The sequence below is a fragment of the Crinia signifera genome, chromosome 11, assembly GCF_055691185.1.
Source record: "Crinia signifera chromosome 11, ASM5569118v1, whole genome shotgun sequence".
NCBI classification, from domain to species: Eukaryota; Metazoa; Chordata; class Amphibia; order Anura; family Myobatrachidae; genus Crinia; species Crinia signifera.
This window is the reverse complement of record NC_139227.1, coordinates 31,935,695-32,079,873: the sequence shown is the minus strand read 5'-3', so window position 1 is coordinate 32,079,873 and position 144,179 is coordinate 31,935,695. Positions and strand designations below refer to the sequence as shown.

General features: G+C 47.5%; 2 protein-coding genes across 7 annotated transcripts in view; one reads left to right on the top strand and one right to left on the bottom strand.

The window, feature by feature from the left end:
• The window catches only part of LOC146045752 (cytochrome P450 2J6-like), a 16,288-nt gene extending 4,214 nt beyond the window's left edge, over positions 1-12,074 (bottom strand). The window contains exons 1-8 of one of the 2 annotated variants that reach the window (XM_083164798.1): positions 12,056-12,074; positions 11,725-11,943; positions 10,197-10,359; positions 8,925-9,077; positions 6,383-6,543; positions 4,538-4,711; positions 3,176-3,320; positions 2,875-3,062 (exon numbers count right to left, since the gene is read on the bottom strand). In XM_083164798.1, the coding sequence (XP_083020924.1) occupies positions 2,875-3,062; positions 3,176-3,320; positions 4,538-4,711; positions 6,383-6,543; positions 8,925-9,077; positions 10,197-10,359; positions 11,725-11,886 (1,146 nt within the window). In that variant the 5' untranslated portion in view covers positions 11,887-11,943; positions 12,056-12,074. Of the gene's footprint in view, positions 1-2,874; positions 3,063-3,175; positions 3,321-4,537; positions 4,712-6,382; positions 6,544-8,924; positions 9,078-10,196; positions 10,360-11,724; positions 12,027-12,055 lie in introns of those variants that run through there. The other variant, XM_083164797.1, reaches the window with a different exon arrangement.
• Positions 12,075-23,481: 11,407 nt separating this feature from the next.
• Positions 23,482-125,163, top strand: OSGIN1 (oxidative stress induced growth inhibitor 1). 5 transcript variants are annotated; one of them, XM_083163982.1, is made up of 8 exons: positions 23,482-23,598; positions 26,378-26,460; positions 94,516-94,752; positions 118,336-118,427; positions 119,668-119,804; positions 120,155-120,346; positions 121,474-121,565; positions 122,546-125,163. In XM_083163982.1, the coding sequence occupies exons 4-8, from the start codon at positions 118,364-118,366 to the stop codon at positions 123,501-123,503; spliced, it is 1,443 nt and encodes a 480-aa protein (XP_083020108.1). In that variant the 5' UTR covers positions 23,482-23,598; positions 26,378-26,460; positions 94,516-94,752; positions 118,336-118,363; the 3' UTR covers positions 123,504-125,163. The 5 variants fall into 5 exon arrangements, with proteins under 5 accessions (XP_083020108.1, XP_083020104.1, XP_083020107.1 ...); XM_083163978.1 differs by lacking the exon at positions 94,516-94,752 and adding an exon at positions 64,418-64,561; XM_083163979.1 differs by lacking the exons at positions 23,482-23,598; positions 94,516-94,752 and adding exons at positions 24,268-24,342; positions 64,418-64,561.
• The last annotated feature ends 19,016 nt before the right edge of the window (positions 125,164-144,179 follow it).

Here is a 144,179-nt window from a genome sequence, read left to right as displayed (position 1 = left end):
AATAAGGCCCTATGTGTATAAGTGGCACTGCTACTGTGGGCATTATGTGTATAAAGGGCACTGCTACTGTGGGCATTATGTGTATAAGCGGCACTGCTACTGTGGGCATTAGGTGTATAAGCGGCACTGCTACTGTGGGCATTATGTGTATAAGCGGCACTGCTACTGTGGGCATTATGTGTATAAGCGGCACTGCTACTGTGGGCATTATGTGTATAAGGGGCACTGCTACTAAGGGCATTATGTGTATAAGGGGCACTGCTACTAAGGGCATTATGTGTATAAGGGGCACTGCTACTGTGGGCATTATGTGTATAAGCGGCACTGCTACTGTGGGCATTATGTGTATAAGGGGCACTGCTACTAAGGGCATTATGTGTATAAGGGGCACTGCTACTAAGGGCATTATGTGTATAAGTGGCACTGCTACTGTGGGCATTATAGGGCTAATTCTGATAGACCTGGTAAGCTGCAAGGATCACAGCTTACCAAGTGCCAGAGAACCTGCCCGACGAAAATCTGCTCCCCCCCTCGCAACCATGTACCGAACACAAATCCCATGGCATGTGCCCACTGCTGGAGAAATCATTCAGTGGTCGCCAAACATCAAATGATTTCTCCTGGGCTCACAAATAAAAGTCAGTGGAAACTAACTTTTATTTGCATGTGCCTGGACAAGGCATGGGAATGCCCAGCGTTTTCATGGGGATGCCAATGAAACACTGGGCGTTCCCATGGGTGACACCTGACTCCGCCATCACACGCCCCTGGCCCGCACCGCTCCATGCGAACAGCTCGGCGACTTTGACAGGGACCGAAAGAATAAGAATGATTCCCTATGTGTATAAGAGGCACTGCTACTATGGGTATTGTGTGTATAAGTGGCACTGCTCCTATATGCATTATGTGTATAAGTGGCACTGCTACTATGAGCGTCATGTGTATAAGTGGCACTGCTACTATATGCATTATGTGTATAAGTGGCACTGCTACTATGAGCGTCATGTGTATAAGTGGCACTGCTACTATATGCATTATGTGTATAAGTGGCACTGCTACTATGAGCGTCATGTGTATAAGTGGCACTGCTACTATATGCATTATGTGTATAAGTGGCACTGCTACTATGAGCGTCATGTGTATAAGTGGCACTGCTACTATATGCATTATGTGTATAAGTGGCACTGCTACTATATGCATTATGTGTATAAGTGGCACTGCTACTATGAGCGTCATGTGTATAAGTGGCACTGCTACTATGAGTGTCATGTGTATAAGTGGCACTGCTACTATGAGTGTCATGTGTATAAGTGGCACTGCTACTATATGCATTATGTGTATGTGGCACTGCTACTATATGCATTATGTGTATAAGTGGCACTGCTACTATGAGCGTCATGTGTATAAGTGGCACTGCTACTATGAGTGTCATGTGTATAAGTGGCACTGCTACTATATGCATTATGTGTATGTGGCACTGCTACTATATGCATTATGTGTATAAGTGGCACTGCTACTATGAGCGTCATGTGTATAAGTGGCACTGCTACTATGAGTGTCATGTGTATAAGTGGCACTGCTACTATATGCATTATGTGTATAAGGGGCACTGCTACTATGGGCAGTTCCACCACCTCTCCAGGTCTGTTATAATCAGCATCCCCTGGATGGAATAAGGTCAGACCAGTAATGGAATATAAGAGACAATTTAATAGAATTTGTTATGTAATTTGTTAGTAATGTCCAATACATGTGTACTCAGCGACAGACTGGGCCCGAGAATTGGCCCTGGCATTTGTGCACTTGCCCCACCTATTTCCTGTGTGTGCACACAACGGGCACGCTCACACACACACACATGCACCGGGCTTTCGTGCGCTGCTTATCCTGGGTCGCAGGAAACAGGGGAATAGCGGCGTGTGATGCCCCCTCTCCTGGACACCAGCGGCACACAGAGAGAGCCGCTGAACCCGCCGTGAGTCCAGCGGCTCTCTCTGTGCACCGATTGGGAGGTGGAGGCTCCACATTGGTGGAATAAATTGTCCCACCTGGCCATCGGCCCACCTGGCATTTGCCAGAAGTGCCAGATGGACAGTCTGTGTGTACTGTATGCAGAAATTAGGTAAAATGGGTTTACATTAGTATAATGCAAATTGATAACTGTCATATACCATACTCTGTGATGGAGAGGGAGACATGGGAGTCCAATAGTGAATTAGGGCGCCATGATTGCAATACAGGTAAAATACCTCCAGGTCCCCAACTCCAATAAAGGCCGAGCAGCTGAAGCCTGAGGTTATCTCATGCCAGGTGCCCGCAGCTGACCAGGCGCCCTACAACACGCCGACCATGGAATGATTTCTCCGGCCTTCGCAAATATAATTCAGTGGAGACTGACTTATATTTGCAGGTGCCGGAACGAAGAGAGGGCAGGCGGCTGACGTCATGTGGCGTCAGCCACCCGCCCCGGCACAGCTCGTCCTGTCCGCAAACCCATGGGAACACCCAGCGTTTTCATGGGGTTGCTCATGAAACGCATGGTGTTCCCATGGGTGACACCCAAGCCCACCACCACCACATGCTCCCGGCCCGGCATCATTGCAAATCACTGTGGCCCTTCGCAGTCGGAGTTTGCGTCTGCGCAGGAATGCGCATGCCCATGCACAAACCCCGACCATGAGGGCATGAGACCGTGAACTCAGTGGTTGGCACTGACAAAATATCAATATGACATGTAAATAATACAATAATTGGGATATAGCAGCAGTGTAACATTACTTGGACAGAATAGTTCCTTCTACTGCATTGGTATAAAGCTCTTACCACATCCAGTTACCTGATGCCAACCTTGCCATTTATATAATTGTTGCTCACCTTTGGGATTGTATAGCCATTCAGCTGCACATCCTTGATGGGGGAGTGAGCGACCCCTAGTGGCACGACGGTGGCAAAGCGTTGGACCTCTTGCAGCACAGCCTGAGTGTATGGCATCATCGCTCTGTCCTCATAGTCTAGATGCTCTCTGTCTTCTCGGACTTTATTTATTTCCTCCCGACACTTATCTGACAGAAGAGAAGTTACATTGTATTACTCCTACCAGATGCACAGATAAGAAAGCTGAAGCTGCCCATACATCTACAGATCGATTGTCAGATTGGGCTAGAGTGTTCTGTACCCTGAATGTCTGGATACATCATCATGTACAGGAAGCACCACTCCAGACTGGCCGCTGTGGTCTCCGTTCCAGCAATAAATAAGTCACTCACACATGAGAAGAGATTCTCATCGCTGAAGGTGGACTCGTTTCCGTCCTCCTGCTCCTGGATACAGTACAAGAGGAGAGACCAATAGTAGTCATTGCAGAGCCAAGGGTTCAAAATGCACTTGTGATGCAACAGGTGGCAAGTTCAATATTACCCCTTTCACATTTACAGAGCCGGGTCATACCCGGGAATGTGTTCCCGGACGCTTACCGGGAATGTACCCTTTTACACTGCACTAAGACCTGGGATCGACCCGGGACAGCCCCATTCACACTGATCCCGGGAAATCCCTGCAAATACATATGCATGTCATTAGAAATGGACTCCAGGGCTCTGAAAGATGACATCAGCATTTGTGAGCCCAAGAAAGCTCCAATCAGCAGTTTTTTTATAGTCCCGTGTACCCAATCCAGGGTACGAGACCATTCACACTGACCGCATCCCGTGTCGATTCTGGAATCTACCCAGGTCAGGACCTGCTTATCCAGGGATATTCTTTCAAGACCCTTTCACACTGAGCTGAATCCCAGGTTAAAGGGCGTTCATGTGCAAAAACCAGGGATAAAATTGTCAGTGTGAAAGGATTATAATGCATGTCTAACTTTTGTCAATGTCTAACTGATGCATATCTAACTTTTGTCAATGTCTAACTAATGCATGTCTACCTTTTGTCAATGTCTAATTATAGCCTAACTGTCATGTCTAACTTTTGGCAATGTCTAACTAATGCATGTCTAACTTTTGGTGTCGACCTATCAGGGCCGGCGCCACCACTAGGCAAACCTAGGCATTTGCCTAGGGCGCCGGCCACTGGAGGGCGGAAAATGCCGCCCGGGTACCTGTCCTACCGGCGCTGTCTATTTCAATCTGGCGGCGGAGGCAGCGGGGGTCCCTGCAGTCTATTAAAAATCACGAGCGCTATCCGCCGGGCTATGCGGAAGCGCTTCTAGTGTGAAAACTCTGGCAGCACGGCGCACGCTGATCTCAGCCAATCAGCGTGCTGCCAGTGTTTTCACACTAGAAGCGCTTCCGCATAGCCCGGCGGATAGCGCTCGTGATTTTTAATAGACTGCAGGGACCCCCGCTGCCTCCGCCGCCAGATTGAAATAGACAGCGCCGGTAGGACAGGTACCACCCCACACACCCACACGCACACCCCACCCCCCCCCCCCCCCCACCCCCCGGCACCGGGGCGCCCCCAGCCCGACTCGCCTGGGGCGCTCCGGTGCCTTGCACCGGCCCTGCGACCTATTGACAGTAGGTTAGTGCTTTACCTTATTCAAGTCGTCGAGGTAGAAGTCTATGTAGTCTCTGGGCTCTCCGGGTACCCTGGTTATCTTGTGCTCCTCTAAAACTCTTCTGAGGAATCCAAAAATCATTTCTAGGTTCCTGAAAATCTTTTGGTGCGGTAACGGTAGATATCTGACAAATCCGAATGCATTGTACAGCTGCAGGGAGGAACCAGAGACGTTTGCAGGACATATCTGATATTCTGTTACAGTCCCTACCTGATTGGTGCATTGGTTCTTAGGGATGTTACTGGTGGATGGATGAAAGGATATCTTCTGATCCATGCCTTTGTTATTAATTAGACACAGTATTCCGAGATGACGCTAATGCATTCGCAGCTGCAATCCAGGTGACAATGTAAAGGTACTTTGGAGTGTGTCAGTATTCACCTAACCCCCTTCATTCGCCATTTCCACCTCGCTGGTTCTTTTCAGCGAGGTTGAAATGGCAAGTGCGGCTTTCAAAACGGCAAGACTCGCCGCTATATACAGCAGGCTTGCTACATTTGTGGTGAATTTTGCCATTCCGATGAATCATCCTCTGACAGTGAGGATTTCCCTGGAACATAGAATACGGTGAGCGGCTGGCAAGGGGGCTGGATGGCGAGGATGACTTTTACTCTCCAAAAAAAGCCATCCTCACCGTACAAATCCCCGCTCGCCGACCCGCATTAAATATACCCCAATATCTATCCATGAGCCTGATGTACTAAGCTTGAAAATGTATATAATGGAGAGTGATAAACCACCAGCCAATCAGCTCCTACCTGCCATGTCACATGCTGTGTTTGGAAAATGACAGGTAGGAGCTGATTGGCTGGTGGCTTATCACTCTCCATTTTATCACTTTTCAGGGCTTAGTACATCTCACCCACTGTGTTGGCAGGAAATGCTTTGTCCTTCTTGTGTAGTGTTTTAAAATGTGATATCATGTAGTCTGCTGCTGCTGCTGCTGTTGTTGTTTAGGCTGACAGAGCGTTCCCTCAGTCAGTACACATCAGAACAATGTAATAAAAGACTGAAGAATTCCTTGTTCCGTCCTTCATTATCCCTACACCGCACTGCATTCATGCACACAGCCTGGCTGACTGGAAGACATCGCTTACCGGGCACACGTAGAAGGCATACGTAGTAGACAATATCTCATTTTGATTTGTACGAGAATAACATATCATCCTCATATCGCTCCAGTGTATGCCAAGCATTAGGTCGACATGGTCTAGGTCGACAGTCAAAAGGTCAACATGGGGTTTTTCACTGTCTTTTGAGCCAGCATGTGCCGAAAGGTGGTATTCTATGCCCTACCATCCACTAGGGCATGGGTCTTCAACCTGTGGCCCTCCAGATGTTGTGAAACTACATGTTCCAGCATGCATTGCCACATTTTTTTCCTATAAGAGCATGTAAAAAAAACCTCAGGTCATGCTGGGACATGTAGTTCCACAACATCTTGGGGGCCACAGGTTGAAGACCTGTGCACTAGGGTGTGGTGGGAGAATACAATAGTGTGCCGAGCGTAGCGAGACACCGAGCCCGAAGCCCAAAGCACAGTGTCGACATTCAGGTCAAAAGCCTGAGCCCGAAGCATGGTACCAACATTAGTGGTGTTGACCTATTGACTGTCGACCAACTTTAGGTCGACCATACAATCCACACCCATAGTCATAGTTCCCATGGTTTTGCAATAACAGCTGCAGATTTATTCACAAAAGGGTTGGCACTAATTGGGGGTTCATGACAACAGGTGTTGACATTGACACAAAAAACATGTCAACCTTTCCCATGTAAACCTTTTGTTCATTTGACCTTGGCAGCCATGAAGTGACTTACCTGAGCCCAGACACTAGTTGCCATCTTCATATTTTCATGGAGAAGATCGAGAATCTCTCGGAACGTTGGGTCATCGTAGTCGTAGCGTCTCCCAAACACAATGGAACAAATGATGTTGGACACAGCGTTGTCAGTAACGAAGTGCGGATCTATTAGAGCATCTGAAGAGTAGTATACAGAACGATTCAGACCAGGGGTCAGCAGTGACGTGACCTTTAGAACATGACATTGTCATTGGTATTGATCCATCTCCTGGCTAGGCAATACTTAGCCAGCATACATAAATTAGTAGCATACATTTGGAGATCAGAGGGCATGAAGTCATTCCCACCAATCCCCAAAACAGGACAGGGAGGTGTATAGATTGTAGTGAGGACCGTTGTCATAGAGAAGACCAATAGGCATAGTCATAGGTACCCCAGCGATGTCCACCCCCCAGAAGGACTGCAGCGTATTCTGAATGCCAGGAATTTCACATAGTGAAAAAAGAAAGACGACAGTCCACCTCCAATACGCCCTGCTCCAAAACACTAAGGTGCGGTTTCCTTAGTAAACCAATAGACACATAACACACAATTCTGAGTTCTGTCTGCACTGAACAAATGGTACTGATAAACGGGTGCCGGATTACGGTCCGATAGTGGGGATCCCGACAGTCAGTATCCCAACTGCCGGTGCTCCGACAGGGTGGAACCCGACACACAGGAGCTATTCTCCCTTGTGGGGGTCCACGACCCCCATATATGGAGAATATTACCTGTGGCGAGTTTAGCGAGCCACCGGGCCCGCAGCGTGGTGAGCGCAGCGAGCCTACAAGGGGCTTCTTTGCGCTCACCCCCTTGTAGGAGCACCGCCAGTCGGGATCCCCACTGTCGGAGCCCTATACCACACCCCTGATAAATAAATAAATTCACATAGTGTGTGGGTGGCATAATTCCAATATTATCCAGTCCACATACAATTTATTTTATTCGGTTGGTGTATCATACCCCATAATTAAACAGTCATTTGTTTCTCAGGTATCCATAAAATAAAAACACTGCAATTGCAATAACTTTGATATTGGATGCAGTCAGTGATACAAATTGAATTTGTTATTTAGAAGCCCATTTAATATAGAAGGTATAGTTGTAAATATAGACTGACAAAGTTATATTTACCACATTGTCTGGACTGGGACCCGGGTCTGCGTGGGATGTTCCTGCCGGCTGATGTCTGAGACCGTAGTGCGGCACACTGCATTTACATTGCCATTGCACTGAAGTAGTTAGATCCAGGCTACGTGAGCCTGTTATAATAAATGGTATTACCGGTGGGGTCTGTGTGTGTCCACAGCAAGTAGTGCGGCCGGAGTCTCTTACTGCCACTATAGCCCTGTCTCTATTTCAAAGCCACTGGACCTGTTTGCCGCTCACACAGGTGGCCTTAGCTGGATTAGGCTTAGTTCTCTTTAACAAGAAACCACAGTATACACTTTAGACGCTCAGGTGCTGATGTAGGTAAAGTAGCTTGAATGCACACCTGGGCCAGACCAGGGTGTCACTGGCTGCTCACCTGTGTTGTTTATAAACACACATGGCCACACCTGGGCATCACCTGCTTAACTGTGTTCTTCATATACTCCTACCATGCCATAACCAGCCCCAGTACGCACACATTGCCACACCTGGGCAACACCTGTGTTCTTCATATACTTCTACTATGCCATAACTAGCCCCAGTACACGCATGGCCACACCTGGGAATCACCTGCTCACCTGTGTTCTTCATATACATCTACTATGGCATAACTAGCCCCAGTACACACATGGCCACACCTGGGCATCACCTGCTCACCTGTGTTCTTCATATACACCTACCATGCCATAACCAGCCCCAGTACACCCACACCTGGGCAACACCTGTGTTCTTCATATACTTCTACTATGCCATAACTAGCCCCAGTACACACATGGCCACACCTGGGAATCACCTGCTCACCTGTGTTCTTCATATACTTCTACTATGCCATAACCAGCCCCAGTACACACACATGGCCACACCCGGGCATCACATGCTCACCTGTGTTCTTCATATACTCCTACCATGCCATAACCAGCCCCAGTACACACACACACATGGCCACACCTGGGCAACACCTGTGTTCTTCATTTACTTCTACTATGCCATAACCAGCCCCAGTACACACACACATGGCAACACCCGAGTATCACCTGTCGCCTGTGTTCTTCATATACTCCTACCATGCCATAACCAGCCCCAGTACACACACACATGGCACCCAGGTATCACCTGTCGCCTGTGTTCTTCATATACTCCTACCATGCCATAACCAGCCCCAGTATACACACACACATTGCAACACCCGGGTATCACCTGTTGCCTGTGTTCTTCATATACTCCTACCATGCCATAACCAGCCCCAGTACACACACACATGGCACCCGGGTATCACCTGTCGCCTGTGTTCTTCATATACTCCAACCATGCCATAACCAGCCCCAGTACACACACATGGCCACACCCGGGCATCACCTGCTCACCTGTGTTCTTCCTAAACTCCTGAATCAGGTGTCTGCTCTCCTCACAGATTCTCTCCTCCATTGACTTTTTCCCCAGCCCAAAATTGCGGAGGGTGGACAGGGTGAAGCGCCGGTGCTCCTTCCAAGCTGGGCCGTATGGGGCAGTTATTATCCCTGGAGAGAGACACATGCTTAGGATGGTAGGATAAAATAGAATAGAATATAACAGGTTAGAATAATGATAATTGGGTTTTGGACTGTATATAGGTGTAGTATGTTAGGTTGACGATAACATGAGAATGCTGACATGGTTGAAATGTCGGCATGTCACCATTCACCTTGTCTATTTGCGTGATATATTGACTTGATAGAATGCTTACTTACCTCGTGCCACTGGCATCAGCCCAACTTCCGGGTACCAGCGGCGCAGACCCCTGACAGAGTGGGGGTTCAACCCTCTCCATAACCCTCCCCCCTATTACCTAACCCACTTCTCTGCAGTGTAACCCTAAACTCCCCCAAGTGCCGATGCATAACCCAAGGCCTGCTGCGCTTAGGACTATATGACAAATAGAGGATAAACTCATATATGAAGATAAACATATGCCTACAATGTACAGTTGCAGAGCATACTGTATATGTTTAAGCTCCGCATATGCTCTGGGACCAAGCGTATGCAGTCACAGGTGAAGCCTTGTCTAATGCAAACCCAACCCATCTTTATTTGCAGCGGTAGGGGTGTAGCCAGTGTGTGAGTGGGCATGCTCGCGGTGTTAAAGATCACTGAGGGTATGTCACAGGAAGTGCAGGCAGATCTGTTTTACCTAGTACACCACTGGTGCCAGTGGCGTTACTAGGGCTCCGCAGCCCTAGCGAAGGTGGGGGGAGAGCAGCTGCCACCGGGGCGCAGGGTCACGGCGCTCATGGAGGCTGTCGGGGGCTAGGAGTCCTGTTTGAGCTCTGCAGATTCTGCAGCAGCAGCCAATAAGGAAACACAGGCTTCTCTCATTGGCTGTCTGTGTGAGGATGATCACTCAGTGACCCGCCCCATGAACCGCCCATGGGGGGGTCACTGAGCATCCTCACACAGACAGAGAGCTATCCCTTCCACCCTGCATGCTACTCCCCCTTCCTCACTGAGTCTTGATGCTCTCTTCCAGGGCCCTGACGGATTAAAGCACTACCACTACCTGGGTCATTCTGTAGCTGCGCTGTCAGTGTGTTTGGGGGGCAGGGTGCTTATAGTGTTTAGTTCTACAGTATTGAGACCATTAGAGGTTGTATACAATTTACCTCTGGTACCGGAGATGTCTTGTATTAGATTGTTCATAGGCCTATCTGCAAAGTCAACGCCTTTATTCACCAGAACTTCTTTGAGTCCTTTGAGCCCCCGGACCACCACAGCCGGTGTGAATCCCAGGTAGATGCTGTACACCGGACCATACACCTTGGAGAACTGACACAGGAGGGTCATATTGTGTGTTAAATATAACGCCATGGATGGCATGGTACTGTACAGCGTTGTGTCTTATTAGCATGTGCATAGCAGAAGTGTTCCGCACTGTTCCGCACTGGTTTATACCAAACATTCACTTTACAAATATCAGACAAACAGCCCCTGTTGGTTCAGATTACATCATGGACTGACCTTTATTTGCATCAGGGGGTGCTATCCCAGACAACAGATGCGTACCCGGATCGGTATGGGATAAAGGGATGCTGAGCCCAGCAGATGCGTACCCTGATCAGCATGGGAGACAGGGATGCTGAGACCGGCAGAGTGGTACCCTGATCGGTATGGGATACAGGGATGCTGAGCCCGGCAGATGCGTACCCGGATCAGTATGGGATACAGGGATGCTGAGACTGGCAGATGCGCACCCTGATCGGTATGGGATACAGGGATGCTGAGCCCGGCAGATGCGTACCCTGATCGGTATGGGATACAGGGATGCTGAGCCCGGCAGATGCGTACCCTGATCGGTATGGGATACAGGGATGCTGAGACCAGAAGATGCGTACCCAGATCGGTATGGGATACAGGGATGCTGAGACCAGCAGATGCGTACCCTGATCGGTATGGGATACAGGGATGCTGAGACCAGAAGATGCGTACCCGGATCGGTATGGGATACAGGGATGCTGAGCCCGGCAGATGAGTACCCTGATCAGAATGGGAGACCGGGATGCTGAGACCGGCAGAGGCGTACCCTGATCGGTATGGGATACAGGGATGCTGAGACCGGCAGATGCGTACCCTGATCGGTATGGGATACAGGGATGCTGAGCCTGGCAGATGTGTACCCTGATCAGCATGGGAGACACGGATACTGAGACCCGAAGATGCGTACCATGATCGGTATGGGATACAGGGATGCTGAGACCCACCGTGTGGAGCTATTCCCGGTATTCTATTGACCTGCAGCTAAATACTATTCTGTGGCTCACAATATGTTTAAGGTCTATACAGCCGCACAACCGGATAACACTGATGCAGTGTTACACCCTGACTGCTGTGAGAAGCACATGATTGGGGTATTTATTTACAGCAAGTCCCCCAGTAATGCTGCGGAGAGCCATCACAGTAACACATCCTGCGATGTATGCAATTATCCCACTGCAAACTGGGACAATATTATCACATCTGAGGATACAGATGGTGATAAATCGGAAGGCTCGAAGTCAGCCAGCGACAGAACCTGTGTAATTCAGGAGTGTCCCGGGTTAGAGGGACAGTATGGTAAGCTACTGTATGTTATCCTATGCTAGCCTATATTCCTATACAGATAGTTACTTACAGTTAGGCAGACTCTGCACTCACCTCCCTTATGTTCTTTAGGGGATTGGAGAAGTCCATTTGCAGAATGTTGCCCACTATGGGCAGTGCTAAGGGACCGGGAGGGAAACCCTTTGGCCGAGACAGTTTCCTCCATAGTATTACCAGGAGGATGATCCCCAGCAGCAGAGCAGTGCTGACCTCCATGCTGGCTGGTAGCTGTTTCTCATACAGTGACTCCTGCTCAGGGCCTCACACTGCTTCCTATAACACAAAGTACAATGCTGAGCCTCCCCCTCCCACAGGGGAAGCTGTGATAGTAATATAGGAATTTGGTTACACGTCCCTGCCCTGTTCTGTATCACAGGCATCATACCTGCTACTATAGACACTGGGCCTGAGTCAGCATTATCGTGTATCACATATGATAAGCTGTTTGCAGCAGCTTTGTACTGTATATGCGATCCATAGCAATGCAAATGCAGAGGGGATGGTATACCAGGCGTGGATACAGAGGGGGTGACCCTCCCCCCCTAGGGTCCTTGCAGCTCATGCTGGCCCCTGACAGCCATCAGCAGCGAGGTGTGCAGCGCTCCACTCCATACTGCGTGCTGTCCGCTCCCTGCCTACATACCACCTCCTGCCTGTGTACTACCTGCTGCATGCATACCACCTCCTACCTGCGTATCACTGACTGCTTGCATACCACCCCTGCCTGCATACACCCTCTGGCCTGCATACCACATACTGCCTGCACACCACCGCCTGCCTACATACACCCTCCTGCCTGCATACCACTGCCTGCTTGCATACCACCTCCTGCTTACATACCACCCCCTGAATGCACACCACCTCCTACCTACATACACCCCTCTGCCTGCATACCACCTCCTGCCTACATACATCCTCCTGCCTGCATACCACCTCCTGCCTGCATGCCACCTCCTGCCTGCATGCCACCTCCTGCCTGCATGCACCCTCCTGCCTGCCTGCACCCTCCTGCCTGCATGCACCCTCCTGCCTGTATACTAGCCCATGCTTGCATACCATCTCTTGCCTGCATGCCACCCCCTGCCTGCATGCCACCCCCTGCCTGCATTCCTCCTTTTGCCTGCATACCACCTCCTGCCTGCATACCAGCCCCTACCTGCATACCACCTCCTGCCTACATACCACCCCCTGACTGCACACCACCTCCTACCTACATACTCCCCTCTGCCTGCATACCACCTCCTGCCTACATACATCCTCCTGCCTGCATGCCACCTCCTGCCTGCATGCCACCTCCTGCCTGCATGCTACCTCCTGCCTGCATGCACCCTTTTGCCTGCATGCACCCTCCTGCCTGCATGCACCCTCCTGCCTGTATACTAGCCAATGCTTGCATACCATCTCTTGCCTGCATGCCACGCCCTGCCTGCATGCCACCCCCTGCCTGCATTCCTCCTTTTGCCTGCATACCACCTCCTGCCTGCATACCAGCCCCTACCTGCATACCACCTCCTGCCTACATACCACCCCCTGACTGCACACCACCTCCTACCTACATACACCCCTCTGCCTGCATACCACCTCCTGCCTACATACATCCTCCTGCCTGCATGCCACCTCCTGCCTGCATGCCACCTCCTGCCTGCATGCACCCTCCTGCCTGCATGCACCCTCCTGCCTGTATACTAGCCCATGCTTGCATACCATCTCTTGCCTGCATGCCACCCCCTGCCTGCATGCCACCCCCTGCCTGCATTCCTCCTTTTGCCTGCATACCACCTCCTGCCTGCATACCAGCCCCTACCTGCATACCACCTCCTGCCTACATACACCCCTCTGCCTGCACACCACCTCCTACCTACATACACCCCTCTGCCTGCATACCACCTCCTGCCTACATACATCCTCCTGCCTGCATACCACCTCCTGCCTGCATACCAGCCCCTACCTGCATACCACCTCCTGCCACCCCCTGCCTGCATACCACCTCCTGCCACCCCCTGCCTGCATACCTCCTTCTGCCTGCATACCAGCCCCTGGGCGAGATTCTCTATTACAGAAATGCGGTAAAAACCCCGTTATCAGGGTTTTTACCGCATTTCTGTATTCTCTAACCTCCCTCCGCAGTGTCACCGCTGCGGAGGGAATCGCCAGCAAAAGCTGGCGGTTCCCTGCAGAAGCCTATGGGCTTCTTACCGCAGCGGTGTGTGAGGGATCCCTCCCAGCATGCCCTGCGGCCGGCGCGTCAGTCTGCGCATGCGCAGACGGACTCCCGGGTCATAGACCCGGAAGTCCAGCAACGGCGCCGCATCGCAAGGGACAGCTCTTACCGCAAGAGCTGTCCCTTGCTTTAATGACCGCATATTTTAGAGGATATGCGGTCATTAGAAATGCGGTGGCCGGCGAAGAGGGCTGCGGATTTTAGAGAATCCCGCCCCCTGCCTGCATTCAACCTCCTGCCTGCATATCACCCCCTGCCTTCATACCACCTCCTGCCTGCACACCACCGCCTGCCTGCACACCACCGCCTGCCTGCACACCACCGCCTGCCTGCACACCACCTCCTGCCTGCACACCACCTCCTGCCTGCATACCAGCCCCCTGCCTGCATACCACCCTCTGCCTGCATACTCCCTGCCTGCATTCAACCTCCTGCCTGCAAATCACCCACTGCCTTCACACCACCCCCTGCCTGCATACCACCCCCTGCCTGCATACCACCCCCTGCCTGCATACCACCACCTGCCTGCATACCACCCCCTGCCTGCATACCACCTCCTGCCTGCATACCACCTCCTGCCTGCATATCACCTCCTGCCTGCATACCACCCTCCATACCTGCATACCACCTCCTACCTGAATACCACCCTCCGTACCTGCATACCACCTCCTGCCTGCATACCACCTCCTACCTGCACACCAGCCACTGCCTGCATGCCACCTCCGTACCTGCATACCACCTCCTGCCTGCATACCACCTCCTACCTGCATACCAGCCACTGCCTGCATACCACCTCCTACCTGCATACCACCTCCTGCCTGTATGCCACCTCCGTACCTGCATACCACCTCCTGCCTGCCTGCATACCACCTCCTACCTGCATACGAGCCACTGCCTGCATACCACCTCCTGCCTGTATGCCACCTCCTACCTGCATACCAGCCACTACCTGCATGCCACCTCCTGCGTGTATGCCACCTCCTGCCTGTATGCCACCTCCTACCTGCATACCACCTCCTGACTGCTAGGCACAGATTGCTGGTCAGAAGCGATGTCTGACAATGGTCGGTCTGCCATATAGGACCTTCACAGTGCGTAGAAGCAGAGGCAATTTTTTTACAAGGAAACCCAGGTGTCTGCCGAGGGCCCATCAGGTCCCAAGGAGCCCCATAAAGATACCCTAGCTGGCCAAAAAGTTCCCAGAGGAGCATTGCGTGACTACCATGTGACATTATGACATCACATGGACCCACCCACACTCCCACAGTCCCTATGATAATCTCTGATAGGAAAACAGCTATTTGGACACACAAACTTTACATGTGATGCAGTTATTAAGCCTCTTTCCAACAGACCTACAGATGGAGCCCCTCTCATTGTTGCCCGGCGCCCGCCAGAATGTCCCCTCTGGTGAGCGCCGGCGCAGAGGGACCCCCTGCTAAGATGTAGCACGCTCCATTTGGGCCTGATTTGCTACGCAATGCCGATGTTCTGGCCGCTGAGCATTTATCGGTAGACTCTAGATGCGCCAAGGTACAAAATCAACCGGCAGCAAAAATATACTGTAGTGCTATGGATTGTTTGAGGAGGGCCCCAAATCGGTATCTTCCTTAGGGCCCAATGAGGTCTAAATCCCCTCTGTGTAAAGATATTTCTATGTACTTCAAGATTTAGGAACTGATTCGGGTTTCACCTGTGCGGCTGCATGCAAAGGGATGTGTAAGCGTACACATATTCATGCGGCGGGGGGGGGGGGGGTGGCAGCGTTCGATCGGCCGGCCTTTACCTGTTTGCTAGGCTGCGAACATACCAACATACAGTCTAGCGATCAGGTCTGACTCAGGCCATTATTACAAATTGTAATGGCAGACGATAATACATATAGTCACTAGAGGGCAGATTAGTTCCATGACTCACAGAGAATAATTGGCTCTTGAGAACATGCGAAGTCCTGCAGCCAGTCTTCCTTATGAATAAGAAAGAATAACGAACAGGCCTTTTGTGAACGATCAGTATCAGATCATCTTGACTTCTATTCTCTATCAGTGTGGCCATTCCCAGTATTAAGTCACCATTAAACAGAAACATAAATGAAATGCTGGCGATTCTATCTCCACCTTCCCTGCACGTAAGATCATTGCGGCCCATCAATGGTGCACAGTGTCCCCCAGCCTACCAGGGACCGTTCCTTCCTTCCTATTTCCACATACGGTAACTTTTTCAGCATGGATCTGAGAATGGTATCTTCTAAGTCACCAGACACCACTAAAGTAAATGGGTGAGTATCACTGAGCCGACCAGAAATAGGTCAATATTCAATATCAAATAAAAGTCGGTTGATATGCCGTAGGTAGGTAGGTTGATATGCCGTAGGTAGGTAGGTGGCTCAAAAGGTCAGCACAGTTAATTGGTCAAAATCCAAAAGGTAGACGCCCCAAAAGTTTACCAAGTACAAAAGTTCAACACAGTTGAAGTGCGACTCAAAAGGGTCGACACCTTTTTTGTGTCAATTTGGTTACTCTTTCCAATCGTAGTCCAAGGGGACGGTAAATGACGAATAAGTAAAAAAAGAAAGAAAAATGATATCGACCATATACGTCAACAATTGTAATGTCGACCTTTTAAACCTGTTGAGCTATTGCATGTCAGCCATATGATGTCAACCTACCCAAAGTATTTGGGTGTTCAACATGCAGACTTTCATGGAGAGGAGGCAATTGGAGCATAGTTGCCTCCCCTCCTGCATTCTGCAGGAGACTCCCCGAAATAGCAGCAATCTCCCTCTCTCCCTCATTAGTCTAGCAATCTCCCTCATGTCACCTAGACCACATTACACTGTTACATTTTTGGGGATAAAAAGGAATGAGAGACAGATACATTTACATTGAATCATCAGCACCATTTCCCAGCACTTTACCAAGTATAGTATCTCTTACTAACTGCTTTGGGGATCATCTACATTTGGATATAAGTCAGTTTAAAGATTCCTCTCAGATGTAGCAGTACACACCCATGCTTCTAGGTGCCACGTTCACAATCTCTTTTTACAATGTATCCATACAGGATATGGAACTAGACACGCCCTTTGGGTGGAGCATGACACTCCCCCTCAATGGGGCGCTGGGAAAAATCCTACTACCAACTATGATCTCCCTGAAACTAGTTTTCAAAAGTAGTATGAATTGGAGTGGTCTATTTATATCTTGGATCAGATGCAGAAATGTTATCAGAAAACTTTCTTCTTAGATCCCAACCCTTTCGGGTCCTGTCCCACCCCTGCTATGGACATACGTACCTCAAGGGGACATCCTTGTTAAATTTATTTTGGTCTGACTTTGTGTAAGGCCTGGTACACACCAGAACGATCCTGATTGTTAGTAGATCGTTAGCAGATTGTGTGATGCTCGCACGATCTGTTGGAGCCACACAATCTGCTAACGATCTGCATCCAATCTGATCCCAATCCGATCTGAGTCTGTATCCAGTTGAATAGATCTTTTACAGATCCTCACTGCAGCAGGTAGAATCTGTAAAACGACCAAACGACAGCGGGGACGCGCATCGGATTGGAATCGGATCGGAATTGGACCTAAACATGCCCAATCTACACACAATCTGCATCCAATCGGTCGGAATTGGATCCAGATTGATGGAATTGAGCCCTAATCGTTCTGGTGTGTACCCCCCCTAAGTTAATTAAGACGGAGGCCTGGGTCTGTCTAAATTCCTGAAATTCTATTTTGCTGCCTCCATCCCTCAAAAACCATGCTGCACTGCAGGTAGGGCAGATGTAACATGTGCAGAGTGAGTTAGATTTGGATGGGGGGGGGGGGTGGTGTTGAAACTGAAATCTAAATTGGGTACTTGTGTATTATATCATCTAAATCGCGTGCGATATCGCATCCGATATATCGGCCGATTTTTCAGCCGATTTGATCTGCGATGCGATTTTGCGTCCAATTTTCAGACGATTTTTTGCCGATTTTTGGCTATTTCCTGCCGATTAGCATGTTATTCCATCCTTGCACACCCCCAGGTACTATGCGATGGAATGCGATGTGATTTTCGGGAAAATGCCCTGATTGTACAATTAAATATCGCATAGAAACGCATGCCAGCAAGTGGCATGCGATGCGATGTGATTCGCAATGTTAAATGCACCCCCATTGTTAACGCCACCCCTACTATCAACGCCAACCCAAAGCGTGGCGAGCGCAGCGAGCCAGCGAGGGGCGGTGGTACGCGTCCTCCGACCTTTTCATGCCCCCACTATCCATGTCGGCGTGGAGTTGATTTTAGATAGTGTGGTGAGCGCAGCGAGCCACCGAGCCCCGCGTGGGGACGCGGATTACTTTACATGTATTCCGCGTCCGCTCGCCACGCTTCGGTCTCGGTGGCTCGCTGCGATCGCCACACTATCTAAAATCAACTCCACGCCGACGTGGATAGTGGGGGTATGAAAAAGTCGAAAGGACGCGTACCGCCGCCCCTTGCGGGCTCGCTGCGCTCGCCACGCTTCGGGTTGGTGTTGATAGTGGGGGTGGTGTTGACAATGGGGGTGCATTTAACATTGTAAGCACCCATCAGAAAAATCGCATCCGATTTTTACATGCGATTTGCTGCCGATTTTCGCCCGATTTCGTGGGCGCCGTGATAATACACAAGTACCCTAAATTGCATTGTAAAAATAAAGCAGCCAGTATTTATCCTGCACAGAAACAATATAAGTCACTCAAATCCAACCCTTTCTTTACATGTTACATCTGCCCCCTTGCAGTGCAGCATGGTTTTGTCCATTTGCTAAAAAGCAACCCTGTGGTCAAAGTCTGAATCAGTTCCATAATCCATGCGCAGGAATTTAAATAAATCACCTACAGTACAGTAGCAAGCTTCTTCCACACGGCTTTTCCTCCTACTCCAAGCCTAGACTCCAGAGTGGGAACACAAACTTACCCAGGCCTCACATATACAAATCAGAGTACTGGCAGGGTGAAATGGGGCAGGCGAGATTTACTGAGATGATTACTAAGATGGGAGTTCTATTTAACATGGGATGTTGCTATGGGCAACCAATCAGAATCTACTTCTTATTTATTTTGCACCCTCTAGAAGATAATAGACAGGATCTGATTGGTTGCCCATAGCAACAGCCCATGTTGTTACGCGCCGGAGGCACACTCCGGCACTGCAGGGGTGCCCGGCCGTGTGTCCCTCCGGCAGTCTCAGCGTAAACTCTGGTTGCTCGGCAACCAGAGAGACGCTGGGGGGGACACGCGCTGCCGGATGCAGTGTCCGGCAAAGGGAGCTGGGGTTGCCCGTCAACGTAGGAGGCCAGGGGAAATAGGCGGCGGAAGCAGCCTTCTCCGTGTCAGTATCACTGGGCAGCGTGCGCGACCCTGTACGGCGCACAACTCCGCAGCTGGTAATTAGTAAGGGAGCTGGACTCTCCTGATTGGGCACACTTCCTTTTTAAGGAAGCTAGCCCAGTCCACCCCCGTCAGTGCTCACCAGCCTGTTCCCTTTCTCTGCTCCAGTGCCTGTCTGTTCCAGGGTCAGCTAGTTCCTGGTCTCCGTGAGTACCCCTAATTGGGGCATTGTTTATCTTATTATTGCCTGTGGCCCACCTGGGCTCTTTCTTTATTTGTCCACCCTCGGTTTACTGTTTACTTAGTTGTTTTGTATAGGTGCTACCTTCTGGCACCCTATTCCGTGTTTATTGTCTTGTACGTATTGTTCATGGTGTGCCTTTGGTGTGGTGTATTTTATTCTTGTGTATGCGACGCGGTCGCTGTTGGTTTGCAACTAGGTCGCTGGCGCTTTAGTAGCGTTAGCCAGGGTCCGGCAAGTTGCCTTTACTTTATCTTTAGTTAGGATCTCAATTTAGCCCCCCTTTTGGCCGTACCCTGTGGGGGTCCCTGGTTCTTTGTCTGTACATAACACCTGGCTGCACCGGAGCTAGGACGGGCCTAACTCTCCCTTTCAAACGTGGCGGCTACAGGCGAAGCCTAGTTCCTGCAAGAACCGGTCACCCAACTCGGGTTCACACCGGAAACCTAACCCATGTGAAAGACCTCCAATCTTAGTAAATTTCCCCCTAAGTGGTCAAAGTATTCACATTTTACTGGTAAACATCAATGGTGCACAAACACTTACCTCAGCCATTGATGGGGCACCCTTTAATATTGGCTTTGAACAATCGATATTTACTGAACATCGATAGTCGCTGGCCAACAGTACTATTTGCTGAAAGAAGTAATAAAGATAAAATATTTAATTTTATGAACTAGAATGACATGTTATTTTCCCTTGTCACTCCCTAACCTGCCTCTACGTGTCCCTGTTTTAATATAAATGACAAATTAAATGGTCCTGGTTACATTAATCCTCAAGGACAGCTGCTGCAAGTTAATTAAAAGATTTCATGAATGACCGTGTATTTATCTGACAGAGTTCCATTCAAAGAACTACAGTACATTATCTGATTTTCAATGCTGTGTTAGCTTTAGAATACAGAATGTACAAATAAAATAAGTACAAATACAAAAGCTATACTCATGTAATATAACATGTTATATGTCAATAAAAGGAAGGTCAATAAAACACTGACAGTCAAATGATACAAAAAAAACCCTCTTAAAGCGTCAGTAAAAGTGAAAGTAAATGTAAGTAAAATGCTGCACCAACGATGCAATTGAAATAATATGAAATAAAGAAATCATGCCAGTATGGAATTTTACCCTGTATGAGGTTACACAAGGGGGGTTATTTAACACAGATCAGGAAGCAGTGGTCGTTCGCTGCTTACCGAGCGGCTTAATGCCGCGCCACCAAACGCAACCCCCCCCCCCGGTGCCGATGTGTTCGCTAGCAGGAAGCTGGTGGTTGTTGTCGACACCAGGAACGAATGCCAGATTTCACCCCGTCAGAATTGAAGTGTTGACCCTTTGAGTGCTCTTTCATCTTTGGGAAGAGAGTTGCTGTGCCCGCAGTTCAAGGAGGTTCTGCCACACTCATCGTACAGCCCCGACCTTGCGCCCTGCGACCTTCACCTCTTCCCTAAGAAGGAAGAACACCTTAAAGGTCAACACTTCAACTCTGACGACAAGGTGAAAGCTGCCATTCCGTCCTGGTGTCGACAACCACCAGATTTCTTCTGTGACGGGTTTGCCCAACTCCTCCTGCCTTGGTGCACATTTGTGTCTGTTTGTGTGTCTCCAAAACACTGCCATCTTTTGGCAGCGAGTGAAGCTACACTACTTAAAAATATAAAGGGAACACTCCATTTAGGAAGCAACACTGATTGACAATCAATTACACATGCTGTTCTGCAAATGGAATAGACAACGGGTGGAAATTATAGGCAATTAGCAAGACCCCCCCAATAAAGGAGTTGTTCTGCAGGTGGTGACCACAGACCACTTCTCAGCTCCTATGCTTTCTGGCTGATGTTTTGATCACTTTTGAAAGCTGGCGGTGCTTTCACGCTAGTGGAAGCATGAGGCTAGAAACAGACTCCATGAGGGTGGTGTGAGGTCCCGACGTCCACAGGTGGGGGTTGCGCTTACAGCCCAACACCGTGCAGGAAGTTTGGCATTTGCCAGAGAACACCAAGATTGGCAAATTCGCCACTGGCGCCCTGTGCTCTTCACAGATGAAAGCAGGTTCACACTGAGCACATGTGACAGACGTGACAGAGTCTGGAGATGCCAAGGAGAATGTTCTGCTGCCTTCAACATCCTCTAGCATGACCGGTTTGGCAGTGGGTCAGTAATTGTGTGGGGTGGCATTTCTTTGGGGGGCCGCACAGCCCTCCATGTGCTCAACAGAGGTAGTCTGACTGCCATTAGGTACCGAGATGAGATCCTCAGACCCCTTGTGAGCCCATATGCTGGTGCGGATGGCCCTGGGTTCCTCCTAATGCAAGACAATGCTAGACCTCATGTGGTTGGATGGTGTCAGCAGTTCCTGCAAGACGAAGGCATTGATGCTATGGACTGACCCACCCGTTCCCCAGACCTGAATCCAATTGAGCACATCTGGGACATCATGTCTCGCTCCATCCACCAACGCCACGTTGCACCACAGACTGTCCAGGAGTTGGCGGATGCTTTAGCCCAGGTCTGGGTGGAGGAGATCCCTCAGGAGACCATCCGCCACCTCATCAGGAGCATGCCCGGGCATTGTAGGGAGGTCATACAGGCACGTGGAGGCCACACACACTACTTAGCCTCATTTTGACTTGTTTTAAGGACATTACATCAAAGCTGGATCAGCCTGTAGTGTGTGTTTCCACTTTAATTTTGAGTGGGACTCCAAATCCAGACTTCCATGGGTTAATAAATTTCATGTCCATTGATACTTTTTGTGTGATTTTGTTTTTAATAAGAATATTTCATTCATTCAGATCTAGGATGTATAAATGACATTAAATATATAAATGACAAGGTAAAAAAGACGTCATCTGCAAGGATAACATAATTATTTTATCCACTCCCCAGAATCAGTCATTTGCAGGAACATACAGTATGTGAGCTAGAATATTATATTATACTTACAGTATAGCGTATGATGTAGTGCGCTGAAACCTGTCACTTGTACTGCGCACAGGATGTATTACTCTAATTCGCTGCCTTTTAATTGCTGGGCTTTCTCCTTGGCTGCCATCTGTTATAAAGTACTATCCTGTGATCAATACCGTAAATCACAAGTTCCCTTCAATAGATCAATATCTCTTTTTTATGAGGATTAAAACAATTTGCTTACCTCCCCTTTCTGCCTGTCTCAAATGAATTGTTAGGACGGAGTTTTAATTTATTACAGTTTACCCTTTCGGTGCTTAGGACAAGTGGAACATGTTCTGAACATAGAATCTACGTCCAATACGCGCATCCTTAACACACGTTGTGTACAAATGACTGAGCTATAATACTTATCTGTCCAGCAGCTGGTATCTCTTGTCTGATGGGACCCAAGGCCCTTATTCAGATCTGATCGCAGAACAAATTTGTTCTCAAAACGGGCAAAACCGTGTGCCCTGCAGGTGGGGCAGATGTAACATGTATAGAGAGAGTTAGATTTGTGTGAGTTACTTTGTTTCTGTGCAGGGTAAATACTGGCTGCTTTATTTTTAAACTGCAATTTAGATTTCAGTTTCAACACAACCAAATTTAACTCTGCACATGTTACATCTGCCCCACCTGCAGTGCACATGGTTTTGCCCTTTTTGAGAACAAATTTGTACTGTAATCAGATCTGAATAAGGTTCTGGGGGAGAGGAGGTGCATCATGGTGTGACCACTTTATGTACTGGTGCCCTATTAATCTGTGTCCCCATAAAAGTGCCGGGTGTTCCCCTGCACAATCAAAGCGTCACATGACATCAGCGCTGCCCCATTTTTTGCGATCTGCGGCCAGAATAAATACGCAGCCTAGCAAACCGGTCTGAATCAGGCCTAAAACTGAAATAGTTAACATCACTATTTGGGTGTAACACCTGTAGCAAATCACGCAGGGCCGGCGCCACCACTAGGCAAGGTTAGGCATTTGCCTAGGGCGCCGGCCACTGGAGGGCGGTAGTGAGCCAGCCAGCAGCAGTAGCAGCAGCAGGAAGCTACCAAGCACGCTGCCGCAGTCCGCAGAGGAGAGGATCAAGAAGAAGCTGCCTGCCGACTCAATCAGACGACTACAGCAACAAGTGCAGCTATTGTGTAAGTAATTATTTGGTCCCCAGCCTGTCCTGTCGTCGTCCCTCCCCCCCAACCCCCTCCCCCCCCCCGTGCGCTGGACACCCGGCCAAAAGTCACACAGGACAAAAGAGTTTGCCTGTGCAGTATAGCACCTTGCCAGGGGCGGATTGGGATGCCAGGACACCGTGTAGATTCCCGGCGGGCCGGTCCCTCGGCCCCTCGCCCCCTCTATTTGGGCTGCTTCAGCCTGTCTGTCGGGCTACCTCAGCCTCCTGTCAGGCTGCGGTACACTGTACACTGACTGAACTGCAGGCTTCAGGGGACGGAGCTAGCCTACACAGACTCGGCGGGGAGCTACACGGATTCCACACTCCACAGTGAGCGGAGCTACATGGAAATGGAGGGGGCGGAGCTACACGGAACTGTGTCAGAGTGTGTATCTTGGCTCAGTGGCAGTTTTGTGATAATTCATCTGCCACTGGCCGGGTCCCTGTCCCCTCTCCAGGTCTGCTTAATGTGCCTGCCTGCTGCTCCTCCTACATTGAAGGAGCTTGTTTTCATAAAAGGGGCGTGGCCACGGAGGTCCGTGATTAGGCCACGCCCCTGACTTTGCATGGGTACGGTGACCTTTGACTGAGCACTGCAGCAACCTTCCAGCTCACCCTATGTCTGACTGAAGCAGGATACCATTATATGGAGCCCTGCCCTGATGGTGCAAGAAAAGGAGCAGACTAGTATCCCAGCAGCCAGGAAGTAGAAGGCAAGGTGTGTTTACAGTGTGTGTGGAGTGTCAGTGTGTGTCACATGGATCTCGCCCCTGTGTCTATCTCTCTCTATGCCTTTCCTATTTCCCTGCAATTTACTACATCTTCCCTAGTGCCCTGTGTCTCAAAAAGTCATCATCCGTAGCACCCTGCATCTCACCACACCATCCCTGCATCTCACTACATAATCGCTAGCACCCTCCGTCTCACTAAGCCAACCCTAGCGCCCTGCGTCTCACTACAACCCACCTCCTGCCCTGCATTATACTATGCCCTCCCTCCTGCCCTGTGCAGTGGCGTAGTTAGAAACTTTTCTCCCCCCTGCCAAAAAATATCTGGTGCCGCCTCACCCCCTTAACCCAAGAAGGGGCGAGGAGATTAACTATGGGCGCCGCTGGCTTAGCTGACCCAGGCAGCAGTTAGCTCTGAGCATATGCACAGAGGGGGACCCGCTCATTAAATATACACTGCGCTGGGTCCCCGCTCATTAGATATGCACAGAGCGGGACCAGCTCAGCGCTCACTGCTGACTCAGTCGTCTGTCAGTTCAGCCAGCGGCGCCCACCATAGACCCTGCTGGCGCCGCTCCCCCAAGCGGCTGAACTGACAGACGACTGAGTCAGCAGTGAGCGCTGAGCTGGTCCCGCTACATATGTAGCTATGCCACTGGCCCTGCATCTCACTACACCCTTCCTAGCGTTGTGCATCTCACTATGCCCACTCTTCCATCCTGCGTCTCACTATGTCATCCCTACCCACAAGTCTCACTACCCCTTACCTACCACCCCGCATCTCACTATCCCCACCCTTCCGCTCCGCATCTCACTATTTCTTACCTACCGCCCCGTGTCTCACTATCCCCACCCTACCGCCCCAAATCTCTCTATCCCCTCCCTACCGCCCCAAATTTCTCTATCCCCTCCCTACTGCCCCGGCATCCCTCTTTAACCTCTCTACAGTCTTTCTATTCCTACATCTCCCTATACCTTCCTTACTGGCCTGTGTATCTCTGCTTCCTCTGCATCTTTCTGGGTGGGATGCTCTAACCCAGAAATGCGGTAAAAACCCAGTTATCTGTGTTTTTACTGCATTTCTATATTCTCTAACCCCCCTCCGCAGTGGCAGCGCTGCGGATGGAATCACCAGCAAAAGCTGGCGATTACCTGCAGAAGCCTATGGGCTTTTTACTGCAGCGTTGTGTGAGGGATCCATCACGGATCCCTCCCTGCATGCCCTGCGGCCGGTGCCGTGCTCTGCACTTGCGCAGACGGACTCCCGGGTCTCAGACCCGGAAGTCCAGCACCGTGGCCGCATCGCAAGGGACAGCTCTCATCGTAAGAGCTGTCCCTTGTGTTAATGATTGCATATGTTAGAGCATGAGCGATCATTAAGAATGCGGTGGCCGGTCGAGGGGGGCGGCGGATGTTAGAACATCCCGCCCTCTATCCTCACGAGCAGGTAGCAACTTGTGCTGCACCACTGTGTATCAGTATATTTTGGTATATATTACTAAAGTGTATATCAGTACATCAGTATGGATCTGTGGATCAGTACATCAGTGTGTATTTGTGTCTATCCGTAGATATCAGTACATCGATGGGCAGATTGGCCCTGGCTGGCCCATAATACATTAGAACCGGCTGCTCTCCCCGCTGGCTGGGCCCTGGACCAGGGCTCCATCCTCCTCCCTCTGCTCTCCAGCAGGGAGCGCTGCAGTGTTTGCATGCTGGCCTGAGCTGCGCCGGTGTGGGGTGCTCTGTACGGCTGCAGGCCCTGACTGGGTTGTGTGGCTGACTGTGCAGGGGGGAGAAAAGCAAGACGGAGGACTGTATGGGTGTGTGAGAGAGAGGTGCCAAGGCTTCATGAAAAGGATCCCGGGAACCAGAGGTCCCCGCCGGAGATATGCTTGGGATAGGCATATTGATATCCTTACAAAAAAATAAGGATCAAATATGGTTTGAGGTAACATGTTTAAAAAAGGGGCAGACTAGATGGGCCAAGTGGTTCTTATCTGCCGTCACATTCTATGTTTCCAGAGCTGGAGTGCAGTGACATGAAGTAAACCCGGTCCGGTGCATCTTCCCAAAAAGCAGGCTCCTTTCAACCACGTGAAGGCCAGGTTAGTAGCTACTACACACCCCACCCCCATGTAGCCTAACCGTATCCATATAAACACACCCATAGCCTAACCCTATCCACACACACACATACGCCTAATCCTATCTACACACATACAGTACACAGAGTAACCCTTTCCACACACACACAGCCTAACACTATACATTCATCCCCCCTTCCGCAGCCTAACCCTAATCTTTCATACACCCTGGCCTGCAGCATAAGGGCTATTTCACACGCTCCGGCTACTATCGGGCGGCGAAACCCCGCACGGCCAAGAATCCGTGCCGCATTCAGGAGTTCCCAGTGGTGGGATCCGGCTGCAACATAATTGTGTCCATTATTAACTACGGTGTGCGGCACAGCTTTTCGCCGTGCGGGGTTTTGCCGCCCGGCAGGGGCCGGAGCGTGCGAAATAGCCCTCACTGTGGTGGGGGCGTAGTCAGCCTGGAGGGGAGAAGTGATATATGAGGTGGGCGTATCCCCTCCCCCTTGACTGACCATGCCCCTCATGAGATCCCACCCTCATTAGGGCTGCTTTGAGAAATTTCCCGGGCTGGTTTAAAATCCCAATCCGCCCCTGCACCTTGCTTACCTCTATGCAGCAGCCAGCCTGGAGAAAGGCATTCCCCGTGGGCTATATGTGAACCTGATGTTTATGGCAACTACTTAGAGAGAATGTGATTGGGGCCTGTGTTCCAGCTATGACGCCATGTTAAATACCCCTGAAAATTATTTCCTTTTTGCCTCAATATCTGATTAGAACTGGTTGGAACTGGCCGGGCTTGATGAGATTAGAGTCTGTCCCCACCCCGAAGTGCCTGACAGCATCTCATCTCCCTATGATGTAGGGACTGATACAGTGGCACAGCAGTAGAAGAACAAGAGACTGCAATAGTCAATTCTGGAGATAATGAGGGCATGAATTCATATTTTTGCATTATGTAGTGTGAGATAAACACATATTTATTCTCAGATGCATGTAAGAGTATTTCGAGAGAAACTGGATGTGGGGGACAAAGGACCGTTCTGTGCTCAGAAAGACACCTACTGTAGGCACACTCAGAGAGCAATGCTTCCTTGAATCTCCGGCCTGGTTCCTACTGTGTGGTGTAATGTGATTTTTGGGCCCTACTGTGCAGCATAATGTGACGTTTGGCTCCTACTGTGTGTCATAATGTGATTTGTGGCCCCTACTGTGTGGCATGTGATTTGTGGCCCCTACTGTGCAGCATAATGTGATGTTTGGCTAATACTGTGTGTCATAATGTGATTTTTGGGTCCTACTGTGTGGCATAGTGTGATTTGTGGCCCCTACTGTGCGGCGTAATGTGATTTTTGGCCCCTACTGTGCAGCATAATGTGATGTTTGACTCCTATTGTGCAACTTAATGTAATGTTTGGCTCCTACTGTGCGGCGATTATGTTGTTAATCTAAAAATATAGTAAAAATGTTAAGTCAATTGTGTATGTGGGGGGTGGGGGCGAGAGGGGGGGGGGGGGGCGGTATCCTGTAGGTTTGCCTAGGGCGCCTAGATGCCTTGCACCGGCCCTGCAATCACGGCTTTTATTTTCATTTGTTTCTGTTGGTTAAGTATATATTTTGTATCTTTGTTGTTATTTTCCTGTTTTACCCACAATGCAAAGTTTTTTTAACATGTTATACCTTGAAATACAAACAACTGAAGAGCTTTTATAGCACTCAATATGATATTGTATCTATAAATAAAGGAATACTGTACAGACACTATTGCCCCTTTCCCACTGCAGGCTTTACATGGTAAAATGCCGTTTTTTTAGCCTTTTTAAACGGCTAGAGCTGCAGTGGGAAAGCTCCAGGTTGCTTTACCCGGGTAACAAATACCGGTATTTGTTAACCGGGTAAAAAGCAGTGTTTTACCCGTGTAAGAGCCGGTTTTTTGGCAATGGGAAAGGGTTTTAAACGGTATTTAGAAATAATAATAAAGGTTAAGAACATGATTAGTGCATGTGATGTTTTTAATGACAGGCAAGGTTTACTAGAGAGTTTAAACGTGTTGCTTTGTGGTTTACACGGGTGAGTGTGAATGGGACATTTACTGCTTTTAAACGGTAATTTACCGTTTAAAAGCTGCAGTGGGAAAGGGTCTTTGTGGCTCTTACCCGGGTAAAGACCCATTTAAAAAAAAAACGGGTCTTTACCCGGGTAGGCAGTGGGAAAGCAGCATGAGTCATCTGAAACGTGTTGATTCTAGTATGCGTTGTGCGTGTCTAAACACTCAGCTGCTATATTTTTCACCCGGGTCACATCTTATATTGTGTGCCGTGTAATCACTTTACATCACGCCTGAACCTCAGTGTTTTAATATTTTTTATTTTTTAATGGCTATTAAATCTGTTTTGTTACTTATATTTGCCTATTCTTCTTGCACTATGCGTATGGAATATGCTGCGCTATATAAGAAACTGTAAATAAATATGGATGTTCTGCTGTGATACGAGAGGAGAGACTAAAGAAACCTTTATGTGTATACCAGCTTTCATGACACAAGAATACTGTATGTGTGAGCACATACTATCTTTCCTCTTCACATGTGTGGTGCCCATTGTAAGAAAACCCAGGACCTACAAAACCTGGATAGCGACACCATTATGTTCCTGTGCGCCAGGTGTGAATATTTCATAACAATATCACACTATGATAATTTTTTGTGTTCTCTGTATATGAACTCGTTTGTAAACTATGAGAAACATCTACATTGATAAAACTGAGGATGTGGAGACCACCCGAACATTTCACTGGACTTTCCAATAGCGCATGTGAGTCTGTTCCCCTTAACCGATGCATTCAGCGGGGTGATGCTTATCTGTTCACTAGGCTGCGAGTATATGCAGCCTAGCCAATAGGTCTGAATCAGACCCACGGTCTGATATCTGTTTTTTGGGTACTTGTGTATTATCACGGCGCCCGATTTTACTACGTATTTACTACGTATGCAAAAGATTTTGACACCTATAATGCATTTAATGTGCTATACCATTAAATTACATATAGGGTGAGATTTAAGAGGATGAGAGATTCAGGAAGTGAGAGATTTGGGAAGAAATCTCCAGGTTTTTTAAAGCGGCAATCATTTACACTGCAAAATAAAATTGGTTTTGCCGTGTAAATGATTGCCGCTTTAAAAAAACCTGGAGATTTCTTCCCAAATCTCTCACTTTCTGAATCTCTCATCCTATTAAAATTCACCCATAGGGTGACATTCTATGGGATGCGCTAAATGCGCATGTTTAATTCGCACCCTGTATCGCCGCAAATCGCCTATTTTAAATTCGCATTTTTCAGTCAAAATGCGCATATTTCATGTGATGCGCATTGGAGGCTGAAAAGTGCGAAGAGGGGCGATTTGCAGCGAAGTGGTGCGCTGTATTTAGTCCTGAAAATGTGCGATTTTCATGTCTGAAAATCGCACATTTGCAGGACAGCGCAAAGTGTAAAAAAAAAAACGAGCGCGGGGTCCCCCGCCCGAGTATAACCAGCCCCGGGCTCACTGAGCCGGTGCTGGTGACATAAAATCAGGGTCCCCGACAAATAGGGGTCCCCTTGATTTTATGAAACCAGCACCAGACTTAAGGTCCGGTGCTGGTTCCCAAAATACGGGGGACAAAGTGACTAGGGGTCCCCCGTATTTTAAGAACCAGCACCGGACACAACCAGCCAGCAGGGTAATGCCACAGCCGGGGGAAACTTATTATATAAGCATTAACCCCCTGGCTGGTCAGCATGGGCAGGGGTCCTGGGGAAGTGGGGACCCCCCCAATGAAGGGGTCCCCCCCCCTCCAGGACTTACCAGCCCATGCTGATAGTCCGGGGCTGTCCCCGATGCCCCTGGGCGGTGGGCATCGGGCTGATGATTTGTGTAAAAAAAAAGAATTAAAACTATTGTTTTATACTGGCGAACTATCAGTCCCAGCAAGCCTACCCCGCATGCTGGGACTTGGGGAACCACAAGTCCCAGCATGCGGGGCATTAAAGGGCCCGCTGGCACTTGTAGTTCTGCAGTGCAAAAAATAGTGCACAAAATCACACTGACACACTGTGAAATAAAACTTTAATACACACAAAACACACACACACTGATACTTACCTACCTTGAGCCCGTAGGTCGGTCCCTGGATCCTGGGTCCGTCCTCCGGGGCTCCAGGGCAGAAGAGTCCGGTTCCGGGGCCTTGGTCCTGGTTCCGGGGCTGGTCCTGGGGTTCCGGGGCTCCTGGGCTGCAGAATCCGGGGTCCGGGATCCGAGGTAGTCCCCAGGGGTACCTAAGGAAGCAAATCCAACTTACCTGGTCCCCGGCGGCGACCTCGGACTCCTCACCGGTGACTGCGCTTCTCCCATCTGGTACCCGGCTTGCAGGACTTTGACCGGCGCTGAGATGTTTCCTCCTCGGCGTCTCTGCACAGAATGATTTCTGGCCAATCAGGAGCCGAGAAAGTCGGCTCCTGATTGGCCAGAAATCATTCTGAATACAGACGCCGAGGAAGTAACATCTCAGCGCATCTAGAGCAGAGATGTTTCCTCCTCGGCGTCTCTAGTTAGAATGATTTCTGGCCAATCAGGAGCCGACTTTCTTGGCTCCTGATTGGCCAAGAAATCATTCTGTGCAGAGACGCCGAGGAGGAAACATCTCAGCGCCGGTCAAAGTCCTGCAAGCCGGGTACCAGATGGGAGAAGCGCAGTCACCGGTGAGGAGTCCAAGGTCGCCGCCGGGGACCAGGTAAGTTGGATTTGCTTCCTTAGGTACCCCTGGGGACTACCTCGGATCCCGGACCCCGGATTCTGCAGCCCAGGAGCCCCGGAACCCCAGGACCAGCCCCGGAACCAGGACCAAGGCCCCGGAACCGGACTCTTCTGCCCTGGAGCCCCGGAGGACGGACCCAGGATCCAGGGACCGACCCCTTCATTGGGGGGGGTCCCCACTTCCCCAGGACCCCTGCCCATGCTGACCAGCCAGGGGGTTAATGCTTTGGCCGCGGGAGCTTATATAATAAGTTCCCCCCGGCTGTGGCATTACCCTGCTGGCTGGTTGTGTCCGGTGCTGGTTCTTAAAATACGGGGGACCCCTAGTCACTACCTAGTCGCATTTTTATTCAGCATACCTTAACGCACATAATATGCGATTTCAGTCCCTGCGCGCATCACATTAAATTTGCGATTTCTATGAAAAATGCGATATCGCCATTTTGTGGTCTAATTACCGCAAAATAAGCAAAATCGCATCCCATAGAATGTCACCCATAATGTCATTGTTTAAGGCACCCCCCCAGTATCGACGTGATCCCGAAGCGTGGCGAGCGCAGCGAGTCCGCTAGGGGCGGCGGTACGCGTCCGTCCGACCTTTTTATACCCCCACTATCCACGTCAGCGTGGAGTTGATTCTTTATAGTGCAGCAAGCGCAGCGAGCCACCGTGCCTGAAGCGTGGCGAGCGCACGCGTATTATGTTACATGTATTATGCGTCAGCTCGCCACGCTTCGGGCTCGGTGGCTCGCTGCGCTTGCCACACTATATAAAATCAACTCCACACCGACAAGGATAGTGGGGGTATGAAAAGGTCGGTCGGACGTGTATCGCCGCCACAGGCAGTGCTCACTCTGCTCGCCACGCTTCGGGATGACGTGAATAAAGGGGGGGGGGAATAAATGAAATGATATGTCATTTAATGGTATAGGACATTAACTGGCATTATTATAGGTTCCATCAGAACCGATATCTCATCGTATCGCATGCCATACAATAATGGCATGCGATGCGATGGGATGCGTTTTTTTATCGCACACCATCATATCGCATGCCATACAATAATGACATGCGATGCGATTTTTTATTTCACCTTATCTTTTTAATGGATTCACTGACACAGAGCAGTGAATACATTAGATAGGAAAATCGCATTGCATTGCATCGCATCGCATGCCATACAATATGGTATCCTCTGCAATGCGATTTCACTACCGTGAATAGCCCTCTACGCAAACGGCGTAGTGGGCGCCGTGATAATACACAAGTACCGTTTTTTTGTATTTATTAAGGACGGAACAGTGATCATTCTATGCTTATAGTGCAATTTCAGGTCACACATTAAAGTAATTTTTTGGAGGGAATGTCACTTGTCACATGTTCCTGTATCTCCGTGATGTCACTAGAACCTTTGATTCTGCCACATCTCCTCCATCAACATCCTAGGTAATTCCTGAAATTATTTAAAGCACTTTCCTTTTTAACATTCCATATTCTGTTCTTCTTTATCATTTGCCGGTTGTGCGCCAGCTGAATTGCTTTCTCAAAAATCAGCGATGAACGACTGGAGTCTCTTTAAACTCCTTTCCTCTTCCTCTGCCACCGCCATCTCATCTAGTAGATCAATTATCCTCCTGAGACGACAGAACGCTTATCTTTACCCCTCTCTGACATTTCTTTTGACACTTTAAAAAACTGGCAGCAGGAGTCAATCATGCCATCTACTGAGGCGGGCATCTGCTGATGCCATCGTCAGGGCTTTCCAATCCTCTGCAAACTTTTGAAATTGTAGCACAAAAGTTTTAGTGCAATAAATATTCTGCCCAACGCAATCTGTCTCTGCTTTAAGTGTTCAGCTCCCCTCGGTCGACGTGCCCTCTCTTATCTACCCACTCCTTATTATCAGAGTGCAGCCAGCTTTCTATGCGGCAGCTGACACACAATGGAATCTTATTTCTGGACCCGGTGAATTTCTTTTATCTCTGACCACGTTTGGCGACATATTCTGCTGCATATTTATTTCAGGGAGCCGAAACAATATAACAATTATGCTGAATCATGGGGAACTGGTATAATAGAAAGGACGGAGTTATCATCAGCAAATAAACAGATTTGTTTTAAACAATGGAGAGTTTTTTTTAAAAATCACTATGGCTTGTTATAGGAAGAACCTTAGTAATTAACATTTTATTGTATTGCTTCACTTATAGGCCCTTATTCTGGTTGGTGCGGTAATATCCGCGTGCGTTCGTGCCGCCGATGTTTTGTGTCTGCGCATGTGCAGAGGCGTCTCTGCGCATGTGCGAGCGGGACGCACGGCCACATTCCGCATGAAATGTGTACACTACGAACAGGGGGTGGAGAGGGGCATGAAGGGCTGTTTGGGCTCATTACCATATGTTTACACCCCGCGTTTCATGGGCGTTCCTATGAAAACGCTGGGCGTACGTATGGTAATGCGGCCATGACGCACGTGTAGGGGGCGGACATATGACATTGCCGGATGTCAGCTGCCCGCCCAGATCCCTGCTTTTGCACGGAGAAATGCCCGTGTGGTCTAAGGTTGCGGGAGCTGCCTGGCCACTCGGTCCTGCATTCGATGGTCTGCGACCATCGAATGATGGGGAAGGTTCCCTGAGATGGAGGAGGTGTATTCATGAGAAATACACGTGCGGTCCGTTCGAACAGCTTCTTACCGCGTACGGACGGAGTTGGCGATCCGTATGGAAGGCGGGGTTTAGGACGCACGGTGCTGGCCGCATATTCGGATCCGGCCGCACCGATCAGAATAAGGGCCATAGTGTTCATAATCTAATCTTTCATTAACTAGAATGTTCTATGAGCTCTGTGCACTACAGATTCTACTCCATTCCCCTCCCCCCTCTTCTTTATCTTAAGAGCGGCCATTCATGTAGCACGGGTGCCCCGCCAGTGACGGATTTCCCACTAGGCACATGATGCAGGGGTCTATGAGCGGCACCTGCTAGGGGCATCACAGCAGGTACCGCTTTTGCTTGGCCATCGCCTCCTACGGCATCTTCTCAGCTCTTTACCCAGTGTGAAGAAACCTTTAAGCTCTTTTGCATGTCCTATGCCCACCTTGAGCTCAACTGGTGGGCGGACTTCCACAGTGTACTGTATTGCTCTTTATCGCACCTCCACCGCCGTTGGACTGCCTCTCCAGTCACACAGGCTAATATTAGCTGATGCAATGATGCGGCAAGCTATGATTGGTTCACCCCAGCACAATTTTTGAAAATCCAAGTTGGTCAAGGCGAGCCACTTGCATCAGCTGTGAAGGATGCCAGACAATTTCTCATGTTTTTTTAAAGGGGCATTCATTTACAAGGCATAGGTTTCCTTGCACATGATGGCCCCTTTAAAAACATCCAAGATCGTCCAACACCCCCAGCAATCCCAAACTCCATTACATCCTGCCTCATATTGTTAAAGAATTGTACCTCATACTGTATATAAGAAGCGGTGTCCGAATTCTCAAGCACAACACAAACTATAGATTCATGTCAGGACCCACCTGGGTATGAGGGACAATTAGAAGTGAGAGGGTTAATCAGAACAAACCCATCTCATCGGTGCAGCGGCGTAGCTACGTTTTGGGCGCCCCCCCCGCCATTAGGGGGGCGCCCCCCGCCGCCCATTCAAACCCCCCCAATCCCCCGCAGCCTTACCTTTCGCGCTGGTCCTGGCGGCTCCGTTCTTCTGCTGAGGACCACAACAAAATGGCCGCCCCCAAACAGCAGACAGTTTCAGAGAACTGTCTGCTATATGGGGGCGGCCATTTTGTGGTGGTCCTCAGCAGAAGAACGGAGCCGCCGGGACCAGCGAAATAGGTAAGCCTGCGGGGGATTGGGGGAAGGTGTAACTATAGCACCGCAGCCCCCGGCGCCCCCATATGCACAGCGCCCCCCCGCGGTGGCGGGGGCTGCGGTGCTATAGTTACGCCACTGCATCGGTGTAAAAATTAGCCAAACTCACCCTTAATGATATCTGAACTTCATTATTAGACCCGAAGTTCTGCCATTAGTACATTTATTTTAAAGGCTTATATTCCACTCAAGTTACTCCCTGACTAACAATGATTCACAAACTTGTTCGACCAGAGTTACTATAAACCAGGCAATTCCATGTATGAGTGTAGTGTAGTATACATATTAAGGCTATCTGCTAAATAAACCAGACACAAAAAGTAACGTTGAAGGTAAGAAAAATATTAGCATAGCATAGCGGTGTACTTGTCCCCATTGCAGTGCCTTGTGTTTAACAATATTATTTGCCATGAAAAACATAAAAATATGTTCTATTAATTTAGATTTAAATATGATATATATAATAATACTTATTATTGGATTTGTATCTCAGGAAACTGGCAATTATTAGAGAAACTTTCTAATTAATACGGGTGCTTTAATGACATACTGTACCATTCCCCATTGGTAAATGTTACTCCATTTAATACACTCTTCATTTCTAATTGTTTATGTATTGTCATATATTGATCTTTAACTTCTATTGTATAACTATATAGAATATATGTATGTATCTGATCAATGGCAGGATTAATATTATTGTATAACGCATAGAGGGCCTTATTCTGATTTGGAACTAAAGCAAAAAAAAAAGAAGCCAGGAACTTTGTAACAGTAACAAACCATGCTGCCATGGAAGGAGAGCAATAAGTTTATATTTTTTCCATGGAGAGAAAATACTGGCTGCTTTTACATGTAGCCCACAAATGTTAGGCAGCTTTATTTTTACACTGCAATTTAGATTTCAGTTTGGGCATACCCCATCCAAATCTAACTCTCTGCACACATTACATCTGCCCCACCTGCAGTGCAGCATGGTTTTGCACAGGTTTGCAGTTACTCTATTTTTATTTTTTGCTTTTCTTTTAAATTAGAATATTTTCACTAGGAAACAGTCTCTTGGTTGACACTATGAAGGTGGACATACATTAGGTTGACCACTAAAGGTCAACAGGGCTTAGGTCGACACAGGAAATAGGTAATCGTGGCTAAGGTCAACAGGGTTGGAAGGTTGACACAAGCATTAGGTAGACAATGGGAAGGTCGACAGTTATAAGGACAACATGAGTTTTTCACATTTTTTGAGCCGACTTGTGCCAACAGGTGGTATCTCATACCCTGCCTTCCACTACGGCATAGAGGTAGAATATAACAGTGTGCCGAGTGCAGCGAGCCATGCAAGGAGACTCAGTACACTGATATGTTGTCCATGTTGACTTATGTCGAAATTTGGGACAACAAAATGTTAAAAAAGCTCATGTTGAGCTTCCCATTGTCGACTAAGCCCTATTTAGCTGAGCGAGGCACCCTTGCAGTGGTGGCTCAAGATGAGGGGCTGCAGGACAGTTAAAAATTCAAATAGGGGAGCCGCACCCACTGCCACCAACTGCCATTGCGTCTCACCCAGCAATGTTTGGGATGGCAGTTGGTTAGATTCCCCTATTTGAATTTTGAACTGTGCTGCATCCCCTTCTCTGGAGCTTCCCCTGCATCTTTGTTGAACTTTATGCAGACGGCAGGTGTTCAACATCTAAGACGCCACCTCCACACTTTCTCCTGGGCTGCTGGAAAGTCGATATTGATGTGTTAGTGGTGGTGGGAGCAGGAAGCTTGCACCATAGTTATTATTATTATTAGGGATGTGCACCGGCCACTTTTCGGGTTTTGGGTTTTGGGTTCTGATTACCTTGAGGTTTTGGGTTCTAATGGCTTATGCCAAAACACCTCCTAAGTGTTTTGTGTTTGGATTTCTTGGGTTTTAGGTTCTGATTTTTTTGTTAAAAAAGCATAAAAACTGCTAAAATCGCAGAACTTCTGGTTTTTTTTTGCTCCTACGCTATATTAACCTCAATAACATTAATTTCCACTCATTTCCAGTCTATTCTGAACACCTCACACCTCACAATATTGTTTTTAGGGCGAAAGGTTGCACCGAGGTAGCTGGATAACTATGCTAAGCCACACAAGAGTGCGACACAAACACATGGCTCATGTAAGAGTGACACTGCAGTGGTAGATACGGCAGTACTAGGCACCAGGCAGGTAGATACAGCAGTATTAGGCAGTGAGCCCCAGACCAGACAGGTACGGCAGTATTAGGCAGAGAGCCCCAGACCAGACAGGTACGGCAGTATTAGGCAGAGAGCCCCAGACCAGACAGGTACGGCAGTATTAGGCAGAGAGCCACAGACCACACAGGTACGGCAGTATTAGGCAGTGAGCTCCAGACCACAAAGGTAGAGATATACGGCAGTATTTAATTATTTATGAGGCAGTGAGGCCCAGACCACACAGGTAGATATACGGCAGTATTTATTTATTAGGCAGTGAGCCCCAGACCAGACGGTACATACGGCAGTATAGGCAGTGAGCCCCAGACCACAAAGGTAGACATATACGGCAGTATTTAATTATTTATTAGGCAGTGAGCCCCAGACCACAAAGGTAGAGATATACGGCAGTATTTAATTATTTATTAGGCAGTGAGCCCCAGACCACAAAGGTAGAGATATACGGCAGTATTTAATTATTTATTAGGAGTGAGCCCCAGACCACACAGGTAGATATACGGCAGTATTTATTTATTAGGCAGTGAGCCCCAGACCAGACGGTACATACGGCAGTATAGGCAGTGAGCCCCAGACCACAAAGGTAGAGATATACGGCAGTATTTAATTATTTATTAGGCAGGCAGTATTTAATTATTTATTAGCCAGTGAGCCCCAGACCACAAAGGTAGAGATATACGGCAGTATTTAATTATTTATTAGGCAGTGAGCCCCAGACCACAAAGGTAGAGATATACGGCAGTATTTAATTAGGTACTCTTTACCTAGAAGGGCGCCCGTCGCGGGCATCGCGGGTACATTTATGTATGGCCGCGACGCGACCGACGCGATGCCCGCGATTTCCCATTGAAACCAATGTTAAACATGGAAATCGTGTCGGTCGCGTCGCGGCCGGCCATAAATGTACCCGCGATGCCCGCGACGCGATGCTCCCGATTTCCCATAGGAATCAATGTTAAAAGGCGCGATGGACCCGATTTTACTGTTAAATGGCTCAATCCACCCGATTTGGCCATAGGAATCAATGTTAAATGGGCCACAGAGCCCATTAACCCTTAAATGTCCCCCCAAATTTTTAACGCCACCCCACGATCCACGCCAACCCGAAGCGTGGCGAGCGCAGTGAGCCCGCGAGGGGCGGCGGTACGCGTCCTCCGACCTTTTCATGCCCTACTATCCACTAGGGCGTGGTGTGAGAATATAATAGTGTGGCGAGCGCAGCGAGCCACCGAGCCCGAAGCGTGGCGAGCGCAGCGAGCCCCGCGAGGGGACGCGGATACCTTCACAGTTATGCGCGTCCCCTCGCGGGCTTCACAGGTGTCCGTGGCGAGGCGGACACCTGTGAAGCCCGCGAGGGGACGCGTCTACCTGTGAAGGTATCCGCGTCCCCGCGCGGGGCTCGCTGCGCTCGCCACGCTTCGGGCTCGGTGGCTCGCTGCGCTCGCCACACTATTATATTCTCACACCACGCCCTAGTGGATAGTAGGGCATGAAAAGGTCGGAGGACGCGTACCGCCGCCCCTCGCGGGCTCGCTGCGCTCGCCACGCTTCGGGTTGGCGTGGATCGTGGGGTGGCGTTAAAAATTTGGGGGGACATTTAAGGGTTAATTTGGCCTATTTGGCCCCAAATCGGGTCCATTGAGGCATTTAACAGTAAAATCGCGGTCAATCTGCCGTTTTAACATTGTTCCCTATGGGAAAATCGTGGTGATCGCGGTCATCGCGGGCATCGCGGCCATCCCGATTTACCCGCGATGCCCGCGATGACCGCGATTTTTACCCACGACGACCGCGATTTCAATCGCTGGCGCCGTTCTAGGTAAAGAGTACCTTTAATTATTTATTAGGCAGTGAGCCCCAGACCACACAGGTAGATAATGATAATATGATATACGGCAGTATTTTTATTTTATTAGGCAGTGAGCCCCAGACCAGACGGTAGATACGGCAGTATTAGGCAGTGAGCCCCAGACCACACAGGTAACTAGATAAGATATACGGCAGTATTATTTATTAGGCTGTGAGCCCCAGACCACAGACCACCAGACTTGCAGATTCAGTGCAGGCAGCACCAGTGGACTATATATATATATATTAAATATAATTAATTAATTATTAATATATATAATAAATGGCACAGCACAGCACCAGAGGTATGCCCCAGCACAGAGGAGACAGTAGTACTACAGGCAGGTACACAGTTAGACTGTTCTTCTAAGCAGAGGAGAACAGAGTACACAGCAGCACTGAGGGAGACAGCCCCAGCAAATAAAATAATTAATTACAGCACAGCACACCAGAGGTAGACCGCACAGAGGAGACAGTAGTACTACAAGTACACAGTTAGACTGTTCTCCTAATCAGAGAACAGAGTGCACAGCAGCACTGAGGGAGACAGCCCCAGCAAATAAAATAATTAATTACAGGCAGCACAGCACACCAGAGGTAGACCGCACAGAGGAGACAGTAGTACTACAAGTACACAGTTAGATGTTCTCCTAAGCAGAGAACAGAGTACACAGCAGCACTGAGGGAGACAGCCCCAGCAAATAAAATAATTAATTACAGCACAGCAGTACACCAGAGGTAGACCGCACAGAGGAGACAGTAGTACTACAAGTACACAGTTAGACTACTACACAGCAGCACTGAGAGACAGCACCAGCAATTGCAAAAGCTCAAGGTCAAGCTCGTTTAAGCCCCAGCAGCAGCACCAACACACCCTCTCCCAACCCACTTCTTGACTGGAGTGAAGATGGCGGGCGCGGCAGCCGCTTATAAACCCTCGTGAAATCCGACGCCGGGAGATGACGTTCTAATCACGCGGACGGACCGAGTCAGGCGGGAATCTCCGAGCGCTGCTCGGAATCGGGCTCGGAATGATGACGTCTGTGGGGGCTCGGATCTCTGAAATCCGAGCCCGCACATCTCTAATTATTATTATTGTTTATTTCTAAACCAGCCCTGGTTACACTTGTCCTTTATACAGTATGAGCTGAGCAGACTCTGTAACCTGTGTAACCTGTTGTAATGATCTCCCACCTCAGGAACTAGGGGAAAGGTGAATGTTCTCTAAGTTAGTTATCAAAGACAGATAAGAGTCCTACAAATGCTGTATATAACATATACAGCTATGATGCAGATACAGAGACCGCAGTTCTATCACATGTACAGGGGATCTGTCTGACATAAGAATTGTATTGTCCACAGTTACGTATACTTGCCCATGATGTGCACATGGAACACCTATCCTATTGGTGCACACCCACTTGCCGCCAAATTACTTTCAGCTGCAAATCCTAATTTAGCCTGGATGTGCACCAACCTGTATTTTTAGTTTTTGGATCTACATTAATTTGGTATTTTTGCCAGGGTTGCCTACCCTCCCGGAATGGCCGTGAGGATCCCGTAAATTGGTTCCTACTGCCTCACAGCACTGAGGTAATGGGTTCGATCCCCACCATGACAGTTACCGTTCTTGCGTGGGTTTACTCCGGGTACTCCGGTTTCCTCCCACAATCAAAAAATATACTGGTAGTTTAATTGGCTCCAAACAAAATGAACCCTAGGCTTAATGTGTGTGCGTGTGTGCGTGCGTGCATGTAGACATGGTAGGGAATATAGATTGTAAGCTCCACTGGGGCAGGGACTGATGTGAATGTTCAAATATTCTCTGTAAAGCGCTGCGGAATATGTGTGCGCTATATATAAATACTTGGTAATAAATAATAAGTAATAAGTTTAACATACCAAGCAATTCAGCAACAGAAACTGACACTGTTGTGGCTCAGGTGCTTGGTTTGTTTGGTCCCAACAAGCAAGGACTACTTATTATAACTAATGAGGTTTGATGATGAGGGTGTTAATTGCAAATTATTATACCTTTTATGAACTCACCGTAAATTACATAACATGGAGGGTCTACCTAGATGGATAACATCTCTACTTTTACTAACTCTGAGCTCAAAATGGAGCAGATTCTATCATTTCAGAGAAGGTTACCATAGATACATGCACAATCTAGACTGTGAGAAATTGCATAGGAGATAACCCAGAGGTATCGCAGAGGGACGCATCATCACGTACATACACAAGAGGTTGTCAGGGCACCAACGCCGTCATTGGGATACGCATGACAGGACCTGCTCGGACACCGTCCGGAGGCGCAATTTGAATGCTCAAACTGATTGGACAATGATACTCCATTACCGGTATTTAAATCCAGACAGGACAGCGTTCGGGTTGGCCCTTAAGAAGCTCTAATTGCGAAGCGCGTGCCGGCTAGCGGTGCGCGGGCAGTTTGGTGCACTCTGATACTATTTATTATTTTTCTTACAATGCATTTTGATTCTGTGTCCGACAGTGTGATGTTCCGATAGCCCTTATAAGGGTTGAGACTTCACTGACTTGCTGCATATTCTCCTATTGTGATCTCCCTGCACAAACCTATGGCACCATGCTTGACATCAAGGCATAGGTGACCGCATTGTTTAGCGACAGGGTCTTATCCCCTATGTACATGCCCTAGGGGGTATCCTTATTAACAGGTTACAACGTTGTTGACACTGTGTTATTATACACATCCCATTGAGGAGAATACTAAGTGTCAATCACGTATGATACTGTTTATAGCATGCATGCATGCACATTCCTCCAGTGAGCTCAGATATGACTATTGAGACATACAGAGTCACTAATTATAATTGAGTCATATGACCTAATATACTGCAAGAGTTCAATATCTCTGCAGCAACATCACTGTTTGGCTCGGCCACACACTGTAAAGACAGGATATATATTTATGTGAATTACAGAGATCCTTTGTGCACCTTCTGCTCAACACCTTTGTTTTAAATATCGTGTGAATTCCACTGTTTGTCTATATATTATTTTTAAATATTCTCGCAGCCTTTTAATAAATGTGAAATAAAGGTTACATTTTATGTCTTATATTCCTTTAGGTGCACCAACACACTAGGACATTTCTTTCTCCTTCAATTTTCTTCCAAGGTGGAAAGACCCAACTTTGCCCTATATAGCGACCAGTCGAACCATTGTAGATGTATTTATTTATTTATTAACAGTTTCTTATATAGCGCACACATATTACGCAGCGCTTTACAGAGAATATTTGAACATTCACATCAGTCCCTGCCCCAGTGGAGCTTACAATCTATATTCCCTACCACATGTACACACACACACACAGACATTCTAGGGTTAATTTTTTGTTGGAAGCCAATTAACCTATCTGTATATTTTTGGATTGTGGGAGGAAACCGGAGTACCCGGAGTAAACCCACGCAAGCACGGGGAGAATATACAAACTCCGCACAGTTAGGGCCGTGGTGGGGATCGAACCCATGACCTCAGCGCTGTGAGGCAGTAATGCTAACCATTACACCGTATTGAACTAGAAGAGGCGGAATATTTAGCCTCTGCAGATTTGAAAATAAAACGGTTGTGGATCTTGTTTCGAATAGAAGCCACAGAATAAATCTTATTTGATTTCCATAATTGGGCAATAGCGGCTTTGGTGGCTATAAGTATATGACCCTATAGGTATTTATCACCTACTGATAGATGACTAGGGTATAGATCAGGGGTTCCCAAAGTTTTTTGACTCACGGCAGTATCAGAATTTTTTTTACATGGCACCCCTAGACCAAGAGTTTCTTATTGAGTAATTTAGTGCCACAAGCACTGGTTTTGGCTATTTCACAGTTCAAAATTAATTTGAACTGGTCCTGGAACACCATCCCCAGGGCACCCCAGCAAGTGTGCCATGGCACACAGTTTGGGAACCACTGGTACAGTAGAACAGTGCTGTAATCAGGTCAACAGGAATGTTTTGTACCAGAGTGAAACTCAGCATCTGGAATATCTCTTTTCAAAGAGGTTGTATAACAGGGAATGCCCAGAATATATATGGAAGATATCACCTTTATGTCTGCATTCTTTCCAGCATAAATCAGGGGCTGAGGGCTAGATTTTATGTAGCCTAACAGGAGTGCAGTAGGCTCTCTTTATAAGTTTAAGGAACATTTCGGAATGGTTGGCACAACGGGAGATTTTAAAACAGGAGCTTAAAATAGTGACCCACTATTCGTTTCAAAGCTTGTATTTAAATCAGTGTAACGGTCAACGCCGTTTCGGATAAACCGTCTTCAGGACCATACCTGGTTTATCCGAAACGGCGTTGACCGTTACACTGATTTAAATACAAGCTTTGAAACGAAGCCCCGGAGTGACGCCTATTATTTTCCAGCACTGTACGTATGGGCTAGTCCCAGAGGAGGAAGGCACCCGGGCACCGCTATTCCTATGACAGGAGTGCCGGGCATTGTATCTCACTATTATATATATATATATATATATAGCAGGGTACAGCAGCGGCACTCAACGGATTTGAAACAGCCAAAAATAGCCCAAACCAAGAGTCGATAAGTTTATCGACCCTTGGTGTGGGCTATTTTTGGCTGTTTGAAATCCGCTGAGTGCTGCTGCTGTACCTGCTATCACAAATATCTGGTGCGCAAGTCCTTTTCTCCTCAAGAGGAACTACAAGTCCCAATCAGAACGTAAATGCACTTCAGGTTCTTGTTTGAACCAGCAGCTCCCGCAATCCCCTCACAGGGCACCTGGATCCACAGGTCACAAATTTCTAGAAAGACACAAAAGCGGAGCGCTCCATAGTGCAAGTATTGTTTTAATATTTAAAAAGTGGTGATAAAATCCAGTGTAAAATACAGATGGGTCACGTACCACAGGCGGCGGTTTTCACACACCGCTGATGTATATCACATAAAGAGCCTCAGGCGGCACGGTTGGAGAGGTTACACTCCTTCAGGAAAGATCAACGCCAGGCCACGCCCCAACGCGTTTCGTCACACGGACTTCGTCAGACAAAGTCCGTGTGATAGTACACAACACTGTTGTGTACACTATCTAACAGTACACAACAATACCCTTTATCATGTTCCACACTAGCATCCTGAATTTCTATTATTTAATCATTATCATCATCTTTACTTTATGCTCATCCCCACATTTGTAGATGCTGAAGAAATTGTGGAATCAAGCAAATAAGGCTTCTCTATGAGTACATACTGTAGCTACTGTGGACATCCAAGACCCTCCCCAGAAATTTGTGAACACTCAGTTTATTTTTCAGCCTTAGTGGGGGGTTTTTGGGTGGTGGGGGCATTGGTGATGTGCAATTTTAAGGGATTTAGAACTCAAGTTCCCTTTCCTAAATGTTGTGCCACCTGCACCACCTTTAATAGATGTTGTAGTACAATAATGACTGGAAGCAGCCACAGCGCTATTACTTGATTGCAGCTCCTGCTCTTCCATTGACTGATTGTTCATATCGACGCACACTCTGGAGCCTCCACTGCCGGACTGTATATTAGGAAGAGCTCTGAGTGTTGTGTGCACCAGTAAAAATAATATAATGCTTATCTAGCAGTCGTAGTGTGCTATCCATATGGCATCCGAAATGGCACCCAAATTGTCACAGGTTACCACAAAAGGGACTTATATTGAATCCCCAACACATGAGATACAATACCGGAAAGCCGTGTCTTTTCCTATCACATATAGATATCCTAGCAGATATCTGTGATTCCTACAGTGCTGCTGCTGTTGGCACATGACTACGGAGGGGTAAGTATTCAAGAAATGGGTGCAGTGAGGGCCCCCTAGACCATATGCACCTCACACACACTGCACCCATTAAAATATGCTAGTGACCATTCAGCCACCCGGGATATTGTGCAGTGTTAAAGCACCCAGGTAATACAACCCATGTCAAGCAACTCGGCTTTTCAACCCGGGTATGAGAAGGGTTGAACACGGGTTCAAACCTGCTCACGGTGCAGTATGAATGGGTAAGCTGGGTCAATGAATCCCAGCACCGGTTCACAGAATAGGAAGAGCCGGTGCTTGATCTCATCTCCAAGCGCCGGCTCGGGACACATCAGAAGTGACATCATCAATGCATCTATAAGAAGGGTCAGGCCGCCAGTCTATAAGGGGTCTGAGTCGTGTCGCCCCTAGAATGGACTCATGTACAAAATCCCGGGTGCAACCCGACTTTGCGATGTGAAAGAGGAATTAATGAGCACTTTAGTAAATTTGATGTAACCTCGGAGAGCCTTGAAACCTGGACTGTAATTAAGGAAACTGCTGTATTCAATATCAAGTTGCAGTATTAATGTAAAACACTGTTTTACGCTAAATGTTAAAAAAGTAAAAAAAGAAAAAATAGATTAAAAATCCATTGACTGCATAGTTATTTAACTGCTTATTTACATCCAGTGTGCTTTTGTTATTTAGGTTTAAGTCTATATTGTCAAACTAATACAGTACATTTGTACCTACCAGCTGCCTACCAATTGAATAACACAGTACACATATCTATTGTAAGAGCAGGTACACATACCATTCAGATCATGTTCTCCCTGACCTATGATACTAGTCACATTTGTATACTTTCATTTTCTGTAATCTACTTGACATATACACCCTCTTAGCTTTTTAAGGTCATAGCGACATTTTCAATATAAGCTTATGAAGAGATAAGAGAAGGTTAAGGTATCACAGATAAACAGGGTTATTTAATAAATCACAGGCGGAAAGGTGTACTCATAAGTAATATCTGGACAGGACCGCTGTCACCTAAACTCTGCTGTCCTCATCCGCTTAGTAATGTACAATGCAATAAAGGGATGCAGGTGGTTTGCATCACCACAACGGCAATTGTTGGACTAAGCCTCCATAGATCACATCGGAACGGACTTGGAAATCACATTGCTTTGCTCTCTGTTGCTAGAAAATAAAACAATACATCACATCACAGAAAAATAGGTCTGAAGCACTGAAATTTGCAATAACCCGCATTGATTTTCTTAGTAAATGTCTGTGTTGAATTGTTTTCTATGGAAGTACTTGCGAGTTGGTGTGATTGGTAATTGCTAATCTGTTACTAATGTGCAAAACATTTTTAAAAATAAATAACTGCCGTGCGTTTGTGCAGCTGCTCTGTTGCTAAGTTTAGCCAGGCGACCTTTGGCCATTGTTGTGAGCTGGACAGTGGTCAGAATGAAAATGTAAATAACTGGAAATTAAAAAAAAAAAACATACTATGAGACTTTAGTTGTTTTTATCAATTTTTGATATATATATATATATATATATATATATATATATATCAATATATGAACCCATTTATTATGGATCACATATTCAGTGCGATCTGGGTGGGATCGGATATGGATCATTGGATAGACAGCAACTATGTCGCCATGCATGAAGGTCGACTTGACTGAAGGTCAAAATGACTGAAGGTTTACATGGGTTAGGTTGGAAGGGTCATTAGGTTGACATGGGTTAGATCAACATGGGGTAGGTTGAAAGTCAAAAGGTCGACATGTGGTTTTTCCCTTTTTTTTTGTCCCGAATGTCAACACAGTTGACATAGACACTAAAATGTAGCACGCGTCCCCTCGCATGCTGCGCTCGCCATGCTTAGGGCACAGTGCCTCGCTATGCTCGGCACACTATTTTATTCTCCCACCACGCCCTAGTGGATGGTAGGGCATGAAAGACCGCCTGTCCTGACCTTCATGCCTGTCAACCTAGTGGTGTCATCCCAATGCTTGTTGACCTAATGCTTGAGACCTAGTGGGATCTTACCACCCAGGATCACAATGCAATATGCAATCGTAACATCGAGATGTATGTCCCAGCAGAGGCAGGAACAGGAGCTCAGAAAGGAGCATGTCCCTGCGATCTGCACTGCCGAGGGGGTCTGCACATGCGTGTTCATCGCTTACCCCCAGCTGACCGCACAGCGGCCACACCGGCCGGCAGTGTGGTGTGTAGCCCATAAGCTACAATGCTTTGCATTCCGGATACTGGTACATCAGGCAGCATTGCATGGGATACGCCTGCAGATTGGCAATGGAGGGATGACAGATACCGTACCTGCTGCAGTCCCTTCTACATACATTCGGAAGGTACTTAATATTTGCGGTTAACCCCGAAGAATGATGTTTTGGGGAATTAGCCCCTACTGTATATTGTGGTTAAGGTAAATTTTCTGTATTTGGCTAAAAGAATTCCCAAGGCATGGGTTCTAAGGATGGTATTAGAACAGGTGCAAAAATGTTCTTCCTATCTGAGAAGCCAGAGATGCCATTCTCTATATGGTGTCTATGCCGGTATAGTTACCTGAGGGATTTCCCCATAGACTGACCAGTCCGCAGATGTCCTGGGGGGTATGCAGACCTCTGCAGCTTAATATAGTAATACTTAATCCCCAGTAATGCCAGTTACCTCCTGCTGCATCCGTCTGCGGGTCCCGGCTCTCCCAGCTACTGCTGCTAATATAGAACGAGAGCTGCATAGGCTCAAGTGCATTTAAGAGCCTGGGAATTTGTAGGTGACAAATAAAGTTGTTGAAGAAGCAAGGTGCCGTGGGAGAAATCCAAGGCAGCAGGGTCATGGGACTTTGGTCCAATCAGGCAGCTTTGAGGAGGCAGCTGGAGCAGGGGTATATAAGGGATAGCTTGAGGGGTAGCACTTCCTCTTGGAGTCCGGATCCTAGCTGGGCAGCACGACACAGGCGAAGCTAAGTAGATTACTTTTCTTTGCATCAGCGTGCAGTACACTCAGCCCATAATGTCCGGCCACCCCAAGAGATCTGCACCACCTCCTAGGTGGTTGGCAGACGCATCTCGCCCGCTGGTCACTGTGACAGCGCGCGGTGGGGGGAGGGGAGCGAGCAGGTCGGCCACCCCCGCGTCATCGCGGGCCCAAGCGCCGCCTCCTGCTGGCGCGGACATCGGGGGGCAAGTGTCCCCTACGCCAGGCAGTGGCTCCCCGGCTGGGCAGGTTACCGCAGCGGGCGGGGAGCGGGCTGCCAGTACAGATTCCCTCATTCTCCCAGCCGCGAGTAGCACTGCTGGGAGCAGTCATGGCGCACCAGCTGGTGGGGGGAGGCCAAGCATGCCTGTAGTTGTGCTGGCCAGCCCCATATCCAGCAGTTCCCCAGCCCATTCCACCAGGGCGGGGAGCGGTAGGGTGGCAACGCCCACCAGGCCTCCCGGGGCCCCTCCGGGAGGGGTTTCCGGGTGGTCAGCGGGGGGGGGGGTACATACATCCCTTAGGGGATGGAGCTGGTTCCCCCAGAGCATCCACTCCACTGGACCGGGTACAGAGTAGCCCCATGCAGGTTATCACGGGGGGCCCAGCGAGGGGACCCCTGCCCCTGACGGCAGCTCCGGGTGGGGGTCTGGGAGAGTCAGCCGGCCTCTACGTCTCGGACGGCAAGGGCAGAAACATCAACACCTGCAGCCCCAGCAATCACTCCGCAGGCGGAGCCAGTCAATCAGGGCAAGGCTTCTGGAGATGGTGAGCATGCCGACTCTTCTTTATGTGAATCCTCCTCATCTCACTCGTCAGCTAGCAGCGGCGAGTCAGGGTCGCCCAAGCGTCCGTGCAAATTCGCAAAGATGGTGGCGCGTGCGGTGGCTAAAAAGGTGGGGGGAGCTAAGCGCACTAGGAAGGAGGCAGCGCAGGAAATAGTCCCGCCAACAGGCGATATGGTGCATTGCACCAATACCGCAGTGTCCCGGGGCCTCCGTAAAGGGTTAAAAGACAAAATCAAGAGGGGCAAGTTTGTCGACCTATTCACCCTGACGGTCGACATGAAAAAAGAGTTTGAGGCAGCTAAGAAAGCAGGGAGCAGTAGTGAGGCAGCATTTAAGGGTTTCCACAACTAGCTAAAGGGCTTTTTAGTTTTCGCCTCCTGCTACTTAAGCAGACGGCCAGACGAGCACATAAATGCCATGCGTTATCTGTTTTTAGTAAACGAGACATTCATGGGCTATAAAGGTTCCGCATGGCGTGATTATGACGAGAAATTTCTCACCCACGCGGGCTCTAGGGTCATGCCCACGGGGTGTAAGCACGTGGAGATCTGGCTGGAGCTCATTGGGAAGGGACAATATGGGGCAGATAGCAGTAGCAAGAAGCCCATTCAGGCGTCCAAACCCGGTGCAGAGGTTGGCGGCAAAGGGAAGTGCTTTGCTTACAACGACGGTAAATGTGACAGGGGGGCTAAGTGCCGTTTCCGTCACGAGTGCCAGAACTGCGGGGGCGGGCACCCGTCCAAGTCCTGCAGGGCAGCCGCCAAGGGATGTGACCAAGGTGAGGCCAGCACTAGCGGGAAATAAGGCCCCCTCACCTGTAGTGGTAGAAGCACTGGCTCGGTGGTTAGTAGGTTACCCCAACAGGGCTGACGCCAAGTTTTTGTTAGACGGTTTTAGTTTTGGTTTTATTCTACCCATCCCCGAAGGGGTTAGAGTTTCCTCCAGCAGGAACCTCAAGTCAGCCAGGCACTTCCCCGAGGTGGTGAGACAGAAGGTACAGTCTGAGGTTGCCTTGAGCAGAATGGCGGGCCCTTTCGTTGGGGAGCCACTGCCTAACATGTGTTTTTCCCCTCTGGGCGTCGTGCCGAAGAAGGTCCTGGGAAAATACAGACTGATACAGCATCTGTCTCACCCCCACGGGAAGTCCATAAACGATGCCATACCAGACGAATTCTGCAGTGTACAGTATCAGCTGTTTGACGAGGTACTCGGCATCGTCCGGGGTTTCGGGGAGGGTGCCCTTATGGCCAATTTAGACATCGAGTCTGCCTTCAGGCTCCTCCCTCTGCATCCCAGTTCATTCAGATACATGGGTTTCAGATTGGAAGGGGGTGTATTTATAGACAAGTGCCTTCCAATGGGTTGTTCGGTCTCCTGCTCCTATTTTGAGAAATTTAGCACGTTTCTGCATTGGTTCATTCAGAGCAACACAGGGTGCAAAGGAGTCACCCATTAATTGGACGACTTTCACTTTGTAGGACCAGGAGACGACGACACATGCTCGGCCATATTGTCCAGGGCCATTTCCATCTTGGGAGAATTGGGGGTCCCTATAGCTGAGGATAAGACCGAGGGGCCCACGAGGGTCTTGTCTTACCTGGGCATCGAAATAGACTCAGGTAGGGGGTGATGCCGCCTCCCAGAGGATAAGGTGGTTAAGCTTCTGGGGCTAATTGGGGAATGTCTGCAGAGAAAGAGGATACCGCTGAAAATTCTGCAGTCCCTGCTGGGGTCCTTTAATTTTGCTTACGGCATTATACCTATGGGTCAGGTTTTTTGTAGAAAACTCGAGCGGGCCACGGCGGGGGTTCGTGACCCCCATCACACTGTGCGACTGTCTCGGGAAATGCGTGATGACCTCAGAGTTTGGTCTGCATTCCTGGAACAGTTTAACAGGGAGCTCATATGGCCCACTGACCCTGCCTCTAACACGGAGCTACAGCTTTTCACAGACGCTGCTGGCTCCACGGGCTTTGGGGCCTACTTTCGGGGGGAGTGGTGTGTCTCCCAGTGGCCCCTGTCATGGATTGACCGCGGTTTCATGGTCAATCTCTTACTGTTGGAGCTCTTCCCCATAATTGTGTCAGTGGAGCTATGGTCAGGGCAATTGGCGGATCGGAACATCGTGTTCTGGTGCGACAATCTAGGGGTAGTTCACGCCATTAACAACCAGAGGGCGTCCTCCCCCGAGGCACTTCGGCTGTTACGGTACCTGGTGTTACATTGCTTGCGGAACAATATTCAGTTCCGGCCTAGGCACGTCCCCAGGGTAGATAACAGCATAGCAGACGCCCTGTCTAGGTTCCAGTTTGTGAAGTTTCGCGAATTGGCTCCTGAGGCGGCACCCCTAGGGCTTAGGTGTCCATCTATTGTATGGCAGATCATAGAGCCGGCATGACGAGTTTGGCCCTGTTATCCCTGGCACCTTCCACGCATAGGGCGTACACAGCAGCTTGGCGGGACTGGGAGGAGTTTCAGGCTTTGCCGGAAATGTGCGGTAAGTCAGTCGATGACCGGTTACTCGCATTCGTGTGGGGACATTATTTAAAAGGCTGGTCAAAGTCGGCTATGGCGGCGGCTTTGGCCGGCATTGCGTTTCACGCTCGCCTGAGGGGCGAGCGTGATCCCACAGGGACATTTGTATTATCAAAAAGCCCTTAGAGCAGTGGTGGGGAACCTCAGGCCCGGGGGCCGTATGCGGCCCCCATAGCCGGTCTGAGTGGCCCTCCTACCCCCCCAGCAGCTTTGCCGGGAGTCAAGTACAGGGGACTTCTTGCGAGAGGTCGGTAGTTCTTGCGAGATTCCTCTTAATCTACAGCACCCGGAGACTGTCAGTCCTATTCAGTGGCAGCCGCCAGAGCGTGGGACGGCTGCAGCAGGACAATTTGTAAGAGAAATTTTTACATATGGCCCCCGAAGGATTTTTCCAACATACAATTGGCCCTTGGCACAAAAAAGGTTCCCCACCCCTGCCTTAGAGGCTGGGCTAAGCAGCGGCCTGTAGCTCCCGACTCCCGCAGGCCGATAGACGAGTGCATGCTGGGAGAATTAGTTGAGTGTTTGGGGAGAGTCGCTGAGAACGCGTTTGAGGCTGCCCTCTTTAAGGTTGCCTTTTCTTTTGCCTTCTTTGGGGCATTTAGAATTAGCGAGTTGGTAGCTGCCAGTAAAACTGCCCAGGCCTTCGGTTAGAGGACGTGGTTTTCCATGAAGATCGTATTATGTGCAGGATCCGTAGATCCAAAACCGATCAATTGGGCCGGGGCACTTGGGTCACATTGCGCACCAGTGTTGACAAGGTCATTTGTCCTGTTTCCTTAGGCAAGGAATATGTGTCCCGCAGGCCACTTTCCGCCATTCAGTTTCTGTTGCAAGCGGATGGCGTACCTCTGACCCGATTCCAGTTTGCGGCTGTGTTTCGGCGCTGTTTGGCGGTCTTGGGTCTGCGGGTACAGGACTACGGGACGCATTTGTTTCGTATAGGGGCAGCTACCTGTGCAGCGGCGGCAGGGCTTCCACCTTCCGCCATCCAGAATGTGGGAAGGTGGAAGTCATCGGCTTATAAGAAATATGTAAGATTAGATAAGTTAGATAAGTTATAGATAAATTAGATAATTTGTAGCATGCGCCTGTTGCGCCAGCCCAAAAACGTTTGTTTACAATCGGTTCTGGAATGGCTAGCGTTCGGGAATCGAAGGTGTGGAGTGAACTTTTTTACTTTTTCCTTCGCAAGTGAACTAATTTCAATTCGCCTGTCACCCAAAGTTCACCGGAGGTTTTTTAAGTTTTTCACCTTCACTTGGGCTGTATTCATGTCTTTTGGTTGTGTTTAGAGTATAGCATTATAACGATGGTAACTGTTAGGCCTTTTTCTTTTGCAGCCCCCTCCCTTCCTACACTGACTCTGGGGAAAGTTTGGTTTGTGGGCCACTCTTACATATTTTGGGCTGCGAGGCACCCTATGGCCAAACGGGCTCCAGCCCTGGCTCTGGCTGCTTCAGTTCATTGGTTCGGGGTTAGGGGCCTTCAGTGGAGTGGTCTGTGGGATCTCCTGTCAGCAAGGGCCCGCGAGTGGGGCCGCCCTGATGTTGTGGTCATACACCTAGGAGGCAATGATTTGGTGAAGACCACTGGGCTCACCCTTATATTGAATATAAAGGCAATGGTGTCCAGCTGGCCAGGTTTGCAGATTGTATGGTCAGATATTGTTCCCCGCTTTCACTGGCGGGGATGCAGGAATGTGGTGGCCATAGAGAGGGCCAGACGCAAAGTAAACCATGCGGTATCCAGGAGGGTACTGGCCATGGGCGGCAGGGCGGTCCGACACCCCACCATAGTCAGGGAGACAGACAGTTATTACAGGCCGGACAGAGTTCATCTGTCGGATAGGGGCATGGAAGTTTTCCTAGGGGACATTTTTGCAAGTTTGGCTTAGGACTAGTTTAGGCATAATGGTCTTGTTTGAGGATGGCGGGCCTTTGGTTCCACGTGGTGACCCTGGAAGTGTCTTTTGGAAACCTTGGCAGTGGCGAGAAGGCGCTCTCGACCAGCAGTCGGGTGAGGTGTCAGGTGGTCACCGTGCGGTATGGCCCCCCTTTGCCAGGACGGTGGGCGAGTCCCCCAATTGGGCGGGGACGGTGGACACTTCCTGGAAGTGTCCGCGTCATACCTAGAAGGGGCGGTACGCCGTCACGGTAAGGGGTGTTTTGTTAGATTGGAGCGTCGTAGTCGCTACCATTGGCATACACCTCTGACTGGTGCTGGTCTCAAGTGCGTTTCTTGGCCATCCCTTTTTGATAGACAAATAAGGGTCATGTCCCCAGTAGTACCAGTTACATACTAGTTACATACAGCAGCGTAATTATAGCACTGCAGCCCCCGTCACCGCGGGGGGCGCTGTGCATGTGGGGGCTCCGGGGGCTGTGGTGCTATAGTTACACCCCCCCCAATCCCCCGCAGACTTACCTATCTCGCTGGTCCCGGCGGCTCCGTTCTTCTGCTGAGGACCACCACAAAATGGCCGCCCCCATATAGCACACAGTTCTCTGAAACTGTCTGCTGAATGGGGGCGGCCATTTTGTGGTGGTCCTCAGCAGAAGAACGGAGCCGCCGGGACCAGCGAGATAGGTAAGGCTGCTGGGAATTGGGGGGGGGGGGGGGTTTGCATGGGCGGCGGGGCGGGTGCTTGGCAAGGCGGCAGTGGGGGTGCTTGGCAGGGCAGTGGCGGGGGGGGCGCCCCCCCTAACAGCGGGGGGGTGCCCAAAATGTAGCTACGCCACTGGTTACATATCATGTCCCCGGTAGTGCTAGTAACATATCATGTCCCCAGTAGTACCAGTTACATATCATGTCCCCAGTAGTGCCAGTTACATATCATGTCCCCGGTAGTGCTAGTAACATATCATGTCCCCGGTAGTGCCAGTTACATTAAAAAAGTAAATTCCGGAAACTATGGTATCTGGATAAGGGATACTCATCCTGTAATACAATTTCTGAAACCCACCCATGGGGTTTTCCATAAGCCAATAACAGAAAATTTACCTTAACCCCAATATTTTTCGTAGATGCATTAATAATAATCTGACTGTTTATGAACATCTGGTGATGTCATATTGTATGGATTCATTCCTTTTAATTTTTTATCCTTTTTGCTTAGGTTATATACAGTATAATAATGAACTACATTTTTGTTATTTTGTATTAATGTAATTTTATCGGAGCCTATTTAGCACCAACTCTTTATGTTATTAATAAATGCAATGTGTAATCTCACACTGCTCTAGTTAGCGGTGTATTGTTCATACTGTATGTACACTACATATTCCTCTGCTCTGTTTTCTCCCTTTGAACTCCTTGCTCTTTGTGGTATTTAAATCAGACTGCTACCTGATATTTGAAACCGCTGCCTTAACGTGTGGTCCTATCATTAATTTTACATTTCGTTATTTATGTTACACATTTTCACAGAGGGGCAGATGTATTCAGTCTGGTGAAGCGATAAAGTGGCCGGCGATAATGTACCAGCCAATCGGCCCCTAACTGTCAAGTTACATACTGGGGTTGAAGAATGACAGTTGTGGACTGTTTGGCTGGTGCATTATCACCTTCCACATTATCACTTCACCAGTCTTAGTACATGTACCCCTGACTCTAAAGGATTTCTTCTTTGTTTTGAAACTGCCTATAATAACCTACCAAGCTCAGGAAGGGTGTGGATCTCAGAGTCGACAATCAGTGTGTCAATAACTAAAGGCCAACAGGCACAATGTCGACATCAACAAAAAGTGGATACAAGCAAAAGGCCTGCCGGAAAAATGTATCCAGCACAGTTGGGAACACCAGTCCTTGGTAGATTCATCAACTACCCTCCGTTGGACCACCTCCCTTCTAACCTCACTTCGCCTAGCCTAGCCTCAGAGATCTGGTAGGGTTATGTTTCACTACTACCACCCATCCCCAGAAGGCATGACAATATCGTGTTCAATCAAGGCCGTTCGCCCTGATAAAGAAAAGAAGATGTCTCTGTTCCATTGTACCATGTCTTCTATATGCCGCTGTTGCTCTGTGGACAAAGTAGGCTCTAAGTTAAACAAAGACTTTTGCAGACCCCGGTCCAAAGTCCTGACACAGTGGTAAATTGACCGAACCTCCAATATCCGCTGGGGTGAGCTTTCTTCCAGTTTTAACCACTTCCTCAATATTTTGATGAAATCAGACACCTGAGTCTGACCGGAGTTTCTTTGGAGAAATGCCACTGATGGAAGTGCTGAGCCCGGCCTTGCCAGGTAACGCTTTGACGAGCCAGTATCTTCGTCTTTAAAGTCTAGTACACAAACACTTCCCTTGCATTGAGCATTTATATAAACGGGCTGGGCCTCACTGGAAATGTTTGGCACTGTTCTGGTGGCCATTTCACCCTATTTGCCATTTTCATGATGGTGGCGAGTCAGGCTTCTGTGTCATCATCAGCTTTTGAACCTTTATCATAACCAGTTGAATGAGCCCTGGCAGGATACATTTGAGAGTGCCGATATTCACCTCTCCTGTAACCTGTATGAGGTAAATTTACTAAGATGGGAGTTTTATTGCAGCAACCAATCAGATTCTATCTGTTATCTTCTAAAAGGTGCTACAAAATGAAGAAGTAGAATCTGATTGGTTGCTATAGGCAACCTCCCAACTTAAATAGAACTCCCATCTTATACCCCTGTCACACTGCATCCTCAAACCACGTTGATAACGTACCAACCCGGGTTGAGGTGTGATGTGAAAGCACCAAAATCTATAACCCGGGTCAAGCAATCCGGCAATTCGACCTGGGTGATAAGAGTCATACCTGGGTCACCCTCTGTGTAATGGGCCACCCGGGTTTAGTGTGAAATGAATGCGCTGGACCTGGGATTCCTATCCCAGATCTGACCCAGCATTGCTATCTGAAAGGGGTATTAGTAACTAAGCCACTATATGAAAGATGGCTGAACACAATGCACTAGGCTGTGGCGGCCCAGCATGTACTGCTCCGTTGGCCGGGATATTTTGTGCTTACAGAACTTGGACTGTGCAAATGAATGTAAGCACCTCTTCGTTTTGATTTGTAATCTAGTTTGATGGCATCTTTTAAAATCAATAACTGGAGCATTTAATTATCTGTGAGTCTTTTATGCTGAGTGCATGACTATTTAGCGAATGCAAGTGTAATATAAAGTATAAGCAGTTTTATGTACAAATTATGCAAAGAGCCACAATAAGACAACATTAATAAAATGTAACACTTATGGAGATACTTAACATAAACTAATCACCAAATGTGTGACAGGTGTGGGGGGAGGGGTGCTAGATCTAATGTAAAAGAGCTGCATCCGCTTTATACCCCGGCTTTATGTTATTTGTGTTATACACAGGGGTGTAGAGAGCCACATGCTGCACTTCGCACACTGTTATATTCTCCCTCTATTTCCCCTTGGATAGTAAACTGTAGAAAACAAAATGGTGGGTGTGCCCAGGAAAACTCGGCATTGCCATGCGAACGCAGGCAAGCCGATGCTGGCTGTGGGATGGCGGCTGATGTCGCGTGACTTCAGTGCCTGCCCCGTTCTCGGAGCCAATATATAGATCAGTCAAGACTGACATATTTGTGAACATGGGGAAAAACATTCGATGGTCACAGATTTTACCCCCCCCCCCCCCCCGTACGATCCGGTGTGAATGGATGTTTATGCTAAATATCCATTTGCAATGTGGCAGGGATGTTCACGTTACGGCTGCGTGGGGGTGGGGGTATTCGTTTGCCTGATGGGTGGCATTAGAGGGCTCGCTAATTTACACTGCTTAGCGTCTCAATGTGAATCAGGCCCATAAGGCGAGCCCTGGCGCCCAGTGAAAGCTATGATTCCCCCTCTCACATATTTACAGATCCACCAATACCATCATTTATGCACTTACTTTGAGAGCTATTTGTCATATATTCATTTAAAACACACATTTCAAAATATTGTCATAGCCAGGAATCTGACACCTGACCTTCCAAATTGCAGTCAGATACCTCACTCGTGGAACTATTTGCTCTTACACTGTATGGACATCTTGAGAGTATTTGGAAATGTGTGCCTTAAATATAGTAGTGTATGAATGAAGGTGCTTAGAGACGTGAAGGTGAGATCGGGGTGACCAAGGGATCCTGTGGATTAAAGAGGAGGAGGTTGCAAGTGAGATTGATTAAAACAGAGAATTGACAGGTGCTGCAGAACAGCGCCCCCTACCTTGTGGTGTCTTGTCTGCACATATTGCACTACCGTAGTTACATATAGTTACAAAAATATATCAATCAGTCATGACCTCCAGTGACCTGCGCATATGGTCATCGTCCAGCGATAATTTTCTGCTCTGATTGTAAATAAATACCCAAAGTTATTGCTAGGTTTAGTTATACTTTACAGGTGATGAAATGGGAGCTTAACATGGAGAGTGAGCACAAAAGAGAAACAGGAAAGTAATACCCGAGATTATGGATTCTTATCTTGTGTTTCTATGTTGTCAGGCAGTGGAGACTTGTAAATAAAACGTGTATAAGAGAAGTTTTACAAAGAGGGATTTGATTATCAGCAAAGAATACATGGGATTAGAGCGAATAGGGAGTGGCAGTATCATATACACTCCGAGGAGCTTATGTCATAGACCGTGAGATGCCTGTATTTTTAAAGCACCAGTCTTAAACCAACCAGGTTTTGCCTTATAAATGATTGCCACTTTAAAAATAATGAAATAAAACACAGTGAGAGAAAGAATTAATAAATAATAATAAATAATAATAGTCAAGCGATGAAAGAAAAATAACAAGTGTTTCGCTGGATAGCCCAACGTCATTAAAAAAACTGGGCTACCAAGCGAAACGCGTCAGTGATACCCCATTTAGCTGTCTCTCTTCTGAATATCGGATGCAATCCTTCCACCAGTCGGCCCCAATAGAGGAACCACTTCAGCAGTGCCCACCCTCTTACCCGGACCAGGGGCCAGATGCACTAAGCTTCAAAGTGTGATAAAATGGAGAGTGATAAACCACCAACCAATCATCTCCTGCCTGACATTTTCCAAACCCAGTCTGTGACGTGGCAGGTAGGAGCTGATTGGCTGGTGGTTTATCACTCTCCCTTTTATTACTTTTGAAGCTTAGTGCATCTGGCAGCAGACCTCAGGACCTCCTCAAGGTGTGTGCTACCAACCATCAGCAAATTATCTCCATCCACTCTCCAATGTGGGGTTACACAATGTGGGATCTTTTTCTAGTTCTAGAGTTCCAACTATTTGGACTGCACAACTTCCGTCGCATTGTGTCTCAATATGAGGTCATTACAGGAACGGGACTCATTCACTGCTTATTGACTATGCATTACTAAAGAGAGACTGCATGCTACAACTTGCACCATTTTTCAGAGTTTTATATTTTGCTTTAACAATAAATGTTATTTTTCTTTCATCCCTTGCATATTATTATTTATTAATTCTTCCTCTCAATTAGCGCCGTGCTTTATTTCTTCATGTTGTGGGGGTGACTTCTGCTAGTTCTGCACTCATTTACTGCTGCTTGGACTAAGAGCCCACATAAGCACCTGTTACTCCCCAATTTTGGGGGCCTTCCCCACTTTACAAATGACTATCATATTACTCCTAAATGTAGATGTACGTTTCTGCATATATTATAAAATCACTTGTTACCAGACCATCAAAATGCCGAATCAACATAACAGTAATGTCAGCGCTAGCGGCAATGTGCGCCAGGACTGAGCAACACTTGAATGGCTCCATCTGGCGCCATCTAGTGGCTGTTGCCATGCACAGTACTTGAATACCCCATTGAGGCGAGGAGCAGAGTCTTCTATTATATAAGATATCAGGTTCTAAATAATCAGAATATTGTGATATAAAAACTCCTGACCCGTAGTTGTACTGTAAAGTTTTTTGAAACAAGAAGCAATTAAATTAGTCCCAGGAAAATCAGATTCCGTTTCCATAAGAGGTGATCTATGATTTTCATTGTGTCATACGGTGTTATAAGAGTTGGCTAATTATCCAATGCATAAGACACATTTACCGCACAGCCAATGTGAACCTTTTTAACAAAAGAGTCCATTGGGAAATTAAAAATGCCAAGTAGAAGTTACTACAATAACGAATGGAGTTTAGCTTAATTAGACTTCTTCGCTGTATGTCTACATTTCAGTTCATTAGGACCAACTACACATACTGTAAGCTTTGGGGGAAAAGTCTAAATAATAGTTACTATACTGTTAGTATTACTAGGAAAACTGCTATCTGGATGGCTGACAGACTGGGGGAAATTTACTAAAGGAAATTTGTAAAAAATAGGTGTATTTGTATCCAGAAATACACTTATTTTTGACATTTACTATCCCGAAAATACGGCAATTCGTATTTATAGCACATCAATACGACTACGAATTGCCGTATTTTTGGGATAGTATGGGGGAAATTTACCAAAATGGATTCGTAAAAAATAGTTGTATTTGTAGGCAGAAATACACCTATTTTTTACACATTTGTATTTTCGGGATTTACAATCCCGAAAATACAACAATTCGTATTCCTAATGATGGCACATTCGTATTTGTATTTACAAATACGAATGTCTACACCATTGATAGGATACGACAGGAATCACCATTCAAAAGAATGGTGGTTCCTGATGTACTAAGCAGTCGTATTGATAATACGGCTGCTAATTGGTGTAAAACAGGCACGCAAATACGACAGGAAAATACACCTTGCTTTCCCTTTCGTATTTGCTTTAAGCCTGCACGGATCAGTCAGATCCGTGCAGGCTTTAGTGTAAAAAAATAGAAAAAATAAATAAATAAAAAAAAAAAACAGCGTGGGGTCCCCCCCACAGCTGTAACCAGCACCAGGCTGAAAGAGCCAGGGCCGGTAATTAAAAATCAGGGAACCCGACAATTAGGGGTTACCCGATTTTTAACAACCAGCCCCAGGCTCCAGGTCCGGGGCTGGTTCCCAAAATACGGGGGACAAAATGACTAGGGGTCCCCCGTATTTTAAGAACCAGCCCCAGGCCAAACCAGCCAGCAGGGTAATGCCACAGCCAGGGGGAGACTTTTTATACAAGTCCCCCCGGCCAAAGCATTCAGCCCTACCGACCAGTCAGCCTGGGCAGGGGCCCTGGGGGAGTGGGGACCCCCCCAATAAAGAGGTCCCATCCTCCAGGACTTACCTGACCAGGCTGAAGCCTGGTGCTGTCCCCGGTGGCCCTGTGCGGTGGCCACCGGGCTGATCTTGGTGTAAAAACATAGAACAATAAACTATTGTTTTAAACTTTGGAACTATGAGTCCCAGCAAGCCTCCCCTGCAAGCTGGGACTTGGTGAACCACAAGTCCCAGCCTGCAGGGCATTAAAGGGCCCGCTGGGTCTTGTAGTTCCACAGTAAAAAAAATAGTTAAATAAATACACACTGACACCTGAGAAATAAAAGTTTAATACATACATTACACACACACTGATACTTACCTATCTTGATCCCGTAGGTAGGTCCCAGAGTCTTGATCCGGTGCCTTGTCCTGGTTCCGGATCATGTCGGCGTCGGCGTCAGGTCTGGGTCCGAAGAAATCCATGGTGGACCTGTGGAAGGAAATCCAACTCACCCAGGTCCTCCATGGAAGTTCTTCTGGCTTGGTCCGACGTTGTCCAGGCATTCTTCCATCTTCTGGCTTCTTTTTCAAGCTGCCGGGCGACTCCGGCAGCTCCCCGACTGTCAGAGCCGCAGAGATGTTTCCTCCTCGGCGTCTGGACTAAGAATGAATTCTGGCCAATCAGGAGCCGACTTTCCGGGCTCCTGATTGGCCACTAGGCGGCTCCTGATTGGCCAGAATTCATTCTTAGTCCAGACGCCGAGGAGGAAACATCTCTGCGGCTCTGACAGTCGGGGAGCTGCCGAAGTCGCCCGCACCTGGATCAAGACAAGGCACCGGATCAAGACTCTGGGACCTACCTACGGGATCAAGATAGGTAAGTATCAGTGTGTGTGTAATGTATGTATTAAACTTTTATTTTTCAGGTGTCAGTGTGTATTTATGTAACTATTTTTTTTACTGTGGAACTACAAGACCCAGCGGGCCCTTTAATGCCCCGCAGGCTGGGACTTGTGGTTCACCAAGTCCTAGCTTGCAGGGGAGGCTTGCTGGGACTCATAGTTCCACAGTTTAAAACAATAGTTTATTGTTCTATTTTTTACACCAAGATCAGCCCGGTGGCCACCGCACAGGGCCACCGGGCTTCAGCCTGGTCAGGTAAGTCCTGGAGGGGGGGACCCCTTTATTGGGGGGGTCCCCACTCCCCCAGGGCCCCTGGCCAGGCTGACTGGTTTGTAGAGCTGAATTCTTTGGCCGGGGGGACTTGTATAAAAAGTCTCCCCCCGGCTGTGGCATTACCCTGCTGGCTGGTTTTGCCAGGGGCTGGTTCTTTAAATACGGGGGACCCCTAGTCATTTTGTCCCCCGTATTTTGGGAACCAGCCCCGGACCTGGAGCCTGGGGCTAGTTGTTAAAAATCGGGTAACCCCTATTTGTCGGGTTCCCTGATTTTTAATTACCGGCACCGGCTCTTTCAGCCTGGTGCTAGTTTCAGCTGTGGGGGGGGGGACCCCACGCCATTTTTTTTTTATATTTATTTTTCTTTCTGACTGATCCGTGCAGACTGCCAGAAAAATTCGTATTAGCGGCCGTATAAATGGCCAGCTAATACGAATGAATACAACATCGGAGGGTTACAAAGCAGTCGTATATGACTGCTTTGTAATTTCCCCTCCGGAACACGACTTTGCATACAACTGACAGTCGTATGCAGTCGTAGGGAAAATACTAATACGAAAAACTAGGTTTTTCATATTAGTATATTTCCCCCTAAATGTCAAAAATGAGTGCATTTCTGGATACAAATACACCTATTTTTTTACAAATTTCCTTTAGTAAATTTCCCCCACAATGTCTAGGTCAACAGTGTTGTAGGTCAACAACGGTGCTCTGGTGAGAGCTACTGGTCATCGGTGCTCCCTGTCGCTCTTGTGATTCCTGGTGATGCTGCGAACCGGCAACTCACAGCAGCCCTCCAGGAGCTATGATCACAGGGTGACATTTAATAGGATGCGCTAGTTGAATTTTTGCAATAGTTAGGCATCAAAATGGCGTTTTCGCACATTTTGGCGAAACCGCTTACTTAATAGGGTGCTGGTTTAAATTCGCATTTTTTTCGCATCCAGATGTTTTCGCATTGAAAAGTATACAAATCGCTTATTTAATGGCATGCGCTAACGGAATTCGCATTTCAAAAGTGTCTTAAAATCGCCAATGATGCAGACCAGGTCCTGATGGGCAAATTGACCCAAAAGCAACTTTGGTCAAATGCACAAAATAGTTAATTTTCACACAGGTGTCCGATAAACGCCCTTACATAAACCCAAACATCATTAAGGACACCTGTGAGGGTTTGAGAGATGGAGATTGTGCAGAGTGGTGTGGAGCTGGCTGTTTGTGACGTGGTCATTTGGAGGAGCTGCGCAGGAGGAAGGAGGCTGCTGCGCGCCAGATCCAGGTACCCCGATTACTGCATGCTTCACGTAGGTATCGTGCTAGGCTGTACCTGGACTCCCTCTCTGATCAACAGGTTGCGGGGATGTTAAGGCTGAACCGCAATAACCTTTTGAATGTATATGAGCAGGTGAGAGATGATTTGGACCCTTATAGGGGAGCCAACTATGCAGTGTCTGGGCTGCAGAAATTAATGTGTGCCCTCTACTTCTTGGCCACAGGCTCCACTCAGGCTGTGACCTCATGGTCATTGGGGTCTCACAAGCCACTTTCTCTAAGCATTTCAACAGTGGCGTAGCTACGTTTTGGGCGCCCCCCCGCCGTTAGGGGGGGGGGCGCCCATACCCACCCCCCGCCGCCGCCCCGTCGAGCACCCCCCCCCTCGTCGCCCCGCCGCCTATGCTAACCCCCTCCCCCGCAGTCTTACCTATCGCGCTGGTCCCGGCGGCTCCGTCCGTTCATCTGCTGAGGGCCACCACAAAATGGCCGCCCCCGTACAGCAGACAGTTTCAGAGAACTGTTTGCTATATGGGGGCGGCCATTTTGTTGTGGTCCTCATCAGAAGAACGGAGCCGCCGGGACCAGCAAGATACGTAAGTCTGCGGGGGATTGAGGGGTAGGTAACTATAGCACCGCAGCCCCCGGCGCCCCCACATGCACAGCGCCCCCCCCCCCCCCCCCGCGGTGGCGGGGGCTGCGGTGCTATAGTTACGCCCCTGCATTTCAATCAAGTGTTACTTGCTTACAAGAAGTTGTGGCGCACATATATCAGATTCCCACGTTGTGAGTCTGAGTGGCAGGACCTTAAGGTGGCTTTCTATCGGCTCTTAGCATTCCCAAATGTGCTAGGAGCCATAGATTGCAGCCACATTGTGCTTCGGGCACTGCACGTGAGGGGACAAGTCTACGTCAATTGGCGTGGGCATCACTCTCTGAACGTGCAGGTGGTATGTGATACCAACCTCAAAATACTCAGTGTGGTTGCAGGCTACCCAGGAAACTGCCATGATGCCAATATTCTGCGTCACTCAGCCCTCTGGGACCAATTCCAGGACCACCAAATGCTGGAGGGCTGGCTACCTAGTAAGTACATTTTAATATATATAAATGTTTTTCCACTATGTATAGTGCTACAATGTGTTCATTTACATACTAAACAATTATTGCACTCCTGTGTAGTTTGCCAGTAGTGTGTAAACTATACCCACAAATGTATCTAACCCTCAATCACTTTGAAAGGTGATGTCAGTCTGGCTAAAATATAGGTATGCTTGTTTTTAAAAACAATAATTACCAACAGTAATTGTATCCTTTACTATAGTACTTTTTTTTTTACTCTAAAGTGGCACTTTAGTGTGTAGTGTCTTCTGATATGTCCAATATATATAGGTGGAATCAGTCCCTCTCTGGTCCCTCTTACCAGACTTCTTTCAATATTGGTGTTGTCCCCCTTGCTCATGTAAACCAAATGCACATATGTTACCATACAGTATACTGTACTGACCTCATCTTTTCTTTTAAGGTGACTCAGGATTTAGGTGTCTCCCGTGGCTCATGACACCTCTCCGTTCCCCGCAAGGCCCTGCACAGCACCGCTATAACGAAGCACACGTTGCCACCCGTAATGTCGAGGGATGCCGTTTCAGGTGTTTGGACAGATCATCAGGTTACTGCTTTACCACCCAGCAAAAGTAGTGATGATTGTCCAGGCTTGCTGCATGTTAGATAACATTGCCCTTTACAAACCATGTTATGTGGAGGATGACAATGCAGCAGTCTTGCAGGAAGCTGAAACTACCCCACCTACGGTAGTTAGTTGTACACGGAGGGGTGGGATGCGTAGGGAGATCGTAAGGCACTATTTCTCAGGTAATTGCATTTATAAACTATACTACCATGTACCTTTAGTTTAAGTGTGTTTACATACCATAAACCAGGGGCCAACCGGTCAGAGGTAAAGAGCCGAAAAATATCGGTAGTCAAGCTAAAGAGCCGACATCATGCACGCGCCAAAGGCGCATGCACCAAAAAAAGGGGCGTAGTCTATTTTGACCCCTTGGGTGGGTGTGATGCAAATATGCCTCCAATAGTGCAGTGCCATATATACATATGTCCCCAATAGTGCCAGATACACATATGCCCCCCACGGTGCCAGGCATGCACCACACGGTGCCAGGTATGCCCCTATGGTGCCACAATCTGCTATGCCCCCACAGTGTCACCCATAGTGTCCGTGGTCGGGGTTAGGTGGGGGGCCGCCTCCGTTGCAGACGTTGCAACATAATTTTGCTGCGCCGGTCCTTCCTATTCCCTTCATCTTCCAGCCATCTTCCAGCCACCAAGGAGCAGTGGCAGAGGGCAGGGTTAGTGGCCTGGGAAACAGGGCTAAGGGCGGGGCACTGACCAGAGCAGATCCATGGAACCATTATTATCATTTCCCCCATCAAACAGGGCAGGTGTCATTTTCCAACAGAGAAAGCAGCCTCTAAACAGAGCAGGAGCTAGGACCCAGCGACCCCATTACCATGAAATCAGGAGCACAGAAGGTTTGACCAATTGGTAGTTTTGGAGCAGGGAAAGCAGACTGCATGGCTTCCGTAATGAGGAGATCTTTTATCCCAGCAGTAGCAGCCAGAAGTAGGAGTCCCAGCTAGTATTAAACATAATCTGAGTACTTGGACTAACAAAGATCATTTACCCTTCTCTGTTGGTCTGCCACCTTGCAGGTCCACACCACATTAAACGGTTGCTCCATCCATCTAGCCAGGAACAGGTGCTCCTTTCTGTTGGGGTACAGGACTGGTGTCTCAGAAGTCCCCCAATGAAGGTGGCCTCGCGTAATGCGTCAATGAATTCATACACGTTGTAGAATGTGCTCCTTATGTTCTTGTCACTGGCACTTCTCCCTCTCATCTGTGCTTTCTACTCCAGTCCTATCCACAAATACCACACTCAGGCCAGGGACATTTTAATGTATAGGCACACTGGCCAAAATCTCAGGGCTCCACGATTCTAGAGGCATTCGAGCAAGGGTGGATGACTCCTGGGCTGGTGCCGCTAGAGCTGTTACGGAGGCAGGTAGAGAATGTTGCCTGGCCGCTCTGATTGTAAATTACACCCAATCAAAGTGGAATTTATTTCCGTGAATGGGTGTGTAGGGGCCCCAATGCATAGCTTTGCTCAGGGCCTTTAATGCTATTAAGACAGCCCTGAATTTAACTTCTGGTTGCATTTTTAAGAAATACTTTCTGCTTTCAACACTGTCCTGAACCTGTATCACACTTGTCTATGACTTGATTGACAACTTTTTTGTAACCATTTACTGCCTGGATTTTTTTTTATGCTAAATGAACAGGTGGGAAAGAAAATCACTTTTAGGATGCATCGGTTTAAATAGGAATAGATTTATGTCTTCCTGTATACGCTGTATATTTAAATGAATTACTCTTTTTTTTTTTTTTTTTTTATTCAACTAGTTGGAACCAGTAAAAAATGGAAAGAAATGTGTTCTTACATAATTGTTCTCATAGTTATGTTAATGTGATAAGTGCAGTTGTGACATTTCAACCACAATTTCACAATTTGTTTGAGCCCAGGTACGCCTAACCTTGGGAGGCGTGACCATGCACTCTTAAGGTGCCCATACACTGGTGCGAGTGAGCGGCCACCCGATACCCCGAGAGCCGCCCGGGACCTTCCCAGGTGACAGAGATGCATGCGATCCATCACAAGTTGTTGTGATGGATCGCATGCGTCCCTGCTCCCACCCGCCTTGCCGCCAGCAGGGAGGTCCCAGGTTGGGTGGTCAGAGGCATAGGTGCCGATTCTGACACCCATGGAAATTGATGAGCACCCACGGGCCCGAGTCCCGCTGCTGTTGCGCCATATGAACTTGCTACTGTAATTGGCGGCTGCAGCACCCACATTGCCAGACCCGCCACCTGGGAAACAGTATGCCGATAAGAGTGTATTCTGTCCACAGGGTACCTGCACTGTGGGGGCATTTATGTACCTGCACTGTGGGGGCATTTATGTACCTGCACTGTGGGGGCATTTATGTATGTGGAACTCTGTTGCCGTAATTTGAATATTGGAGACAACTGTACGTAATATAAATTGTTATTATTTTGTTGCCACACCCCTTCCCCATGAAGTAACTCCTCTATATTTTTGGCTTGAGCACCCACCAGAAAAAACATAAATCGGCACCTATGGTCAGAGGGCCAACAGGTCCGATCACCGACTCGCATCGTACCTGAGGAAACATCAAATTGACCCGATTTGGCGGCCTGATTTGTCGAAATCGGACGAAATCGGCTCAGTGTATGGGCACCATTACAATACAATATAGAAAAAATAGCACTTTAAGCACCTCCCTGGCCACACTGTAGCCCAGCACATAGCAGCATGTCCTGGGCTGAAAAGAGCTGATGTTGCCAGGTAATAGGGTGACCACTGGGCCCCTCCATCAGACCTGGGCCCGGATAATTAGTACAATAGATAATTTTGTGGCTTGATGGTACCTTACAGTTCATTCTGCAAGGGAATGTGACACCTAGAGTAGACACATCTACGGTGATTTGGTATAATACTACTGAGAACCTATATATGGAGGCATTTGGGATGTCATGATGGAGAAGGACACCATGAGTACAAGTAAGAACGTGAAGCTGGATAGTGACTGAAAATGGCTTCCATCACTTTCAGTAGCCATTGTTAGGTGTTCCAGTTCCCAGAGTGCTGCTTCACGAGTGGTACGATATCTATATGACCAATCTTGGCCACAAAAGCAGCCACCATCTGCTTGTCCACACGGCACTCATGGCCAAAGTTCTCTTTTGGCACTGGTGTTCACTGAGCCTACTGCTGTTTGGTCTTAAGGTCGAAACTGTAGATCCAGGATTCATCCCACTGATAATCTCCCAGACATTTTGAGTGACCACCAAGTCATCCGAGCTTCCTTCTGCTGTCGAGTCAGCTGATGGCGCACCTGGCATGCAGAAACCTTGCTTAGGCCAAACTTTTCACAGAATATCAGCTGGAGTGATCCCCATGAGATGCCTATCTCCTTCTCTAATGGGACACCTTCACTCTGCCATCCAACTCAAGTTCAACTATGGCCTGTATGGCAGCATTGTCCTGTTTGATGGCTTCTTGTCTCATCAATGTCCATGGTGACGGTTTCTTGTCTTTCAGGGACTGTCTACCGCACTGAAATTCTGAAACCTGCCATCAGATTGTGCCTACTCAACCTATGCACTGTACAAACTCGCAAAATGCATCTGAAAATAGCTGCTGCCTATTCAGATCTAGCCTCAGTCCTCCAGCTGTCTTCTTTGGATTACCTGGATTGTCACTGGAGACGTCGCTTCACTGTCACTACAGAAAATGCTGAACATACCGTATATACTCGAGTATAAGTCGACCCGAATATAAGCCGAGGCACCTAATTTTACAACAAAAAAATGGGAAAACTTATTGACTCAAGTGGGACCCTCACTCGAGTATAAGCCGAGGGGGGCTTTTTCAGCATAAAAAATGTTCTGAAAAAGTAGGCTTATACTCGAGTATATATGGTAATTTTTTTTTTTTTTTTTTTTACTTAAATGGGGAAAAAAATTAATAAATATCTTTGGTGTAAATTGAGTGCTTAGTACAAAATCACATTTAAAACCATGCGGCATTGATTTCAGAGGTTTTGCATAAATGGGTGCCTTCTCCGAATCGCACACAGTGTTCACTATAACCTTTACATTTGCACCAGGGTCAGAGCTGATGCAATACAGACCCCTGTAGGAAACGGAGTGTCAGAATTTCCAGTGGACTTGTTTGTCTTAAGTTCAGACTGCGCATCCAGAACACATTTTCAGTGTACAGTATGTAAGTTGGAAATTCACACCTGATGCATTCGCATTGCATGACAGGAGTCAGATTTCAGACAGAAAAAAAGATGCATATTTTAATGACACATTTGCACATTGAAGATTCGCAACGTACACTTGAAACTGATCTCCATCTGTACAGAACAGAAATTAACTCAGGGTTGCCGACCCTCCCGGAATTTCCGGGAGTCTCCCGAAAATCGGGACCCCCTCCCGGCCCCCTGGAAGGGTGGGCAACCCTCCCGACTTCAGGGGGGACCCCCGCTGTCCCCTGGATCGCGGCATTAAAATGCCGAAATACTCGGGTCTCAGAGGAGGGGGCGGAGCTAAAACGGCACAATCGCGTCATTTTAGCCCCACCCCCTCCACGGAGATCCGTGAATTCCCCGCTTTACCAGCATGGGGCGGGGCTTAGTGATGTCACTCGTAAGCCCCGCCCCCTGAGCGGCTGCTGAAACTCTCCTCTCCGGGCTTCTCCAGGAGAGGAAAATCTTAAAGTCGGCAACCCTGAATTAACTGCATGCTCCTTTATAAGGTAAGGAACAACTAGCTTCTGGGGGTTACTCAGTAAGGCCCTCAAAAGCAAAATATTTCTCTAATGGACAAAATCATGCTGCACTGCAGGTGAGGCAGATGTATCACGTCCCGCTATTTGTAATCCTCTTATGGTGATAAGTCTTTGAAAGTTAAATGGTGGTACCTGTATGCGCCGATTCGTGTTCGGGAGCGGCTTTCCTTGGGAGGTGGCTGGGGATCCCAGGGTCCCGGACTTGGGTGTTACGTCTGTCTCCTACGTAGCACCGGCAGCTCCGTGTGGAACACGGCTAACCGGGCTGTAGTGAAAGCAGACGCTACTCCCTGTCTGGCTGAGGTATCGCGGCTCACTGTTTCCGGATTGGGGTCCTTTGCGGTGACCGCTTCGCCTCTTAGACAGGACCCTGTTGGATCGGCCTGTTCCCCCTCCTATAGATACTCACCACTGCCGGTACACTCGATTCCTGTCAGTCTCTCTCAGCTCTCCGTTGCGTAGCGGCGTGTGCACCCGCCGTACGCTTCGCCGTGGGATCCTGTCAGATGTTGATTGCTTGGTTCTCTGCAAGTGTATGTTACCACTGGTATGAGCCCTCCAACGCGTTTCGGCTTATGCCTTCTTCGCAGCAGATGTACGTGTCAGGTAGCTTGTCATCTGCATTGTACAGGGGCCGGAACTGTGGCAGGAAGCGGATGAGTGGCGGTACCGTGGTGGTGCCGGCATTGTGGCAGCCCCCCTTCTCCTATCAGGTAGGAGCCGCTGCTGTACACATCTCAGCTGGGTTTGGGAACAAGTCACATCATAAAATGTTTTTTTTTAATAAATATGTTTTGAATGGATAAATTCTATACCATATTCACAGCTAGCAAAAAACAAGTTGCAAAACTAATTGAAATAGGTTCTTATGCCAACTGTCCTCTTTTGTCTACATCTCCTATTAGCGCCATCTGGTCATATTTTTCATTTAATACTAAAAGCTGTAATAAGTATTTATACTCAGCTGGCACCGCTTTGTTGGAAGGATCTGAATATCCAGCGTAATTAATTCAGGTGTAAAGAAAATAAAAGGTTTATGAACACATTGTTAAGTCCTTTGTTTTCCAGCATGAAAAGACAGATTTTTCTCAGAAATGAAAGCTCTTTAATATTTGGTACCTGGGTGCCTACGGATTAAGTCGTGCTAATTTAACCCACCGGCATGCCAGAGTGTTTCTATATTTTAAAAAAATGGCTTTCCAGCAGTGTTCATTGATCCTTGTACTTGCAGAGCATACCAATTAATACCTAAACATCTGTGTAATTCATGCCCAGTACGCCCCCTACAGCCCTTACATGTAAAAAGCCCATGTTTGGGTAAATGGTAAAATATACTTTTAAAATTATAAATATTTTATTATGCGTAATACTTTGTGCTATATATGTATCATAATACTGTAGAGCAACCGCCATGCACCCTCACCCTAACCCTCCCCACTAGTGCCTAACCCTAACACCCTCTAAATCTAACCCCCTACCCCGCAGCCTAAACCTAACCTTCTCCTTGCTGCAGCCCCACTAGTGCCTAAACCTAACCCCCCTTCCCCAGTCTGACCCTAACCTGCCCCACATACTGTAGCATCCTGGCTGCCGTGATGCGGACTGCATCCTGTAGATGCATAGGAGTAGCAGCAGATCTGTAGGAGGACCAGTAGATATATAGGCATTTAGGACAAGCAGTAGATCTGTAGGAGCATAGGAGAAGCAGCAGATCCATAGGCATGCAGGAGGGGTGGCGGAGGAGGGTGGACGGGTGTAGGAGGAACAGCAGAACCATCGGAGCATAGGAGATGCAATAGATGTGTAAGAGCATAGGAAGAGGGTAGGTGGAGCAGTAAATGCAGTGGAGTGTAGAAGGGGTGTAGGAGGAGCACCAAACCTGTAGGAGCATAGGAGAAACAGCAGACCCGTCGGAGTGCAGGAAGGGTGTAGGTGGAGCAGCAGATGTGGAAGAGTGAAGAAGGGGTGTAGGAGGAGCATCAGATATATAGGAATTTAGGAGAATAATTATATTTGTAGGAGCATAGGAGAAGCAGCAGATCCATAGTCATGCAGGAGGGGTGGTGGAGGAGGGTGGACGGGTGTAGGAGGAACAGCAGGACCATCAGAGCATAGGAGATGCAGTAGATCTGTAAGAGCATAGGATGAGGGTAGGTGGAGCAGCAGATGCGGTGGAGTGTAGAAGGGGTGTAGGAGGAGCAGCAAACCTGTAGGAGCATAGGAGAAACAGCAGACCTGTCGGAGCGCAGGAAGGGTGTAGGTGGAGCAGCAGATGCGGAAGAGTGTAGAAGGGGTGTAGGAGGAGCAGCAGATATATAGGAATTTAGGGGAAGCATTAGATTTGTTGGAGCATATGAGAAGTGGCAGATCCATAGGAGTGGTGGAGGAGGAGTAGCAGACCCAGAGGAGCACTGGAGGGGTGTAGGAGGAATAGTAAAAGCATCGGAGCATAGGAGAAACAGCAGACCTGTCGGAGCGCAGGAAGGGTGTAGGTGGAGCAGCAGATGCGGAAGAGTGTAGAAGGGGTGTAGGAGGAGCAGCAGATATATAGGAATTTAGGAGAAGCATTAGATTTGTTGGAGCATATGAGAAGTGGCAGATCCATAGGAGTGGTGGAGGAGGAGTAGCAGACCCAGAGGAGCACTGGAGGGGTGTAGGAGGAATAGTAAAAGCATCGGAGCATAGGAGAAGCAGCAGACCTGTAGGAGCGTAGGAAGGGGGTAGGTGGAGCAGCAAATGCAGAGGAGTGTAGAAGGAGTGTAGGAGGAGCAGCAAACCTTAGGAGCATAGGAGGAGCAATAGATCTGTAAGAGCATAGGAAGGGTATAGGTGGAGCAGCGGATCTGTTCTATCATAGGAGAACCAGAAGACCTGTAGGAGTGTAGAAGGGGTGTAGGAGGAGCAGCAGATGTAGAACTATAGAAGGAACATAGGAAGAGCAGCAGATCCCTCTTCCCCACAAGCTTATCAACGACTCATGCATCTAATACACTAAAACGTTCATGCACCCCAAGATGCGGATTCATGGTATACAAAGTGTCTTGGAAAGGTACTTATATGTTATATAGTGGGCGCCTAACTAACATATAAGTACCCTTGGAAAATGGAAATGTATTCAGCCTTCCTGGGCAATGACTGTAAGATGGCTGTTTAAATGTACATGCAGTTAGCCCATTTTATGGATATGTAATGGGCATGTGATGGGAGTGTTGCTGAACTGGATGCAAACTCAGACTCCTAATTGCTGACATTGGAGGCCACCGTCTGATGGAGATTCTGCAGCATCTAGCATGGGGCTGAGGCAAGTTTCCATGGCAAGTTTCCATGTAGCTGGTTCCAGCCAGTCACGACTCCTTGCTCTCTGCTTTCCTTCAGTTGGCGCCTGGTCACCGTCTGCCTGCTGCCACCTTGCTGCGCTGCTGCGGTGAATCTCTGCTGGGCTCCCTCTTTTCTGTGTCACCTCCAGAGCAGTGGCTGCGGCGCTGCACCGGTCCTCTCTCCCTTGGATTCCGGTGTGCTGGCTGCCTAGCTGACACGTCACCCGGTATGCACCTCCGCCGTCACCCACTGTCAATCACCGCCGGAGCCACTTCACGGCCCACCTGTTCGCCGCTCTGTTCTCCGCTGTCAGTGGCTGTTTGCGGACACCGCCCACTGCTGTGCACACCTTCTCCCTTCAGAGTCAGCTCTCCACTCCTCTGCTGTCTCTCCTCACGCTACATGCTGCTTACTCCTCACTTCCTCAGGGCATATCACAGACCACCTCTCCTCATGCGCAGATCAGCTCCTCCCCCTCTTTTTTCACGCTGACTTTCCTTCAATCGCTGCAGGATCCTGGTCTTCCTGCTCTCCAGGGGTTACAGGTCGGTGCTGGGTCCTAAGGCACTTTGTGTTAGGATGTGGGGAAGGCTGCTGCGGGGTGGTTGGCAACCCCCTGAGGCCCGTGCTTCAGGGCACAATTAATTGAAAGGGCGTCACTGGCCACCAATGTAAAGTACAATAAAGGGGCACTCAAAAAGGGATACCGCCAATTGCAGGGTACCACATGGCAACAGGTTGGAGGCCTCAAAAGTCCAGGCACAGTCTCTCATGAAGAATCAATGTATTTAAGGCAACACTGGCATTGAACAGTTTTGGATTACAATTTACAATTGTACAATGAGTATTAAATAAATGCACATTACATTCTGTACCTCATGGATGGGACACCCTTGTTTTTACGCTCTGACCTATGGGTCTGGACAACTGAGGGATCAATCTCAGAGGGATCAGGGACTGAGTCAGGCTGGGGTTGGTCTGCTACAGGTCGGTTAGCTACTGGATGAGAGGGTACAAATGGGGGGAAAGACACTGGGGCGCTAATGAAGACCAACAGGTCAGTGGGATTGTCCCAAGGCATGCCCCCAGAATTCCCTGCCCCTCCACCTCAGGCGAGTCTTTCTGCTCCGCTGAAGTTTCTGCAGTGCAGAGCTTGGGTTGGCCTCTTGATACCAAGCTGATGGGTCCTTCAGGAGTCTTCTGGATCTCTAGGTGTAACGGTCACCCTATGGAATTTCGACGACAGTGTATGGGACACTATCACACATGGCGTCGAGTTTACTTGATCGGTGATTACGCTTTTTCCATATGGAGCCTCCAACCTTCAGCAGCTCGGGCCTGCTGTTAGAGTTGTAATTCCTTTCCTGACGAAGCTGGGCACTTTCCATCCGATGTGTAACAATCTCTCGGGCAGCATCCATCCTTTTTTGATGTTCACGGACCCAGTCAGTCTGCAGGTGGAATCACTGTGGTGGACAGCTCCAAGTCCTGCGGCAACTTGCCTCTTCGGCCGAACATCAAATAGTATGGTGTAAAGCCAATGAAGCAATGTTCTGTGTTGTTATGGAGATACGCTAGTTCAGGGAGTAGAGTCGGCCACTTGTGTCGGTATTCAACTGACAAACTGCGGAGCATTCCGATGATGGTCCGGTTAGAGCACTCACAGAGTCTGTTTCCCTAGGGATGATAGGCCTTGGTTCAAACTTTTCTGCAGCCATAGTAGAAGCATAGCTCATGAAAGAGCTAGGATTTAAAGGCGGATCCTTGGTCTATGAGGATGCAGTCAGGGTAGCCATAGGGCCTGGCCAAGTGTTTGAGGAACTGCTCAGCGGTGGCCGTGGCAGTGAGATCTTGAACCGGGGGCGACCACAAGGAATTTGCTGTAGTGGTCGGTGATATTCAAGGCATACTGATGCCCACTGGTACTGCGTTTGAGTTTGACATGGTCAAGGGCAACAATCTGCAGAGGATGCTGGGTCTTTATGGAGTGTAGTGAGTCTTTTTGAGAGGCATCAGGGAGTCTCTTTAAGTTGCAGGGGATGCAGTCACGGCACCACTTCTTTATATCTTGTCTTCTACACAGAAGTATCGGGTACGCAGAATGGCCATAGTCTTCTGCACACCAAAGTGGCCAGAGTTGTCATGGTAGGCGGCTAGGAGTAGCGGGGCCTGTTTTCTTGGGATAACCACCTGAGTCACAAGTTGGTGCGTACTGGGATCCACACTGCCATGGACCAGAATACCTCCCTGTTCGTGGACACGGTCACAGTGTCGCAACAGCTTCACAAGCTTCATTACGTTGGCTTCGGTCCAAGTGGCGCTGTTGTTTTAGCAGGGTTAGGAACTCCCTCAGTACTGGGTCCTTATGCTTGACTCTCCAGTCAATTGTGGGGGTGTCGACTAGAGTGCTCTCTGGCAAGGATGGCTCTGTGACTGACAGAAGATCCGAGATTGCCAGATTTCTTCCTCTGTAGGCCTTGAATATGGGTATTTTCACATCCTCATCTGGATCCTGCTCTTCCTCAGGGACATCGGTCACAGGCAATCTGGAGAGGGCATTGGCGTTTCCCACTGCGATAGGCTGTCATAAAATCGGTAATTGGCAAGGCCACCTCTGTTCCAAGGCTCCAATCTTGGAGTTGTGTAGATGCACCAACGGGTAATTGTCAGACTGTTAGCAGGGTAGCGGCTAGATAGTGTTTGAATTTCTCTGTAATGGCCCATACAAAGGCGAGCATCTCCAACTTGAAGGCACTATAGTTCACACAGTTTCTTTCTGTCTCGCGAAGGCCTCTGCTGGCATACGCAGCTACTCGCTCACGCCCGTTCTGGGTTTGGGAGAGCACAGCACCGAGCCAGTGGTTGCTGGCATCTGTGTAAAGTTGAAACAACTTGTCATAATCAGGATAGGCCAACAGCGGGGGTTCAATCAGGGACGTCTTCAGTTGATTGAAGGCTCGCTGTTGTTCTTCTCCCCAGGAGATTAAGGCTGATCCCCTTCGTTCATGGCTGACTGACATCTCAATAACTCATGTAGGGGAGCCGCCACCTTCGCAAAATTCTTAATGAGTCACCTGTAATAGCCCACGAATCGCAAGTACCTGCGGACATCTCTGACGGTCTTGGGGTTTGGCCAATCTTTGACGACTGTAATCTTCTCTCAATCAGGCATCACACCTTCGGCACTGACCACATGCCTGAGGTACTGTACTTTGTGCATAAGCAGATGACACTTGCTGGGTTTAAGCTTCAGGCCACTTCGGATCAATTGCTTGAAACCTCATCCAGATGCCGAAGGTGATCTTCGTAACTCTTCGAGAAGATTATCACATCGTCGAGGTAGAGGAGAACCATCTCAAAGTAATGATGCCCGAGACAATGCTCCATAACCCGTTGGAAAGTTGCAGGGGTGTTGCATCAGGTGATGCCTGAACGGCATCCTTTCCAACTCGAATAAGCCCATTGGTGTTGTGAAGGCCGTTTTCTCTTTATCTTCAGGACCTGCCCCTTCCTGCTGGTCAGGTCAAGAGTCGAGAAATATTCAGCCATCTTCAAGGCCGCCAGTGATTCTTCGATCCTTTGGAGTGGATCGGCATCCTTGTGGGTTGCGGCGTTCAACTTGAGGTAGTCCATGCAGAAGCAGACTACCATCCTTTTTCTTTAGGATCATGAGGGGAGCCACCCATGGGCTGTGGCTTTCTCGAATGACGCCAGCGTCCTTCATTTCTGTGATCATGTTCCGGACGGGCTGGTACATGGCTGGAGGAAGTGGCCGGGGTCTTTCTTTAATCTGTGGTGTCGATCCAGTGGGAATATGGTGGTACACCTTGTCTGCCTTGCCGAAGTCGGATGGGTGCTGACTGAACGCATTGGTGTTTTGCTTCACAACTTGAAGAACTCCTTCTTGCTTGTCTTATGGGGTATTCGTGTCTCCGATCTGTATTTCTGCATACCATGGAGACTTTTTGCCAACTCCTACTTCCTCTTCAGTCGCTCCTTGCTGAGCCACCGTGACGCTCTGACCCAGAATGTCTTGGAAATAAATCCAGCTGATTCTGGCCACAGTACTGGCAGTACTTGTACAGCCTGACAGCGTACGGATGTGGGTTCAGAAGCCTCACAGGTACTCTTCCTTGGACCACCTTTGCCAATATTCTCGCCATCACAAATGGTTGTTGACCTTCGGGATCGTAGGATTCGATCAAGGGTTCATAGTCCTTGCCTCCAGGACCCATTCTTGCCTTGCACCAGATGACCTGCTCCGAATTCGGTCGTAGAAGAATTGGGCAGCGTTCAGAGATTCGGGCCTTCCCCACTTCTCCTTAACTGTTGAGAAATCTTTTCTGGCCTTTGATCGACCGAACGGTCTGTTGTAGTGCTTTCTGCTCCCTGGGTGCGGCTGTCCTCATCTCCTGCCCGCTGTCAATCACCGCCGGAGCCACTTCACGGCCCTCCTGTTTGCCGCTCTGTTCTCCGCTGTCAGCGTCTGTTTGCGGGGCACTGCTGTCAGCAGACTCTCCTCCCTGCTCTGTCCTCGCACCGCCCGCTGCTGCGCACACCTTCTCTGTTCAGCATCAGCTCTCCGCAGCCTTCCTGTGCGCCCTGCTTGACACTCCTCTGCTGTCTCTCCTCACGCTGCATACTCCTTACTTCCTCAGGGCATATCACAGACCACCTCTCCTCGCACGCAGATCAGCTCCCCCTTCTCTTCTTCACGCTCACTGTCCTCCAATCCCTGCAGGATCCTGGTCTTCCTGCTCTCCAAGGGTTACAGGTCGGTGCTTGGTCCTAAGGCACTTTGTGTTAGGATGTGGGGAAGGCTGCTGCGGGGTGGTTGACTAGCAAACCCCGAGGCCTGTGCTTCAGTGCACAATTAATTGAAAGGGCGTCACTGGCCACCAATGTAAAGTACAATAAAGGGGCGCATAAAAAGGGGTACCCCCAATTGCAGGGTACCACACTTGTGTTTGCTGTTACATTTAGTATTACATACACACATGCCCAAAAACATCATTTATCATTGTTGTAACAAAGTGATTTTCTAGTATTCAGCACATTATCTCTGCTGTACACTGACTATATGACACATTGCAGATACAGAGCCACGGGGTTTATGGCAACATAATAATGTTTATGTAATTCACTGAAATACCTGAAATACTTGGTGTATAAGTCACACGGAAGAGAAAGAGACGCTCACATTTACTGCGCACAAGTGACAGCAGCTCACATGAATGCGCAACTTACATAGGACACATAGGACACAATTCAGTCCTACGTCGTATACGCTAATTGCAGAGTCCGCTCATGAGCCTGTGTTGGGGGACAGTTATAACAAGGTGAAATTACACTGGGAATAGTTTTTAATCAGCATGGGCATAGTTCATTGTTTTGCTTTGTCTTTTGTCTTAATGAATAGGGTTGCCTTAACATAACATTTAGTTTGGAGTGTGAATGTTTCTGCCCAGGATTAAGATTTTGTTGAGTCACGCCTGGCAGTTTGTCACGTACATGCATTCAAATGCGGGTGATGACGTGATGGTGTGCTGACATTGGAGGGAACATGTCACACCTTCTAAACAGTGGAGAAGCGGACAAGTTGCCCCTAGCAACTCAGCTTCTAGACAGCATTCATCAAGTCATACCTACTGTCCCGATTCCGTTTCTCTCAGACTGTCATGATGTCCATCCCACAGTCCGCAGTGTTTGGCTGGGGCAAGTTGTGGAGGACACACTGACACCGTTGGAGGCCAGGCGTATGTTCCCATTATCAGTACATACTGGCTCCTGGGGAGTCCCTAGCCTAGCAAAAATGGGGGTGGATCTCAGGGGCAGCATTGAGGTCGAGACCATGCTAAATGGCAACCAAGTCGTGCCCCAAAATTCCAAACCACCACTAATCTATAGCAGGGTTGAATATTTTCTGGCTGCCCACTCCAGGAGAGGAAAGCCACTTCCTTGATGCAGGGGGGCGGGGCTGCTGAAGGGATGGGAGGAAATGAACTGGGGTGGGGGCGGAGCTACAGAGTAATGTTGCATTTTGGGGGCGTAGGTAGCGCAGTCGCCCCCCTTGTGGCCACGTCCTTCCACTGTGCAATGCCGGTATTTCAGGCATTGCAGGGCGGGGCTACAATGAAGCGATTCCATGTGCACTGCAGGTGGGGCAGATGTAACATGTGTAGAGAGAGTTGGATTTGGGTGAGTGATTTTGTTTCTGTGCAGGGTAAATACTGTCAGCTTTATTTTTAGACTGCAATATAGATATCAGTTTGAAGTACATACCCCACCATAATCTAACTTTCTCTGCACATGTTACATCTGCCCCACCTGCAGTGCACATGGTTTTGTCCATTAAAGAATGAGTTTGCTTTTACGATCAATGCTGAATCAGCCCCTATGTATGTTGTTTGTAGTAATACTGTATTACTTTGTGTGGCTATTACACGTGAGCACCTTTAGCATAGAAACCCATGTAACTAAGAGTTAGGTTAGTGTTAATCAGTATGTCATTATACAAATAACATTTCCGCTATAAAGTGTGCTATAGTTAAGTGACCTCAAGCCGGAACCTCCGCTGATTTGTTAATGTATCCTACTATTAAATGTTTGTGAATACGCCTGCATGAACGGCCAAGCACTTAGTTGGACATATACAGTTATCCACATTGTTTTTCCACATGGCTAATCAACATACAGTACGCACAGAGTTGATTCAATTAACAGGAATTAACAAGTCTATAAATGGAGAGAATCCAATGATTCCAAAGTTTCTGCATTAACCCCTTGTTAGGTTAAAAGGCATAGGCAAATGCCGGTTGCCCCGAAGCTCCCATTTTCCATGTCCAGTGGTAGCAGCTTCTTCTACCATGTACTCTATGGTCCTTATTCTAGTTGATTCGGACAGATGCGTATTACGGACAGGAACCGAGTGTTCTTAGCCCCGCTCACACCATCCGAATGCGTTAAGACACCGAGCGAACAGACCGCGAGTGCATGTTGCATGTGTACACCTCCTCCATATGTGGGAAACTCCCCCATCCTCCGATGGTCGCCGACCATCGAATGATGGACCGAGCGGTCAGGCAGCACCGAGTGCTCCAGACCACTCAGATATTTTTCCGTATGAAAGCAGGGATATGGGTGGGCAGCTGACATCCGGCTATGTCAGCTGTCCGCCCCCCACACGTGCATCACGGCCGGATTACCTTACGTACGCCTAGCGTTTTCATGGGAACGCTCATATGGTAATGAGCCTAACAGTCCTTCACGCCCCTCTCCACCCCCTGTTCGGATTGTTCTGAGCGATCGCTTTCTGTACGGAGTTCACGCTGTATTCGGAAGTGCGTGGCGTTCCCACATGCGCAGAAACGCCTTTGCACATGCGCAAACACAAAACATCAGCCGTCCGACCGAACACGCAGCCGTCCGACTCAATCAGAATAAGGGCACTGGACCAGAGAGCAGCTACCCGGAAGAAGAAACAGGAGCCTTACCATGAGGTTGGAGAATGTGCGCTTAGAAAGTGTAGTATTGGTTCTATTATGCTTTGTGTATTTATTTCTTATACCCCTTTTAGACATACTACCCGGGATTTTGGCCAGGTTTACCCGGGATTTTCAACCCAGGTCACTCCTAGGATTTTAGTAACAGACCCCCTTTCACACTACACCTCAAATCCGGGAAAAACCCGGGTATACCCCTTTCACACATGAGCCAGGCTTTTCAAGCATTTCAGTGTTTCATCATTCAAATTGGACACGCCCCAGCAGCAAAAAAAAAGCAACATCACATGTTTAAAACTGAAAAACCCGGGTAAACCCATTCAGACATAAGCCGGGTATTATACCCGGGAGTTAAATACCGGGAAAAACCCTGGTCAGTTGCAGGTGCTCAGTATCCGGGAGTGAAATCCCGGGTATACCCTTTCAGACATACACTAGTCCCGGGTTTGGGCGCGTTCATGTGAAAAAACCCAGGATTTTCGTGTATGTCTGAAAGGGGTATAAGTTATGGTACATTTAACCTTTTCTTGACCACTTATTTATATTATTTCAATGGTTGATACAGTCTATACTATAGACTATCTATAGTGTTAGATATGAATACAGTTTTCCATACAGTTTGCAGTGTATAAAAGGAACAATGTTTAAACTTTACATTAATGTTCAGGTTTGTTGCAATGCTCCCCCAGACTACCACACTTGCTCCAATGTTCCGCAGAGTGGGAGATTATAGCATTCATTTTAGGTGTTGCCCTAACTGTGCCAATTTTATTAGCCGTGCCAGATGTACCCTATTGATAAGGAAATAATTTTGCTATATATGAAATATAAGGAAAAAAATATTGGGGGCATATATAATTGGGTTCGCATTTGAGGGATCTTGGACAGTTTTTTAAAGTGGCGATCAATTACAAAGCAAAGTCACACCTTGTAAATGATTGCCGCTTTAAAAAAAAACATCCGAGTTTGGCCAGCATCCCGCACCTACCGAACACTCGGACCCATTACATATGCACCAATATATTGTTCTGTGCAGATTTAAGAAATAAATAATACAGTATTTAAAAAAGAAAAGGGGGAGGGGTTATGCAGTTGGCTGAGCAATAACTACAGTCCACACAGACTATAAACCTCTTATTATTATTGGAATTAGCGGAATTATACATTTCACCATTGAGTAACTAAGAAATATTTGTGTAAGTTCTCTACACATACACACCTTAAGAATACGAGAAGGCAGAACGTGTGAGAGATGTTAAGACAAGTTACTATAATCATTGTCTCATAAATTATGTAACCTGAACTGTCAAGGTTAAACTTGCCAGCAGGGTTCCAACAGGCGTGCTTATATAACCTAATAACCACTCTGCCCAGTACACAGTCAGTGTCTGGCATTTAAGCTCAGCATTGTTATTTCTTGACCACATTTTGTGTGACATTGATTCCTGCACTTAGGAGATAAAGCTTATATACAGCCAAAGCCATTTCTGCAAATACCTCACTTGTAGAACAAAATCCATTATAGTAAGGTTCCATTATAATCAGCCAATAGATTAAAGGTGCATATACACTACTGCAATGTATCGCAACAGTGTATGGGCTGTCCGACCCCTTTGAGCCGCCCGGGACCTCCCAAGTGGCGACACATCACATGCAATGTATTGCATGCAACCCCACTCCCCACAGCTGGGAGGGAGGCCACGTTGGAGGTCGGATGGGCAGCAGGTCCAACCTCCGGCTCAGGTCAGATGCACATGGGACCAGGCATTGGACCCAAGGCGGACATTGAAAACATTAGATTTGGGCCAGTAAGATCGGCCCAAATCAGACAAGTGTATGGGCACCTCAAGCCAAGGGCAATGATGAGCAGGGGTGTAACTAGAACTTTAAGGCCTCCATAGAAACCTTTGGAAGGGTTGCTTGCCCCCAGTGCTTCAAGAGAAACACCTCTCTCAGCAGTTCACTTTATCTCCCATACAGTATTTTATGTTCCATAGTAGCCCAAGATAATGATATGCCCCACAGAGGTTCCCTAGTTTATGTTATTCTCCCATAGTAGCGCCTCATTCATTTTGTGCCAGACAATACCTTAGTTCATATTATACTACAATGGAATGCCCCCAGTTCACATCATGCCACACACAACAGTACATCCAATTCACATTGTGCCACTAAGTGCCCCCAGTTCACATTATGCCACACAGTGCCCCCAGTTCACATTTTGCCACACAGTGCACAACATTTACATTATGCCACAGTGCCCCAATTTACATTATGCCACACAGTACTCCTAGATCACATTACTCCACACAGTGCCCCCAGTTCACATTATGCCACACAGTGCCCCCAGTTTACATTGTCACACAGTGCCCCCAGTTCACATTATGCCACATGGTGCACCTAGTTCACATTATGCCAATCAGTGCCCCCAGATCACATTATCCCACACAGTGCCCCCAACAATGTACAGTACAATGACTATTGGCGTGGACATTTCATAGACTCATTTCAGTACCCACAGTGCAAAAAAACCTAGGGAAAGGTGGGCTGTAAAAAGCTTATCATATGCGGTCCATGCTGAATCGGGCCTTCATTCACTTCTGGCCAAGTATGGATATACTTAAAACGTGGACCGTTATGTCGCCATGTAACTGCCTCACAGCGCTGAGGTCGTGGGTTCGATTCCCACCATGGCTCTAACTGTGCGGAGTTTGTATATTCTCCCTGTATTGCGTGGGTTTCCTCCGGGTATTCTGGTTTCCTCCCACAATCCAAAAATACACAGGTAGGTTCATTGGCTTCCAGCCATTCCGGGAAGGTAGGCAACCCCGATATATGCCATTTATTCTGTAAATTCAGACTGAATATCTTGAAAGAATAACAAAAGGACAATGTGGAGTAAGTTGGTTACTGTGAGACATTTCGCTGTGGATTCACAATAGGAATAACATTTGCAATTCAAATCAAACTTGTCCAGCATTTCCCCAGCAACTTCGTGTTTTCTTGTGCGCTCACCTGAGCAGGTGAAAGCATTGGGAACCTTTTTGTTTTAAGATAACAATGTCGGCAGTCAGGGCCTTATTCAGACCAGTTCGCTAAGCTGCCGATTGCCCGCCGCGCGGATCCACTCTCTAACATGCGAGGGGATGTGTACGCTAACACATGTGGCCGCAAGGAGCAGAAAACATTTGATGGTCGCTCACCATCTAATGACTTCTCTAGCTTTCGCTAAGAAAATTCAGCCTGAACTGACTTTTCTAGCGCCCGCTGTACTCCGAATTTGGGTCAGGTGCTGATATCATGTGACATCAGCTGCCTGCCCCAAGCAGGCATCACCACACCTGTACCTGCTGGGGAACACCCAGCCTTTTTATGGGGATGCCATAAATTGAAAACATTGAGCGTTCCCCTGCTCCAGCCCCTTCCCGCCTCCTCCCCTTTCCGAGCGAACAGCCCGGTGAGTGTGAATCTCCGCGAAGCCATTCGCTCCCGGGGTTTGCACATGCGCATATCCATCCATGCGCACACCCCTCCCAATGAATAGAGTGGTGGCCAAAATTGCGGACACTTTTTGAAATTTGAATGTTTTTGTAAAAACAGCTTATAAAAACTGTTACACCTCATGCAATGCAATTAGGGTGGCCAATCCCGGGATCGGCGGGATCCCGGGATTTGGCCCCTAAAACACTGAGATTTCAATCCCGGGATTGGAGAAACTGCCCGGCTTCTCCTGTCCACGACAATGCAGCTCTGTACAGCGTGACAAGGTCAGAGGTCACGCTGCGCAGGCCACACAGACGCAAAAGCCCCGTTCCGGGTGCGCTGTCCTCCCGTCTTATCAGCCCGCCCTCCCACCAGTGTTCCCTCTAAGCTGTGCGCACGTGCGCGTGCACACAACTCGACGAGCGTGCGCACAGTCATTACAACAGAGCGCACAAAGCAGCAGTGGTCCCTTTTTGCAGTTGTGGACTCAATTAATGTGTGTTTCACCCATTAACTACATTGTTTGCTGTGTTTTGAATGTTTAAATGTTTAATATAATTTTAAAGTAAAGTTAACACAAATGCTGAACGTCATTTTCCAGTTATATATGTGACGCACAAAATTTTTAATTTCCTTCCAAAGTTGCACAGCCAAAATCTTTTGCCGCACACAGCCTTCGTAAAATTAGAGGGAACATTGCCTCCCACCCTGACTGCATCACCCGTCCGGCTTCAGGCTTCACTGCCCGCCCACCTGGCTCCCGGGTTCACCACTTGCCCCGCTGCTGGCTTCACCGGCCGCCCACCTTCCCATCTCCCGGCCGCACCGCACATGTTAGTAATTATGCGGGGTGGTTTTTATTAGGGATTCCCAGGATTGGGCATTTTTCAAACCAGAATTCCGGGATTGAAAAAATGCCCTGGGATTGGCATCCTAAATGCAATAATTCATACATTAAATGAAAGGAAATTGTAAGCTGAATTCAACCTAAAAAAAAGAGGTCAAATATTTGCATTACAAGGAAAGTTATGCAGTGAAAGCAACACTAAGAGCCAATCAAGCTTCAATGAATTCTCTTTTTATTGGATGGATGCCTGAGATGTAATAGTTTTTTCAAACATAACCACAAATGTTCTATGGGGCTCAGGTCTGATCTGTTTCCTGGCCATCCCAGCACCTGTATGTCATTCTCCGTGAACCACTATTTGCATATCCGGACAGTGTGGCAGGGAGCTGAATCCTGCTGCGAACAAAATGGGGCATTATCTGGAAAAAGCTTCCTGGTAGAAGGTAGACGTTTTGGTTGTAGGATGCTGTTGTCAATGTACTTTCTGCTGTCCAATCTATGACATAAAGGCGGCCTACAGCATCTGTTGACATGCCCAAAAATACCAGCTGCAATCAGTTCACTGCTAATGGCCACAGATGACATCCATCTGTCCCTGAAGCAAAATCGTTTTATTCTCCAAAAAAAGAAGTCCCTCTGAGATTGGCAGCTGCTGCAAGATTATTTCCTTACAGTCGCCCAGTGGTTGCATCTGATACATTCACGCTGTGTAAGTGGTTCAATAAGTTTGATAGCTGCTTGGAGAGTGTATGGCACGCCTCCAAATTGACTGTTACAGGATTGCAGTGTTAGGCCACGCCTCTACTGTCCGTGTGCACCCCACCAATTTGTAACTCCGCCCCTCCTGCTCGGGACGACCACACCTTCAGCACGGCAGGTCCCAATTTTATGTAAAAGTTGGGAGGTATGCAGCACAGGTCACATATCGTATGGGGGAGCGGATAACACCTATAAACATACAGTACATGCAATGTTGTATGTAATGTATGTGCCTTACCCCTGGCATTGTCAGTGCTGTGTGTTTTACAGACACCATGTCACTTGAGATGCAGCAGTTGGCTTCAGTTTTCCTTCCGTTATAAGTTTGCCCCAGACTCCCGCTGACTCATTTTAAAGGAGTTCAAGGGGTTGATAGGCGGCTGTGATCCACAGCATTAACCCTCCCTGTGGTGAAGCAGCCAGCACGTATATTACATACAACATGTGCAATGTGTGGTTGGCACTGCCCGTCATGGGTAGCAGCTGTCTCCGCTTATAGTGCAGAGTCAACAGTATGAACAGTTTTCATATTCTGTATGTTATACAATCGCGTTCCATCTGCCCCTTACATGGAGTTAAAGATAAACCCTGGAATATGACAGCCTTAACGCACAGCAGTTAAACGCTTTCAGCATGATGCCATGTGGCCTAATTTTAGATCTGGAAGGACGGGCTGATTAAATGAGCCTCTTGGTTTCACACCAGCAGCTTCCAGAAGATTTTGCCAAGTAAAAGTACACTTAAGTCACCCAGAATTCTGTTTGAAAAGGCTGCTAAGTAAGGAACGTATTTGGCTTGCCACAATATCCTATAATCCGGGGTACATATGATGTACACAGGTTCTGGGGCTGCTTTAAAACAAGGTGAAATGCAGGTTTGAATTTAGCCAGTCACAGAACTTGTGTAAATCATAGGTGATGAGGTCAGCATGTTTCTGATCGGGATGTCAAAATCCCAGTTCTGGAATCCCAACCGGAGACCACAACACAGGCACTGGAATAACAACACACTAGAAATGCGATGCGGGAATCTTATTATATGCTGTCATCCTGATTGGAATAATGCTGGGGTGGTTTCTAAGCATGAGGCCAGGAGGCGAGGGGTTTTCTGGTTGGGATTCAACATGAATTCCAGAACGAACTAAGTAAAAATATCAGGGAATAAAATATGATAGTCTAAGTGCCGGATGTACAGTATAATCACTAAAAATGTGGCCAAACGTCTTGGATGTTAACCTCATATGCCCCAGCTCCGGAATGCAATAGAATACGTTCTATGTGTTTAAGTTTTTGTGTTTCCCTGCGTTTATCCCTCCCAGTATGCTCCACTGCATGTACATCACTAGACGCATGTCTAAATAACTTTCAAGCGTTCCCTGAAAACTCACCTCTTCAGGCAAGCTTATCACATTCAGGACCCCCACACAACCTCCAGTAGCATTCATATCTAATTGTATCCCATCAGGCCTGTCTTATAATTTGATTGGACTGCCATGCTATGAAATTCTATCCTTACGTATCGCTTCTATTATCCCTATAGATTGTAAGTTTGCGAGCAGGGCCCTCCTACCTCTATGTAGGTTTGTTTCTACCCAGATTGTTTAATTACTGTTGTTTCCAATTGGAAAGTGCAAAGGAATATGCTGCGGAGAGGCGTAACTATAGCACCGCAGCCCCCGCGGCCATGGGGGGGGGGTGGCGCTGTGCATGTGTGGGCGCCGGGGGGCTGTGGTGCTATAGTTAGCCCCCTCCCGTCCGCCCATCTGCCGCCCGCCAATCCGCCGCCCGCAGCCTTACCTGACTTCACTGGTCCCGTCCCGGCTCCCTTGCTGGCTTCATTCTTCTGCTAGTTAACGGCGGGGGGGCGCCCAATTCATAGTTACGCCACTGATGCTGCGCTATATAAGAAACTGTAAAAAAATAAAATAGATAAGAGATAAAGATGGAAGGTCTTTCATCATCGCAAAAGACAACTCTTGTCCTTTGCTAAAATCTTCATTAATACGGCCTTAATAAACACTGATATGCATTCGGTAAGCAGCTCTGCACTAAGCAACCTATAAATTTCCCTAATGTGTTGCACATAGGTGTCACCTACATTAAAGGGCAATACCTATATGCAATTAAGTACAAATAAAGTACCACCAATACTCCGCAGACTCATTCCCTGACTACAGTACTTCTCACATAGGTGTATGGATTCAATAGTGGGATGATGGAGAGTTTCGATAAAACATTTGCACATAGCAAAGAAATGTTTTGTGCTAGTTTGCTTCTGGAGAACTGCCTCTAACCAGAGCCGTAACTAGACATTTTTATTCCCTGTGCCAGAAAGGGGCTAGGTTTCATGTGGGAGGGGCGTGACCACACTATAATACACGCAATGCACATTACGCCACACAGTAGTGCCCCTTATTCACATTTAATTGCACATTAGTGTTCACAGTTACACAGTAGTAGTGACCTATACACATTAAGCTCACACAGTAGTACTGTAATACCCCTTACTCCGTATACTCACACAGTAGTAATGCCCCTTTCTCAGTATGCCCACACAGTATGCCCATACACCTTATTCACATAGTAGTAATTCTATAGTGAACTCCAGAAAAATTGTGTAAGACCCCTATAGCCAGTGAGAGGATCTTCTGGCTAAAACAGCTGCCCGGGACTTAGGATGCTGCCAGGACTTACACCTGTAGCAAGAGATACTTCCTCAATTGACTGAAGACTGCAAGATTGTTGACCGGAGCATTATACAAAGTATGGGCAAACTGAGACACAAAGAGTTAAGGCAGGGTTGGGTTAGGACCTTGGCAGATGCAGATGAAAAACTAATTTTATTGGTCTTACTGGGTCCGTTGAGGGATTCACCCCTGAGAAATTCCTGGAGTACTTTCTGTATGGGAATTCAGTAAAGAAGACTTTTGTCGTCATTGCATGGTGGAGTGTGCCCACTGTATACCCTCTTAGCAGCCTCTGTTGGGTGCTCCTTCCTGAGAGCTCCTTTATTGCCTGAATTTTTCATTTTTGCGATCGAGATGCTGTACTTCATTCCCAGTTCCTCCCCATTAAGTGGAAGCTCTGTACCTTAGAAATTCAATACTCAATACTTTTCCCTGCACATCTAAATCGTAGCTGATGGAACTACTGATTTTAATTCTTTAACTGCTTGGCTGGAGAAGACCGCGGACTCCTTGTTCGCTGCTTTACCGTCGCCTCCCCGGTATAACCTTAATCTACAGAATGTCTTATGCGGCTCTCGTAAATATTTGCATTTTCATGTTGTGTTCTTGTTTTTCTTGGGATTGTTTATCCTGATAATTTACTGAAGGCTTTAAAAGGGATTCTGAGCTGGTGGGAAAACTTGTGCTAGAGATATAGGGCGGTATTCAATGAGGCTGATTCGCCAGGTTTTTATGGCGATTTTGTGCTGTACAGCGATTTTCTGACTAAAACGGTGAATCACCCTATTCAATGACCAGATGGCGAATACATTTTAAGGTTTTTTTCACCATGATTCACCGAGTAGCAATCGCTATTTTTTATGGTGAAGTGGAAGGTGAACTTTTAAAATAAAGTGTTTTGTTTTTTACAATTGGTGTCAAAAAATCTGGAATTTTATTCTGAGGAGGGGCATGCTATTTTTTATTAATGTGCTGTAAGCACATGAATATATATTTAATTTAAAAAAAATATATATATATATATATATTTTTTTTTACACAGACCAGCCAGCAGGGGGCCGGAGCCGAGCCACTCATTAGATATTCATATATTCACTTCACCCGATCATTACATATGCATGATCGGGTGTAGTGAATATACCCGGTCCCCTGCTGGCACCCCCGGGGGGCAGCCTGTGCTGCCTGGCTCCCGGGGAGCCCACCTCCCCCCCACAAACGTTCTGGGGCAGGCAGGGAGACTTCCATCTCCCTGCCTGCCACCATCCTCAGGCTCCCTGCTGCGTCCGCCGTAGGAGCTCAAATTCGCCAGTCAGGGGCAGCGAGCCCCTGACTCGTTGAATACCGGAGCCGGCGAGGCTCCGGAACGCAGCGAGCAGTGGCGAATGTGCAGCGAATCCTGAACAGGATTCGCTGCACGTCGCCAGTATTCACATTGAATACCGCCCATAGTCTTAGTATTCTCTTTGCACTTTCTCATCTCGTCTACATTTGTTCTCTCTGCGTCACCTGTTTGGAGTCCCTGCCTTTACAGCTTGTTCTGTTGTCTGAGGCCCTGGCTTGGCTCTGTGGAATTAATACCTAAGGGATTGAGTTAGCTTGTTTGGAGATAACAATATACCAGAGTTTGAGGTGGCTATACAGGTTGGGTTGGGTTTGGGTATTTTCTTTCTTGATGCCTATTTGACACTACTATGTTTTTGCTGGCTCCTATGGTGTATGGTAAATATTTGTCATTTATATGCTGATAAGACATTAAGCTACACCTCCATTTTTCTAGTGGCTTCCTTCTACCTTGACTTCTGGAACTATGTTCACAGGAGTTTGCTTATTTCATCTTCTCAGCTGGAATATTATAGCTCAAAAGGATAGAATTAGTGGCCCTTTGTGTTACCCCAAATTAAGAAACATTGTGCTGATATTGTATATCTTTATGAAACTCACCTCTTTAGGAGTACTGGGGCAGATGGATTAAGCCTGAACAAGAGATAAATGCAAGGGTGATAAAGAGAGATAAACGTCCGGCCAATCAGCTCCTTACTGACTTTTTTCAAACACAGGCTGTAACATGGCAGTTAGCAGGTGATTGGCTGGATGTTTATCTCTCTTTATCATCCTTGCATTTATCTCTTGTTAAGGCTTAATAGAATCTGCCCCATTGACTCTGAAAAATCCATGGGTTGGATCCATGGGGCAGATGTATTAAGCCTTATCAGGAGATAAATGTAATGGAGCCCACACACGCACCGATCCCGGCGTGCGTTGTGGGCTTAACTAGCACACATAGCATCGCATCGTATGCCTTGTGCATACGATGTGCATGCGATGCGATGCTATGCTAGAAAAAGCTAGTACAAAAAGTATGTGCAGCACATACTTTTTGTACTGTATGATGAGGTGCCGCGGGAGCGCGCACCCCATCGTACAGCATCGCACCGCCGGGATCGGTGCGTGTGTGGGCTCCATAAGGGTGATAAGTAGAGATAAACGTCCAGCCAATCACCTGCTAACTGCCATGTTACAGGCTGTGTTTGAAAAAAGTCAGTAAGGAGCTGATTGGCTGGATGTTTATCTCTCTTTATCACCCTTGCATTTATCTCTTGTGAAGGCTTAATACATCTGCCCCATTGTACCATAATACAAGGGGCGTTTCAGTAGTGTTCAGGAAATCTCTTTAATTTCATCTTGATCATAGATTGATTTTCTTGGTACCTTGAGCTTTCTTAGAGCCTACACTTTATCTTTGGGCGGTTTGTATTCCTCCTCCTTATAGTAATGGCTTTCTTGGTAAGGGGGCCTAATTTCTTGCCCAATATCCTACCACTAGGATTATTTGGCTAAGTGATTTTAAATTGTGTTTTGGAGGGAATCTTCTTCTCCAATGTCTCATTATCTTCCTTAAACTGATTTCAGAGATTGGTTTTTATGGATTGTTAGAGATTTCGTCAATCGTCACCATTCTTCGGTGCAATTATCCTCTCCTCTGGCTCACTTCTTCTCCCTTTTTACTACTTCATACATCTGCCCCTCTGTCACTATTTATGGTACCACCTATTGCCTTAGTAACCTAAACGCAGCAATCGAAAAAAGCCTGTGAGGGTCCATTTGGCCTTCCATGTTCGGACGTTACTCCCCCTGTTGTGCTGTGTCATGTGATTGTGATAACGGACGTCCTTTGTCCAACTTGGATCTAGACCTGGCAGGCTTTACACCTCCTTGGTGTCCTACACTACACAGCTTTGTGATCGTCTTGCACAGATTACATTACCAGGCTCATATCAGGAAGCTGGTGAATTATTGGAAGCCCAGTTTACATTGGAGGAAGTGGAGTCAGCAATTTTTCATTTCCTGCCTCCAAATCTCTGACTGTTATGGATTGGAAGGCAGAGGTGTAAGTTCGTATCAGTTGCCTGGAGGCAAGATAAATATTGGTGCCCCTCCAAACACACAACTTATTATTTAAAATATATACTGTTTGTTGACACCCGGTATTAGAACGCATGACCTGTTCCACTACGGATGTGGATCCTTTTATCGACCACACTAAGGTCGACAGTCATTAGGTCAACACCGTTGGGTCAACAGACAGGAAGGTCAACAGGGTTCTAGGTCGACATGGTTGAAGATAGACAGGTGTCTAGGTCGACAGGGGACTAGGTTGACATGGTTTTAGGGCGACATAGCGTTAGGTCGACATGTGCTGTGTCAACAGGTCGCAAGGTTGACATGGGTTTTTCAACAGTTTTTTATCCCGAATGTCGACACAGTCGACATGGACACTGTTTGTAGTCAACCGCAGCCCCTCACATCGCTCACTTTGCTCGCCATGCTTGGGGCACGGTGCCTTGCTGTACTCGGCCAGGGCCGGTGCTAGGCTTCCATGCACCCTAGGCAAAATTTTAGCTTGCCGCCCCTACTCCCCCAAGAATCTACTTTTGAGCCTCTCACATAACTCTTGAAAACCCCTATACAAACCCCCCCCCCCCCCCCAGCCCCTCCTCCTCCTACCCTCAGCCTGGAACGCGTCCCCAGCATTCAAGTCACTCACCGCCCCCGGAGCGCCAACACAGGGTTTGCACTTTGCAGAGAGTCGCGCTGTGTGCTGCTGTGCATCCCTTTGTGCACCCACTGGCAACCCGGCACTGTCTGCGTAGCTGTGTCAGTGCTCTAGCAGGATTTCACCTGACTGCCCGCCTCTCCTCCGTCCGATTTACAACATTACTTCTGACAGCCACCAGACAGTCACGCAGACAGTGCCGGGTTGCCTGCGGGCGCACAGAGAGATGCACACAGCGCGGTTCTCTGCAACCCCGTGTTAGCGCCTCTGCCATATTTGTGGGGAGGCAGCTTACCCTTGCCCCTGCTTGTGTTGTAAAATAATGTAGTCACTTTCAGAGACGTATTAGTGTGCTGATCCCTTCAGTTCCGCCCCCTCACTGCCGGCGCCCTAGGCAGCTGCCTAAGGCTGCCTAATGGTAGCACCGGCCCTGTACTCGGCACACTATTTTATTCTCCCACCACGCCCTAGTGGATGGTAGGGCATGAAATACCACCTGTCGGCACATGTCGGCTCAAAAAACAGTGAAAAAACCCACATCGACCTCACGACCTGTCGACATAACCCACGTCGACCTAACGCTATGTCGACCGAAAACCATGTCGACATAACCCATGTCAACCTAACACTACTGTATGTTGACCTTGTCCCCTGTCGACCTAGACACCAATCGACCTTCCACCATGTCAACCTAGAACCCTGTCGACATTACTGACTGTCGACCCAATGGCGTCGACCTAAGTGTGGTCGATAATACGACTGTAAGCCTTCCACTACAAGCAAACACCTTACTATATGCTCATGCATTATACCTACATGAATTTACTAATGGCTTTGAACTGACAATTATACATAGTCAGAAGGTGGAACGAGGGCTGTATAAGCCCAAGTGTAGTTAAGAGACTGCGAGTTTGAGCTTGGTTTAAATAAAGTTGTTTAAAAATGACTAGGCATAGAAGGAGGGGTTATTCAGGGCGGGAAGCCCCACCAATGGGAGTCCTGGGGGGTGGCACCCTGGAGCTAGGGTATATAACAGGGTAGCAAGCTATAACAGCCCTCCTTGAATTTTGATCTGAGAGGGATCTGTGTCATAGAGATAAGTGCAGCGCTGCTTAATAACTGTACCTGTGATGTCTGGGCGTCCTAAAAGATCAGCTCCACCGCCCCGCTGGCTGGCGGATGCGGCCCGTCCACTCAGCCATGTCCCTGGTCGCAGGGGCGGTGGGGTTGGCGGTCAGGCGTCTTATAGTGTGGGGGCCGCGGGATCGCGGCCTACCTCGCCGGCCACGAGCGGCGGTTCGGGGGTTAATGAACAGGTCTGCAGGGAGATGGTTGCTCTCCCCCCTGCTAACGCAGCAGGCGAGGGAGAGGTGCCTGGCTCCGGCGGGCGGGTATCGCCAGGCTCCGGCGACAGAGCGCCGGGTCGGGCGGCGCTGGCGGGGGGCGGGGAGCCTGGACAGGCGATCCCGCTCCCTTCCGTGCCCGCGCACAGCAGCGTCACTAGGGGCGGCAGTAGGGGCAGCGGCGGGCGCCGGCTGTGACTCTCAGGCGGCGTCCACTGAAGTAGTTGTGGAGCCGCCGCAGGGAGAGGGGGGACCCGCAATGCACGCTGGGACCTCCGTTCGGCGGAACGGAGGTAACACCAGCGGCGGGGAATACACGCAGCTGGGGCAAGGGGGGGGGAGTGGGGCCCCCCCCCCTGGCGATGACCACCCTGGGGCTGAAGTGAATGTTGTAACAGAGGAAGGGAGGGAGACATGTGTCCCCAATGTTAATGCACCTGCTGGTAATACACAAGGGGGTGTGGGGGAAAGACAGCAAGGCAGGGGGTCAAGCCCTCTTATTCATATCACAGGAGGCCCCCCAGCTGGTGGTAGCAGGGACAGTGGATACAGACACTGGGATAGGCAGATGACATATGAAGTAAGGGGTGCAGGCAGGCTGGGGGAAATTCGCCAGCAGCTGGGTGAGCCTTTTTATGATCACCGTCTGATGGGACAGCGAGGGCAGACACAGCACGGTGTTTTTAATCCCTGGGCTCAGGGATACGGCCCGCAGAATCAACCTCTACTGCCCCCAGGCCCTTACTTTAACACTGCACCAGGGGGCCTGGTCAATCCATTCCCGCAACTTTTTAATTGGGGTCAGCAGGGGCAGGGGCAGTGGCCCAACCAGACACAAACTGGTGGGAGTTACGGCGGGTCCCAATACCCGTACTGGGGATCGGGGCCCGGCCATCCCATGAACCAGGGGATGCATCAATACGGCCACTTTCCACCGCAAGGGCCCTACAATATTCCACACTATCCTATGCAGTCATACGGGGGTTGGGCCCACCCGCCACGGGAGAGCCCCGCAGGGGGTCAGGGTCTTCCATTTAGGCAAGGTGAAGGGGCAGGGGAGTTTCAGAGAGAAAGGGCTCCTTCGGTTGACGCACATGTAGCGTCAGACACACAGGAAAGGCGATCTCAGGCGGTGACAATTTCCAGCCAGTCCATTAATGATAGTTGTGTTGTTTCAGTTTCGGAGGCACGTCCCACATCACCGCGATTGCGGAGGGAAGGTACGTCAGGCGAAACTCCAGCAGTGGCGACTACAGTGCAACTTACGACAGGGGAAGTCACGCCAGCCTCCCAGTCGGCCAGGAAGGAGGGCGAAACACCCGTGAGGGAGAAGATAACTGGTTCGGAAGCGACTGCCAAGGAGGGGGGGGACGCACCTCAGAAGGATGTTGGCGACGAGGAGGATTCCTCTTCTGGTGAGTCAGCGTCTTCTGCTTCATCAGGCGATAGTGACGAGTCGGGCGCTGAGAAAAGGCCGCGCAAGCTTGCCAAGCTGGTAGCTAAGCAAGTAGCCAAGGAGGTTAGGGGCAAGAAACGCAGGCGTAAGGGTAGTCCCGTAGCGACAGGGGAAACAGCGGGGGATGCATCGCATTGTTCCAACACAGCAGTAGCCAGGGGGCTTAGAAAAGGGGTCAAGGAAAAGATTAGAAAGGGCAAATTTATTGACCTTTTCACAATCACTACAGAGATGAAGAAGGATTTTGACAAAGTCAAAAAAGATTCGCCCAGTGGCGAAGCCTCCTTCAAAGGGTTCCATAATTGGTTGAAGGGTTTCCTGGCATTTGCATCATCTTACCTCACCATTAGGCCGACAGAATACCTGAACGTCATTAGTTACCTTCATCTCATTAATGAGACTTTTATGAATTATAAAGGTCCGGCTTGGAGGGAATATGATGAAAAATTCCGGCTTTGTCATGAGGGTAAACACATTATGCCGATGGGATCTAAACACGTTGAGATCTGGTGGGAGGTGATAGGAAAGAGTCAACCCATGACAGACTCAGCGGGGAAGAAGTCCTTTCAAGGTGGGAAAGCGTCTGGGAAGTCTGGGGGGAAAGGGCGATGTTTCGCCTTTAACGATGGAAAATGTGACAAGGGTGCAAAATGCCGGTTCAAGCACGAGTGCAAAATATGTGGAGCAGGGCACCCGGCTAATTCATGCAGAAGCGGCAAAACAGTTAGCGCGGGAGAAGGCGCATCTGGCGCTAAGTAAGGCGGATTCTCCCATTAATTTGCAACAGTTGGAACACTATTTAAGAGGATACCCGAATAAGTTAGATGTTAAGTTTTTGTTAGAGGGTTTCTCTTTTGGTTTCCGCCTCCCTATTACCGATAATTTCTTTACTTCCACAAATAAGAACCTTAAATCAGCCAGGGAACTGCCGGGAGTGGTTAAGGAAAAGGTGCAGCTGGAGGTTAGGCTGGGCAGGATGGTGGGGCCTTTTGAGGTTCCACCTATTCCGGAGCTGTGCATCTCCCCCCTAGGGGTAGTGCCAAAGAAGGACCCGGGAAAGTTTCGGCTAATACAGCACCTTTCTTACCCCCCCGGTAATTCAGTGAACGACGCCATTCCAGTTGAATTGGCGAGCGTGCGCTATCAGTTGTTTGACGAAGTCTTGGGTTTAGTTAAAAGTTTTGGCCCCGGGGCACTGATGGCCAAGATAGACATAGAGTCGGCCTTCCGGCTCCTCCCTCTGCATCCTGATTCTTTTAGGTTTATGGGTTTCAAGCTGGAAGGGGCGTTCTATATTGACAGATGCCTGCCCATGGGCTGCTCGATTTCCTGTTCATACTTTGAGAGATTCAGCACGTTTTTGCAATGGTGCATTCAAAATGAGTCAAGATCCAAGGGGGTTGCTCATTATCTTGACGACTTTCTCATTGTGGGAACAGGGGGCGAGGCGGCATGTGGGGAGACGCTGGGCGTGGCGTTACGGGTTTTTGAGTCATTGGGTGTGCCCATAGCCCATGAGAAGACAGAAGGGCCTGTAACAGTCCTGTCCTACCTAGGTATTGAAATTGATACGGGGGTAGGGTGCTGCAGGCTCCCAGCAGATAAGGTGCAGAGACTTCAGGGTTTCATTCAGGACTGCAGGGCCCGGAACAGGGTACAGCTGCGGACCGTCCAGTCCTTGTTAGGTTCCTTTAACTTTGCTTGTAGGGTTATTCCTATGGGTAGGGTTTTCTGTAGGAAACTGGAAAGGGCCACAGCCGGAGTTAGGAACCCTCACCATTCAATTCGCCTGGGTAGGGAAATTAAGGATGATTTGAGTGTCTGGCAAGAATTCTTGCGTCACTTTAATCATAATCTGATTTGGCAAGCTGAAGCTGCCTCGAATGGGGAGCTTCAGCTGTTTACAGACGCAGCGGGGTCATTAGGTTTTGGAGCTTACTTTGAGGGAGAATGGTGTTGTGAGAGATGGCCTCAATCGTGGATAGACAGGGGATTCACAGGAAACATGTTATTGTTGGAACTGTTCCCCATCATTGTGTCTGTGGTATTATGGGCAGGGCAGCTAGCGAACAGGAGCATAGTTTTCTGGTGCGATAACCTGGGGGTTGTGCATTCAGTTAACAATCAAAGGGCTTCGTCTCCAGAGGCACTAAGATTGTTGCGGCACCTTATTCTAGTTTGCTTGAAGAACAACATCAATTTCAGGGCCAGACATGTACCAGGCGTCGAAAACGATATCGCAGACGCTTTGTCGCGATTTCAGTTTACCAGGTTCCGTGAATTGGCGCCAGCAGCAGCGGAGATAGGTCTAAGCTGTCCCAAATCTGTCTGGCAGGTAGTAGAGCCGGCATGACAGAGCTAGCATGCCGGTCATTAGCGCCTGCTACCCGCAGATCTTATGGAAAGGCATGGGAGGATTGGTGTAAATATCAGCAGCAACCGGAATCCAGGGGTAAGTCAGTGGATGACTGCCTCCTAGCCTTTGTATGGGAACACTTTAATAACGGACGGTCCAAGTCGGCTATGGCGGCGACTCTGGCCGGGATAGCATTTCACAGCAAATTGCGCAGGGTGCCAGACCCTACTAAATCATTTATCATCAGTAAAGCAATGAGGGGTTGGTCGCGCGTGCAGCCGGTCCAACCGGATAATAGGCGGCCCTTGGATGAAACCAAGTTAGAAGAACTATTGGCTGTGTTAGCTAATGTGGCAGATAATGGAGCGGAGGTAGCGCTGTTTAGGGTGGCTTTCGCTTGGGCTTTTCACGGGGCCTTCAGAGTCAGCGAGTTAACAGCGCGTAATAAAAGGGTTAGCTCGGGGATTCTTAAGGATGATGTGGTGGTAAGCAAGGAGCAGGTGCTGTGCAGGCTAAGGAGGTCAAAAACTGACCAGCAAGGCAGGGGCACCTGGATTACGCTAAAGCCACACGTTAACAAAATCATTTGCCCGGTTGCGCTAACCCTAGAATATGCCTCTGTAAGGCCTAGCGAGGCTGTCCAATTTTTGGCGCACGCTAACGGGTCACCGCTCACAAAATTTCAATTTGCTGCAGTTATGAAGAAGGGCTTAGCGGCAATAGGGCTACGTCCAGACGATTTTGGAACCCATTCATTCCGAATCGGCGCAGCCACTTCAGCAGCGGTGGCAGGTTTGCCGCCTGAGGCTGTCAAAGCAGTTGGCAGATGGAAGTCAGACAGCTTTAAGAAATATGTGAGAATTAATATGCTTTAATGTAGAGAGTTTAGAACTTTAAGTATTAGTTTAAGTATAGTATGCGCCTGTTGCGCGGGTCCAAAAACGTTAAGTTTACAAACGGTTGGGGAATGATTAGCGTTCCGTAATCGGAGGTGTGGAGTGAATTTTTTGATTTTTCCTCCAGAATGCGCTTAATTCAATCTGGCCCACCCTTACAGGCCTTTCTGGTGGTTTTTTAAGTTTTTCAACTCCACTTGGACCCTTGCCATATGTCATTTCAAAGTTGTGAATTAATAGAGAATAAGTTTGAATACTAACCCCTAGGTTTTTCCTTCCTTTGCAGCCCCATCCCCTCCCTTCGGTCCCTTGGGGGTAGTTTGGATAGTAGGGCACTCCTACATATTCTGGGCTGAGAAACATTTGGTAGCTAGAAGTTCGCCCGTGCTGGCCACTGCAAAAGCAGTAAGATGGATTGGAATAAGGGGCCTTCTATGGAAAAACTTGACAGGCCTTTTAGAGAGAGAATCCAGCAAAGGGGACAGGCCCGATGTTTTGATAATACATCTGGGAGGGAATGACTTAGCAAAGACTACCGGCATAGCTTTGAGAATTAGGATGGAGAAGGATTTATCAGCTTTGTTGAAGAGTTGGCAGGGGCTACGGCTGGTATGGTCAGATATCATTCCCCGGTTCTGCTGGAGAGGAGCTCAGAACGTTGAAGCAATAGAAAGGGCAAGGAGAAAGCTAAATCACGCCTTAAGCAGGTTCGTGGTGTGTAAAGGGGGAGTGGCTGTTAGGCACCCCGAGATTACAAGAGAACACCCGGACCTATACAGGCCTGACGGGGTGCACTTATCTGAGGAAGGAATGGCCATCTTTTTGAGGGGAATTCTTAAGAGATTAGGCTAGCAGTTACTTGAGCGAATAGATTTGTTAGGGGATGGCGGGGCAATTGGCACTGAAGGATGAGTGGTTGGGGTGCCACTTGCTGTGGCGGGTCGGCCAGAAGGGCGTCTAGAAGGGCGTCAGGTGGTCCCTGCGCGGTATTACCCCTCGCCTTGCCAGGAGGGCGGACGAGCCTCGACTCAACGCGGTGGGCGATGAACATTTAGGCGAAGATGTTCACGTCAGGCCTTAGAGGCGGGGGGATGTCCGCGCAGGGCGGGCTGTGCCTTTGGTAAGGGGTGTTTAAGAGGTTGGGAGCGACCTGGTCGTTGCCCGGAGTAACACCCCTGAACGGTCTTCGGTCTCAGGTGCCTGGTCCTTGCCATCCCCTTTTAAAGGGGTTATACCAGTTTCTCTTGGTCTTAAATAAATAACTATGACCGTTTAAACTGAGCTATTGGTGTTGCGTCTTTATTTTAGATAAGTTGTGTCAGTGTGAAGTTATTTCTAGGCCAAGGTATGATAAGGTTAGATTCACAAGCAACATAATTCGCTAGGCTACTTAGGTGGAACGAGGGCTGTATAAGCCCAAGTGTAGTTAAGAGACTGCGAGTTTGAGCTTGGTTTAAATAAAGTTGTTTAAAAATGACTAGGCATAGAAGGAGGGGTTATTCAGGGCGGGAAGCCCCACCAATGGGAGTCCTGGGGGGTGGCACCCTGGAGCTAGGGTATATAACAGGGTAGCAAGCTATAACAGCCCTCCTTGAATTTTGATCCCCACCCTCCCTTCCCTTACACATCAAGGCCTTGCCTTCAAAAATTCGATCTAATTGGCAATTTTAGAATTGGCGGGTCGGCACCCTCGACCAGGATTTTAGAAGGGCGTCAGGTGGTCCCTGCGCGGTATTACCCCTCGCCTTGCCAGGAGGGCGGACGAGCCTCGACTCAACGCGGTGGGCGATGAACATTTAGGCGAAGATGTTCACGTCAGGCCTTAGAGGCGGGGGGATGTCCGCGCAGGGCGGGCTGTGCCTTTGGTAAGGGGTGTTTAAGAGGTTGGGAGCGACCTGGTCGTTGCCCGGAGTAACACCCCTGAACGGTCTTCGGTCTCAGGTGCCTGGTCCTTGCCATCCCCTTTTAAAGGGGTTATACCAGTTTCTCTTGGTCTTAAATAAATAACTATGACCGTTTAAACTGAGCTATTGGTGTTGCGTCTTTATTTTAGATAAGTTGTGTCAGTGTGAAGTTATTTCTAGGTCAAGGTATGATAAGGTTAGATTCACAAGCAACATAATTCGCTAGGCTACTTATCACAAACCTACTGTGCAGGAGCAAACAGTGTTTATTTTAAATAAATACATTGCTTAGCACTGCAGCCATACCCAGGATGAGAACTTGGGACCGGAGGCAGACACCTTACTGAGCTATTTGCTACTGCACAGTGAATTTGCAGATTCTAATTGTGTATAATTATTAGTTCAAAACCATTACTATTAGGCAGAGGCGAGCTATGTAGTGTAGTAACTTCATACAGCTAGAAGGAGGAGCAAATAGCTCCATCAGTAATGTGTCTGCTTCTAGCGGAACGGGTCATGGTTTCTAATACAGGTTGTGACACCAAAATGTATGAATATAATAAAGACAGTCTGACATCTAAGGTGCTGCTAGGAAGCGATAGCTTGTAAGGGAGGAGAGGTGCCCCCTTGGGAGCAGGAGCCCAGCTGCAGTTGACTCCATTGCCTCCCAGAGTCCCTCCTCTGTGTGGACGTGTATAAAAGTTTTAAGGACTTCTTTGTTCTGCATTTATTGGATACTTTAATTCTCTTTATGAAGAAGTTCTCTTCATCCATGTCTGAGGCCATGATGTATTTGTTAAGTTATCGACCCATATGCCTTTTGTCTACAGATACAGATGGAGCCCCTCTCAGTCAGCTCCAGCGCTCGCCTGAATGTCCCCGCTGGCGAGCGCTGGCTGAGAGGGACTACAATAGACTCTAACGTGCGAGCGTCTCCCACGTACGCGCGTCCCAGTCACTCGGCGGCTGGGCGGCAGAACCCTAGGGGGTGCGGGAGGGGCGGCGGCGATTGACACGGACCAGTGGTGAGGTGGCAGGGACCGAGCGGGAGCTCCGTTGGAATGGGGGTGCGCGAGCATCTCGCACGCCCCCCTTCCGATGGATGGCCGGACCATCGTCAGCCCCTGCAAGAACCGGGCCGCCGGCTCCTTCTGTATGACAGTTCTTGCTAATTATTTGGCTGACCGTTTGAACTCTGTAATTACCAATACCATAGTGCATTCTGATCAAACAGGTTTTATGCCTGGGAAGACTACTGCTATTTGCAGAGGAGTGACCTGGGCGGGTCACGGACAGTGGTGGTGTCCTTGGATGCCACTAAGGACTTGGACTCAGTTGAATGGGGCTATTTATATGATGATTTATGTAAATTTGGCTTTGGGCCTAGATACATTCGGTGTTAGAAGTTGTACTCTTTCCCCGCAGCCCGTGTTGTGGTCAATGGCTTCACTACAACTCCTTTCTCCAACTCGTCCTTAAAGACCCTTAACAAGTCACGTTTTCCAGGTTACCTGTGGATTTTTAAAATGTGACAGTTGGTAATACACAGTGTACCTGCCGGGGGACCTTGTAGGGGTCTCTCTCTCTCCCTATTTTTGCAGGAGTTACCGAAATCTCATAATACCAAGTGAGAAATAGATATTGGTTCTATTTTTGATGACTACTGGAGCCAGATTTTGGAAGCCATTGTGTTTACTCAGTGATTGCTATCAGCAGGTTTATTTGTCCTCCATAGAGTTATGGCCCTCCTGTCTATGGGCCCCCATACATTAGCCCGATTGTCCTAGGGACAAGTTGGACCTGATTTCCCCGGCAGCTCCCCGGGAGGGGTCACACATGATTAGGCACTTGATGTGCCAAGTTTTTCATATGATAAATCGCCGTGCGATTTATCATATGCATCTCCCGGGGAGCTGCCGGGCCTGGTAAGCTGTCAAGCTGTCAAAAAGGCAGCAGGCGGGGGGGCTGGAGAGCCGGGCAGGGGACACAGAGGCAACGGTTAGGGAAACGAGGGAGCTGGGCATAAGGCCCCCCCCCCCCCCCCACTGCCTTTTTGACAGCTTACCATGCCCGGCTCTCTCCCAGCAGCTCCCCAGCATCTGCCGGCGCTGACCCTGCCCAGCTCTCCCCCTGCCCGGCTCTCCGGCGTCCCCTCTTGCTGCTACTGCCCGCCTCTCTCACATTTAGGAAATCTTATGTGCAGCCGGTCTGACTGCCCGAGTCCGATACGATGCGCATGGGACCGCGCATCGGGTCGGACGGGATGTCTAAACATGCGATTTTGGGCCGATTTCACAGCCCGATTCATCCGAATCGGGTGAAATCGTGCCCAAATCGCATAGTGTATGGGGGCCTTATCTTATAAAAACCAGGCTTCCGCACCAGTATATGGTTGCTGGGTCGACCACAGGAAGGTCGACACGCCGTAGGTCGACACACTCAAACGGTCGGTATGGCTTTAGGTCGACGGGGTCATCAGGTCGACACAAGCATTAGGTCAACATTGGAAAGGTCGACACTCAAAAGGTCAACATGGGGTTTTTCTCTGTGTGGTGAGCAGACATGTGCCGACAGGCGGTATTCCATGCCCTACCATCCACTAGGGCATGGAGGGAGAATATAATAGTGTGCTGAGCGTAGCGACCGGAGGCCTGTCGACCGGAGGCCTGTCGACCTTCAGTGATTGACCTAATGCATGTCGACCTTCCTGTGCTTGACCACGCCCTCCACACCTGTGCCAACTGCCCCAAATGGGATTAATCAAATATGGGGTTCTGACATTTACTCTGGGAATGTACAGGGATTCTTCCTGTTTGGGCCAGGGGCTAGGATGATATTACGGTACCTACCCCTCCTTCCCCCTATTAGACCCTACAGTATGTGTACTTGCCCCTGATCTTGGGTAATCGCTTTCTCTAGTAATGTATGATATCAGGACCACCCTGATATTTGTTAGTGGAGGGCGCATATACTGTACTTATGCATGTACAGATCTCTTTTTGTATTGGTCTGCTTTTTATTTTATTTTTTGGTTTGCATACTACCTGTATATGTATACGTTTTTCCTTAATGTGGTACTTTGGGCTGTTTTGTGTCTTTTTGTGATTATTTTGTATACCTGCAGTCTTGTTGGCTAGGTTATGATTACACGTTGTTACCTTTTTCCGTAATGTGGTACTTTGGGCTGTTTTGTGTCTTTTTGTGATTATTTTGTATACCTGCAGTCTTGTTGGCTAGGTTATGATTACACTTTGTTACCTTTTTCCGTAATGTGGTACTTTGGGCTTTTTTGTATCTTTTTGTGATTATTTTGTATACCTGCAGTCTTGTTGGCTAGGTTATGATTACACTTTGTTACCTTTTTCCTTAATGTGGTACTTTGGGCTATTTTGTGTCTTTTTGTGATTATTTTGTATACCTGTAGTCTTGTTGGTTAGGTTATGATTACACTTTGTTACCTTTTTCCGTAATGTGGTACTTTGGGCTTTTTTGTATCTTTTTGTGATTATTTTGTATACCTGCAGTCTTGTTGGCTAGGTTATGATTACACTTTGTTACCTTTTTCCGTAATGTGGTACTTTGGGCTTTTTTGTATCTTTTTGTGATTGTTTTGTATACCTGCAGTCTTGTTGGCTAGGTTATGATGATTACACTCTGTTACCTTTTTTGACGTATTATATATATATATTTTTTTTGTGTATAGGTTGTAATAAAAATACAACTCTCATGCCCTTTATTCCGTATGCGCGCCCGACCGACTTCTTATTCCGCAGCAGAAATTTAAACTTTATGTCAACATATTTATTTCTAAATCTCAATATATTCTCAGAAAAGCATTCCGAAACCTTCACCAGGATTCACTTCTGCCGTGCGTGACCCTTCCAAATACTGACTATCACTTCCTTAAACAATTTTTTCTACTTGCAGCGTGAACTTTGGTGTCACTTCTGTTTCGCTGACCTATAGCCTGCGGCCAAAACTCTGCTTTGTAAAACGACACAACGTCTTTAAAAAAAAAAAAAAAATGTTACTGTGGAAAGTTTTTGCTGTCAGTCCTACGGAGAGAGGACCAGCCCCACCTCCCTGATCTGTCTCCTCCAGATTCTTCTGTTCCAGAGTGTTCTCTTCTGGTTGGGCGGGGCCTCTCCCACTGTGCTCTCCCAGCCCCTGCCCCAGCAGCAGTGCTGTCATGTAAGTTATGTCACTGCTGAGGCTGAGCCCATTCATACAGTAAGCTCTGTAACCTGAGCCTTGCTGACTCATGCTTATAGGATGAAACGTGCAAGGACGCCCCTTTCGGCTGCCCGCTCCGCCCCATACACTGGGTACCTGTTACCACCAGCTATATATAGCAGACAGCAGCTTTACAGCACATGGGAGATAGACATAGAGGAGCTCAGCAATCTTTAAGAACTCAGCGCTGCTGCTTTGCTTCACTCCTGTCACCAGAATCCTGCCCAGTATTGGTAAGACAACATCCCTAATAAAACAAACACTTTCTGTCTGTATATTGTATCCAGTGCAACTGATGTGACTGCTCCAATGTGAGAATCCTCAATGTAATATCTCCTAATGGTATCAAATTGCTATAGAGTAATGTAACACATAACAACTACGTGCTCTTGTTAGTCTGACTCCTAATAAATACGTGTTGGGTTACTATGGCTACAGCAAATGCTTACTTATTTGACAGGGGCCCTTATTCTGGATCACTCGCAAAGGCAAAGTCCTTCTCAAATGGACAGAACCATGTGCACTGCAGGTGGGGCAGATGTAACATGTGCAGAGAGAGTTAGATTTGGGTGAGTTATTTTATTTCTGTGCAGGGAAAATACTGACTGCTTTATTTTTACACTGCAATATAGATCTCACTTGGAAGTAAAACCCCACCCAAATCTAATTCTCTCTGCACAAGTTACATCTGCCCCACCTGCAGTGCACATGGTTTAGTTTATTTGAGAAGAAATTTACCTTTGCGAGTGAACCAGAATAAGGGAATGTTGGTAAATAAACTTCTATATACTGTAATTAATATATAACTTTATTGTTATTTTTTTTCTTGAATGAGTGTGAATCAAGGACAGTGGTCTGATGCAAAGAGAATGTTATTTGAACATTAGAAATCTTAAGGATTAAATAACACAGGCGATGATGTAATGGGAGTGTATAATGTCTTGTACGATTCCGTATTAAGATAGTAGTATACACAGTAACAGTCTTGCGCTTGTCTGGAATGTTGGTATTTCGGTCAGCTATTGTTAATGCACTTTGAAGCTTGTGCCAAACTGTATTGCTCTAGTATCAATGCCAGTGAGTCTTATGGGGCCCACACATTTTTGGGCATTTTCTGAGCAATCTCACTAGATCGCTTAGAAAATGTCCCTATATATCTAGTTATATGCCGGTCAGGGCCAGTGTTCTCACCGGAAAACACTGGCCCTGACATCGCTCAGCGGCACATCGCTGACATATCGATGTGTGATCTAGCATTGCTCAGAACGCTCAGCAAATCTCCCCGTGTGTAGGCCGCTTTACTACCGCAATCATTCTTAGGACCGTATCCAATTGCAAACATAGAATTTGAAGGCAGGCAAGGTCCACTTGGCCCATCTAGTCTGCCCATGGACACACACAGTTACACAATAGGGTTCATTTTTGTGGGAAGCCAGTTAACCTACCAGTATACTGTATGTTTGGAGGGAAGCGGTACATCTGTCAGAATGAACTTAGGTCTACAGTCATTAGGTCGACCCCACTAGGTCGACTGGCAGGAAGGTCGACCTGACTTAAGGTCGACATGGGCCAAGGTCGACATGACTTAAGGTCGAATTTGCATAAAGGTCGACATGAGGAAGGTCGACTGGTCATAAGGTCGACATGGGTTTTTCACTGTTTTTTAAACCGAATGTCGACACAGTCGACATGGACACAGTTGGCAATGAGAAACGGACCCTCGCTTCGCTCGCCATGCTTCGGGCACGGTGCCTCGCTGCGCTCGGCACACTATTTTATTCTCCCACCACGCCCTAGTGGATGGTAGGGCATGAAATACCGCCTGTCGGCACATGTCGGTTAAAAAAACAGTGAAAAACCCCATGTCGACCTTATGACCAGTCGACCTTCCGCATGTCGACCTTTATGCAAATTCGACCTTAAGTCATGTCGACCTTGGCCCATGTCGACCTTAAGTCAGGTCGACCTTCCTGCCAGTCGACCTAGTGGGGTCGACCTAATGACTGTAGACCTAAGTTCATTCTAATAGATGACCGCTTCCCGTTTGGAGTGTGGGAGGAAACAGGAGCACCCTGAGGAAACCTAATTAAAAGAAAATACAAACTCCACAGTTAGGCCCCTGGTGGCAACTGAACTCACAACCTCAGTACTGTGAGACAGTAATGTTAACAGTAATGGAGCCCATACACGCTCCGTTTTAAAGCTCCATTCTGTACTTATAAAGTACACATCGTATCGGATCGCATCCCTAGTGCATGCAGTGTGCATGCACTGCGATCCGATACGATGTGTACCTAGTACAAAAAGTATGTGCAGCACATACTTTTTGTACCGTACTATGTGATGCACGGGAGCGCGCATCGCATAGTACAGAACGGATGCCCTACACAACGGACCGTGTATGGGCTCCTTAAGCCTGATGCCAGCATTTATCAGGGATTTTGTTTCGCCTGCCTCAAACAGGTGAAATCCTGATTGTGGATGCAAAAGTTTGCCACTTTTTTTGCCGATCTTATGTGTTTTCATGCAAAAATGGGACCTTTTTGTCATATGAACAAATAGGGTATAATTGCATAGAGAGATGTAGTGTGGTAATGTAATTAAAAAAAAAGCAAGAAACCCCCGGGTGCAGAAATCTTAATTAAATTGCATTCCGACAAAATGCAAAAAAATTCTGTGACAGAAGATTTTTATAGTTATAAATACTTTAGTTTCTCTAGATCAGTGGTTCCCAACCCTGGTCCTCAAGTACCCCCAACAGTGCACGTTTCCCAGGTCACCCAGCAGGTGCACTTATTATTCAGACACATTTTAAAAGATCCACAGGTGGAGCTAATTATTTCACCTGTTGATGTGGAGACCTGGAAAACGTGCACTGTTAGGGGTACTTGAGGACCAGGGTAACACTATCACAGACTACACCCCCTTTGCAATTATATGCACTTTCATTTCTAAACATTTATGCTGTCACTCAAATTCACTTTCAGAACATTATTCACCAAATTACACTAGATCTCACACTCACATATATTTCCACTTCTAATGGGGCGAAGCCCCTCACGACGGTGTGAAGAGCGCCCGGAGGGCGCGATGAATCACCTAGTATATATATATATATATTGGATTGGTGTGCTGACACCTGCTCAATCAAAATTTGCAGCTGCTTAAAAGTCCACAAAGTCTCTGTTTGGACGCTGGTTCCAAGATCTAAGGAACCGCAGCTCCCTCCTTTCGTCTCAGTCCCCGTGAGACAACACCAACGGCAATCTACAATACAAAGTAAGAAGGGGCGCCAGATAGCGTAGTATTGTCAAATAAAGTATAAAATTTATTATTTAAAACTGACCTCTGTCAGTCTGGCCACGCCCCAAATGGCCTGACTGACGCTGTTCCAGAGCCAGGATACGTGAGCTTACATTGGCTGCCCTGTAGACCGCCGGAGGTAACTTGAGAACAGTGCCGCTAGCAGGAGACTGTCTTGCAGCGGTAACTGTGAAGTGACCCGTGGTCCAGAGCCTAAAAGCATTTCCTGTATTTGCCAGTGAGGATTATATTGCACCATGTGGTTTTAAGTCCACCACTGAGGACTTTTATGGTACGGCTAATATACTAGTGACAGAGGTCACTTTTAAATAATACATTTTATACTTTATTTGACAATAGTACGCTATCTGGCGCCCCTTCTTACTTTGTATTGTATATATATATATCTTTGTATCATAATATTAACAAATGTTTGCTGTTCGGAACATTTCACCTCTTAGTAAGTGGCTGCAAATAACTGTCACAGTTTCCAGACCACCCAGCAGGTGCACAGTGAGTTCACTGACGGTCATATTTTCCAGAGCACAATAGTGATGCATTGTAAGTGGAAGGTGGACGTTTTGCCACGTAACTCCGAAATGAAGCAACCAATTACAATGCCAAAATGTTTCTGCACATATACATATTATCTAGATCAGTTGTTCCCAACCCTGGTCCTCAAGTACCCCCAACAGTGCACGTTTTCCATGTCTCCACATAGAATCACAGGTGAAATAATTAGCTCCACCTGTGGATCTTTTAAAATGTGTCTGAATAATAAGTGCACCTGCCGGGTGACCTGGAAAATGTGCACTGTTGGGGGTACTTGAGGACCAGGGTTGGGAACCACTGAATTAGGACACCGGTTCTCAAAGTCCGTCCTCAGGACCCCACACAGTGCATGTTTTGCAGGTCTCCTCACAGAGTCAAGTGAAATAATTAGCTCCACCTGTAGATCTTTTAAAATGTGTCAGCCAGTAATGAGTGCACCTGTCGGGTGACCTGGAAAACGTGACCCGTGTGGGGTCCTGAGGACCGAGTTTGAGAACCACTGAATAAGGAGATTAATGACATCTAATGTATGTAGACAATTACTGAATGGGTGTTCTGTAAGATTGCATAGTATTCTCCCATGGTGTGACTTGCATTTATTACTCACTGCGATGAGCTCAGAGCTGGGCTAGTGTTGTACTGACTTGTATAAACTGCACAGTCACTGTTACTAACGTTATAGATCAGCTGAACAGCATAGTGTAAGCTCATGCACAGGATCCCTGTACCAGGGCGGACCTCCCACTTCTGGCCCATTCCGTCCGCACATCCTCTCTGCTGGTGATTTTGTTTTTGGCTATTATCTTACTGCTGCAATGGGGGCTCTTTGGCAGGTCCACCGCCCAAGTCCCACAGCCCTTTTTGAAACTGATGACTCTTGTGGCACTGGGATTAGCATTGCTGCTGGAAGGTTACTTGGCTTTAGATGGAACTGTCATTTATTTACCGCATAGATGGACTACGGTCACTGCCAACACCACTGGATCAGGGATTATGTGAATGGCCCAATCCTGGTATATGGTATAGCTCAGCTGCAGGAAGCGACCGTGCAGTACTGACCACCTAATACAGTTATGAGGCAGGAGGCATCTGTAGCAAAAAAGATGCCTCCTGTAAGTATCTGTAGGGATTTATAATGGGTGTGGATCGTATTGTCGACCTGACTTGACAGGCAACAAGGTCGACATGGATGAAGGTCGACAGGTGTCTAGATCGACAAGGGTTTAGGTCGATAAATGCGTTAGGTCGGAATGGGTCAGGTCAACAGGTCGCGAGGTCGACATGGGTTTTTTATCTAGATAGATCACCCATCAGGCCCTGACAGATCACTGTGCGCTTTGTACACATCGCTGTGCAACACTGTATGCTGAGCAATCTTGATGAGCAGTCTAGCATCGCTCGAATCGCTCAGCAAAATCTTTACGTGTGTAGGCTCCTTAAATCATCGAGTCTAAGTTTGCCGCCAGTCTCCCATTGGGTAGTAAGAGGCGAGCTTAGAAGGAGTATGCAAATCTTTATGCAGAGTCCCAGGTGATGCACAGCACTAGTCAATCCCTGGAGGAAGTAGCCAGCAGGTATATTAGGTCATAGCATGCCTGCTTATATGTGCTAACTGGTTCCTCCCTGACGTCGGCGCGTCAGCTGCTTCTGTAAATGACCTAAATTGGGCTTATTACACGGTGTGTTCATTTTAATGACTAGTTCCAGTAATGGGGAAAAAAAACTGGTGCCATATTTCAGAATTAAATAAAACACGTAAATTCCCCACGCCCCGAGTTCTGGCACCATGCCCTATACAACATAATGTATAATTATAATGCACATGCCTGATCTAGGTAGCAGGGTGCTGAGTTGTTGCACGCACGTAACTTTTATTAACAAACTAAGGGGGTCATTCAGGTTGGCTCGGTAAGCAGCGTAAATTCTCTGCTTACTGAGCGGATAAACGACGCCTGCCAGGCGAACGCCCACATCCCTATGCCAAGCGAATGGGGGTGTTTGCTGACACATCTATTTGGATGCGGCTGTACAGGCGATAAATACTTCGATGGTCACCGACCACTGAATGATTCTTCGTCAACACGCAGATAAAAGTCAGTCTGATCTGACTTGTATCTTGGCTGGAGATGGGCAAACATGCGACGTCAGTAGGCTTTGCCATGCCTGCGTTTGCATGGGGATGCACGGTTTTCTGGGTGCACCCACCAGCAGATAGTGGGCGTCCTCATGTGCCAGCCTCCTGTCCGCACTCCTTTGCGAGTGTGATAGTCGCCAAAGGCGTCCATACAGCGGCCCTGAACATGCGTATATTGGCCTATGCGCATACGAGCCACACCATTGGTCCGGGCCTCATCCAACCTGAATCAGGCCCTATGTGAAAAAAGTATGGCTGGGTGTGAATAACTACTGAACGTGCACTTTCTGCACACATACCCGTAGACATTATTTACAAACTCACCAAAGTCCTTTAGAACACGTGCGAGCACAGTCATGTGACGGGGTGCGGCTGTACTTATGTGTGCCCACTAATCATTGATAAAGGGGAAACAAACATACAGTACAGTATACGGCGGCTGAGGTGCGCAGTAACCGTATACTGATACCGGCTATCTCTGAGACGCAGCCTGGATTTTTGCACCTTTTAACAACCAATTGATAAAAAGGAAAACATCAGGGGTTACGGTGCCAAGCTTTGGGCAGTCACATGATATGCCATTATTAGCATTGTTTGTCATAATAAGTGTACACTGGTGTGGCATACTGTTGTGTGTTTACAAGTTAAACAATCTCACATACAAATATTGGGCCTGCGTACTGGTATCTGAGGTGCAGGTACAGTCCTGGTTTTGCCTTTTAAATGATTTGATGTTTTAAAATCAAAATTTGGGTCAAAGTAGTAGTAGTAGTAGTAGTACGTTTATTTATAAGGCGCTACAAGCTCTACCCTATCTGTGTGGCGTTTGCATGTTCCCATGGGCTTTCTCCAGGTGTTAAAATTTTGGTACTTGTTTCCTAGCACGGCCACAATCTTGTGGATCGTGTACCTTTAAGTTAAGGTACACGATCCACACGATGGACCCGATTTCCTTTGAAATCAGGTCCATTTTGCCGGCTAAGACACAATATCGGGGGCATCGCGTCGGTCGGGACCATTAACATTGGTCCCGACGTGACCGACGCGATGCCCCCGATTTTTCCATAGGCTTCAATGTTAAAATATTTTGTAACATTGAAATCGTGAGAAAATGTGAAAAATGTGAAATGGGCCAATATGACCCATTTCACATTATAGATGTCCCCGTCGTCACCCCACGATAGACGCCAACCCGAAGCGTGGCGAGCGCAGCGAGCCCGCGAGGGGCGGCGGTGCGCGTCCTCCGACCTTTTCATTCCCCTACTATCCACGTCGGCGTGGAGTTGAGAATAGAATAGTGTGGCGAGCCACCGAGCCCGAAGCGTGGCGAGGGGACGCGTATAACTTCACAGGTATACGCGTCCCCTCGCCACGCTTCGGGCTCGCTGCGCTCGCCACACTATTCTATTCTCAACTCCACGCCGACGTGGATAGTAGGGGAATGAAAAGGTCGGAGGACGCGCACCGCCGCCCCTCGCGGGCTCGCTGCGCTCGCCACGCTTCGGGTTGGCGTCTATCGTGGGGTGGGGTTTACGCCGTTAAATTTGGGGGGGTTGGGAATATTTTACATTGAATCCAATGTAAAATCGGGTCCCAGGGACCCAATTTACATTTCATTCAATCAAAAAATCGGGTCGGTCGCGTCGATCGCATCGCATGCGACCAAATCGCATGCGATGCGATCGACGCGATTTTTCCGACACGACCACCCCGATGTAAATCGGTGTGGCCGTGCTAGGAAACAAGTACCAAAATTTTTCCTCCCACAGACAGAAAAACATACCCATGTGTGTAGGCTGCAGAGTTTTGACAATGACTGTATAGTCTATAGAGTCCTGGGATGTTGGTGGTCAGAATTGCGACCACAAAAGGGGGGAACGCTGAAAATGATCAAGGTCCTTTACTTAGAAGGGGAGGAGCTGTGACCAGTGATGTGTGGGTGTGGCCAGTGATGCATAGGTGTGACCAATGATGCGTGGGTGTGGCCAGAGCCAAAAGAAGCTTGATTGTCTCCATAAATACATAAAAAGTAGAAAAAAAGGCATAATTTAAATAAATAAAAAAACCTAGAATTACAGTTTTTATGTTGATGGGCCTGTTCCCATGTTGTGGCCTGAAGCTGTACCGCCTCAATTTGGTTTGGTCTGTGATCTGATCGATCAGCTTATAATGGGAGGACTTGGCAAATGCAGTCAAACCGCACTAACAGGACCCAGTAATACACAGAGGAACCAATAGCCGCATTGTGTGTCAGGTATGCGACTTTTACCTCAGGTGCAGCTACCTTTTTGAGCTACTGATTCCTATTAACATTTTTTGTGAGGCCCAGAATTATTTTTAGAAACTTGTTTAACTATTTGCAACCCCTTTCAAATTCATTTGATTTCCTTTTTCTTTATATATTTGAGCAAAGACTCCATTACCTCAGATGGTGCAAAGGTGTAAAACTCGGCTCTCAGAGGCAGAGTAAATGGCATTTGTTACCAGGGGCATGGGTCATAGGTTCGACTGCATGATGTTGACATGCATTAGATCAACCACTGAAAGTCGACAGTAGGTTGACACCTGAAAAAGGTCGACAGGTTTGGAAGGTCGACACAAGCATTAGGTCGACAATGGGAAGGTCGACATGTGTCTCATCTTTTGGTCCCAACTGTCGACACAGTCGACATGGGCACCGTCTAAGTTTACCACGTACCCTCACATGGCGATTACACGCAGCTTAGCGGACGGTAGGGTTACCACCTAGGACCTTTAATTCCAGACACATGTTAATTACACAGGTTCTGTGGCAGTTTAAAATCAGGTGAAGTGGAGTCTTGAAGTCAGCCAGCCACAGAACCTGTGTAATTAATATGTGTCCGGAATTAAAGGGACTAGGTGGTAACCCTAGCGGACGGGTCTCTGAATCAGGCCCTTTGTGTCTGTGGAAGCAGGTCGGATAGAAACTGAAAAAATAGATTACCTCACATGTGTATGATTACAGAGATCCACAAAACCTCACCTGATGGGTTACTTCAGGACTGGACTTGAGAACCCCTGGTTAAGAGGAAAGTTCTAACTGAGAACTGTATAAAATAGAACACAGGTTCTCAAAATCAGTCCTCAGGACCCCACACAGTGCATGTTTTGCAGAATCACAATTATCTCCACCAATTAGCTCACAATTAGCTCCACCTGTGCATACCTCCCAATATGACCCTCTCCAGGAGGGACACGTTGCTCTATTTCTGGACTTTCCTCTTAATTAATGATTGCCAGCACCTGTTTTAAACAGGTTAATTGAGAAGAAAGGTACTTCAACACAGGTGATGGTAATCATAATTTAAGAGAAAAGTCCAGAAACAGAGCAATGTGTCCCTCCTGGAGAGGGTCATGTTGGGAGGACCTGTGGATCTTTTAAAAATGTGTCAGTGAGGAATGAGTGCACCTGGGGACCGAGTTTGAGAAACCCTGGAATAGATAGTTGAATGCTGCAATATTGTAATGGAACAGGTAACTACGTAGTTAAGTTAGGAATATTCCAGCGCACTAATAAATGACTGGGGGAGGAGCTTTATCAAAGCTTGGAATAAGAGAAACTACAAACGAATCGGTTCCGAACTGTCATTTTTTAAACCCAGCCATTAACTGGCAGGTAGAAGCTGATTGGTTAGCACGTTATCTCCCACTTTATGGAGTGTTCAGGACTTTCAGACACAATTGGGTAAGATTGTATTGAAGCATCAAAGGTCATCATAGAGTATTTTTTGCAGGAACATTGAGCATTTTATCTATAGGCATTTTCTATGTCAAACATTAATTTGCCTGATTTATGGTTGGAGGGGAGAGGTGTGAGGTGTGTCTGTGTACAATGGAACATTATCTTTACTTCACAAATGGCTCAACCTTATCACAAATACTATATCGAAATAATAAACTGATTTTTGTCACTGAATAACTCACTGTAGTGAATGTCTTGTTTAATAGAGCAATGGTTGCAAATGGTCCTCAAGGCACCCTAAAGGTACGTACACACTGGCCGATATATCGATGGACCATCGGCCAGTGTGTAACATTGATATAGCTGTAAACGGCATAGTTTACAGCTATGTCATGTCGGCTGTGCAACACAACCGATGCCCGATATTTCTAATGCTATATTGGCGCATCGTTCTGTGTGTGTGTGCAATCCACCAACCACCCTTAGGAGCCGCTGGGGATCTAGACTAGTGGTTCTCAACCTCAAGGACCCCCAACAGTGCACATTTTCCAGGTCTCCACACAGAATCACAGGTGAATTAATTAGCTCCACCTGTGATCTTTTAAATTGTGTTAGTGAATAATGAGTGCACCTTAGGGTTACCACCTAGTCCCTTTAATTCCGGACACATGTTAATTACACAGGTTCTGTGGCAGTTTAAAATCAGGTGAAGTGGAGTCTTGAAGTCAGCCAGCCACAGAACCTGTGTAATTAATATGTGTCCGGAATTAAAGGGACTAGGTGGTAACCCTAGTGCACCTGTGCAACTGCCAGGAGACCTGGAAAACGTGCACTGCTGGGGGTCCTTGAGGACAGAGGTTGAGAACCACTGATCTAGACCAGGCATTCCCAACCACGGTCCTCAAGGCACACCAACAGTGCAGGTTATAGTGATATCCAGGCTTCAGCACAGGTGGTTTAATCAGAATCCCTCAGATACTAATTAAGTCACCTGTGCTCAAGCCTGGATATCTACAAAACCTGCACTGTTGGTGTGCCTTGAGGACCGTGGTTGGGAATTGCTGATCTGGACGATGTCCCCAATATGTTGAAGCAATCTGCCGGATCGGACGACACATCATTTAGTGCATAGGTTCTCAAACTCGGTCCTCGGGACCCACAAAGTGCATGTTTTGCAGGTCTCCTCACAGAATCAAGTGAAATAATTAGCTCCACCTGTGGCTCTTTTAAAATGTGTCAATGAGTACACCTGTGCACCTGCCGGGTGATCTGGTAAAAACATGAACTGTGCGGGGACCAGTGGACCGGGTTTGAGAACCCCTGGTCCATACCTCCCAACATGACCCTTTCCAGGAGGGACACATCGCTCTGTTCCTGGACTTCCCTCTTAATGTAGGATTGCCAACACCTGTGAACAGGTTAATTGATGAGAAAGGTGTTTCAACACAGGTGATGGAAATCACACATTAAGAGGGAAGTCCAGAAACAGAGCATTGTGTACCTCCTGGAGAGGGTCATGTTGGGAGGTATGCCTGGTCTAGTGTGTTCTCAGCTTCATGTATATCCCCGCTGACAAATGTAGTGTTACGAGATTTTTCGGTTCTTGTGTAGTTTCATGGCGCTGTGCTACTTCCGGGTTGTACGCTCGCCAAACTATCTAAAATAAAGTAACTTAACTCCATGCCAACGTGGATAGTTCATACCCCCACTATCCACGTTGGCATGGAGTTGATTTTAGATAGCGTGGCGAGCGTAGAGAGCCACCGAGCCCGCAGCGTGGGTGAGCAAAGCGAGCCCCGCAAAGGGACTCAGACGCACGGCGCCATGCTGGCGCCGTGAAACTACACAAGTAACGATTTTTCCTGTATGCCCTGTTAGGGCTTATGAAGTAATGTACCCGCAAATGTTGTTAATACTGATATGATGCTGTTGGGTCTAATATGAGATAAGGAAGAGAACTGTGCAGCAAGCTGGGTGGGGTGCGATGGCTTCTTCTTATCAGTGGCCTCATTCATTACAAATCCCCAGGCCCAGCTACTGGATAGCAGAAAACAAACTATGTAGGGCTAGCGCCTTCCAACGACTTTGTGCTGGAATGTTATTATACGATCAACATATTTATTTTCCTCTCTGGGACTGTATCGGAGGTAATTATACGCAGATTCTCCTGACAGAGAATGGACTATAGAGAACCAGATACTTATACTACATGTCATTGCTTTTACTCTCCATATTTATGTCATAGTTCAGGGACTGGGCACTGCCGGGCAGGATTGGTGGTCCAGGACCAATTGAAAATATTTATGATTTTGATACATTTCTCAATCAGACATGGGTGCCATAAAAAATCTGCTGATACTCTAAAGGTGCGCATACACACACTAGGTGACTCGCGGCACCCCTGATATCATTAAGGATATCAGTGGTGCACCTGGACAAACGATATACACACTGAATGATACAGATAATGATATCGTTCAGTGATGTCACAAGGTCCCCCCACTGAGCATGCAGTCGATATGTCAATTGAGCTGCATGCACAGACGACTGGGGGGTGAAGGGGTCATTAATGTCCCATGGGAGCGTGCATCGTTAGTATCAAACACAGTGAGTGATATTTTAAATTATATTGATCAGAAACACCAAAATGACCGACATTGTTAAAAAGAAAAAAATTGGAGGTGGCTCCAGCAGTGGGACTGCAGCTCAGTTCAAAATTCAAATAGGGGAGCCAGACTTAACTGCCATTGAGTCAGATTGGAATGGCAGTTGGTGGCAGTGGGTGGTGCTTCCTTTTTTGAAATTTGAACTGCACTGCGGCCCCACATCTGGAGCCACCACTGTGTTTGACCACCCAAAAGTGGAGTGTGTCCTGGACAGAATGGGTCTGTCTTCAGGGGAAAGCCACGGCTGTGAGCCACGCCGCTTTTTCAGTACTATGAGGGTATGCCCAGCACAATGTGAGTTGCTGGCCATTCCCCTGTCCCTCTGTCTCCTGTGGATAGATGCATACCTCCCAACTTTTCTGTCCAGAAAACATGGGGTGTGGCTTATTGCAAGGGGGCGTGACCTAAAAATTGCATCATTCTTGTGAGGTCATGCCCCTGTTTTCGCCACTCTGGGGGCCTGACCAGCGGCTCTGTAAGCTGCTGACCAGCCCCCAGCCTATCTGCAGCAGGAATAGATGCTGTGCGCATGCGCACAGCATCTATTCACCAGATTGCAGAGGGGAATCCCAACTGCCCCCCACTGCGGGACACTGCCCCGGGAGGGACGCAGGAACGTTCCCAAAAACCGGGACATTCCCGCGGTATGCGGGACAGTTGGGAGATATGTAAGATGCTGTGTGTATGCATACAGCATCTATTCACTACTAGGAATAGACAGGACAGCAGGACATTACCAAAAAAGCGGGACTGTCCTGCAAATATTGGCACGGTGTGCAGGTATGTTATGGCACCATGAGTTTGGGAGCCGCTGTCATAGTTGATCTGAGGTGAGCTGCCAGAGACTGTACAATTTGTACTACCAGTGAGGAGAGATCACATCGCACCCAAATCTCAGGTACCAAAGCCTACTCATTGCCAGCTATAAACCCATGCTTCATTATACAATGTATTCAGGGAACACCTGTAGGCGCTGGAAAGGATGCTTGTTCTAGGAATGCCCTGCCCGCAGTGTTCTGTGAATTCCCGCCCGCAGTGTAAAGCATAGAGATAATAACGCACCCTATAGCATTACAGGTTCTATTCCTGAATCCCATCTGACAGCCTAAGTCAGGCATGTCCAAACTATGGCCCTCCAGCTGTTGTGAAACTACACATCCCAGCATGCCTTGATTATAGTTTTAGTATTCCCTAATAGCAAAACTGTGGCAAGGCATGATGGGACTTGCAGTTTCACAACAGCTGGAGGGCCATAGTTTGGATATGCCTGGCCTAAGTTACTCTACCGCTTCATATTTGCCCCTGCTGCAAGGGGAGCTATGCAGCAACAGCTGGACTGCAGCGTTCCTCACACACCTACTGTATCATTGCAGAACACATGGCTGGGGGAACAGATGCTCGTTACTTATCATACTGTATGCTGTACAAAACCCTGTACTGTACCGGCATGCTACAAGCAAAGTGCTATACTGCTGGACTTAAGCTTTTCGGGATTTTATTGTATCCTGTATTGTAAGTGTTTCTTCATCTTTCAAAACCCAAGCATTTCCCCTTCCATGTCCGAGGTGTCACTCTCTGCTGTGGTGCTTCTAGCACAGACTGGCCTGTATTTCAGCACTGATATGCAGACCAGACCTGTGCTAGAAGCAGCACAGCAGAGAGCGACACCCCAGTCAGGGAACAGGAACTGCACGGGTTTCGAAGGATGCAGGGTGCTAGAATGATCACTAATTGTGATGGTAACGGCAGATCCTGCATCCTACATATAAATAACTGAAACCTTTTTATATTGCAGATACTTTGGATTGAGCGAAGAGAGCAGGATGTCTGTGCCGTTAGAGGAATATACTACAAGTGAGCTCTCGCCCCTGCCTGTGGTTATTATAGGTAAGTCTGTATTACTGCAAAGGGTGGCTGCTCGCTATGCACAAACCTACACAATGCTGCTGTATTATTATAAGTATATATTTGTCCTCTATTAACCCCTCATCATCCAGTACATCTTGGCCTGATCTCCGCTTTATATACACATAGGAACAAGTTACAACCTGCATGGCATTACGTAAGCCAAGCATGCCCATTCCTGATCATGTCACTGCCAGTCTGTTTGGGAGGTAGACCGGCTGGTTCTCTCTAGCAGAGCAACGGTTTATTACTATTACGTATTCAACAGTATCTTCTTGGCAGAGATGTGGAGAATAAACATCTATTAAGTCCCAGCATATTCCCTGAGTAGCCATACACTCCTATGCTGCTATAAACTCTGGAGTGCACCAGTGTGCCTGCTCACGGCTTTAGGTATTCTGTAGCGCCGGATCTAGATCCAAGTGTTTGCAGGACTTTTTGTGCCGCAGATAATCATAGCAAGGAAGTGTTCATCTCAGCGGTGCAGTGCAGCGGAACCATGGGCTGGTTGGGACTAGGAGTAGACCACTGTTCATTGTATGGTCCATGTGATTGGCAAATCCGAGGTGGTGGCTGTCAATCATAAATTGTGTGTCCACCACCACCACATAGCCACAATTGACTTTTTTAAATTATTATAATTATTAACTTAATTATGACTACACAATTTCCTAATAGGACAGGTTTGGTTTAGGGGGGCCTTGAAATTAAATAAATCTAGGGCAGGGGTGGTCAGACTTTTCAGACATGTAATTAGCCGAGATCTGCCATTTCCTGTTCAGCGGTGGCCCATGTTCTAATTATTCATTTTGATTGGTGAATTCATATACATTTACGAGCCCATGATATCACAGCAGCTTAACAGACTGCAGTCTAAACTGTTATAGGTCAATTTATTGACACGTCTGAAAATAAAAAGAGGTGATGTTGTCCATGGTAATCACATTCTATCTATCATTTCTCTATTGCATAAGCTGAATGGTTGCTATTGCTACAGGCCATTATCTGCAGAGACTGTATCCTAATGTGTTGGGTGCTTCAGGTGTGTAAGGTAAAGCCTGACATTCTAAAAGTCATATCTGTATGGGAAATATATTTTGCATTTACAGCTTTTATCTGGAAATAGACGTTTTTAGTTTAGAGTTTCTTCCTTTGCAAATAATATAGTTCTATGCAGCCTAGAAGCTCAAGAGCGATTCATGAATGGTTTCCCTTCTTGCAGGTAATGGCCCGTCAGGGATCTGCCTATCGTACCTGTTGTCCGGTTATACTCCATATGTGAAAGAAGGAGCTGTACATCCCAACCCCATATTGCAACGCAAGCTGGAAGAGTTCCCTGAGGTTCCGATCACACAGCAGGTTAGCAGATGCCTGTGGCTCACACAGAACCTTATGGTCATGTTCTGCAGCCAATCACAGACTCATTGTTGAGATATAATGTGCAGCCCTTGCTTGAAGCTCTCTAGACTCGCAGGGCCATGGGCAGCTGCCCAGTTTGCCTATACGTTAATATGGCCCTCAGAACTAGCCGCCTACTGTGCTTCAGGCTTTCACAGTTGTAGACCGCACAGCTACCTACTTGGAAGTGCACAATTAAATCCATGGGCGATTAAGAAAGCATCAGGGACAAAGCCAGTAGAGTCTAGCTTAGCACCACCATTACATAATGCCAGAGAGTCTCACGGTTATGTGTATTATTTATTTCATAGGATTTGGAGTACCTATCCGAGGGTTTGGAGGGTCGCTCCCACAGCCCAGCTGCTCTCCTGTTTGATACGCTGCTCAGACCAGACACTGACTTTATTGGAGATGTGGATTCTGTATTGAGCTGGACTTTGAGACCGGAACGAGCCATTCCCCACCTGGTGCTGGGACATGGACCAATAGGGGGGGCATGGAATGTAAGTATCTTCCACAGAGAACAATTTATTGTGTGCTCAACCAATAACATACAGTAGCATGTGGGATGCAGGTCCGTAGAGGTGAAACAGTAGGTGGTTATTGTAGGGATCAACATGGATTCAAAGCAGAGATTTGTGTACAGAGAACCACTATACCCACTACCACTAGCTGTATAAAACTGCGGAACCACATGGAACAAGTTACAACATATCATTAGTTCATGTCGTGAGCTGGTAGTAGGGATGGCCATCGACCATCGATGATATGAAATCATCGATGGTTCATGGCCGATGTCGAATAGTTTTGCAATCGATGGGGGAGAACCAGATAGTTTCCCTCCATCGATGGAACAGCAAAACAATGTTTTGCCTTTTTTTTTTTTTTTTTTTTAATGCCGGGACACAGAGCATAGCTCTGCCCCCTGACACCCGCGAAGCCCCGCCCCCGTTTTTTCATTGGCCCACAGGCCAATCAAACACAATGGATGACCATTGATATGTAAAAATATCGATGGTCATCCATTGCATAGTTTAGCACTATCGATGGCCTGTTGCAGAATTGCCATCGATGTCAACCAACGTTGGCAATGGCAACGATGGCCATCCCTAGCTGGTAGTATATCCTAGCGACTAGAGAGGTTGGGCGTCGGCTTAATCCGGATTTACTCGGTTCCCAAAGCAGGATCTTATTGGCTATCGGCTGTCACATGTTTTCAATAGCCAATGAGATCCCGCTTTGAGAACCGAGTGAATCTGGATAAAACTTAACCCGCACATCTCTACTAGCGACAAACGCAGACGGTGGAGGAACTTGTGGCTGGTGAGCCAGGTGCAAAAATATAATTTGGGCATACAGTACCTCCTCCACCCCTGGTATGTTGCTCTATGCTCTGGTGATTATAGCACACTTTGGTCTGTGTCTCATCGGTGAGTTACAGACCAGAGTTTGCTAAAAAGCACGAGAGCAGAGAGTGACACCCCAGGTGAGAGAGAGGAACTGCACGAGGTGTGACTGGTGCTGGGGACTAGAATGAACGTTAGACTATAATACACAGGATTGCAGATTGAGTGTAACACTGTGATTAGTGACAGACTTCTAACAAGCGTTATTGATATTTGTATTGCAGGCCATTGAGGGGTCAATGATAACTCTTAGCCGTGGAGACTGGATGGGGCTCCCAGATTTATCTTTTAAAGACTGGATGAGAATGAAAAGAAGGTAAGAAAAGGAATGTCCGGATACCACTATATGAACCGTATTATATTCTGTAATGGGCATCTTCACACATAGCCACACTCCAACCCTCACAGATTTCCTGTACGCCTCTAGGAGTACGGTAGCTGGGTTGACCAATATTCGGTCAACACCCTTAGTTCAACAGGCTATAGGTCGACACCTATAAAAGGTTGACATGGACATAAAGTATGGAATTTTAGGTTGACATGCCAAAGGCCGACAGACTAGATGGGCCAAGTGATTCTTATCTGCCATCAAATTCAATGTTTTTATGATATGAAAAAGGTCACCATGGTTTTTAAAAAAACAACAACAAAAAAGTCAACAGAAGTTGACCCACTTTGGAGTCAGGACCCACAGTTTGAGAACCGCTGTGATAGATATTGTAATGTGTTTGTTATGGTGCAGCCTAACCAATGCGTTTCTGGTTCTTCTAGAAAACGTACCAAACAGGTTTACTGTTTTATACACAAACGCAGACAATACAAACAGAAAGCGTTACTTTGAATATTAATCGGCCGACAACAGAGATTATCTTCTGATGTATTGTATATCTGCATTTATGCCATACTTGCCTGCCGGGGGCTCCTGATTTTAAGGGTAGACCCCTGTATCCCCAGAAAAGTAGTCGGCTCTCCCGCATCATTCCCTCTTCCTGGTGAAGCTGGCAGGATTGTATGTTACTCACTGGTAATCATGGGATCTGTGGGGGATGGGGTTGAGCTCACAACCATAGGTTCCTTAAAATGTTCAGCTACGTCTGCTGATCTTGTGAGACGGGAGCTGAACTCATGTACCCATGCGATTGGTAGTAAGAGAAAGCTAGATAGGAACAGGCTCTCAGTAAATACTAGATCCACTTAGCAGACTGCAAGGCGTTCCAATGCAGGGGAGCCCTGATATTTGGGAGGAAGTTGTGGAAATTTTACTAATTAACTATGTTAATTTTTTTTTTCTTCTAGGAACCTTAGAAACGACAGGTCCACGGCAGGTGACATCCTGAACTATTACCAGTACTTTGTAAAGCACAAAAGGCTTGAGAACAATTTTGCGTCTGGCGTAGTGGTCACCTCTGTTGTGAAAGTGAGCAATGATGTGGACCATTCCCCTGACCGTGAGATGATCTTATGTCCCGATAAACTCTTCAGAGTAAGTGGATTTGTCAAAGATGACTCTGGCCCCAAGAAAAACTTCTGTCTCTATGCAGAGAATGTGGTACTGGCTACGGGGACTTACGATAGCCCATCATTGTTGGGTATCCAAGGTGAAGATCTTCCCTTTGTGTCACACCAGATTTCTGCCCTTGAGGAGGCAGTGAAAGCTAAAAGGGTTGACCAAGACTCTGATCCAGTGCTAATCATTGGGGCAGGATTGACTGCTGCAGATGCTATCTTGCTGGCCCACCACTATAATATTCCTGTGATCCATGCATTCAGAAGACGCGTTAATGATCCAGCACTGATCTTCAATCAGTTACCACAGGTCATGTACCCAGAGTACCATAAAGTCCATCAAATGATGAAGGAGAAATCCATCTTTCAAGGTGGACCCTACAAGGGCTACGTCAGCTTTCCTGAGCACCATGCGGTTTGCTTCAATGATGATAAGAAGTGCATCTTTAGAGACCAGCACGGGCAACATAAAGCGTTCAAAGTCTCCATGACTCTTGTTCTAATTGGTTCCAACCCCAACTTGTCCTTTCTTCCGCAAAGTGGCACCCATCTGACTGTTGACAATCAACACCCGGTTAGCTCCAAAAGAAACCCTCTTGATATTGATCCATTTAGCTATGAGTGCGTTCAAGAAAAGGGACTTTATGCAGTTGGGCCTCTAGCCGGTGACTATTTTGTACGCTTTGTTCAAGGAGGAGCTTTGGCTGTTGCCAGCTCACTGCTAAAATCTCAGAAGAAGCCTCCATAACGAATGTAACCTACCGTAGTATCTTATAGAAGTATCCTAGACCTTCATGATACAGATGGGATATCTCCGCCAACTTGACAATAGCAAATATATTTTGGCATCATTCCATCTCCAAGGAAGCAGTACCGTAACGGGTGCTTCACCCACCCCCAGGCTGTCCTGCTCAGTGAGGCCACCCCAACTGTGCAGTCCTCCATGCAGCCCTTTGAGGAAGACCTAGGGAGTAAAGGCAATAGCCTGCAACTTGCAGGTGTCAGCAGGACACCTGCGGGTCTGGAACATGTTTTAAAGGGGCAATCATTTAAAAAGGCTAAACCAAGCAACCACTTAATAAGATTGCCCAGGCTCGTCGGGATCTCGCAGATGTCTGTAAGTGGCAGACTGTTACATTTACCCACTAGGCTTTCTGATGAGTGGTTTGTATGTACATAATCTGCCATTTCTGATGTGTGGATTTGTGGCAGTTACCAATATACAAAGCATGGGCCTGATTCAGTTGCAACAAAGCATACAAATGAGTAAAACCATGCTGTACTGCAGGTGGGGCAGATATAACATGAAGAGAGTTAAGCTGCGTACACACTGGATGATACATTGGGTGTTCAATTAAACGTGCGACATATAGCTGGGTCATCGGTATGTCTCTTAACGGCATCGTTTTCAGACATATTGCATCAGCAATTTGAGAGTGTTCAAACTGAAACCTACAGTAAATTGCAGTGCAAAAATAAAGCTGTCAAACATTTGTGGGCAACATGCAAAAGTAGCCAGTATTTACCCTGCACAGAAAAATGATAACCTACCCAAATATAAACCTCTCTGCACATATTATACCAGCCTCACCTGCAGTGCAGCTGTGTGTGCCTTTCTGCTTCGCTTGCAACTCTGAATAAGGCCCTGTGTTTATGAAAAGGGCCGTTGTATGTACAAATATACTTAGTGCATAGATCCTCTTTCAATACATAATATACGTTCTTCCTTCTCCTGCACTAAAGACAATATAATATTTTGTTTGTCTTCACATATATGTATGGCTACCCAACTAAAAAACAGGATTATGATTATCTAAGATGATATGGAAATTTGTTAAGGGGCCTACACACGGAGCGATATGCTGAGCATTCTGAGAGATGCTAGAACGCTCAGCAAGATCACTCGGCACACAGCGATATATCAGCACTGTCAGCTGAGCGATCTATCAGGGCTCCACTGAGAACATTGCCCCCTACACACAGAGCGATATACGGGTATTTTCTTAGCGGACTCTAGAAAATGCCTCTAAATCACTACGTGTGTAGGCCCCATTAGGGTTAAAATATAAATGTGTAACAAGCTTAATAGAACGTGAGATATTGCACTTTGTATATACTGTACATTGCCTGGGTGAGTACAAAGCCTTATCCTGACAACGGGCTTCTCGAATCTTCGTGAGAAAGAGGAAATCCTTATGGGGACTTTACATAGACTTTACATACAAAACAGAATGATTGAAGTTAAACTTGATGAATTGCTGGATTCAATGCAAATGGTTTGTTTGTTTTTCCCTAAATAATATATAAAAATGTGAAACTGCTAATATATTTTTATACATAATATTAATGTTTTTTTTTATATTTGTTGTATTTTAATATTTTTTTATACTTGTAAATAAACATTTATAAATAACATTTTTTACAAAGTGATATAAATGCTTTCTATATTGAAAATCATTTAATAAAATAATAATAAAAAAAGGCGAATTATCCTTTTTGTGTGTGTGTGGGGGGGGGGGGGGGAAGAAAACAATGGATCATGTGACAAGTGGGAAGCGTCTATCACAGGACTGGGCAACACCGGCCCTCCACATGTTGATGAACTACACATCCCAGCATGCCTTGCATCAGTTTCAGCATGGCCACATAGCAAAACTAATGCAAAACATCCTGGGATGTGTAGTTCATTAACATCTGGAGGGCCGGTGTTGCCCAGCCCTGGTCTATCACTTCAAAAGCAGAGTCACATCAGGGTCCGAGTTATACAGAGGTGCGGAATGCCGGCTGATCTCTGATGGGTTTTTTAAGGTAAACATTGGCAAGGCAAAACCGTGCTTTGTCCTGTAAATGATTGCTGCTATAAAAAAACATATGTAATGCTAATATATAAATATATATATATATTTTTTTATATATAAAAAAATTATAAAAAAAGGAAACTTATAAATGACAGAAATAATTCAATAATCAATGATTCATTAGTGACCAGTGGCTATTGTTAGATGACATACGATGGCATTGCCAATACTGGCATAGCCGTCAGATGTCACTAAACTATAATATTCTGTTCTTCATCTTTGAAGAAATATATTCAAAGGATTGTGTTCATTCAATCCTTTCGGATCGATAGTGTTTAATCGAGCAATCCATCTTGCCTCGAGTTTCTTTTTTTATTGGTGTAAGTTTCCTTTAATTCACATACTTTATGCAAGTTTGTCTTGTATAAAAAATGTTGTTTTTGTGTGTTTTTAAAAAAATAGCGGTCAGTGAATGCCCCCAGATCAATCACCTAACACCTGTCCGATTTCTAATATCTAGACATAACGCTGCTATGCGTTCCAATAGCTTGGAAGGCTGGAACACACAGCCATCTTTTCCAGGAAGCCGGATGACATAGACGGGTAAAAGCCGTCTATGATAGGCTCTGTAAAACTATTGGTGTGACGCGCAGGCTGAGCGCGCACCCTACATCCCGGCTTACATGTGTGGAACGCATACCCGGAAGTATGCGTTCCAAGTGCGCACTGCCCCGGCTGATAGGACGGTGCTTTAAGCACCTAAAAGCCGCAATGTTCCTAAAGGTGAGCGCATGATTGTAATTAAATATAGAAGTGATTACTAGAGAGATGACTGTATCTTAAAGCATTATCCTGTGATAGATTGATTGTGGCCAATGGCGGCCATTCCTTTACAGGTGTACGAAGGTGAGGTGATCAGGGAGGTATTTAAGGGCTGCAACATACATGTGTCAGTATTACTCTGCCTGCCTGTGTTTTGCCTGTGGATACATATGAGCTGTCTTGACAAAGGCCCCTAGAGGGTCGAAACGTCGACAATATTTCAATACAAATAAACAAGAGCTGACTGTGACTGCAATGGTGAGTGCCCTGGCTTTTTATTAAGCACTTGTGGATATTTTTGGTCGTCCGGACAGGATTACTTTAAGGTGCACCCCAGTATATCCAACTCCCCTGGATGTGAGTGCGGGATTCTCTGCCTATGGATGTGGACCCAGCATGCATTGTGTCCATTTATTCTGCACCCATCGATCATGTGCTGATATATCATACTATTCATTTGCTGGACTAATGGCTACAACAGGCGGTTATTACTGATACATGGGTTTTTAGTACAGTTTTTAATATTGTCCATTTATTTCTAATTTGTGGTTTATTACTAATTGACCAGTGGCTATAGGTTTCTTTCTACTTTGTATATCCAAAACGAGTGATTATTACCATCTATGCCCAGTGCCGGACTATAGATTTCTTAGGGTTAAGTGGTAGTTGTCATAATGGTTTGCCTTATATGAGAGATAGGTGTAAGCAGGATTGTCAGACTCTATCTAACGTTGGTTGTTAAAATCTGCCTTAGTATCGTTGTCTATACAGATTAGTCATTGATACATCTGTTTGTACCCTATGGGATATCTAGCTAAATAGGGCACACTAGTACCTATTATTCTGTGCTATAACCTACTGGTATAATTACTGCTGGAAAACAGGGGTGTAGACTGCTCAAGGTTACTGTGACCGGGTAGCCGTGATTTGTGTGTGTGTATGTGTATGTACAATATATACATCTAAGTATGACACAATCTGGGGTCAATATCATAGATGATGCCTTGTTGACGGCAGCACAGAATACTTTTATTTCGCTCACAGACGATGATGCGGATAAAATATACTTTGATCAGATTGAATTTAAAGACCTACCAGCAGAAACTTCTAGTGATCTGTACCATAAACTACTACGTCTATGCAAGCGAGAAACTGACCTACTATTACACGGTCAGTTTCTCAGCGAATACCACAGGAACAAAAAGATACCTAGAGGTTTTAGGGTACAAAACGTGCCAACCCTTCGACGCAATAATCCGTCTTTTTGCTCCAAGTGGTGCGGAGTATTGAATAAATGCTCCGCAGACTTGATATTACTAGTAATTGAAGAGGTGGGAAGTGACCTGAAGAAGGTTCGCTCAGAGTTGGAGAGCTTTAAAACATCATACCTTAAAAAACTATCGGCCGATAAGAGTGAGCCGTGGCTACAGAAACTAAAAGCTCAAATTGAGACTTATCACCAAGAACTAGTCCAATTTAAACGTAAAAAACTCGACACCGTAAACAACGACTATAAAAACCATCAGGTGTACCGGTGGCTCATAGGTGATTCCACAGATAATCGTGGACGGCGCCCACCGAGACCACGTCACTATAGACAACCGTTCAATGAACGTACAACCTCATCTGAGGGTGATACATCAGATAGCTCTACCACTCGGAGACGACCTTTTTTAAGTCAGGGTCCATCCAGCAACCCCCCCCTACCGCCAAGAAAACGTACAAGGAAACACCAAAGGAGGGGCGGTTGGAAGAACAAGATACCCTCGGGACAAAAAACAGACATGATCTTTAATCTATCATCATACAGATTGAGTAATGATGAACATAAGGTTCTCTCACTCGGTCTGTCCTTTATACCCACAACCCCACATGATCATTTTTTATGGACAGTGGATCATTATAAGTTTTGCCGAAAATTAAGGCTCAGAGAGCATTTCTCTGACACGAATGAGACTACAGTGATACCTAGACCTTGCAGTAGACCCAGTACATATGATCCAGTGTCCAGAAATGCCAGTATAAGCACATTCTCCAGAATGGCCCTCACCGAGGGTTCTAAAATTGATAAGGCCAAGCCCCGATATTACAATCTAACCTTGGCAGAGAGACACGCACTGAAGGCCCTTAAGGACAACAATAATATCGTAATACGTCCCGCTGATAAAGGCGGGGCGATAGTCCTGCAAGATTGGGCCCAATATGATGCCGAAGTCCTGAGGCAGTTGGGTGATACCCAAACATACACGCATCTTAGACAGAACCCTACAAAGGTGACTAAAAATCTTGTGGATAACCTCTTGACTACAGGTTTGAACGCGGGTTGGATAGACAAAAAGACCTTTCTATATCTAACTGTGGATTATCCGATTGTGCCCATAATTTATATGCTACCAAAGATCCACAAGCGGTTGGAGGACCCACCCGGGTGGCCCATCATATCCGCCACGGGTTCACTCCTCCAGCCACTTGCGGTATATGTTGATCAGTTTCTCCAACCCCTTGTCAAGGAGATCCCCAGTTATTTGAGGGACACCGGTGATTTTCTTGATAAGGTCATGGATAGTGGTGAACTCCCGAATGATATTTGGTTGTGCACAATGGACGTTCAGTCCTTGTACACGATAATTCCCCATCAACAGGGAATGGATACACTATGTGCGAGCCTAGTCCAGGCAAGACATGTGGATCCACCAGTTGAATTCCTGGTGAATCTGGTGCAACTGATATTAACAAAAAATTTCTTTATGTACGGGGCAGAGTTCTATGAACAAAAAAATGGGACCGCCATGGGCTCGAATATAGCGCCATCTTACGCTAATTTATATATGGCGGCGTTTGAGCATACATACATCTATCCCAGATATGGCCAGTACCTGCTCCGTTACTACAGATATATTGATGATATCTTTATCTTATGGTCCGGCACTGAGGCTTTATTTCTCCAAATGGTTTTACAACTAAATGATCTTGATGAGCCAGTGAAGTTCACCCACAACATTAATAAAGATACAATAGAGTTCCTTGACGTTAAACTCTACAAGGATGGACACAAACTGGGCTCCACTCTCTTTAAAAAAGAGACTGATCGTAACACTTTTTTACATGCGCATAGCCAACATCCAGCACTCTTAAAAGAGAACTTGCCGATATCCCAGTTCCTGCGGGTGTTACGAATTAATTCGTCAAGGGAGAAAGCAACAGCACAACTTGAAGAAATGCGCATACGATTTCTGGAGAGAGGACATTCACCACATAATGTTGATCGCTGTCTAAAAAAGGCAATTAAAAAATTTGAGGGCACCACACAGTCACAGTCAGTAAGGACAAAACAAAACAGAATGGTCCATGTCCCTACATATGACCATACGTCTGGATCTACTAAGTCCACATACAAAAAACTGTGGCCAATAATAGGCACTGACCCAGCACTATCATTGGACCCAAGGGTACCGCCAATGGATGCATACAAACGGGGCCCAAACATTCGTCAGATGCTGATGAGGCCAACTATGAACCCATCCTTAAAAACCAACACCTGGCTAACCAGTGGAAAAGTAGGATGCTTCAAGTGCCCAACCTGTATCACCTGCAGATCAATGAATACTGGGGCCACATTTCCACACCCACATGGAGGCCAAAAAAATTCGGATTTAGAAAAAGTTGGTTTGCACCATGGATTTTGTCATCTATATCTTAATTTGCCCTTGTGGACTCTACTACACTGGGCTCACGACGAGGTGCTTTCGTGAACGTATGGCAAACCATAGGACATCTATCAAGGCTGCACTGACTACGGGCAGCACGGACAAACCGGTTGCCAGACACTTTTTGCAACATGGACATCAGGTATCTACCCTACGCTGCATGTTAATAGACCATGTGCCAAGAAATCCCAGAGGTGGGAACCGGGAATTACAGCTTAAGAAACTCGAGGCAAGATGGATTGCTCGATTAAACACTATCGATCCGAAAGGATTGAATGAACACAATCCTTTGAATATATTTCTTCAAAGATGAAGAACAGAATATTATAGTTTAGTGACATCTGACGGCTATGCCAGTATTGGCAATGCCATCGTATGTCATCTAACAATAGCCACTGGTCACTAATGAATCATTGATTAATGAATTATTTCTGTCATTTATAAGTTTCCTTTTTTTATAATTTTTTTATTGGTGTAAGTTTCCTTTAATTCACATACTTTATGCAAGTTTGTCTTGTATAAAAAATGTTGTTTTTGTTTTTATGTGTTTTTAAAAAAATAGCGGTCAGTGAATGCCCCCAGATCAATCACCTAACACCTGTCCGATTTCTAATATCTAGACATAACGCTGCTATGCGTTCCAATAGCTTGGAAGGCTGGAACGCACAGCCATCTTTTCCAGGAAGCCGGATGACATAGACGGGTAAAAGTCGTCTATGATAGGCTCTGTAAAACTATTGGTGTGACGCGCAGGCTGAGCGCGCACCCTACATCCCGGCTTACATGTGTGGAATGCATACCCGGAAGTATGCGTTCCAAGTGCGCACTGCCCCGGCTGATAGGACGGTGCTTTAAGCACCTAAAAGCCGCAATGTTCCTAAAGGTGAGCGCATGATTGTAATTAAATATAGAAGTGATTACTAGAGAGATGACTGTATCTTAAAGCATTATCCTGTGATAGATTGATTGTGGCCAATGGCGGCCATTCCTTTACAGGTGTACGAAGGTGAGGTGATCAGGGAGGGTATTTAAGGGCTGCAACATACATGTGTCAGTATTACTCTGCCTGCCTGTGTTTTGCCTGTGGATACATATGAGCTGTCTTGACAAAGGCCCCTAGAGGGTCGAAACGTCGACAATATTTCAATACAAATAAACAAGAGCTGACTGTGACTGCAATGGTGAGTGCCCTGGCTTTTTATTAAGTACTTGTGGATATATATATATATAATATATATATATATATATATATATATATATATATATATATATATATATATAGCCAGCCACATATGTGTTTGGTCATAGTCCCAGAAACACACATACACTTTGCAGACTTTAGAAATAAATGAATAACATTATATTACACATAATAAACTTTTGGCTGGCCAGACTGGCATTGTGATTGCACGTGTTTGATCAGAGGTTTTTTTTTTATGACCTTCAGTAATCCCGTCTACCCCCATTTGTTACCCATTCCAGGCTATATAGCCTCCTGTACCCCTCAAATGTATCTGGGAAAATTGGAAACATAAGTCCTACGTCAATGGCTGGAGTGCTGTAAGGCAGGGAAGGGATGGGGGTACAAATGCCAATGATGCTTAGTTTGGAGCCTCTCATTGGCAGATTTTAATGCAGAAACTGCCCAGGAAACAGGGGTATCAAAGCAGTGGTCTAGATTCCTGTGGGCCAGATGCAGTAAGCTTCAAAAGTGATAAACCACCAGCCAATCAGCTCCTTTTCAAATACAGTCTGTGAAATGGCAGGTAGGGGCTGATTTGTTGTTTATCACTCTACATTTTATCACATTTGAAGCTTGGTGCATCTGGCCCTATATAAGGTTCCATTCCTGAGTACAGGTAAGGAAAGAGGAAGGTGACTGTATTGGCCAACACCCCCTTTCTTTTATCACCTGCAGGACAGCCTAAAGGCCCCCATACATTAGTCCGACTTCCCCCTGCAGCTCCCCGGGAGGGGGACACATGATTAGGCACTGATGTGCCAAGTTTTGCAAATGATACATCGCATGCGATGTATCATTTGCAACTCCTGGGGAGCTACAAGGTGGAGGGAGCAGGGGGGGCAAGGGACATCCAGGTGGCGGGTGGAGGACGCTGCGAGGTAGCTGAGGGGCGCTGCTAGTAGCCCAGAGGCAGTGGACGCTGCGGGGGACACATGCGGCAGTAACGTAGAGGCGGGCAGGGGGAGCCGGGAGCTGTCAGCGCTGGAGAAAAAAAAAGCCCATACAATAAATGGACAGCCTGTGATTGGCTGAGCGCTCTCTCAGCCATTTGCTGACTGGCTGAGAGAGCGCTCAGCCAATCACAGGCTGCCCATTCATTGTATGGGCTTTTTTTTTTTCTCCAGCGCTGACAGCTCCCGGCTCCCCCTGCCCGCCTCTACGTTACTGCCGCCTGTGTCCCCCGCAGCGTCCGCTGCCTCTGCGTTACTAGAAGCGCCCCCCCCCCCTGCTCCCTCCACCGGACGGAGCATTGACAGCTCCCTGCTCCGGATCCCCCTGCCCATCTCCCTCGCCAGCATCCGCCGCCTGTGTCCCCTGCCCGGCTGCACATAAGATTTAGCAAATCTTATGTGAAGCCGTTCCGACCTCCCGACTCTGACCCGATGTGTGCACGGGACCGCGCATTGGGTCGGACCCGGTGTCTATACCTGCGATTTGGCCCAATTTCACTGCCCGATCCATCTGAATCGGGTGAAATGGGGACTAAATCGCATAGTGTATGGGGGCCTTAACTACAAGATTCTAAAAACAAAGTATGACAACAACGGCTCCAACTACAGCGCCACCTGCTGTCTCTCTAGTACATTTTTTCAAGTATTACTCCATCTGCAACTATTGCTATACTGCAACACCTTGGGATGCACACGGCTTGTTGACAAATAGCATGTGACCCTGTAGGCAGGCTGCTCCACAATCTGTGTTTCCCAGAATGCTTATTGACAATTTAAATTTAACCCCTTGAGTGGTATGCCCGACGGGCTGTCCCGGAAAATTTCCGGCCATACCACAAAAATGAAATAGGTACGCACCAGTGATGTCCAGGTGTGCACCACTGGCGCAGCACCTCTAGAGCCCCCCTCCCCAACCACCCCCCCCCCCCCTCCATCACCTGTGCTCCGGCGATCACACGCCGGAGCTCTTCTAACACCGCTCCCCCCGGCTGCCGCCATACTTTTAGTAGCAGTGACGTTGGCGGCAGGCTTGGGGATCTTCGGGGGGACTCGGGAGCACTCAGGCACCCGAGTCCTCCCGAGCCGCCGCGAACATCCACCAGCCTGCCGCAGACGTCACTGCTGAATGTGACAGGCCAGCGGCTAAGGCAGCAGGGACACTAGCGGCAGCAGGGAAGCTGTGAGGGAGGGGGGCTTCCCACTATGGTTGGTTTTGCTGGGGCAGGACAAACCTGCCCTGGTAGGTTTGCCCTGCCCCAGCAAAACCTACCACTCAAGGGGTTAACAGGCACACTACATCTCCAAACATCTTTATTTCGCAGCTGAGCCTGTTCTTAGTAGTTTGGGATGTTTCTCCTAAGATAGAAGCTTTGTATTGGGCAACCTAACCATCTATTGGGTAGATTATCTAAGTGGCGCGTTGACAATCTAGGTATTTCTCAGGAACGATTGTATTCTGTATCTTTATTAAAGCCAATTCTGCTGCATTCCTGCCAACAATTCAGTTTAGAAGAGAATAGAAAATTGATTGATTGTTAGGGAACTCCAGCACAATTGTGTGAAACCCCTAGAGCTAGCAAGAGGGTCTTCTGCAGATGGTGTGGGGGTGACTAAAATAATTAGTATTGTCTGCTATTGGCCCATTACATAGCTGCCAAAGCATGATGCCACTTGGAGATACTCAACACATTTAAAGGGACCACTGATTAGTCAGAGCAAGGGAGCTGCCATGCTCTGACTAATGAAAATAGCCCCATTCGTTTCTCTGAGAACATTCTGGGGGGTATTCAATCCCAGGTCACGAATGTCGACCCGTCCCAACAGCCGTGACCCTGGCCCGTTTTCGTTTTGATCGATCGCATATCGCCAGGCGGGATTCAATGTCCCGCCTGGTGATTGGCGAAAAGGGGGCGTGTCTGCCTAAACGGTGGATTGTCCAGATACAGCCGTTATCGACAAAACGGGCCCGACAGCTTTTAAAGTCGGGCCCATTCTGACGATCTGCTGTCAGGAATAGCGGCTGGGATTGAATACCGCCCTTATACCCCTTTCAGACAGAAAAAAAGACCCGGGAATTTCCCTGCTCTTGCCGTGTCGACCCGGGTTTTTCTTCTGTCTGAAAGGGTCAACACGGGTCTAAAGTTCCGGGACTTCGACCCAGGTATTTACCTGGGTTTTTCCCGGGTCTGTATTCCAAAAACCCGGGTCGCCGGCTGTCTGAAAGGAAACGACCCGGGTTTTTGGGATTATTACACATTGTTAGGCACTGATTGGCTCTCCTGGTGGGGTGCTGGCTGATTGGTTGTGAGGATAGGCTTCTCTGATTGGCTGGGAGGGCATGGCAATGGAGCTGGCCTCTGAGGTCATTAGGGAGCTGAAAAAAGTATAGCATGGCCCACTGGTAGAAGCAAGAGGTGAGAGCTGCTGGCAGTGAGAGGGGAGGAGGATATCGGCAGATGACTGGGACAGTCAAAGATGCCACAGTGTACTCAAACATTGCAAATATACTGACAGCCATGTGAGGTAACATGTACCTTCCAGTATATAAAAACAATAACACTTGTTTACAACATATCCTTGTGTCATGCCATGGTTAATGCAATGCAGTGAGCAGTCACCACCCACTTTTGATGACCTCATCTCTGTGTGCCTTTAAAACTGTCCTATTCTTATGACACACAGAGTTTTGCAGGAAAAATCCGGCTTCTGTGTGAAAGGGGTCGACACGGGAAATACCCGGGTTTTTGCTCCTGTGTGAAAGGGGGTCAGCCCCTTGCTGCCTAGTTGTACCCGGGTTTTTGTATCCGGGAAATACCTGGGTTTTTGGGATTTTTCTGTCTGAAAGGGGTATTAGAGTATTATTGCCCATCTGACAAAAACTCATGGAAAATGGTAGAGTTGTTTTAAGAGGTATTCTCATCCCCAGTATGTCATACAAAGTGCCGAGGCTTACTAGCGGATGTACAGCACGAGGAGAGGGATAGTCCTTTATATAACGTGTAACTTTAAATATGCCTTATGGCAGGCATACCATTGTACAGTACAGTACATCCGTATGCCACTTACAGTTTCACAAGTTGACTTATTTCTGCTGATGGCGTGTCTACAGCCTGTGTGCTTATGTAGCACCTGTTTTTAACAGGGCCGGATTATAATGGGGGCACAAGGGGTCAGTGCCCCTGGGCCCCCTCTAGCTAGGGGCCCCCTGTGGTTGGCATGTATTTTTAAAAAAATATATATATATTTTTTTTAGTTAAAGGTTTTGTGCATGGGAGTGAGGTAGTGCTGCAGCTTCACCTATCTGCCAATGTGACAATGATTAATGGTGCTGAGCATTGGGAGCCAAGTGTGCAGTGCATTACTGGGAGTTGACTAAGTCCAATGACACTTTGCACCAGAGGGCAGAGGCTGAGACGTTTGTGCTGAGCTCTGATTGGTGGAGCTCATTACATGCTTCTCAGGTCCATGGATAACAGCAGCAACAGCCTAGTCATGGGAGGGTTTTTAATCCGAGGCAGCACTGGGACTGTGAGGTCTCCTACAGAGTAAGGTGCAGAGGGACAAACACAGGCTTTTCATGTAGTATGTATGTATGTATATATGTGTGTGTGTATATATATATATATATATCCCCTGAAGTTACCCATTGACCAAGTTTATACTGCCTTTACTCTGTGTTTTGACAGTGTAATATTCCCCCATGCAGTTTGCGGCCAGTAATGACAAGTGCAAGGGGGCCCCCATGTCTAAAGTGCCCCGGGCCCCCCGAAGGCTTAATCTGGCACTGGTTTTTAACATGACCATGTAACTTGAAATACATAAATGCAAATGAAAGGTGCACATGTGCAGGTGCGCCTAGGCTCACATACAGTATGCATAAGGCGCGTTTACGTGCAACTTTAATAAGGCGGTCGGTAGGTATTCCTTGCTTGACAAAGATTCCTGCAAGACTGAAATATCGCACTTAAAAGAATACATCTTCAATTACAATATGGCGGAACTTGTGGGCTTAGATAGATGCAAAAATATAATTTGGGCCCCATTCCTCCACCCCAACCCAAATTCACAGTATGCAACATAGCAGTGGGTGACGGGAAGGCAGAGAGTGACAGGGAAAGACAGTGGGTGATGGGATAGGCAATGTGTGACAGGGGCAGCAGTGGGCCCCTTAGTTTTCAGGAACCCCTGTGCACCGCACCAATGGTAGTTCCGCCTCTGATCTCTCTTGATGCAGGTTAACATACATAATACACATAATGGGGGTTTAAAAACAGGATCTGTTGACAGATGACATTACTGTGTAAGTTACACATGGAGTGAAAGTCGTTACACGCTGCTGTAAATTTTATTTCTACATGGGCTACATAGCGCTGAATGGGAAAGAGAGCCAAATATTCCTGTTACCACAAAGCAGCTGCACTTAGCAACTCCAGAAACCTCTAGAACGTGCTGCCATGGCGACAATTAAAGTGGACAGAAACAGTAACCACCTGGTGTGTCAGAATGAATGACATGGGACAACATGGCAGCCTGCGGCACAGTGTAATAGTTTAAAACATTGATTGTAACATATCCTTGCACATACAATGGTATCAAGTACTAACATGTAAGAAGTTGTTATCTGTCCTAACATTTATATTCTTTCTTAGGGGCCCATTTATCATGTCATATTTGTGGTTAATTAGCAGGTTTGCGATCCCTCCTGCCCCACTTGCAATTGCTTCCCCCCATGGGTTTCTAAGTGGGATGTGATGCTGCCTGATGTACCAATATGGGACAGCATGGCATGGGGTCCCGCAGCTACCGCCACACTGAGACAGTAGTCCATTGTAGACTATGGGCTACTTACCGCACTGTTGGTGGGGCAGTGGGGTCCGTGTTAACGATGCATGCGCAGACCCTCAACACCTGGCTGAGCGCATTGCAGGAACGGGCTCCCCTGCATGTGCAGGAAGATACATCCCACCAATAGGATTGCATTGTATATGCGATCCTTGGTAAATGGGCCCATTGGTATATGGACCCCTTTATCTCTCTCCGGGCTATATTAAATCTCCCCCTCTATCAGAATCTTAGTTACTTATTTATTAATTTGTACTTTTAAAAGAGGGCAAGTGGTTAAGGAGAGCAATCTGTGTACATATGACCTGGCATGGTGATTCATTAATATTATTATTTATATAGCCTTTACATATTGCATAGGAAGTGTAATCATTGACTACAGATCTCTTCCACTATGGCCAACACCATACAGTATCTTCTCATTTTTAGAAGCTTCAGTAAATTTAGCCATGACTACCCAGCATGCACATTGCAGAGCACCCCGGTCGCTGGCAGAGGTGGCTTACCACAGAGGGGTCGTCACTAGTTCTGACCAGAGGGGTAAGTAATGTTAAATACCAAAGGCATATTCATTATTATCACTGTAATATTAAACATAAAACAAATACGCTGCTGGCAATTAGGGGCCTGATTCAGACCCGCTCGCTAGGCGGCCTATACTCGCAGCCTAGAGAACAGGTAAGCGCTGCCTGCTGAACGACCCCCCCAGCTGATTTTTTTCCATCCAACTCCAGACACACTGCCTTAGGACCACCCACTTCCCAGCATTCCCCTTGCTTGCTCGACCGTCGTGACCCAGTCCCGTTCTCGGTCAGCTCGACCGAGAACATGCAGAACAGGGACGAGAAGGTGGCATGGCAGCCTCAAGCAAAAAGGAGAAAAGGAAATGTCTTTCTTTGTGGTGCACCTCATGATGATGGTGGTCCTGATGAAGCTCTGTTTGCGAAGTGTACACTGACCTAACCCTCAGTGTGTTATTCCCTCTTCCCCTCCCCACTTATACTGCATTTTGATTGTGTCCAGTTTATTTTTTAGACCGAGTGAACGCCAGTCTCCACTGGGCTCACTAATTGTCTTAGGCTGCAGCGTGAGACGTCTGCGCTGCAGCTTGCTGTTTTACAGAGCTGGTGTTAAGTCGGACGGCGTTGTATTTGGCACGCCGCCGCTCACCATAGTCTCTGTTTACTTTTGCCACTACCTTGTATTTATTAGGAGCAGGCTATAAGACGGACAGCGTTGTACTTGACACTCTGCCACCTGCCATTCTCGCTGTGTATGAGCTTCCTCCTTACCTTCTAGAGCGGGCAATAACTCGGACGGCGCTGTATTTGACATGCCACCTCATGCCTTAGCTCTTGAAGGGTTAACCACCAGTGTATCATCTCTATACCCCCGGCTAACACGGGGTGCCAGAGGAGTGGCAGTCCTCATTGGCTACCGCAGGCTGGGGAGATCTGCAGTCCCAATTGTATGGTGATTGCTCAGACATTGGTGTGCTTTTTGGAGGGGCCTCTGTAACTCCCTAATTAATACCACACTATCTGGGATTAATTGTTATATTGGTTACACAGTTTCCAAGCCATAGTGCTTAAGGTGATAGGCATTTCCAGATTTCTGGACACAACTCCAATCTGACAGGGCACATATAGTAAAGCATGTTGTACTCCCACAATACTAGTACTCACTGCCTGTCAGCACGGTTCTAATTAAAAAAGAAACACAGTTTGCAAACTCTTAAAGGGGACCACAGGGGAATTGGGCCACACTGAGTGAGGATAAATTCGCTTATCCTTTTTAATACACTGTCCGTGTTTTATGTTTCACTGTTTTGTCTATATTTCGCCTCTTTGTCTTTTAATATAAGTTAATAAAAGCTAAATTTTATGCTATTTTTCTCATGAGGTGCACCACACAGAAAGACATTTTCTTTTCTCCTTTTTGCTTGAACCTCGATCCATATCCAGTGGTAGCACACCCTCTTCCTAAATATAAAGGAATAATTCTACTTCCATGAGGGTCCTGTCTGAAATACATTTGTAAATAAACCTGTGCGACTGACCGTCCTTACCCCCTGTCCCCCAAAAAACCAACTGGCATGGCAGCCTGTTGCGGCCGGGAAGAGGCGAGCTACAGCCGGCAGCTCGTCACTTCCCAGCCATTCTCGGCAGAGCTCGTTCTTCCGAGAAGCCCTGCTCAATGCTGTCGGGGAAGACAGCATTGAATAGGGCCCGGCAGCCGTCTCCCCCGTGGGGAGATGGTCGCCGGTGATTGAATACCCCCCTCAGGCTTACACATATTAGTAAGGGAGTGTCTAATACACCCTCATCACACCCGCCCCGAGCCCAGCGGTTTTATGAGGACACCAATAAAATGCGTCACTACACCTGAGTGGAAGTTGTTGGTTTTAATATGTTTGGCAGTCTGGTGCCCCCAGACCTTTAAGCTGCTGTGACAAACCACAAACCTCCACATTTCACATAATACCTCCCTTCCCCCCACTGAGACTGAGCACAGACCCCAAAACCTCCATTAAGCAGACAAATTCATTACTGCAGACCCACAAATATCACCATTCCTCCCCCAGTGGAGCCCAGAAACACCCCATAAATTGTTACACCTCCAGATAGCACCCTCTCCTGTCTCTTTAACAGATGTCACAATGGATAGACAGGTGCCCGCCTTACATAAGTATTTCAAGCATCAGGTACTCTGCGCTGTGTACTGGCAAAGGTTGTGGGAAGACAGGAGGGGGCGGGGCCACTACTCTGGACCTCATCTTAAAAAAAAAAAAAAACACTGTCTCCCAGGCAGCCTTGCAGGTGCGACAGCCTACCGAGATTCTTCCTAGTATGGTCTATGGCAATCCACCCCATCCTGACCACAGGCCAACATTGCATTACATCATTATGTATTAATGCCTATTTACCTATAGAATGTAAGCTTGCAAGCAGGGCCCTCCTACCTCTATGTTGGTCTGTAGCTACCCAGCTAGTTTTATCATGGATATTTCCAATTGTAAGGCACAACGGAGCCTGGCATTATGTGCTTTCCGGGGTTTATGTGATACTAACTGCATTCACACTCAGGGCCCGATTCCAACCTGTCAATTATCAAAAGTCCGAGCATGTGCAAGGTGCGGTGTCCCCTTGCGAACAGACCATGTGAAGGCCAGTCTTTGCTGGCTGCTCTCAAGGTGATTGACAGGCGCCAGGCCTTTGGGGGCGTAACGTCTGTGGTTTCCAGGAGTGTCCCAGAAAACGCAGGGGTTCCCAAGCCGATGGGAGGGATGGCTCCTGAGTCAGCAGCCGCCTCCTTCTCCCCACACCATTTGCAGTGCCGATTAAGTCTAGATTTACTAAGTGCTGCGAGTGGGGGGAATTCGACGAGAATACTTTCAGCCCAGTGAGCTCGAATGAATCATGCTCAATTCTATAGGCAAGGCAAAGTTTACATAGAAACATACTGTAGAATTTAATGGCAGATAAGAACCACTTGGTCCATCTAGTCTGCCCATGTACACATACATTTACACAGTATGGCTCATTTTTGTTTGGAAGCCAATTAGTCTACCTGTATTTTTTGGTATTGTGGGAGGAACCCGGAGTCCCCGGAGGAAACCCGCACAAGCATAGAGAGAAGATACATTCTCCACAGTCAGGCCACGGTGGGAGTCCAAACTAGGACCTCAGTACTGTGAGGCAGTAATGCTAACCATTATACAACCCACACTGCTAGGGATGCCAATCCTGGGGAATTTTTTCAATCCCGGGATCCGGGATTGAAAAATGCTCAATCCCGGGATTCCCGGGATCCCCGGATTGGCATCCCCACCAAAAAAAAACATTTTTAGCATAGGACCCACCCCGGCCGACCCGCACATCTACTTACATTAGGGTGCGGGCGGGCGGCCGGGAGTGGGTTTGGAGGTGCACGGTGCCTCCCGGCAAGTGCACCTCCATAGAAGACAGCAGGCGGGCGGAGGCAGGCAGGCAGGCGGGCGGTGGAGAAGAGGCGGGCAGGTGGAGGCGGGCAGGCGGGCTGAGTCAGGCCGGTGTGCTGGCAGGCGGCGGAGAAGAGGCGGGTAGGCGGGCAGGCGGTCACTGGTGACGTGTGGCCTGCGCAGCGTGACCTCTACTGTCACGCTACGCAGGCCACACGCCGGGTCAGGTTACGGGAACAGCCGGGCAGCGTCTGAGCAAGTGCTCAGACGCTGCCCGGCATTAGACTGCGCATGCGCAGTCTAATCCCGAAATCCCGGGATTTGATTCTCCAATCCCGGGATTGAAATCCCGGACTTTTTTAGGCTAAATCCCGGGATCCCGCCGATCCCGATCCCGGGATTGGCCACACTACACACTGCCCAATGTTGTATAGGTCATTTCTTTGTGAACAACGTAAAGGCAAATGACAAGTAGCTTACTGTAACCAGATACTTGCTATCATGCATCTAGAACATTCCACAAAATGCTAGCAAGAATCTGATTGGCTGTTCAGGGAAACTCCTCCAAACTCCCCTTGATAATTACTTTCAGGTGGAGATATCCACCTGATACGATTATTAGCTCACAGAATCTTTATTGCAATTTCAAAGAAACCCGTATAATATCTATGAGCGAGAGAGAGAGAGCGTTAGCAGGGCTATAAAGATAGCAGTTAGTAAGATAATTCCCCTCAGACAATAACATAAGCAATGTGCGTACATAAGGAAAAACCTTATGGAAAATTACTGTTGTCAAATATTTCCTGATAACTGTGAAGTTTGTGGTTACCGGGTCGTTAGTTTAGACCCTCACGGTCCGGCAATTTTATTTTAATTGGTGGATGAGTCATTAGTCGTCCCCAGTTCCATCTCTTTAATTAGTTTAAAGGGTTATGGAAAAACCTGTAAAACGGAAAATAAAATTCTGACATACCGTAAGTGATATATTAACTCTCACTCTGCAACTGTATTCTGCTGTCTTTCCTACAGAATGTGGCTTTCATTTAATAAATGTTCAGTTTACAGCAAGAGATTACTCGATGGAGTCATTATGTAAATGTTAATATATTTTCCTTCAAAGTGATCATTGGAATTTAGCTGTGATTTGTTTGCAAAATGTATAACATCAGTCACTCTGGTAGGGTTATCATCAACTTCCAGTGTTAAGAGTTCCCATTGAATCCAGATGACCCCCCCCCCCCCCCTTAAGTTTTAAGTCTCCATTTTAGACACATGTGCTGCCAAAATATACAGAAGAGGCATCAGTACAGATATAGGGGCCTGTTAATACAATAGCCAAGACAGAACTTGTTCTCCAACACCACTCATGGCAGTGATAAAGTTTTTTTTCAGGCTATGTAGCAAAAATGATAGAACTTGCTGGGCATCTTAGAGTTGTTCGAATCAGCGTTCTATGATAAGATGTGGTGTAATGTCAACAAGGAGCGATAAGTTGTGGTGTAACATCAACAATGAGCGATACCATGTTTTGTAAAGTCAACAAGGAGCAATATGGTGTGGTGTAATGTCAACAAGTAGCGATACGGTATGGTGTAATGTCAACAATGAGTAAAAAGATGTGGTGTAACGTCAACAAGGAGCAATACGGCATGGTTTAATGTTCAAAAGGAGTGATATGGTGTGTGTGTGTGTAATGTCACCAAAGAGTGATAAGGTGTGGTGTAACATCAACAAAGAGAGATGCAATGTGGTGTAAAGTCAACAAGGAGCGATATGGTGTGGTGTAACGTCAACAAGGAGTGAAAGGTGTGGTTTAACGTCAACAAGGAGAAATACAATATGGTTTATTGTCAACAAGGAGTAATATGGTGTGGTGTAATGTCAACAAGGAGTGATAAGGTGTGGTGTAACTTCAACAAGGAGAGATGCAATGTGGTGTAAAGTCAACAAGGAGCAATATGGTGTGGTGTAACGTCAACAAGAAGCAAGAAGGTGAGGTGTAACAACAAGGAGCGATATGTTTAGGTGTAATGTCAACAAGGAGCGAGAAAGTGAGGTATAATATCAACAAGGAGCAATATGGTGTGGTGTAATATCAATAAGGACCGATATGGTGTGTTGTTACATGAAAAAGGAGCACTACAATAAGGCGTCATGTGAATAAGGGACACTATAGTGTGATGTAACATGAATATGGGACAAGATTGTTGCACTAGTGTTGATAATTTAAACTGTGGGTACTATTGTGTGGCTACACCCCTTCCCAACAAGAACACACCATTTTTGTCCTATGCACCTTCATATACTCTCCCTATTTTGAATATAGGGGATGCGGACACCAAGGCTCTTGCTGGCATGGGAAACCAAAATGAGAATTGTTATGGACGAGAGGTGCTGTGTGTTGCTGACTGCTGCTGCAATCTGGTGGTGAGTGGTGCTGTGCTGGGAGAGGGGTGCTATGCTGGTGGGTGAGGGGTGCTGTGCCAGAGATGGCATTAGAGGCATTGCTAGGGGGCACCAGTCAAAATCTTGCCTAGGGCATCAGATTGTAAATGTTAGTAAATGTGCGTTCTAGCCCCGGCAGTCCAACATCGTTTGAGATCAATTTAAATCAATAAATTGGCCAAATTGACCATTAGTACATATACCCCTTTGAGTCCTACATCATACACTGTTTTATCTTTATATATTTCCTAATCATAGACACCATGGAGACCGGCTAAGTAATACTGTACAAAAAACTGGAGTTTCAGCATTACCAGTTCCCCTGCCTTTTATTGTGCATTACCAGTTGGTCGGCGTTGCATTCAGCATTACCAGTTGACCGGCATTGCATTCGGCATTACCAGTTGGCCAGCATTGCATTCAGCATTACCAGTTGCCCGGCCTTACATTGTGCATTACCAGTTCCCTGGCCTTGCATTGTGCATTACCAGTTGGCCGGCATTGCATTCGGTATTACCAGTTGGCCGGCATTGCATTCCGCATTACCAGTTGGCTGGCATAGCTTTCTGCATTACCAGTTATTCAGTATTGCATTCTGCATTACCAGGTGCCCGGCATTCAACATTACAAGTACAAAACATACTGGTAATGCAGAATGCAATACTGAATAACTGGTA

What these genes read in the sequence shown, in the direction of transcription:
- OSGIN1 (XM_083163978.1), top strand. Translation starts at nt 64,530, where the DNA reads ATGCCGTTTCAGGTGTTTGGACAGATCATCAG. An exon ending in GTGTTTGGACAGATCATCAG is followed by an intron (nt 64,562 to 118,335) that starts GTTACTGCTTTA and finishes TTTATATTGCAG; the next exon opens with ATACTTTGGATTGAGCGAAG. An exon ending in CCTGCCTGTGGTTATTATAG is followed by an intron (nt 118,428 to 119,667) that starts GTAAGTCTGTAT and finishes CCCTTCTTGCAG; the next exon opens with GTAATGGCCCGTCAGGGATC.